Here is a 143,444-nt window from a genome sequence, read left to right on the forward strand (position 1 = left end):
CATATTTCACATTGTCCTCTCCTACCTTACCCTTTGGCTAGCTTAGGCTTCCCAGGAGGAGACTTAGTGGGAGCATAATGGAGTGGGGAGTAAGGGGAGGTGGGGGGTACAGCAAGGAGGGGAGGGTCCTGGGGACCAAATGGGCTTTGGGAACCTCGGGGTGTTATCATGATCACTGATCACTCTGCTAGCACCCACGGCCAGGAGGATGTGACCCCAGCCCTTCCAGGGAGCCCAGAAGAAAGCTAAGGATTTTCTGAGCTTCTGCATTTTCTAGCTCCTGCCCTTAGGCCATGGAGCAGAGCAGAGAGTTCCCTCCTGATGAGATTTGCCAGATTTCAGGTAAGGGAGGCCCTATGTGAGCTGCTGGCCAGGTGCCTTCAAGACTGTGCCTACTGAGACATTCAATATTCCCCTGACAATAACTTCTGGGAATTTCCCAGGAGCCTCTGAGTAACTGGATAGCCTCTCCCAGCCCCAGGATGAGGAAGCCGAGCCCCAGAAGAGTACAGGATAGCATGGGACTGGCAATTACAGTTCCACTGGCTGGGCTGGGCCAAAGGCAGAGAGGACTGCCTTGCTGAACACTGGGTCTTGTGTCCAGAAATAAAGATCCACAAGGGCCAGCAGCCTCCAGCCCTCCTGTATTGTCTATTGGATTTTCTTGCAAAGGCTTTTCTACCAAGGACAGGGATTCTGGGCTCAGAAGTCAGCAACGGGCTGCATGAACAGGGTTCATGATGGCTGATTGATTCCATTTCTCCAAAGGGCAGGTTACGTGTCTGCTGAGTGTCCATTGCTGAGCCATTTCTAACTTCTGCCTGATCTAACGTTAAAGAGCTCTCTTCCTCTCCCCACTGGCTGCCCTTGCCTCAACCCTCCAGACACCCAGGCCCTCTGTGCTGCCTCCAGCAGCTCTTAGGCCTCCTGCTTCTTATGTTCCTGCTCCACTCCTGAAGGTGAGGGATCCAGAAAGCTTTTCCCACCTTCAGCCATGCCGGGGAAGTGTGAAGAGCAAACGTCAGCTGATGCAGAGCTGTGACTAGATGCCCGGGTACCATGGTGCACGGTGCACACTCAGCTCCTGGTCTCCCCCGTGCAGGGGTGGGGGAGGGAGAACAACTGTGATCACCCATAGGTGCCTTAGGCCAGGTGGTACAGAAAGGCGGCTTGGGCAGGTGCAAGGGCACTGCAGAGGCCGGCCAGGCAGACGGTCAGCTCCACAGTTCCTTCAGATCTTAGGTCACATGCCCAAGAGGAGCCCCATGGGCTGGGGGAGTCTATATATAAGAGCACCTCCAGGTGAACTGCAGGCCATGGGAAGGGGGGCTCCCACTTTCTACTGGCTGCAGAGGCAAGTGGGGGCTGGTCAGAAGAAGCAGCTGCCTACTTGCTCTATTACTCTCCCCAGCTGTGCTCTCTGTCACAGGGAATCACATCTCTCAGGCCCCCTTAGCAGGCTTCTGGGTAGGTTTGGCACCTATAGAAGATAGGAATCCAGAGAGGAGAGCAACAAGGGCCCATGCTCCACTCCACAGCACCTGTCCAGAAGCTGTGTCCCCACTCGGGTGCACCCTCTTTCTGTGGCACCTGACAGACAGCCCAGCCCCTGGAATCCTGGGAACCCCTTCCTCCTGTCGTCCTTCCAGCCTTGAGTAAGGCAGTGCATCCTACTATCACTAATCTCTGGGTGGCCTCAATGTCCCCCAGCTCTTTTACCACCTGTTGTGACCCCCTAAAGTCCTCTGGTGTCCAGAACAGCACCTCCTGCCATGTGATGTGGGGGCTGATGACCTGAATCAGTAGGCCTGGGGACTCTGCACTTCTAACCTGCTCCAGGTGACATGGAAGCAACTGGTTCTTGAACCACACTTTATAAGCAAGGACTTGTGAGGTTTTGATTCTACTGATACAATATGCTAAGCACTCTGCTGAGGTGGGTGCCAGGATGTTGAACAAACAGACCTGTCTGTGGCCTAAGCAGACGATATTGCTGTGACACCTTTGGCAAGTGCTCCAAAGATAGGTGGGCGGGTGTGAACAGCCGGGGTCCTCAGGATGGCTTCCATGGTGACAAGTATGTTTGAGCTCAGATCTAGAACAGTGGATGGGGAAGATTCCAGGAACAGCATGTGAGCAGAGGCTGGGTGGCCAGGAGGAGGCCAGCGGGTTGCACCAAGCTTAGGTAGCTACAGAGGCTGCTTCTCCCCAAGCCCCGATCTCCCCAGGAGATCCTGAACCCATCTTCCAGTAAGGTCCCCAAAGGCTGCGGCTGGTGCTCTCAGGCACCTCCACACTCAGCTGCAGCCACACCCAGGCTGCCGGGCACCTGATCTGGGCTGCTGCTGCCGCCAAACAGGGCCATCCTGGAGCTTCTGTAAGATGCGGATATGGTAAGGGACAGGTCCTTGTCTCTGCACATAGCCCTGTGTTTGACAGCATCCTGGCCACGCGCACAGGCATTGAGAGAGACAGCGTGCTGCTTCTTTTCTGCCCCTTGTAAAATCCACTTTTCCTCTCCCCAATAAAATCCACTTTTTTTTTTTTTGAGATGAGGTCTGGCTGGCCTTGAACTCATGAGCTCAAGTGATCCTCCTGCCTCAACCTCCTGTGTATCTGGGACCATGGTGGGCTCAGCTAAAACCCACTTCTTATCCCCATATACCAGGAGACTGTAGACTCTTCCTTCATCCCCCTTCACCTTGTTAGGCCTCTAAGCCAGAAGCCATCAAAAGATTAAGCATAGGATTTGTGTTTCCCAAAGCCTTTAGAGCCACAGCATAAAGAGTGGGCTTTAAGAAGAGGAGGTAAGAGAAAAGGAGGAGATTCAGTAGGCAGGGGGTGTGTCTGGGGCCACAGGGAGTGCCAGGAGCCAGCAGCCATCACTGAATGCTGAGGTCAGTCTGCTTGGGGAACTGGCTCAGGAATGGAAGCCCAGGCCCACTTCTGAGGGAGTGGACACTCACTGGGGTGGAAACTGGGAGCACTCTGGGGATCCCCTATCCCTGTGATACAATTCTTTTTTGGGGGGAGGTACTGGGGATGAAACCCAGGGGCATTCTACTTCCGAGCTACACTGCCAGCTCTATTTTTTATTCTTTATTTTGAAACAGGGTCTCACTAAGTTGCAAAGGGCCTCACTAAGTAATAGCTGAGGCTGTCCTCGAACCACAATCTTCCTGTCTCAGCCTCCCAAATGCTGAGATTACAAGCGTACACCACCATGCCCGACTTCAATACAATTCTTAAATGACACAGGCCCATGAAATGGTCGATGGGACAGTCAGGAGGGGCCCCAACCTGGGCCAAGTTTGGGGAAGTCCCAGAAATAGTGTGGGGAAAAGAGGTGCTCAGGGGAGGGAAGCCCAGGGGAGTGCCTGGGGCTCATAGCCAGGAGAACCTGGGAAGCGTGGCCATAGGATTGAGCTGAAGGCTGAGGCTGCCTTCCTGGTTCAGTTTGACGTCATATTATGGGCAGGGTATCTGCTGGGGGTGGGGAGTGCAGAGGGTCATTAGGAACCTTCCCTAGAGGGGTAGGAGTATGGGATGAGTTGGGGAGGGAGGCCTGGGCATCATCTGTTATATATCAACATGGAAAAAGGATACTGTCAAGGGAGCTGCAGGCTCCTCAAGGCCCCAGGCATGGGGCGCCCAGGTCCTTGGGCTGTCTTAGAGGTGCTGCTTTGAAGTCTGTGGTACCCTGGGTGCATGGACTCCCTCCTCACCTGTCCACCTGACAAATATATCTTCTTTTTCCCTTCCCCCATGCCAGCTACATCCTTTCTTGATTTGCAGTCGATAATGAAGTCTCACATCAAATGGGACTTTGTGTCTACTCAGAATCACTCCCAGCTGAGATGAGTTTAAACCTATATTCAAAAGCAAACAGCTGGCGTGTCCACTTAGAGCAAGGGCAAAGCAGGGTGTACCTCAGTGGAAGACCGCTTGTCTAGCATGCATGAGGCACTGAGTTCCATCCCCAACACCACAAAAAATAACTTTAGGACTGAAAGCCAAGCCATTCTTGCAGCCTCACCCACCACCCAAGGTGAACCTCTGTGGGGTAGAGGCTTGAAAGGACAGGCCCCAAGGAACAGATTCGTCTGAGCTGCTGGTCAAGAAGCTGAGTGAGAGCCAGGCGGTGATGCACGCTTGTCATCCCAGGACTTGAGAGGTTGAGACAGGAGGATCTGGGTTCACAGCCAGCCTCGGCTACTTAGTGTGGCTCTCTGAAACTTAGTGAGACTCTGTTTTAAAATAAAGAATAAAAAATTGGGGTGAGGGTGTATCTCAGAGGTAGAATGCCCCTGGGTTCAATCTCCAGCACCACAAAAAAAAAAAAAAAAAAAAAAAGCTGAGTGAGCTACTATAACTGACATTCCCACTCTGCACGTCTACAAATCTCACTGCACTCAGGGCACAGGCCCCGGGAAGAATGTCCCTGGTGGAAGCCCAGCAGACCATGGCCAGCCATCCTGTCTGGAACACAGGTCCCAGCAGCCCCTCCTAGAGGCAGTGTGCTCAGCTTCTATCTCTTCAGCTCTGGGATACATTGCTTCTAGAGTGGGTCAAGGTGTAGATTGTGTCCTCATCTTTTACAGTCAGTCATCTCAGGCCAGGCCTGCAGGTCTGGGTGAGCTTCCAGGTCTCTTCTTACTTTGTGAATTTATTTTTTATTTTTAAACTTCAATTTAAAAGTGTTGCTGGACATGGTGGCACATGCTTGCAATCCCTAGACTTGGGAAGCTGAGATAAGAGGATGATAGGTTCTAGGCCAGCCTCAGCAACTTAATGATACCCTCAGCAACCTAGTGAGACCCTGTCTCAAAATAAGAAATAAAAAGGGCTGGGAGTATATCTTGGAGATAGAATGCCTCTGGGTTCAATTCTCTGGTACCCCAAACAAAAATTTTTTAAAAAGCAAGTTATCAAAAAATTATAAACAAGTAATGCCTCATGATCTGCTCTGGCTATCCATCTGCTCTGACTATCCCCCTGGCTATTCTTTTTTTTTTTTTTTGGTGGTACTTGGGTTCCTGGAAGCCCTTATACCTCCGGGCTACACTCCCAGACCTATTTTATATTTTTGAAACAGGGTCTCTTACGCCAGCACGGCTGGCTTCGAACCTGAGCGATCCTCCTGTCTCCGCCTCCCAAGCGCGGGGATTACAAGCATGCGCCACCACGCCCAGCCATCCCCCTGGCTATTCTAATTCCAGTTCATCCTCTCAATTTTTTCATCTGTGGGTGGGGTGAGCAGTCGTGGCCCTGATGATCATTCTGTGGGCTCTGTGGCTGATGTTGATAATGAGGCCTGGGTAAGCCGGCCATGGTGGCGCATGCTTGTAATCCCAGCTCTTGGGAGGCTGAGACAGGAGGATCATGCAGGTTCGATGCCAGCCTCAGCCAGCTTAAGAGACCCTGTTTCCAAATATAAATAAATAAATAAATGAGGCCTGGGTAGCAGAGGCTGGGTATTGCTTTTGTTTGGCACTGGGGACGAACCCAGGAATGCTTTAGGACTAATGTACATCCCCAATCCTTTTTATTTTTTTATTTTGAGGCAGGATTTGGCTAAGTTGCCAGGCCAGCCTTGAGCTTGAAATCCTCCTACCTCAGTCTCCTGAGTAGCTGAGATGACAAGCGTGCACCACTGCTATTCTTGATGAGCCCAAGGAAGAAAGGGAGCAGAGCTTACAAAGCCTTCTGCACAATGTCTGGGAGCTGAGCCCAGCTAAGTTCCCTAAAGAATGCCCACATACACATTTGTGTCGCCATCATCAGACCCTCGTGGACAGGCACCAAGGGACCTGCATCTCAGAGAGCCAGAGCCACGGAGCCACTGAGCATGTGCAGCCCCCAGCACTTCTACTTAAAGGTGGGGAGGGACCTTGTGGCTGTGAGCTGCAGTATCTGTGACACTCATTCCTTGCACTTCACAGGACATTAGGCAGCCACCAGCTCTGATTGCACTGGGCTCAGAAGCAGCCAGCAGGTGGACCAGGCAGCAGCCCTGAGGATGCAAGAAAGCCTGGAGGCTGTGCACAGCTGAAGTCCTGAGCTCCTGTGCCTTTTATTTCTCTGGGAGTTTGAGCAAGGACCCGAGGATGAACCCTCCTTTGGGGCCCAGAGTCTCACTGGGCCCAGCCCAGGATCCTAGCTTTGTGACCACTCCAGCCCCCAGCAGGTGGGACAGCACCCAGAGCAGTGTCTCTACCCTGGAGCGGCTTCCACCTATCAGCTCCACGGTAAGCCTGGGGGAGGATGTGTGTGCAGGGAGTCTTCTCTCCCCACTTCCTGCCAGGGAGATAGAAAAGGTCTGCTGTGCCTTGGGCATGTCATTGGACTTCTCTGAGATTGCCCTACACAATTGGCTGAGAGAGGAGGGCATAGGCAATGTGGTCCCCTACAGAGAGCACTGGAGAAACAGAAAGACCAGCTCTGGGGACAAGGGGCTAGAATGGTGCTACCGCTTCTGGCTCCTAAACTTCCTTTCTAAAGGGAATTCTTTCTTCCCTCTCTGGCCAGGTGTCAAGGTCAGCCCCACCCAGTTGTGCTATGGGAGAACACAACTTCTTCTTTGAGCCTTGATAGTGGGTATCTTAGAAGGGAGGAACTCACCCAGGAGTTGGCTCTGATTTTTCCTTCTGGATAAGTAGGGTCACCCAAGCCATATCCCTGCTGTTCAGGAACACGTCTGTTCTACCAGCCTCTAGCAGGTAATCTAAGCCAATCATAGGAGCCATATATCTATGTGTGCAGGGGCTTGGGTTCAACTTTAGGAAGAGCTGCAATTCCATGCCAGCTTGGCTTCTAGCTAACTGTGGGTACAAGTGCTTTGGCACAGTGCACTTTAGTTTTCCCTCCTACTATACTGGGAACCCCATCTCCTCCGCCTCTTCTTCCTCCCTCTTTGTACTAGAAATTGAATCCACGGGCATTTTTCCTCCACTCTATATTCTCAGTCCTTTTTAATTTTATTTTGAAACAGGTTTCTCTAAATTTCTGAGGTTCTGGATAAGTTGCTGAGGCTAGCCTCAAGCCTGTGATCCTTCTGTTTTGCCTCCCAAGTATTGGGATTACAGGCATGTACCACCCCAGACAGCTCCTATCTTCTTATTATTATTGTTATTATTATTATTATTATTATTATTATTATTGTGTATTTGTGTGTGTATGTGTGTGTGTGTGTATTGCTAGGGAATGAACCTAGGGTCATTCTACCTCTGAGCTACACTCCTAGCTTGCTTTATTTATTTATTTATTTATTTATTTATTTATTTTTGTGGCACTGGGGATGGAACCCAGGATCACTCTACCTCCAAGCTACACCCCCAGCCCTATTTTTTATTCTTCACTTTGAAACAAGGTCTCACTAGTTGTAGAGGGCCTCACTAAGTAGCTGAGGTTGTCTTTGAACCAGGATCCTCCTGTCTCAGCCTGCCAAGTACTGGGATTATAAGTGTATGCCACCATGCCCGGCCCTTTTTTATTTTATTTTTGGGAGTACTTGGGATTGAACCTAGGGGCATTCTACCTCCAAGCTACACCCTAGCCCTATTTTTCATTCTTTATTTTGAAACAGGGTCTCACTAGGTTGCGGATGACCTCACAAAGTTACTGAGGCTGGCCATGAACCTACGATCCTCCTGTCTCGGCCTCCCAAGTACTGTGATTACAAACATGCACCTCCACACATGGCTTCCTTTTTATTTTTTATTTTGAAACAGAGACTCGCTAAATTACTGAGGGTCTGAGTTGCTGAGGCTAGCCTCAAACCTGCAATCCTCCTGTCTTATCCCCCTCCAAGTACTTGCATTACAGGCATGTACCACTGCACTGGGACCCTAACTTTTTTTTGAGAGCTATCTGAGGTGGTAAGGGATAATGTGATAACTTAATTTCTTCTCCCACAGGCAGCTGGGGCTCAGGCCACTGGCCAGATCCCCTTTCCCACAGTGGATGTTCCAGACCACGCCCACTACACCCTGGGCACCGTGATTCTGCTGGTGGGACTCACAGGGATGCTGGGCAACCTGACCGTCATTTACACTTTTTGCAGGTACCTGGCCGGTGGGGCTGGGCCCAGGGCAAGGAGGATGGTCAGCCATATGAAGACAGGGCAGAACACAAGGGCAGGAACAGAGGCCAGGGCCATGTCTTTGGTGGTCTCAGGTTCAGACTTTGATCCTCACAGTCAAGAAAGGGGGAAAAATGGTCCAGGAAAGCTTAAAGGGAACATGCTGATTGCCCTCTGTGGAGGGCAGGTACCCCTAGGGCCCTTGGGTTTCTGCCAGTTCCACCCTACTCTCAGTCTGCCTCATCATCACCTGCCCCAGGGGGTGTTCTCCTTACCTTGGGCACCAGGGTCCTAGTCCTCAAGCACCTCAGGACCATCCCTGGTAACCACTGAAGACATCCCTCCCCACTGCCTGCCGGCTGGCAGTGAAATAAACCTAGACTTGGATCCCCTGGTCCCCTGATTCCACCACCAACCAGTGGAAGGACTGAGCGTGCTGCTTGTCCCCTTTCACCTCACGTTTCTTTTCTGCTAAATGGAGTCACAGTTTCCTTCCCAGAGTCCAGGTGAGGATTAAGTACATGTTTGTGCATGGCATGGCAAAGGAGTGCTTGAATCCTGGCTGAGCACTTATGAGAATCATGACTGGGAGCAAGTCCTTCATGAGCGAGGGTCTCTGTTCTCATCTGGAAAATGGGTGCAGCAGTGCCTCCCTCGGCGAGTGACAGGACATGAGGTTTGCAAAGGTGCCTGGCGCTGAGTCACAGTCATCAGCTCCTCTAACCTTTGTCACCCTGAGGGTGAGGGCTGCAGAGACAGCTGTGCCTGGCAAGCGCTGGGCCACACAGGACACTGGAAGAGGGAGAACAAGGAGGGAGCTTGAGGAGGAGGGAGACGCTCACAGGGAGGCAGTCAGAGCATGCAGCAGGAGCCCGGGGAAGCCGCTGCGCTGCGGACCGCGGCCTGGAGAGGAGAGGTTTGTCCAAGGAGAGAGTGTGAGTCACATAAAGGGAATCCAGAAGGTGAGCAAAGGAAACAGAGGTGAATTGAGAACCAGCCTCCCCACGAGGCACGCTGTTTTCCAAGACACTGCTCCACACTTCACTCTGTGGGGAACTGCCTTGGGGGTCACCCTCAGCCCACGCTGTGGGGTCAGCCGCTGCTCGAGTGGTTTCTGCTGGACAGAGGACAGGTCTGTGGCCCAGCAACCCTACCTATCTGCGTGCACACCTGTGCACCTGTGTGTGAGCACATGTAGGTTGACATGCACACATGCACGTGAGTACACGTGTAGGTTGCAGCCTGTGTGTGCATGTGCAGTGTGTGCACCCATGTAGGTCATGGCACACACATGTGCACAGTGTGTGTGTGTGCGTGTGTGTGCGTGTGTGCGTGTGTGTGTGTGTGTGTGTGTGTGTGGCATGAGGGAAGTTCTTCCCAGTTCCAGAGGTGTCAGGAAGCACCTCGAACTGCTTACGACCCTCACAGGAGCAGAGGCCTGCGGACGCCAGCAAACATGTTCATTATCAACCTGGCGGTCAGCGACTTTCTCATGTCCTTCACCCAGGCCCCGGTCTTCTTCGCCAGCAGCCTCTATAAGCGGTGGCTCTTTGGGGAAGCAGGTAGACACTTGCACTCCCTTAGGCTGGAGGGAGGAGGAGGGGTTTGACACAGCGATGCCCACACATAGAGGGGGCCCAGATGAGCTGGTTCTCTCCTCCTGGGTAGTGTGGGCAGATGCCCTCAATCCCATGAGTGAGCCAGAGGGAAGGTCTGGTTCTGGCTCTGAGCCCTCCACCAGTCTCAGCTAGATATGGTGAGTGAACTGGGAGGAGAGGGCTCAGGCCTGCTTTCCTGCGAGTCTACACCATCCCCAGCCCCTCCTTCCTTTGGGCACCTGACCGGCCCCCTCCCCATGGTGACTTGGGGTAGGGGCTGTGCCCACAGGCTGTGAGTTCTATGCCTTCTGTGGGGCTCTCTTTGGCATTGCTTCTATGATCACCCTGACGGCCATCGCCCTGGACCGCTACCTGGTGATCACACGCCCCTTGGCCACCATTGGGGTGGCCTCCAAGAAGCGGGCAGCACTTTTCCTGCTGGGCGTCTGGCTCTACGCCCTGGTCTGGAGTCTACCACCCTTCTTTGGCTGGAGTAAGTGGGCTGGTGGAATTTGGGGAGGGGCAGATAGGCCGGGAGGGGCTGGTTGTTCAGGGGGAGGTAGGTGAACTTGGGTGAACCAACTCGCAGGGTGCCCAGGGACCTCCCGAGCCTCAAGTCAGATGGGCATTTGGGGCCAGGTCCCAGTAGCAGCAAGGAAAGCAGGGTGCTTCATCTGAGGCCCCCTTTCCCCAATAAAGGGGTGTTGGGTGGGGAAAAGTGGCAGGTATATGCCACAATTTGGCTACTGTGAATTGTGCTGCTATCAACAATTCTACTCAGATGTAAAGAAGAACCAAATTATGCCATTTGCAGGAAAATAGGTAGAACTAGAAAACATTATGCTAAGTGAGATCGGCCAGTCTTGGAAAGTCAAGGGTCCTACGTTCTCTACTATGTAGAAGCTAGAAAGAAAATAGGAAACAAAAGGAATTTCAGGTAAATGAAGAAAAAGACCAGTAAAATAGTTGAAGGTCATTGGGAGTAGGATATAGAGAGGGAAAACAGGAGGCTTGAGGAAGGAAACAGTTCAAATAATGTTATGTCCATATTTGAAGTATCACTATCAGTGTCACTAATATATATGGGGAGGAAGGAGAGGGAAGCAGTGTTGGATGTGGAGGGAAACACACCAAGTGCTGTGTGCATTGTTTCAACCTCACTACGATGTATAATTATAATCCACCAATAAGAGGATTTTTTTAAGCCGGGAATGGTGATTCATACCTAAAATCCCAGTACTTGGGAGGCTGAGACAGGAGGATTGCAGATTCACAGTCAGCCTCAGCAGTTTAGCAAGGCCCTCTGCAACTTAGTAAGACCATGTTCAAAAATTTAAAAAGTAAAATAAAACTGGGAGTATAGCTCAGAGCCCTGGGTTCAACCTCCAAATCTACACACACACACACACACACACACACACACACACACACACACTCGAGTCGAGTGTGGTGGCAGCACACACCTGTAATCTCAGTACTTGGGAAACTGAGAAGAATCACAGGTTTGAGGCCAGCCTCAGCAACTTAGTAAGACCCTGTTTTAAAATAAAATAGAGGTTGTGGTGCAGCTCAGAAGTACAGTGCCCCTGGGTTCAATCACCAGTACTGAGAGGCAAAACAAAACAAAACAGTGGCAGGTACTTTTGATATGAGGTTTGCAGTGAGACTACGCAGGGGCTGGGCTGGGTGGCCTAAGTAAGTAGGAGGGAGCACAGCAAGGTTCTAGCTTTACTGGGGCAGGAGCCTTGGGGTGCATGACCCTGGGCCACAGGGAGGCCTCTGCTTCTGTCTAGTACAAAGAGCCGCATGGGTTTTGCCAGGTGCACCCTGAGGTGACGCCTCTGCCAGTGTCAGCTTGGAAAAGTCCCCACAGCCCCAGTTGCCTCCAGTTTCTTCAACGCACTAGGCTGGGTAGGCGCTGTGTTAGGAACCCCCAAAGCCCATATACAGAGTGCCTGCTGGGAAGGAGGCCCAGGCAGTGCTGTAGAGAAGGCTGAGAGCCTGCCCGGCACCCAGGCGCCTACGTACCCGAGGGGCTGCTGACCTCCTGCTCCTGGGACTACATGACCTTCACGCCCTCTGTGCGCACCTACACCATGCTGCTCTTCTGCTTCGTGTTCTTCCTCCCACTTCTCGTCATCATCTACTGCTATGTCTTCATCTTCAGGGCCATTCGGGAGACAGGCCGGTGAGTGCCCTGCACGCGTGGAGGAGGGAGGAAGGAGGACAGACCCTGCTCCACCCTCCAGAGTGCTCCCAGCTCCAGGGAAACTAAGACAAGCTGAGCACACACACACTGCTTATGCACTGGGGGTATTTAGTGAAGCCTCCAGAGACAAGCCTTTGAAGGTGGGGGCTCGTAGGCACGGCTGAGGGGGTCAGAGAAGGCAGAACCATAGGAAGGCAAGTGAGGCTCAGCGTGATGAGAACTGTCTGGAAGTCAGAACTGGCTGCACAGGACGGGATGACCCTGCCCGAGTGCCCCAGGGATGGTCCAGGAGGCTCCACACAGTAGCCGTGATTACCTAGGGCCTGCGAGGGCTGCGGCGAGTCCCCAAGGCGGCGGCGGCAGTGGCAGCGGCTGCAGAATGAATGGAAAATGGCCAAGATCGCCCTGCTGGTCATCCTTCTCTTTGTGCTCTCCTGGGCACCCTACTCCACTGTGGCCCTGGTGGCCTTTGCTGGGTAAGCAGGTGCTAAGGGGTGGGGCAGGGCTAAAGGCGTGGGGACCCTGGGTGGCCTCTTCCTCCCAGCCATCCTCACACTGAGTCCAGCTGGAAGCCTTGCTCTCTTCCTGTTTGAGATACTTTACCCCAGGGCCTTGTCTAGTTCCTTGAGGCCCCAGGGCACAGGTGGGGGCTCAGTCTCCAAATCCAGCCCAAGGGCCTACCAATTCTCTTTAAGTACACAGGTCTCTCTGAGCTTCTAAACCCCTCTGCCTAGGCCAGGGGCACACAGCCAGAGGTGCTACTCATCTAAGAAGGGGTCCCTAAGAGCCTCTCTCTAGTCCTGCACAGCTAGAGTCTGGGGACTTTGGCATCTGCAGCAGCATGGGTGTTGGGCAGAGACCATGGAGGCTGGGAGCAGCTGGTGGTGTTGGTAGGTCTGAAGTTGGTACAAACCCCTCCTGCCTCAGACTCCAGAAGCACTATTGTAACAGTGAGAGCTATGAAACCTTAGAAGTGTTTGGATACAGACCTTCTTGGGCAGGGATGGCCTGGTCCTCTCTAGGGGCCTACTATGAGGTTTCTCTGAGATGACCAGGGGAGCCATGGGCATCAGGATAGGGGTGGGAGTAGGGTGGGAAGAGCTCCCCAGAAGGTCTGAAGACTACATTCAATGGGGGGGGGGGGCACTGGAGGTATTGCCGGGAGCACAGATTCCAAGGGCCAGTGGGATCTGGTGACGCTCCTCTAGCCAAGCCTAGTGCATCTTCCTCCCACTCTTAGCCACCCCCAAGAACTCTCCTTGGAACTGTTGGTCCCTCCCTTCGGGGCTGACTTAGCTGTGTTGGGTTGGGCTGGGCTGAGTTTGGGCCTTGGCAGGGTGTGGCCCAGAAGAATAAGGTTGGTGGGGGGAGAGCCAACTGAGGAAAGTGAGCAGGGATCCCATGCCTTCTTTGTCCTAGGTATGCGCACGTCTTGACACCCTACATGAATTCGGTTCCGGCCGTCATCGCCAAGGCCTCTGCCATCCACAACCCCATTGTTTATGCCATCACCCACCCCAAATACAGGTGCATTCCTCCTCCAGGCCCTGCCAGTGGGCACAGAAGGCTTGGACCTGCAGATGGGGACAGAAGCCAGCCATCTGTCTGGTCTCTTGTATGTGAATTGGGTGGGGACCATGGTGGCTGGGAGCAGACAGTGCTGTTGATGGGTCTGGAGTTGGTATGACCCCTCCTGCCTCGGTGTCCTGGGAGCTTCATTTGGAGAGATATCAGGGCTTATTGGGTGGTGTCCCATCCTAACTATGGGGTATAGGATGTAAGTCACAAGGCATTCAGGTGGCTGATCAGCAGTGCTGCCCTCCAAAGACACCCCTCAGAGAGTAAGGACGCCCCAGCAGGAAGTGCTTGTCTCCACTGCAAAGCCCCGCAGGGACGTAAGGTAGCCGTGGCCAGTGCATGCTCTGCTGATAAGAGTCTTAGCAAGGCGCCTCTCCTACAGGTCCATTGGTATTTCATTTAGCCTGGTGGTATCTGTCACTCACCACCCTCCTAAATCCAGCTGCAGGACCAGAGTGCTCAGCAGTGTCCCTGGTTCCCATCCCAGAAACATGGCTTGAGCCAGCCCCATAAGGGCTAGAACCAATGTCCATCTGACTGAACCACTTTCCCTTCACACCCACAGCCCAGGGTCTGTCTGTCCACAGTCCTGGGAATCTGTCGGTCTCCTTCTCCCAGCATCTATCTGTCCATCTGCATTACCTCCCATGATTCCCAGTGTCTGCCTGTCTGTTCCCTTCACCCTGTATCTCTCCGTCCATTCACCTTAGCCCTGTGTCAGTCTGTCTCTCCTCTCCCCTCGATATCCCCTCATTCTAACCAGGTGTGTGGTCCCACAGAGTGGCCATTGCCCAGCACCTGCCATGCCTGGGGCAGCTGCTGAGGGTGTCGAGCCAGCACAGCCACCCCTCCCTCAGCTACCGCTCCACCCATCGTTCCACACTGAGCAGCCAGGCATCTGACCTCAGCTGGATCTCCGGAAGAAGGCGCCAGGAGTCTCTGGGCTCCGAGAGCGAAGTGGTAAGGATGCTGGGCTCTTACCGACTGGCCTGGTAGTGAGTCCAGTCTAAATATGGTCTCCCAACTCTGGGTCACCTTTTCTTTCCATGCCAACACCATCCTTAGAGCCACAGATTGGAAAGATGAGGGTTTCTGGCCCTGGATGGGCATCGAGGGTCAAAGCAAGAGCCAGCTTCGGGGCCCTTGTGCCTCAGCACTAAGCCTCCTTCTCCTGGGGGCCTCGAAGAGCCAGAGGAGGCAGAAGAGGAAGCCATGGAGGCGAGGCTTCGAGCCTCAGCTTACCATGTCCTCACTGTGTGAGCTGGGGAGGGTTGCTCACCACTCTGAACTTCTGTGTCCCCTCAAAAGGAGAACAGTTCTCTCTCTACCTAACACTGGCCAAGGGCTCATGGTGTACCCACGAGAGGGTGCTGACTCCACAGTTGATATCATCCCTCCCCAGGGGCTGGCATTGTGGTGCCCCCAAACATCCCCAAGAAAGCTTCCTGGGCTCCCATTTCTAGTCATGGCAGGCTCCTCCTGCCTATTGGCACTCTAAGGTTCTCACCAAGAACCATATGGACAGACCAGATAGCCATCCTCTCCCACTGCCCCATCTCTGGGGGTCTCTGTGGAGGGGCTAAGGAGGAGTTTGCAGGGGTCCCTTCCTTGTACTACTGTAGTGAAAATATATAGAATTGTGTGTGTGTGTGTGTGTGTGTGTGTGTGTGTGTGTGTGTGTAAGAGAGAGAGAGGGAGAAATACTGGAGACGACTGAATCCAGGGGTGGTCTACCTCTGAGCTACCCCCCAGCCCTATTTTGTGTGTATAGTATGTGTGGTACCAGGGATTGAACCTAGGGACATTCTACCTCCAAGATACATCCCAAGCACTTTCTAGTTTTTGTTTTGAAACAGTCTTGATACGTTGCTGAGGCTGTCCTCAAATGTTCTATCCTCCTGTCTCAACCTCCCAAGTACTAGAATTATAGGTACAGTATTTCATACAGTATTGCTGCCGTGCACTGCTAAAAAAATAAGTTAATCTGATAGCAGAGGCTTAGACCCTTGTGAAGACTACCAACCCACCCCCAAATCTAAACACTTACATGTCCATATACATACAGCACACACATCCTGGCATGGGTGTGCACCAGTTGGAGTCTGGTGATGGCGACCTGGCGTGTGGTGGCACAGGCTCCCCACAGTCTGTGAAGGGCTGGAGGAGCTGAGGGGAGAGGGGGGAGCACGGTGCAGACTGTCCTCTCCTCACAGCTGCTCTTCCTCCCCCCCAGGGCTGGACAGACACCGAGGCAGCTGCCTCCTGGGAGGCTGGCCAGCAAGCGAGTGGATGGTCCCCCTGTGGTCAGGGCCTGGAGGACGAGGAAGCCAAGGCCCATCCCAGTCCTGAAGGACAGGAAGTGGAGACTTCCAGCAAGGTAACTGGGCCTGGAACCTGCTAATCTGTAAAGGGCTGGGAAGTGGGGGCAAGCAGCTAGGGAGCAGCCAGGAAGGAGGGCTTGCACTTGTGTGTAGACCCACCTGCCCCTCCCTAGACAGTCTAGATTTCCCTGTGCCTGCCTGGGGGTCTCTGTGTGGCCTGTGACTGTTCTTGGATGTGTCTGCGTGTGACCAGTGCTGCTGGCTATACTGCCAATGATGGACAAATGGCACGTGTATAAATGCGTGTATCCATGGAGGTCTGAGGCCAATACAGCATAACTTGCACATATGTGTGATGGTGGGCCTGGTATACGTTCCTTGTCACCAGGACACATGACTGAGCATCCCTCTGTGTCTGCTCTGTGCTGTGTTGTGCGTGTGACCAAGTGTGGACAGTACGTACCTCTCTATGTGACTTCTTCAGGGACATACCTGGGGGGAGGGGGCTACAAGCTGCGTATGTGCTCACCACAAACGACCTGAGATCAGGATGTCACCCAGAATACTTGTGGCTATTAAAAGAAGGCCAGCTGTCAGCCCAAGTGCCTATGGAACGGAATGTCGATGGCGATTAAGGAAGGCCATATTCTGGAACGCTGAAAATGCCGCGGGCACAGGCGCCCCGCAGCAGCCCCCCCCCACCCAGCTGACAGCTCCCTACCCTGCCCTTCTGTTGGCCCCACATGACACTCCCCAGCCGGCTCCTGAGCACTCTTGGGCTTCCCCATCAGGCCGAGGAAGGTGTTCCTTCCATTCACGCTGCTCCCCTGTGTGTCCACAATAAGGGAGCCCAGAGCTGCTCCCAGCAGCTGGGGTATCCCCACCTCCCCAGCACCCTTCCAAGGAGCACACACCGTGGCTTTGAACCCAAGCACTGTGCACAGCCATGGAGACCAGTGCGGAAGCTGGCAGTGACCCCCTAGGCTGGCTGAGACACTGGGCAGAAAGAAAGGGCCATCAGCAGTCACCTAACATGCCTGACAAGCACTGCCATGGAGTCCTGAGCATGCAGCGTGCTCAAAGGGGAAGGTGGAGGTGAACTGGGGATCTTCAGCCAGCCAGTGGGGAATGCTGAACTGTCCTGGTCAAGGAAATAGCCTGTGTGAATGCAGAAGGGTGCAGGGAAGGAAATTCCTCATGTCCTGGAATGGATCTCTCTCTGTCCCACGGAGCAGTCAAAGGGACCCAGGAATGGCAGAGGGATGTAGGAGAAAGGAAGAGGGGCAGGAGGTGGTAGAGTCTCTAGCTCTGACCTTGGGAGACAGGGAGGAGCTTGGTCAGTTTTGCAGGTGGCCTGGACCCTCCAAGGTGTCTCAGGAAGGCCAAGTTGAGTAGGGTAAGCATGCAGAGCAAAGCTTCCAGAGAAAACTGATACCCTGGACCTGGCAAGGAGTGACCTGGTTAGAGCAGCAGAGTTCGCACCCATACAGAGCAGTGCACAGAACAGATGAGGCAGAGGATGAGCGTTTGGAGGAACTCGATTCAGAACTGGGGAGGGAGCTTGAGAGCCTAGGAGACATCCCAGACAGACTTTAGCAAGTGGCATTAGACTTTTTCAGCTCCTTCTCTGATAGGTGGTCCTCAAGGAGCTCCCCCCACCCCCCGCCTGTAATCCCAATACATCTAAAATTCCAATACTTCAGAGACTGAGACAGAAAGATTGCACGTTTGAAATCAGCCTCTACGATTTCGTGAGACCTTTGGCAAATTAGCAAGAATTTGTTCAAAATAAAAAGAGCTGGAGGTAGAATGCCCCTGGGTTTAATCCTCAGTACAAAAAGAAGGAGGAGGAGGAGGAGGAGGAAGAGGAGGAGGAGGAGGAGGAGGAGGAGGGAGGAGGAGGAGGGAGGAGGAGGAGGAGGAGGAAGAGGGGAGAAGGAGGAGGAGGAGGAGGAAGAAAGAAGGAGGAGAAGGAAGAGAGGAGGAGAAGAAGAGAAATAGGAGGAGGAGGAGGAGGAGGAGGAGGAGGAGGAGGAGGAGGAGGAGGAGGAGGAGGAGGAATAGAAGAAGCAGCCTATCCCAAACTGGACTGTGACCTGGCCTTTCCATGCAACCTCCCTTCACTTCTCAATGACCCCAAACATAGAGGGTCACAGGGAGACAGCTGACTCTCCTTGGGATGTTCCTTGGGCTAAACAGATGTATACTGTTTGTTTTCAGACCAAGGGACAGATCCGCAGCTTGGACCCCAGACTGTAGGATGCACATTGGTTCTTCCTTTCTTCCGGGACACATCCAGCCTGGTCACATTCCCCAATGTGAGGACAGACCCAGGATTGCCCTGTGAGCCTGCAGGCTTTGATTGTGACCCCTATGGCCTGTGCAGCTCTGGATTCACAGCCCCCACCCCAGGTCTCCTCTCCACACACCAGATCTCAGCACAGCAGCCATACCCAGGCTCAGTCGGAAGAGTGTATACACGGATCGGATCGTCTGACTCCCCAGAAGCTGCGCGCTTTGACTGTCCCAGTGATGACAATGGCGATGGCTCCAGGGAACACACCAGCGAGCTATGAGCCACGTGTCTTGGCCAGTCTGTGTGCCCAAACTGCTCATTTCACTGGCCCGGGAAATTCAGCCCTGCATTTGTATCCTGAGAGCTAAAACAGACCTCACTTTGTGCACCAAAAACACTTCCTCACACGGGCTTCTCCCTCACCCTGCACTGTATCACACAGTCCCCCTGCGGCCCGCACTCCTCACACATGGGCTTCAGCAGCACGCTTCTCACAGGAACCTATTTACATGCACACCAAGCACGTGCATACATGCCCTGCCCCTGGGTTTGTTTCCTATCAGTAGTCTAATTTCATTCCAGGGCTGTACGGCTCTGGCCGGGTATAGAAAAATAAAAAGCAAAGATCTCTTCTGATAAACATGGTATCTACTAGCTGGTGCTATGATAGGGCCTGGCCTTGTCACTTCCAGCAGATTCTTTCCTCCCCTCTGCCATCCCCCACCTTGGGACTCTCAGTCCTGAAAGACCAGCTCAAAAGGCAGGGGCAGAGTGGGGAAGGAGTAAAGAGCAGGCACGGCCCCAATGAGCTGCTGTGCTCCGCCCAGCCTGTGGGTACCAGCTGCTCTCCAGCTGGCTTTGCTCTCCCAGGGGAGGCAGATAGAGAGAGGCTGGCCTTCCCCTTTAAGAGCATCCTCCCGTCACCCTCCCTTCTCTCAGAGGCAAGCATCAATCAGGCTGGTGGCAGAGTCAAGAGAAAGAGCTTGTGGCTCCAGGTACAGTCTTCCCCCGATGGGCGGTGCAGAGTCTTGCTGCCAGGTCCTCCCCAACCTGGCAGGACAGATACCCCTAAGAAAGAGACAAGGCTGGAGTTAGGGATGGATGGCATGGAACCTGGGGTAGCAGGGGATGGTATGAGAGGGGACAGGGTGCTGATCTTCTGGGCCAGGACAGGCACCACACCCACGAGCGCTGCTATTACAGAATCATTTTTACAGCTGGGCAACCCCAGGAAGACCAATTACTGGTCTCCTGAGCTGAAGCTTTCCCCAGACCTGCTGGAGGCTGAGCTCAGCCCTAGGTACCACCAGGACTCACATTGGATATGGCACAACTCTGGTTCCTCCAGGAAGTACAGAATAGCAAAACCCCTGCCTGTGTGTAACACAGGGTTGACAAGGAGAAAAGCACACCGCTCCTTCCTGGTTTCTCGCATTTGCTGTTTTTCTGGCCTTGGGCAAATTATCAAACACCCCTGTAACATGGGCACTCCTACCAGGCACCCTGCATGTGCCAGGCCTGGAGTATGATGCTGGGGTGCAGCCTGCTAGAATGTGACTCAGACCCAGGCCTGCACAGAGTCCTCAGAGCCCAGTCCAGGTGAGGGCCCTCGGGGAGGACCAGTGACCAGCCAAGCTGGTTATTTTTCCCAAACCTCAGTTTTCAAGCTGGTGAGCCAGAGTGAGCCTTACTCCAGACCACATGGACCCCAAGGTCTCTCTTGGGGTAAGGATTCTAGGGACATCTTCTTTTTTTTTTTTTTTTTTTTTTTTTTTGCGAGTCTGGGGATGGAACCCAGGGGCATTTGACCTCCGAGCTACACCCTCTGCCCTATTTTTTATTCTTTATTTTGAAATAGGGTCTCACTAAGTTACAGAGGGCCTCACTAAGTAGCTGAGGCTGTCTGCAAACAGCAATCCTCTGGTCTCAGCCTCCCGAATGCTGGGATTACAAGTATGCGCCACTATTCCCAGTTGGGACATCTTCATTTTTGCAAAGACCACATTGGCAGGAATCCCAAGGGGCCAAGGCCCCCACCCAGGACACAGTGTCTCTGGGGTATGGGGTGGACATGCCACACACCCTCTCCCTCCCTGCCCTTCTGGCCCTGTGCCCTAGCAGCTGATGGCATCTCCTCCCTGCCCCTGCCATTCCTGCGCAAAGGGCAGGAGGCCTGGCGTGCAGCGCTGGCAGCTGGAGCTTTCCATGCTACTGTCAACTTTTCCAGGGCACAAATGAGACAGGACAGCCAGGAATAACCAACTGGGCCCAAGGGTCTGGAAAGGGTGGGCCTGCCCTAGAGCTGCCTCCAGGCCCTGTGCCAAGGGAGGAGGGCAGGGGCCCAGGCCCCAAGGCCAGGGCTTCAGGAGGCGCCTGCAGCTGCTGGAAGCCTGTTATCTGGCATGAGTCTCAACCTGGAGTTAGCCCAGGTTCCAGTGTGGCCTGGGTCCACTCCCTGTGTGACCTTGGAGCTCCTATGGGCCAAGGTGGCAGTCTGTAAGGACCCCAGGGATAATGGTGTAAAGAACCCCATGCTGAGCTTAGCCATGTCCACAGGGGCCACCATTACAGGATCATTTTTTAACAGCTAGACAAACCCAGGAGGACCAATCACTGGTCTACTAGCTAAAGTTTCCCCAAGGTCTGCTAGGAGCTGAGCTCAGTCCTAAGCACCACCAGGACCCACAATGGGTAAGGCAAAACTCTGGTTCCTTGCCAGGGAGCACAGAACAACAAAACTCCCACCCAAGAGAGCTCAGCTGCCAATCTCCTGGGCCACAGGTGGGTCCACCTAGCAGAGAGTGGGGTCTGTGCTCTTCAGGGCACAGAGGGAAGGAAAGAGACAAGAGTATGTCATTAACCTGGTCAGTCCTCCCTTCCTGCCCCCTAGGGGGGGGGCCTAGGTGCCAGACACCCCTCCCCAGAGGCTATATTAGCTGCGTGAGTCACAGTGGACCGGGCTGGGAGGCCACAGGCGGGCGGGCACAGTGTAGGGTTACAGTCCATTTATGGGCGCAGCAGGGGCAGATATCTGTGTCGATGGCATTCACTTCCAGCTATTCTTAGGAGTCTCCCAGGAGCACCACACAGCCTGGACAGGCAGCAGGGGACAGAGCAGGCAAGGATAGAGGTTGGGGGGTCGGGCAGGGGCAGAGGTGCAGGCTGGAGAGGTGGGTGCCTGAGTCTCCTCTTACCCTGCTGTTTCTACCCTTTGCAGACACCAACATGTCTTACAGCGTGACTCTGACCGGGCCTGGTCCCTGGGGCTTCCGTCTACAGGGGGGCAAAGACTTCAATATGCCCCTCACTATCTCCCGGGTAAGTGCATCCTGCCCACAGCCTGGCACCTAAAGGGGTGGGGCGTGCTTAGAAGAGGGCACACCAGCCTGTCTGTCTGTCTGTCCATCCTCCCCAAGACTCTTGGAAAGTAGAGTGTACCCCATCCCCAGTCTGTGAGCTGGTACTGAACTGGTCCCCTGGCTGTGGCCAAGGCCAGTGTTTGCCCACCAGAATGTGACATCATGAGTGGGTGGCGGGTGTTGAAAGCAGAGAAGGACATGCTGAGTCCGCAGGATGAGCAGGCAGGTGGACAGAGAGTACAGCGTCTTCCTGAGCCTTTTCCTGGCAGAGCAGGCCCAGGGTGCCCCCAAGCCTGGCTTCCAACTGGGAAGCAAGCGACTGCTTTGGGGAAAGCTCAGTCCTTGAATAGAGAGGGCACTTAATGGGCAGACAAATGGGATGGACAGATAGACTGCTGCCCTGCGTCATAATGTGGAGCCAGGCTGACTTGGTTTCTGAGCTCCAGCACCCTCTCCATCGTGGCCACTCTTCCCCCTGCCTCGGTGGGTCTGCTGGAGACCTGTCGCTGGCTGGCTCATGGGCCAGCCTGGTCTGCCTGCCTGCCTAACACCTTGCTGCAGTGTCTGTGGTGGGAAAAGCAATGTCTGATGTGGGTGGTACAGAGCATCAGTTTGTGAAAACAGCTACTGCCCAGAGAGGTTAAAAAAAAAAAAAAAAAGGCTAGACAGACATATTGAAGAGGAAAGGAAGAGGGACTTCCTTTTAACTACAGCTGTGGTCCCACCATGTTGGCCACTGCCTAGAACACGGTTGGTACCTAGTCATTTGTCAGTCCTGGCAGATCTGGGACTGCAAGCCCCCAGGCTCTTGGGCTGTCACTGGAGGGCAGTGGGTGGTCAGGGGTGTCTGGGTTGCATCTGCCAAGGAAAAGCACCTCACAGTTTCTTCCCCAGGCAGCAAGAGACAAGCCTCGTGCCTGGGGTTAACCCCAGGTAGGTAGCAGGGGAAGGTCTGGGTGGTGCTTGGCAGAGGAGTCCTAGTTTTGGAAACTGGCATGGGTCCTCAGGGAGACAGAATGAAGCTCCAACCAGGGCTACCTTGGAATACCCCTGGAGTGGCCTTGCCCTCCACCCTTCATGCAGAGACCAAGAGTTTCCAGCCCTCCAGGCCTAAAGACCATAGGATCAAACACCGCCATACCAAAAGACACTCAGAACCTTGTACACCTTGCTTGATGACATGGTGCCCTGCAGCTATACCACCCTGGTCCCTAAAGTGCCTCCACCCCCATGGTCACAGGTTTTCTCCCCAGAAGGTGCCCCCACTCACTCTTCCATCCCTGGGACTGAGCCTGTGTCTCCCCCAGCCTCACCCCACCATAATCAAGGCTTGCCACTGCCCTTCCTGTGGGTGCAAAAGAGCCTCCAGGATCAGGGGCACCCAGGATAGCCAATGACCTCACACAGGACCTATGCACCACCTGGCCCCGGATGGCCAGTGGCTTAAATGACAGCACAGAGGCCTTAAGCTGGACGGCAGGAGGAATGTCCTCTCTCGGGGAGGGGGTGTACTGAGATGTGCTGGAGCCAGTGACTGGGGGGACTTTTAAAAATAGAAGCCAAGCAGGGCACTGGGGGATAGGCATGATGGCCTCTTGTCTTCCTTCTGGAATACACCCAAGTCACCTGGGTTGGGGAGCAGGCTCGGCTGGACCCTGGAGCGCTCCCCAACAGTTGGCGTCCCTTAAAAAGTACCACTGGTGGGCTAAGGCTACCATAGCCTCAGGTGTCCAGGCTTGGTGCTGCTAGCAAGATGGACTCCAGGGCGTGGCACTTCCTGCTGGGGCTCACAAGCCCTTCTGCACCAGAAATACCCCACTCAAAAAGATGCAGGGCAAGAACTCGCTGGTGGAACCCCACTCCCACCCTTACATGACCCGCTTCTCACAATGGGCTGGCGGACACTGCCTGGCCTCCTGGCCTGAGCCTGTGCCACATGGCACTGCGGGCAGCCTTGGAGACGGGGTCTGGCCAAGGCAGAGCTTGCTCCTTCTCAGCAAGAGCTGGGATTACCAACTCACCTCAGGGCCTGCCCAACTGAGGTCCCATTTATGCATGAGATAGAGGTAGCCATGGGTGGGAGTCCTAGGGTAATGCGTAGCTGCCACACCTGCTCCCTAGCCTCTCTGACTAGAGACTATAAAAGCCAGGCCCCTCCCAGCAGCAGGGGAGTGCTATAGCCCCTCCCACCTGCCAGCTGGGCAGTAGCTCCAGTACCCAGTCCTTCCCTGCCCACAGCCCCTGATGCATGAACGCATCAAGTAGGGTGGCAGCAGACCCTCAAGACCGCCCTCCTGTGTATCTCAGCCTGAGGACCCACAGAGAAGGGGGTTTAGGAGGGAAGATTCAAAGGATGGAGGATAAATGCCTTTATTTATCCTGGACAGGTATAGTAGGGCCTGCAACATGAGCTGCCTTCTCTCTCCACCCTTCCCACCCCAGCCAGTTCTCCAGGAAGGACCAGCTCCAAAGGCCCTGCTCCACTCCGCCCAGCAGCTGGCCAGAGGCTAGGACCTTGTTTTTTCATGTGAGCTATGCCCCTGATTTTGGGAAAGGCATGTGCTTTCTTACCTATAAAATGGGCCCTTTTGCACCAGGAAAGTCCCCCTTAAAGAGGTACAGGGCCAGAACTCTCCGGAGGACGTGACAATGCCATCTACTACATGAGAATACCAGTGTGATAAAACTTCCCACCTGGCTGCTTGCAAGGCTGAAAGAGAAATGGGTGCTCCTGGGCCTCTGCAGGGCCTGCCTTTTGACTCGAAGTCTCCTCCCACCTTACCAACCCCACCTGGCAGGCACCAGCCCAGAGGCCTCTGTCCCTCTGCTGGTTTCGGTTTCAGTATTTATCGGACTTTCCCAGCTAAGGTGGGGAGGTTGAGAACAGAGGATCCCTGGGGAGAGGCGTGGGGAAAGGCCAAGACTATTCTGGGGTAGCTGTGCAGGCAATTCCTGGAATTTTGAGGCCGCTGGAGCACATCTCACTGTTTCTCCGGCGCCTATCAGTGCTGACAGGCTGTGGCTGTTTATAGCCAAGCTGAAGGTCAGGCAAGCCTCTAAGACCTCCTTGGTTCTAGCTATCAAACAGGGGAAGATAAGCAGAAGATAAGAGGGCAGTCACAGCCCAGGGGAATGATCCTTAGAGCTGCCTTGAGGGCTCTGAAGGAATTAGACACAGGTTGGTTAGGTTCAGAGAGGAGGCCTTGGCGGCGCCTGGACCAAGACTCAGAGCGAGGGCAATTGTCTGGGCAGTCCCAGGGCAACCTGAGACAGAAGGGCAGAGGGGCGCAGAGCCCTATGGGGACAGCCCTCCATCCTGGGACAGCCTCCAGCTCTAATTCACTGAGTTTCTTTCCCTCTCTTTATGGCCTCCTCTCACCCAGGGACTGCCTAGCTGCAACTGTCCCACAAGTCCCATCTCCAGCCCCACCTTCCATTCCCAAGCCCAGCTTCTCCACCCTTCTGGAGCCAAGCTCCTTCTCTACCCATGGACCCACCCTAGGAGGCATGAAGCTGGCTTGGTTGAGGGACATGAGAGCATTTTACTTACCACATCCAGAAGAGACAGACCCATAAACCTGGTCAAGAGAAGGAGAAGAGCCGGGACATGGTGGTACACACCTGTAATCCCAGTACTTGGGAGGCCGAGATGGGAGGATCACAGGTTTGAGGGTAGCCTCAGCAAATTAGTGAGGATCTCAGCAACTTATCAAGACATTCTTTCCAAATAAAAAATAAAACGGGGTTTGGGGTGTAGGTCGAAGGTTGAACATATCTGGGCTCAACTCCCAGCACTGCACTCAACGTGAGCAAGCAGTGGAGGAGGGTATCATCAGCCAGAGAGGAGCAGTGACAGCCCCCTCCCCTGGCTTTGTAGCCAGGTAGGGACTGAGGCTGATGGCTGAGTGTGAGATGATGGAGCTAGGACCTGGGAGTTTTCTCAGGGACGTCTGGAGGTGAAGAGGCTGGGCTCAGGGCAAGGGTAGAAGAGACTCAGCTTATTTATCTTATTTATCAGCCAGGGTGGGGTTGGAGAGTGGGGGCTGTGGGGAGACAGAAGGTTTGGTGAGGCCCAGGGGAGGCCCCAGGGGAAGCCAGATGGGAACCCTGGCACCGTGGTAATTTAATCGCATGACGTGAGACGCACTTAGGGCTTCAGGGGAACCCCTGGGGGTTGGCAGGAGCTGTCAAAATTGGCCTCTTCTTAGGATCCTACCTGCCCTCAATGCCAATCTGCCACACCTGGCAAATCCAGAAGAGAAGGAAGGTACCAAGAGGAGTGGCTGGAAACTTCTGCAGAGCCCAGGGAGGCGGCCAGCTGCCCCCCTGGTGCCGGTGAGCTGGGAGGCTACGAGGAGGGTCAGAGCTTGCACTTCGTGGATTTGCGTTCCCCTCACATTTTTCTCAGTTCTGCTTAGATAATCCCCTGCTGATGATATAGTCCTCATGGAGCTTCACACCAAAGCAGCCTGAGGCCCAGCTCATTCTAGGGTCACACTTTTGCCTTGGCTGCCTCCCTTCTAGGCACACCCAGGCGGCCCTGGCACATGTGATTTCTGTGCTACCCTCAAGGGGGCTCAGGATCATGACCTACCAAGGTAGAAGGGCTCCTGTGGGTCAGGTGACTGATAGTGACCTCCAAACACACAGCGCCTGGCCTCAGTGCCTCCACTCTCAGGTCTTTGGCTCTGCTCAGGTTTGAGGCTCCTGTCAAGAGCAGGTGCAAAACACTTGTCCTAAGGGTGATTTTTAATGCTCAAAAGGGAATAGAGATTTTTCTTTAAAAGCCAGACACAGTGGCACAGGCCTGGAATCCTAGTACTTGGGAGGCTGAGACAGGAGGATTACAGACTCAAGGTAGGCCTCATCAACTTAGCAAGATCCTGTTTCAAAATTAAAAACTAATGCTGAGCATGGTAGCCCAATACCTGGGAGGCTGAGACAGAAGGATTGCACGTCCGATACCAGCCTTTGCAACACAGCAAGACTCAGCAACCTAGCAAGATCCTGTTTCAAAGCAAAAAATAAAAAGGGCTGGGGTGTAGCTCAGAGGTAGAATGATCTTAAATTCAATTCCCAGTACCACACATATCAAAAATAGGTTTTAAAAATTAAAAAGGGGTGCTGAGAGTGTAGCTCAAAGGAGATAGAATGCACCTGGCCTCAATCCCCAGTACCAAAATAAATAAATGAATAGTGATGGAGGTGTAGCACAGAGGTGTAGTGCCCCTGGGTTCAATTCCCAGTACTAAAATAACTAAATAAATAAGCAGACAAATAAAGCCAGGCACGGTTGCGCATGCTAGTAATCCCAGCATTTGGGAGGCTGAGACAGGAGGATCATAGGTTCTCAGACAGCCTCAGCTACTCAGTGAAACACTCCGCAATTTAGTGAGACCCTGTTTCAAAATAAAGAATAAAAAATAGGGCAGGGGGTATAGCTCGAAGGTTAAATGCCCCTAGGTTCCATTCCCAGACCTGCAAAAATAAATAAATAAACAAACAAACAAACAAAGAAAAGAAGAAAAAAAAAGCCAGGTACCATGGCACACATTTATAATCCCAGTATTTGAAAGACTGAGATAGGAGGATTGAAGATTCAAAGGTAGGAAAAGAGGGTGGGGGGAGACAAGACCCTCCAAGAATTTGGAAGATTTGAGTCTTTTCTGGGATAGAGTCAATGTAGAGAGAGAGCAATGGAGAGTCAGATGAGATGTGCAGGTGCAGCATAGCTGGACTACGTTTGGCGGGGGGGGGGAGGACTGGGGATGGGACCCAGGAGCATTCTACCTCCGAGCTACACCCCCAGCCCTATTTTTCATTCCTATTTTGAAGCAGGGTCTCACTGAGTTGCAAAGGGCCTCCCTAAGTACCTGAGGCTGTCTGAGAACCTGTGATCCTCCTGTCTCAGCCTCCCAAATGCTGAAATTACAAGCATGCACCACCATGCCCAGCTCTGGACTATACTTTTCATAAACCCTAGGCTCAGTCAAGAGTCCCAGGATTCTACTCCACTACCCCAGTGAAAGGGAGGGGAACTGACAACCTTGGCTGCCTTTAGGGTCCCTGCCTCCTTCCCACCTCCTTTTCTTTAAGGGCACTTGGGTAGAATAGAAGAGCGGCTCCCTTTAAGAGGATAGCTGTACCCCACCCCCACCCAAGGGACATTCAGCCTGCTGGGGCAGCCAAAGGCTAGGCCAGCTGTATTCTGATGGGCAGACACAGGTGCAGGGAGAGAGGCGCCAGAGGCGGGCAGGGACCAGCCCGACAGCTTCCTTCTGGGGTATTTGGCTACTGACCAGACCCCAGGGAAGCTGAGCTCTTCCCAGGATCAAGGATCACCCCAGCCCACACCTGAGGATGAGGGGGAGCCAGGCAGGACAGGTGAAGGAAAGAACTTGCAGGATGTCACTGAGGGGCTCTGACGCAAGGACACCCTCTATGGCACGCAGCAGCCTCTAGCTGGCCCAGCACAGCCTCCTTTGGATATTACTGTGGTGCCCTTGCTTACACGGTCATCATGAGCTGCCGGGCATTACTCTCCTGCCTGGCAGTGTCCCTCCTGTGGTGGTGGAGCTTGCCCCTTTGTGTGAAATTCACAGCTGCTTCCCTTCTCCTGCCCCCAGTTTTCTGTGAAGGGGACAACCCCTTCTCCTTAGATGGTTAGAAGTATCTGGGGTGTCCTTTGAAGGCAGTTCAAAGAAAGTTGCAAACATTAGTGGGCTTCCATTCAGGGTGAATTTGGCAATGCCTGTACTCTCCTAGTGGACTGCCCACAGCACATGGGTGATCCCTATGGCCTCCAAAATAAGATGGGTTGATAAAACGGGATGAATAAAATGCTGTGTTAGAACCATGGTGGTGGCTACTTGGGTGTTCCTGGTGGAATTTTTTTCAACTTACTGAGATCCTATTTCAAAATAAAGAATAAAAGCCGGGCATGGTGGCGCACGCTTGTAATCCCAGCATTTGGGAGGCTGAGACCTGGAGGATCACGGTTCGCGGACAGCCTCAGCTACTTAGTGAGTCCCTCTGCAACTTAGTGAGACCTGGTTTCAAAATAAAGAATAAAAAATAGGGCAGGGGGTGTAGCTCGGAGGTTGAATGCCCCTGGGTTCCACCCCCAGACCCACACACACAAAAATCTAAGTCTAGCATGGTGGTGTATGCCTGTAATCCTATTATTTGGGAGGCTGAGAAAAGAAGATCAGAGGTTCAAGACCAGCCTCAGCAACTTTGAGAGACTACATTTCAAAATTAAAAATAAAACAGGGCTGGGGTATAGCTCAGAGGTAAAATGCCCCTGAGTTTAATCTCCAGTAGAATAAAAGAGAAAAGAAGGAAGGAGGGAGGGAGAGAAGAGAGAAGAAGGGAGGAAAGGAAAATGTGCATAACTAATCTTTGGGGATAGCATAGCCTTACATGGAAAGCCAGAAGGGCAAGTGGATTTGCTGCAGGACAGCCCAGCTTGTCCTCAAGTCCCCTCTCTGTCGAGGAAAGTATTTCATTTTTCTTCATTTTTTTTTTTTTTTTTTTTGGTGGTTCTGGGAGTGGAACCCAGGGGCTTTTCTACCTCTGGGCTACACTCCCAGACCTATTTTTATATATTATTTGGAAACAGGGTTTCACTAAGTTGCTAAGAGCCTTACTAAGTAGCTGAGGCTGGCTTCGAACCTGTGCAATACTCTTGTCTCAGCCTCCCAAGTGCTGGGATTACAAGTATGCGCCATCACGCCCGGTGTTGATGTTTATTTATACTTTGTTCAACCTCTGCACTTCTGTCATTAAAAGAGGCTCCCTAGCCGGGTGTGGTGGCGCATGCTTGTAATCCCTGTGCTTGGGAGGCGGAGACAGGAGGATCACGCAGGTTCGAAGCCAGCCCCACTGTTAACAAATAAAATATAAAATAGGTCTGGGAGTGTAGCCCGGAGGTAGAAGGGTTCCTAACCCATGTCTCCATGGCCTTCTGGGGTCTTTAAAATGTTCCATGGGTTTGCAGGGTTCAAGGGTAACAGTAAGCAATCAGTATAACAAACAGCCCCCCAAAAATCTCAATGGCCCAGCACAGTGAAAGTTTATTCCTCTTGTGTGCAACATGCTATATGATGCTCCTTAATTATTTCTCCTCCAGGCAGTGACTATAGGCTCCAGGTCCCTTCCAGTTAGAAGCTCAGCTGACCTCCTCTCCATCCTCTGCATTTAGAATCATAAGAATGGTTGCTAGGGTTGGATCTGGAAGTGATGTGCATTACTCAATCCTCATTCCACTGGCCACAGCTAGTCCCATGGCCACAAGCAGATAAAAAAGCACTAGCAAATGTGGTGGCCAACTGCTAGGTAGAGGAACTGGGCCTGGTAGCAGCCGGGACTGGCCACAGTGAATGGAAGACAACATGGTGGACCTCTATGAGATATTCTAGGTGACTCTTCTTTAAGGACCGGCTCATCCTCAGGACCAGTCTCCTTCTGCTCACCCCTCTTCTGCTCTCCAATCAGATCACACCAGGCAGCAAGGCGGCTCAGTCCCAGCTCAGCCAGGGTGACCTTGTGGTGGCCATCGATGGCGTCAACACAGACACTATGACCCACCTGGAGGCCCAGAACAAGATCAAGTCAGCCAGCTACAACCTGAGCCTCACCCTGCAGAAGTAGGTGGAAGCTCCCCAGTGCTTGGGTGTGGGTGTGGGCATGGGCATGGGAGTGCAAAGAGGGGTCAACCAGGAATTGCCTGGGCCTGGCCCTGAGCTACAGAGCTGGACAAGAAGGACCAGACCCAAGTTATTGTGAAGACATTGCTACTGGCATGGTGGTACGTGCCTGTAATCCCAGGATTTGGGAGGTTGAGACAGAAGAATCACAGGTTCAAGGACAGCCCCAGCAATAGCAAGTCCCTCAGCAACTTAGATTTTGTTTCAAAAATATATATATAGGGCTCGGGTAGAGCTCAGAGGTAGAATGCCCATGAGTTCAATCCCTAGTACCATAAATAAATAAATAAACAAACAAACATTCTTCCTAACTGGATGTGGTGGCGCATGCCTATAATTCCAGTACTTGGGAGACTGAAACAGGATGATCACAGGTTTGAGGGCAGCCTCAGCAACTTAGCGACACCCTATGTCAAAAAAAAAAAAAAAAGGTCTGGGTGTATAGCTTAGCTATAGAGCACCTCTGGGTTCAATCCCTAATAACACACACACACACACACACACACACACACACACACACACACATTACTATTTTACTTTATAGATAAGACTCAGAGAGGGTGGCATGGAGCTCCCAGCACATGGGCAGTTGAGGACTTGGAAACCAGGATGGTCCACGCAGCCTCCCAAGGACATGGCACAGGCCCCTGAGTGCTGACCCGAGTGCCCCAGTGATTCCTCCATCCTAGTCAGGTTCAGTGCCTTCCTGGGAGAGACCCAACCAACAGAGTAGACAGCGAACCTCAGGTCCTCTATCCTGGCTGCCTGGTCTCTCTTGCTGTCCCCAGCCCCAGCCCTGCACAGGCAAGAGCTCCTGGCCCAGGCACAGCTGTCCTGACTTGGTCCCATTTTTTATTTATCTAGGTCGAAGCGCCCCGTGGCCATCTCCACGGCAGCGCCCCCGATCCAGTCCCCTCTGCCGGTGATTCCCCACCAGAAGGTAGGTGCTGACTGTTGGCAGTGGAACCCACCCTCAGCCACAGTACCTGGAGCGCAGCCCCAGCCCCTGCCTCTGCTGAGCCTCAGGACAGCCATTCAGGCCCCCACGAAATACAGTGCCACCACCACAGACCTCATGTCTGGGCTGATAGGAAACTAGCTTGGGCAACAGCATCCTCAGAAGATGGGTCATCCTCCCAGCCAGGCAGGGGGCAGGTGTCCAGAAGGTGCCAACCCTCATCTGATGGAGAGACTGATGGGGCCCCAGCTTGAGCCAGCTACCCCAGGAGGCACTCCCAGTCACGCAAGGGCCTGATGGCCCCCAGGCTCCTCCCCTACATAGCCCTCTTCCTCTGGTTTCCACTCACTCACTTGCCCTGTCATCCATCAGAAATGCAGATGTGGCCTTAGAAGAGGCATGTCTGGTCACAGGGGATGGCAGAGCCCTGGCCCAGATCTTCCCAAACTCCCTCAAAGCAGCTCAAGCCTGCAAGCCCAAGGGCCTGACCCAAAGCTTGGAAGCCCCAGGCCTCTTCCCCTCCAATTTGCTCCTCTGAATGACCTTAGACTGCCCCCTGTCGGTCTAGTATGGCAGATGTGGGAAGCAGAGGAGGAGAGGCTGACTGGGGTGGAGGTGGGTCACAGATTGCAGGAGTGGGCAGAAGGCTGCTTGGGAGAAGTTGAAGGTGGACTGAGCAAACCAAATAGCCACCTACCTCCTCAGTTTCCCCTTCCATAGCTCCACCTCACCCACCCACAGCCAGCCCTGGGAACTCCATCTCACTGGCCATGGGGGCTTCTCAGGATGGGGTCAGTATCTCAAGAGGCTGGGCTGTGCCTACTATGTCCCACTCTGAGAGAAAAGGGAATGGATCCAGGATAGAGGGTCCTCTACCACCCTCTGTCTCCATACCCCTTGGACCCCAGGGACAGGCAGGCTTGGCTTGGCTTTCTGCATAGGGCTTTGCAGTCTGTCCAGATAGATGCCAGCCTCCAGGCTAGGATTGACAGGTGTCCCTGACTCCTACCAACAAAATCTTTCCACCAGTGCCTGCTTGGGAGCTACAGTGGCAGGCGGCAGGCGGCAGGTGGCAGGCGGCAGGCGGCAGGCGGCAGGACGCCGCACTATTAACATGCTATTTCCGTCTATGCAGAAAGCTGGATGTGCGTGGCCTCTAATTGCTCTCTTCTCTCTCCCCTGCATGGCGCTGCACCATGCCAGGACCCTGCTCTGGACACGAACGGCAGCCTGGAGGCACTCAGCCCCAACCCTGAGGCGAGGGCCAGCCCGGGCACCCCAGGCAGCCTGGATCTCAGGGGCACCTATAGCTCCTCCTTCTCCCAAACCTCCGTCTGCACCTCATACACAGAGGCCTCAGACTCTGGCCCTCCACGGGGCAGCCCAGGGGCCAAGGCCATCCCTGAGGGGACCCAGGACCCACCTGGCCCAAGAGTCCTGTCGGGCCGGAGCCAGCCAAGGCAGTATAACAATCCCATTGGCCTGTACTCGGCAGAGACACTGAGGGAGATGGCTCAGATGTATCAGATGAGCCTCCGAGGGAAGGCCTCAGGTGCCGGACTCCCAGGAGGGTAGGTAACGGGCATGCAACTCTCCACCAGTGGCCTGGGGCCACCTGGGTTCTTGGTGCTCGGGAGAGGCCTGGCCAGGTAGTTAGAGAAAACTGGCCTTGATCCAGGCCACCTGTACCCGTGAGGCAGCACAGGTTGAACATAAGAGGTGACCCTATTGACATTCGCCCCGAGCCCACTCATCATTCCCTTACACAACCCACCAGGGGTGACATGTTGGCTTTTTGCAGAAGAAGAAACTGAGGCTCAGAGAAGGTCAAGTCGCCATCCAGCTAGTGGCCAAGTTAGACCTGGATGCAGGAGTCTCTGACTTCCCAAATTTTCACACCAGGCCACAACCCCTCCCATGTCACTGTACCACCTGCGGCCTTCAGGAGCTGTGAGGCTGGGAGACAAGCTGTCCCCACTGCTCTATGGGGCCCTGAAGGAGGAACAGGGAGGAGTCAGAGGTGGCAGGCTGGCTCTTGAGGGCTGGGAGTAGTAGTCTTGGAAGGCTGCCTGGAGGAGCAGGCTCTGGAGCTGTCAGCAGAGAGCCTGGGCATTGGCACAAGGGGAGGGAGGTGGCAGGACCAAACCTGTCAGGGTGGGCAGCAAGGAAGCAGAATCCTAAGGAGAAAGGGGTCGTGGAGGAGAACAGCAGCCCTGTGCTCACCCCCATGGCTTAGGTAGTGGGACTCAGTGAGCACAGGAGTTAGGAGAAGTTGAAGCAGGTCATCCTGGTGGGGGCTGAGGGACAGGAGCCCCCATACCAGACGTGTAGAAGCTGTCAGTCCCTCCATACCTGTCATCTTGTTGTTGACTCCTATTACTGCCCCACTATACCCATGTGGTTATCTCTGGGTGCGACAGCAAGGCAGGCTGGGTTAAGGCTTGAGGGGTCCAGTGGTGGGCTGCAGTGTCCACATCTCAGGGTTATCAAGAGGAACAAGGGGACAGTGCATGTGCCATCCTGTCGCACACTTTCTACCTGCTCTTCATTGCCTGGAGGCACACAGCTGGTTCCCAGAGGAGCCAAAATAGGAACCTGGTGTGTCTGACCCAGCACGCCCTTCCCTCTCCTTGCTGAGCCTCATCAACTCCATGTTCCCCCATCTCTTGTGTCTGCATCCGCAGCTCCCAGCCCTTTCTAGGACCTGCACGGGGCTAGCCTCTGGCTTCCCCAGCAGAGGGCTCTGGCCAGAGAACCCCAGGAATGGCAGGATAAAGATGGCTGCCTTGTTCTGCCTTTGATGGGCTGACGAGTCTTCCTGTTTCTTCTGGAACTTGGCCCCAGGTTGGCCTCCGATGGACTAGGACCCCTAGCAGGCCCACCTGCAGTGATGTAACATGGCCCCCAAGGAGCTCTGACTCCAGCTGGAGGCTGGCTTGATCTCTCAGTAGTGTTAGGGGTGGACATTGTTTCCCTCACCTGGGAAGATGGAAGCTCAGGGTGAATAGCTGGTAAATGACAGACAAGAATGGCAAGGGCTTTCTTAGTTTTATCCTGCTCTGGGATGGGGAGCTAACTACCTGCCTAGGAAAGTCAGAGGCTAGCCCCACTGCTACTTCTTTTGACTCCCAAGGTGCCATCCTGTTAACATAAGGGCTGCCCAGAACCTGACAGAGGTATGAATTATTGCCGGCAAACAGAGAGACAGGAGACAACAGTTTCCTCCAAGGGAAGACGGGCCAGGGACGGAGTAAGGTTCTCTGTTGGAAGTAAAAGCCACCAGGCTTGGTGATACACGTTTGTAATGCCGTACTTGAGAGGCTGAGATAGGAGTATCACAGGTTCTTGGCAACCTCAGCAACTTAGTGAGACCCTCTACAACTTAGTCAGACCTTGTTTCAAAATAAAAAATAAAATAGAGCTGGAGATGTAGTTTGACGGTAGAATGCTCTGAGTTCAAGCCCTAGCACAAAATAGAAAGAAAGAAAGAAAGAAAGAAAGAAAGAAAGAAAGAAAGAAAGAAAGGAAGGAAGGAAGAAGGAAAGAAAGAAAGAAAGAAGCTTAGCTGGTTCCCAGGGCAATGCAGGCATAACAGCCGGAGCCCCTGGGGGCTGAGGCCACCACCTCCACTAAATGTCGAGTAAGTGCCTAATTCTCAGCAAGTGCCAAACTCTGTGTTCACCCATCACACACTTACTTTCCTATGCCAAGGGCTTGAGACTCAGGATCCAGTTTACTTTGCATAATCCATCTGTACAGTGGGTATCACCATCAGGAAACAGAGGCTAAGTAACAGGGATAGGAGGAGGCAGGGTCAGGATTGGAATTCTAACATGTCTGCTCTCAAAGGAAGCCCCTCCCCAACTCCCCGCTCTGGACAGCGTGCTGCATGATACCTCAGCAGCTTGGATCTCTTTGGAGGAGCAGATGGGATGCAGGCCTGGGCATCCCTGCAGCCCTTCTCCTCATCCTGTCGGGGTGGCGCTGAATCGCAGTGTTCCTCAGGACTCTCTGTGTGAGGGACCTTGGGCCAATGTTGCACCTTTGGCTCATCCTTCCTGGGACCTGCACACTGGCTCTTCTCTGAGCTGGGTTTGCTGCTTGCCTGGGTCTTCAGCAGAGGGAGGATTGAGGCCAAAGCGGGAGCTGGCAACTGGGAGAGGGCAGGGCAGAGACAGCTCCACGCCACCAGGCCAACACTGCCCTCTTCAAGGGGACACTGGGCTGATCATGGTAAGAACTGGCCCCGCAGCTGTCAGCACTGGCCAAATATGGAAAAGGAATGGGAACTCCATGCTGGTCCTTTCCTAATATAGCTCCACTTGCGGCTATTTTGAACCTGGGAGAATGGAGGGAATTTTATCAGCTCTTAGACTGTAGGGCCAGGAGCTGAGCAGTGGCACTGAGAGGCTCCTTGGACTAGGGTCCTGGCTGCAGGGTGACCAGGCCCAGGCCAGCTGGAGACCAATCTTCCCCATCCAAAGTCTAAGGTGGACATATCCAGGAAGATGGCAGTTTGGAGACAAAGATCACTCCTGTCCACGTTCTTTCCATTTCAGAGCCATTGGCCACAGGATCTGCCACTACAGACAGAGTGAGGGGCAGGGTCCCTCTGTGGCATCCAAGCTGTGCTGCCCCCACCAGGGTCTCTCCTGCAACAAATCGTAGATCCATACTCTTCCAGGCCTCCTCTCTCCTGGATCCTGCCTCATTCTTGGACCATAGAGCCTTTAGGAACAACCAGTGAGGATTGCACAATGACCATCCCACCCCAGTGCCCCAGGAAGGGGTTGCCAGGGCTGCAAGCCCATCCTCTAGGCCATGGATAACCTTGCCACACACATCCCCAGACCCACGGCAATGCCCACTCAAAGGAGCAGGACTCCTGAGCTGCCCCTTGAACCAGGGTTTAAAGTCAGAATTGCTGTCTGGTCAGGAGGCGTGAGGGGCCCTCAGCCCTTCTTGAGGCAGCCACATGGGTCCTTGCTCCATTTCCAGCTTCCTCTCTGGCGATGTACATGTTATGGATACCCATGAGAGGTATCTTCTCCCCAGCAAAGTGGAGGGCAGTGAGGGGCCCTGCAGAGGGAGCACGGCTGTGTCAGCATCTCCAATCCAAAACTAGGTTTCTGGAGGGTATGGTTACAATTCCAATTGGCTCTGCCTCCGTGGTGCCCAGGCTGAGGCTGCTCCTAGCATCCTCACCACCCTGCAGGAGCTTAGCTCTGATGGCCCTGACTTCTCTACCCTTTCTCTCCTCCTCAGGTGGTAGCCAACTCTCCAGCCAAGTTAGTACCGAGGGAAGCATGCGTGTGTGCTTGCCCCCTCCGCATGTGTCCGCGTGTCTGCTGAGCATGGATGGCGTGTGCCCGTGGCATGTGTGCAAGGGGGTGTATTTGTGCCCGGGTGAGCCTGCATGGGTATGAAGCTAGACTATGGAGTGAAAGCATTGTTAGGGGCGGGGCGTCTATCTGATGGTTCCAATTTCATTCCCAATTTCCTGCTCCAGCTGCTTAAGCTCCGCTGGCTGGCTGTGGGGTGGGGCAGGGTGGAAGCAAGGTGCTGCGCTGTCTCCAGGGGCCTGTGGGAGCCTGAAGACCTCTCTGTCATGGGGGACCCCAGAGAAGGACTGTACTTGATCTTGCCTCTGCCACGGAGGGCACCAATCTGCTGGAGAAAAGAGCCCCGGATGGGTAGAGCCTGACAAGCCACAGAGACCTGGACTACAAGGGCCTGGACAACCTGATCCCTGCTTGGAAGAAGATGTATACTTCCACCTGTATGGAAGCACCTGGAAGACACAACCTCAGGCCACAGAAGGGTGGCTGGCAGAATGAGCCCCTCACAGAGGAATCTCACTCAGAATCCCCACGGGTGCCCGGTGTGGCTGCTTTTCGCCTTTGAGATGTTCTGGATTCGGCTTGCACTGCTGCTGACCCTCGTGGGACCCAACTCCTGTCTCCCATCCTCCAACCCCCTCCCCTCGTCTTTGTTACCCCAGCTTCACTCTCTGGCTGCATGTGGTGTGAGATCTCTTCGTGTCTGGTGCTCCCTGCTGACCCCGGGCAGTATCTCAGGCTGCCACACAGCCTGCAGGAGATCTGGGGGAGCTGAGATGGATAGGAAAAACCTTCTGCAAAGGCTTTGGTAGGCAGAGGATTTTCCTGACCAGATCAAAGTGAGGGACACATGGGTAGCCTGCTTGCCGTAGGGGCCTGGGTTTGGGGAGATCTCTCTTAACGCTCAACACCACCAGCCCTAGCCTTGACCACCACCTGTCGCCTTCTCTCCCTTTCCCTCCTCCACCCCACCCTCCTTTCCACGTGTCCCTCCCCCAGCGCCGACTACCAAGAACGCTTCAACCCCAGCGCCCTGAAGGACTCGGCCCTGTCCACCCACAAGCCCATCGAGGTGAAGGGGTTGGGGGGCAAAGCCACCATCATCCATGCGCAGTACAACACACCCATCAGCATGTACTCCCAGGACGCCATCATGGACGCCATCGCTGGGCAGGCCCAGGCCCAGGGAAGTGACTTCAGTGGGTAAGCGCTTCCCCACTCCGCACACCTGCAGAGACCACCGGGCAGGGTGCTGTCAGGACCAGCCTTCCCTCACCCTGGGCCTGCCAGGCAAGGCCTTGAAGGGAAGCCAGCCTCAGCCAGGCTCTGGCAGAATGTTCTTGCCCTCTCTCTTCAGAACCTGCTCATGGCCAGCTTTAGGAGAAGGATGTGGTGTCTGTCGGCATTTCCCAGGCTCCACAAGGAAACTGGTTTAGAAAGGGACTTTTGCAAACCTCTCAAAGGAGCACTGGAGACCCCCAGGCTTCCCGTGACTATTCTTGGGGGAAAGGGGCAGGTTGCTGCCTTCTTTTGGCAATGAGTCCATCCAAATAAATGGGTTTCCTGTTGGGAAGGGGCCTTGGAGCAACCATCAAAGGTGCTGTTGGCAGTCAGTCGCATCCATGGCTGCATCCCTCCTCTTGCCCCAGGAAGCCCAGTCTCAGGGCAATGGGATTTTAAGAGATCCTTGGTTTCTAGAACCTGCCTGTTAGGTATGGCTGCGGAACTTGAAAGTGGGCTAGAAAGAGAGCTGGTGAAACCCTTGTGGATGAAACTGTTCATAGTGCAGACATTTGTAGGATCTCTCTCTCTCTCTCCCTCTCTCTCTCTCTCTTTCCTGTCTCCTCCTCTCTTTGTCTCTTTCTTATCTCTCTCTCTGTCATCCTCTCTGTCTCTCTATATATATATCTCTGAGTCTCTCTCTCTGTCACTTTCTCCCTGTCATCCTCTTTGTTTCTCTGTGTATTTCTGTGTCTCTGTGTCTCTGACTTTCTCTCTCTTGTCTCTTACACAAACACACACACAGCCCCTTATTGTGTTCTGCTTGGGAATGGCAGTGCTGACTTACAGCACTGACTGACTATCTCTTTAGGCAGCAGCATCTTATCCCTGGGTGGGGGATCCCCAGCAACTCAGGGCAAAAAGTTTTGAGATAATAAAAATTTTTCCAAAGCTAGGAAAGCAGGTTCTATACGAGAGGTTAAAAAATCCAGGAGAGCCCCCATGGACACTGGCCTTCCAAGATCCCAGTCCTTGTGTCCGTGATGTGCATGCAGTTTATAAGCGGCAAACCTGGAGGCCAGGGAATGGACCGCGGCGTGTGGTCTTCCCAGAGACAGGTGCCTTCTCGGGATGCAGTACTCAATCTTGACCACCAGGAGGCAGGGTCGCCTGCTCTGGAACTGCAGGTCTCCACCGCTCAGGGCTGCATGCAGCTCCTTGCAGAAAAGGGCACAGTGCTGATTTATTTAAATCCATCATTCAAAGTAGAAAATATGATTCTGCAAGTTTAAAAACATCACCATTAGCTTGCGTGTGCCCAGATAAACAAGGCTGCCTGACTAAGCCCAAGAGCCACCAGGGATTTCCTGTTAACATGTGTTTGCCATGTGGCCCTATGTGTGCTCTTAAAAGTGCTAGCTGTCTCCAGAGACATCTGATGGAAAGTCATGGAAGAATTGCTCTTCACTAACTTTATATTTTCCCCACCCTGAGAAGACTGCTATCATTTGGCTTTACAACTATGGAACCCGTGGCTTTTGAAGTTGATGCACTACTGATTAGTCTTCTGAAAGGATCTTTCCACCTCCCTCCCACCCCTTCACTCCTCTCCTTCACCCTTCCCCTGTGTACCTGGAAAGTATCCTTTCCCCTAACTTTTAACTCAGCCACATCGGGCTGATGCTACTGTGCCACTCACGGCAGCTCTCCCAGCCGTAACGCGCTCCTGTTTCTGCGGTTAATGTCCATGGTTCCTTCCTCACTGACCATTTTCTTTTTCTCTCTCTCTTCCTCCTCCACCCACCCCACTCCCCTAACTCATTTCTGATCCTAACCCTGCTGTCTTGTGTGCGCCACCCCTCTGCCATCCCATGATGGACGCACACGCACGGCTGGGTTTCCCTCTGCTTGGCAGGGCGTCGCCGCTGGCGTAAGTAGAACCTGCAGTGTCTGTCCCGTCGTCTGTCTGTCTGGTTGCGGGATGGCGTGTGGGTTTGGTGGGATGTGTTGAGGACCAGTGGTCAGTCCACACGCTCTGCCACATTCTTCCCCACACCCACCTCGCAGCCAAACGACGCCCCCTGCGGCTGGTACCAGCAAATACTTGCCTTTTAAAGTTTGCCCCCAATAACATCAGCAATCCAGAGTAATGACACTCACGCTGCATCCCCAGCAGGCGGCCGTACCCCTGTGCTTTCCTGCCCAGGCTTTGAGGAGGCTCCCCCAGCCTTCCCTATCCTCGCTGGGTCCGTGTAGACCTGGGAGTCGGAATCCACCCCGGGCCATGATTCAGGGAGAGAGGGAGGCCATTCCACAGACCCTCATGAGTGCCGGATCTGTAGGAGACAGCATTCACTGGAACCACTCTTGGGAGGTGAAAGGTGAGGTCGATCCAGGGCCAGAGCGTAGTGGAGTAGAGGCACAGTGGCTTTAATGTTGTGGTGGCTGCAGTGTTTTCTGTGGCAAGAAGCACAAGCTGAAAGTGGCTTCTGAGAGCAGCCTCAGGCCCGGGGTCGCTTTGCTGCAGGGTCTGTTCCATGCTCCTTCTGCAGCAGCCTCCATGTCTTGAAAGGCCCAGGGATTCTCTCATCTGACTCTCAATCTCTCACAGCAGCCACAGGAAGAATCTTGGGTCTTTGCACAGCAAAGGAAGCCAGCAATGTTGAGTTCCAAGCAGCTCACTCCTGGCAACTTTCTTAAGCCCCTGGAGCCACGGAAAGTACAGGAGAGCTCTTGTGGACACGATCCAGGGAAACGGCAGCAAACACCTCCTATCTGCTTTCTGGACTGCAAAGTCTCCTGTAGACAGGCTTACAGGCAGGGCTGGGGGTGGGTCCACACCTACCCTCTCCTATGGCAAAACCCACACACACCCTTCCCTGCTCCTAGCCGATCAGGTGTCAGGCCCAAAGAGAGCTGGTTGTGCCTTCCTTAGACCTCGTTAACCCTTGGGATCCAATCATCCCAGTGCTGGAAACAGGTTCCCCAGCCAAGAGTGGGATCCTATCCTCTTCTCTGCTTCTTGGGTAACTATGGGCTCCTCTTTGGCTGGACCTCAGAAGGATCTTTTAGTCCTCCCCATCTGGTCTCTTTTCCCTTTTTGGTACTGGAGATTGAAGCCAGGGGCTCACATATGTTAGCCAAATGCTTTACCACTGTGCCACATCCCCAGCCCTTTTTATTTTATCTGAGACAGGGTCTCACTAAGTTCCTGAGGCTGGCCTCAAACTTACAATTCTCCTGTCTCAGCCTCGTGAGTAGCTGGGATTACATTCATGTGCCGCAGGGACCCTGGCTGACAGCAGCTGTAGCTCTCCAGGCCAGGGCAGAACCTTTGGGAAGTGGGGGCAGCTCCAGACACCCTTGATCACATTTTCCAACGCTGGGGCTCTTCTAGCTCACCCTGTGCCAGGCCAGGCAGCTCAGAGCCTCGGCCAATTCCCCACCTAACTCCTTGCAGAGGGTGCAAGATGTAATCACTGAGGGGGTCCTCTCCCAGCCAACTAGCCCCTGTAGGGCCGATGGAGGCAGGAGGAGCATACTGGACAGCACATGCCTGGGCTGGATCACATCTGCATCTGGTCAGAGCATCTGGTCTCCGTAGGCCTTGCTGAGAGTCTGTGACTGGAGGGTTTGATAGAAAGGATGTTGGCCTGAAGCCATAACCTGAAGCTAGTTGGCTGGCCTCTCTGGACCTCAGCTTCAGCCTCTGTAGGAGCAGAGGGCTGGCCAAGAGACTTACTGCCCTGGATTTGCCTGGGCCTTCCTGGCCTCGATGAGGATGTGCTGGTAACATGGGTCATTCACCTCTGGCTGGGGAGGAGAGGGGGTACCCAGAAAGCTTTGGATCATGTTCTACAGTGGGATCCAGGCTGGGAGGTCCTGGACCTGAGGGGCTTTGGGGTCCCTTCTGACTCTGATCTAGGACTCATTCCTTCATCTAAGTTTTGAGCGCCTACTCTAGGTCAGACCCTAGGAGTCTAAGGAAAGCTCACCAGGTTCCCCCTCGTTTTGAGGGGCTGGGCGGCCCTGGGGCAGAAGGCCCATGATTCTCCTTGCAGCACAACTTCCATCCTCACCCCCAAGCCCCCCAGGCCCAGCCATAAGCTCCAAGGTTCTGTGGGGCAGGCCTGGGCCATGCAAATCTTGCTGTCATGTTTTTGACACCATCTTCCAGCTGGGCCTTCTTGCCTGCAGCTGAGCCTGGAGCCCCCAGTCCTCTTCCAGGGCACTGGGCATTAGAAGCTCCCTGTTTGGGTCTAAGGCATGAAGAGGGCAGTGGAGAGATTCCAAGGAAGGTTCTAGGTCCCTCCAAAAGGTCTGTCCTCACCTGGCGCTAAACTCAGGGCTGGCCCCAGGAGGTCAAAATGATTGAAGATCTCTTCTGCCTCTTCCTCTCGGGGTGGGGGGGTCTCCAGGTCTGGAGTTAGCACTGGGAGAGGTGGTGGGAATATGGGCTCTGAACCTCCTGATCCTGCAATGGGCAAGAGAAGTTGCTGCCTCACTGGGGCCACCCCGAGCACCAAGGATCCAGGCCACACCGGGTCAGGTACCCAAGTAGTGGCGTGACGGGTGGGCACCGGGAGGGATGGATCATAGAGGGAGGATTCAGGGCGGCATTGTCTGCACCCACACCTCTTTCTGCACTGCAGAAGCCTGCCTGTGAAAGATCTCGCCGTGGACAGTGCCTCTCCGGTGTACCAGGCTGTGATTAAGAACCAGAACAAGCCAGAAGATGAGGCTGATGAGTGGGCCCGCCGTTCCTCCAACCTGCAGTCCCGCTCCTTCCGCATCTTGGCCCAGATGACGGGGACAGAATACAGTGAGTGAGGCTGCCGGGTGGGGCTGCAAGGGTCGTGGGTCCTGCACCACAGTCTTCAGGTCCAAGAAGCCAAGGAGTCAAGGGCCTTGAAGATGAGTAGCCAGGGATGGACCATTGGCATTGGGCAGAGCTCCTCCTGGGCCCCTCTGGTGGCTGGCCAGTGGTGGCAGCTTCCTGCTCTAAACCCTGACTCCAGCTCTAAACCCTGAACCCACTAGAACCCGAATGGGCCTTCCATGGTGAGGCATGGGGCCCTGGCCACAGCTTGGTCACACAGCTTGCAGGCAACGTGACTGCCAGGGCTGGGACAAGAGGACCTTGCTCTGACTGCTCTGTCCCAACTGCACCATACCCTCCCCACACTTCCTGACTCTCCTTAGCACACAGATCAGATCACACAGCTGATGGGCTGGGGGCAGGAAGTGCTCAGGACCTGGCGGGATCTTGGGAACTCACTGTTCTTTGAGCTCCGTGGACTTCTCTTCTCTATGTGCCTTTGCGTCCCCCTGACCAGCTCTTTTCTACCCACAGTGCAAGATCCGGATGAAGAAGCTCTGCGAAGGTCAAGGTAGGTGCCTAGACACGGGCTCAGGCCTTGTCCACTAACCCTACCCTTCCCCGGGCAGTCCCCAGGCCACAGGACTTGTGGAAGGAACCTCTGCGGTTCAGGTATCCGCAAAGCCCAGCCCGCAGAGGGCTGCAGCAGATGCTGGCTTGGGCAGCCACCCCGGGCCTCTGAGGTGCATGCCTGGAGCTTATTCTCTATCCCCTGGCCCAGGCTACAGGAGTAAAGAACTCTGGGCTTTCCTGGCTCTGGGCCTGGGTAGGGGCAGGGCTGCTTTGGCCTTCACTGGGCTGTTGAGAATAAGGGCATCTCTCCCTGTGAGGACACTGGGCCAGCTCCTCAACTGTCCTCCTGTGAGTCTAAAGGCTGGGCACTAGGAGCAGGCAAGCAGAGGGTCATGCTGGGCATGAATACCTGACCCTTGAACTCACCAGTTCACAGCTACATTGAGGCACCAGTTCTGTAAACTGCTCAAAGCATAGCAGCTGCTGCGAGGAAGAACAAGCCCCCGGCATGCGGAAGGGCTTGTACAGGGCTCGGAGGTCCCAGGGCACACGGTCTTGCCGTCAGTGGCGGGTCTGAGGCCACAGCCACTCTTCTACCATCTGTGGCCTGTCCAAGGCATGAGGGGAAAATGCTGCCCTGGAACCCACTGGAACCCAAATGGGCCTTCCATGGTGAGGCATGGGGCCCGGCGTGATTATATGTGGTGTGATTACTTGTCCACTTCCGGTAGCAAATACGGAATGTGCATGTTCTTCCTGGCATTGTCTGCCTTGGGCCAGGGTATCCCTCAGCAGCCTCTCTGTGAGGGGCTGGGGGTCAGAGGCACACTCCCACCCTGAGCCAAGCTTCCTGTACTTGCCAACTGGCACACGGAGGCCACGGGGCTTGCGGAGAGCAGGACCCTGGGACCAGTTCAGGCGCCATGTGGATATTAGTGTCGAACCTGTGTTTTTGCCAACTACAGTTGTTCCCTCTGTGGCATCTGGACCTCTGATGTTGGCCTCCCAGATTAGCTAAGGATGGCATGCAGCCCCAGAAACCATTGTTTGTGAACCCTTAGTGCCTGCAGTGCATCTAAACAGAGTGTTGTGAGATGGTGTTGGATTTAGCTCAGAAGTTAGAGTTGTGTCTGAGCTCTCTCAGCTCCCCCTCCTCCTGCGCTCCGCTGTTTATACAGGCTATTTCTGTGTTTGTCCTACCCTCCTCCCTAAAGCCACCCACGTAGATGATTTGGGAAGTAATGCAGACTTTCCCAGAGATGCAGCAGGGAGGTCTTTCCTTCACACACCTCAGCAAACAGCTAATAAATATATCCCCCAGAAGCAGAGTGTGATGGCGCATGCCTGTGATCCCAGGACTGGGGAGGCTGAGAGGGGAGGAGCACAGGTTCACGGTCAGCCTCCACAATTTAGGAGGCCCTCTGGAACTTAGTAAGACCCTGTTTCCAAACAAAAAAATAAAAAATAAAAAAGGCAGAGGGTGGAGCTCAGAGGTAAAATGCCCCTGGGTTCAATTCCCAGAACCATAAATAGATAAATAAATATGTAAAAAATCCCCCAGGCCCTTTCCATCAGGAAGTCAGCAAGGGATCTTTTCCTCCCCTTATAAGACACAGAGCCCTGTCTTCATGGCCCTTGCCACCTAATCTGGTCATTTTGTTCCCCTTTTCTCCAATATGCGAACTTGTGCTCTTAACCACCTACCTATAGAAGGGAGAAGGGTCCTGGTGAATGGAGATTCCAGTGAACGTTTGTCTTTTCTTATTTCCCCTAGAGAAGCATGGGCAGGACCTCCAAAGTTATTAAGAACTCAAAGGCAGCCTGCGGGTGGCTGCAGGCCTGTTCCTTGGCCCCGCCCTTCCCTCCTCTCAGGAGCATCTCATTCTGCCTGGTCTTGTCCAGATGTGAGGGGTGGGGTCAGCCCTTGGGGTTTCGTCATAGGCAAATCTGGAAAGAGGGCTTAAGAAGAGGCTCCTCCCTCCATCCCAGGCAGTTTCTGCCTGTCACCCTGGGGTCTTGGGCCCTGCAGTGGGGGCTCTGGGATGCCAGCAAGCTTTCTGCCCAGGACCAGAGGGGCTTCCCTACCTTCTCCTGACTTTAAAATCAGGAGCATTGTCCTCAGAGACAGAGCCTCCATGTCACTGAATCCCAAGCTTCCCGTGGGCCCAGGGGCAGGGGATGCAATTGGGAGTGGTAGCTTCATTCTGCTTGGGATTGAAACCCCAAGTCAAGTCTGTGGGTACTGCTCATGGCTGGGCCCCAGCTCACCCAAGTGGCCATCAGAACAGAAGGAAGCATATGCCCCCCTCCTGGGTACAGGCTAGTTAGGGGACTTTCTCCTCGGGGGATCAAGTCACGGTTCTGCCCATCTTTACCCGAGTCCAAAGCTGCACCCCAGGCCCTGCTGACCCACTTTGTTGGCCGAGGGCTGCCACTGCTTCTCTCTTGTCCTGAATTAGCGTCACTCCCTGCAAGGATTCTAAGGGTCTTTCCTGAAGTCTGTGTATCCCTGGGAAGGCTTTCCTGCATACTATTGCCACTCCATCTACTCTATCAGGGCCTGTGTTTGCCAAGCCGTGAATCCGCAAGGTCTTATACCTTGAAAAGGTGTCTCCTTCCCATGTGGTGAGCAAGCCGGTGGCAGTGTTGAGTGAGTAGTGCCAGGATTTCTGCACCCACCAGGGGTACTGGTATTAGGCTGCATGGAGGGGGAACCTTGTAAACTCCCCTCATTTCTTTCTACCTCTGCTCCTGGCCTGCCCTACCTCCAAGGCCAGCCCCACCAGAGTCCCAGAGCAGACCAAAGTGCTGCCCCTTCTCCCCTCCCTCCTGGCTCCGATGTTTCTCTGGTGTCTAGTAGCCCAAAGCTTCTCTCCGAGGCTCCAGTGCCCACCTGCCGGCCAACCCCAGGCCGAGTGTAATCTCCTGGGACCCCATCTTGATGGGTTAGGTGAAGAGGCTCCCTGAACAGGCTAGGCATCAACAGCAGGTTCGGCTGCCCTCCCAACAGAGATCCCCATACCTTCAAAAGCTGTGCAGGCTGGCTTGAACCTTAGCCCTCTGTTTGCTCACCCATGGGAGTTGCTCCATTAGCTGTAGGTGCAACTGTGGTTCATACACTTCTGCCTGAGGTAGCTAAGCACAAATAGCACCCCCATCCCCAGAGCCGAGCCTCCTACCTCAGAGAGGCTGCCACAGCCTCCTTCTGGCTTCAGGAAGGCACTCAGGACCTGATGGGCAGCCATGACAGGGATGGGGGCAGGAGCAAGCCGGGCTCCATCCTAGATGAGACTTCACTCTGCGAGGCACCTGGATCCCTCTGCATGGGTGTAAACATCTTGTGGAGGCCCTGGGGTGAAATCCAAACATCGCCTGCCCACACCTCATGGCTTAACTGCCTCCAGGTGCAGCCCCTGTGCTTGCCTGATGCCCACCAGGCTACAGAGCTCAGAACCTCTCTAGTCTCCTGAGCAATTAGGAGCAGTGCTGTATTGAGTGATAGGTTCCTAGAGGAGTTGGAGGTAGGGTTGCATCACACTCCCCTTCACAAACAACCCCCAAATCCCTCCAAGCCCCTTCTCCATCCACAGCCATCAGGGTTCTTCCCATGCAGAACTAGGCTCCTCCCCTTTCCTCCAGCAACCCCCCCACACACACACACACACCATGCACTTCAGTGCCCTCTCTCTCCCTCTGCAGCCCCAGGGCAATCACTGCCTGGGACACTCCCTTAAAAAAGACCCTCATAAAGAGGCACTATCAAAAGTTACCTGTAATAAGCTGGATCCAGAAGTACACTTCTGTAATCCTAGTACTTAGGAGGCTGAGACAGGAGGATTCAGGCTCGAGGCCAGCCTCAGCAACTTAGCAAGACCCTTCTTCATATTAAAGGGAAAAAAGTTATGTGTGTTCATGTATTTTGGGCTCCTAATATTCTGCCAGACTAGCAAGTTTGAAAGTCCTGCCTGGGGAGAATAGGACACCCTGAGTGTCACAGTCTGAGCAGTGCTGGTGGGCTCTTTCTCCTGCTCTCCTCTCTTTCTTTTCCCTGTCTCCTGTGCCTTCATCTCCTTGCTCCTTTCTCTGGTGAGCTGAGCATTTCTAAGCAGCACCAAGCAAGGCAGGCTCACTAGACTCACAGAGGGTTCAGGACTGTCCCTGACCCTGTCACCGAGCTTGTCACCAGTGGCAAACTGTCACCCAGCCTCAGCAGGCCTGGCTATAAAAGACAATTACAGGCGACTGGGTCCGTCTGATTTTGCACCCCTGCATCCTGGGTGTTCTCTATGGGCTGGTCAGGATTATCTGGAGCAGTGTTACAGGGCCGCGTGGGCCCTGCTCATGCTACCTCTGCCCCTTCCTGACCTGGGACAGGCAGGTAGAAGACACCGACACCTAGACTATGGTTTTGCTGCTGAGTTTCTATGTGGCTTTAGACCATTCAGTGGACATCACTGGGCTTCAGGTTCCTCTTGGTATAAGGAATGGTTGGACTAGGCCAGTGTTTTTGTATGTATGCCATGTTTTCTGTATGCTATGTTAGTAGTGACCCCCTTTGGCCAAATAGTCTTATCCAGAGATCCAAGATGCAGAACTCAAGGGGTAGAGTGAGAATTAGACTCATCACACAGATGTGGGAAACTGGAGCTCTGTAAACATAGAATGTGGGGACCGTACTGTTGACTGTCAGAATGCACAAGTGTAAGACCAACCCTACCACATCTTTTGATTTTTTTTTTTTTTGAGGTACTAGAATGAAACCCAGGGACATTCTACCTCCAAGCTACACCCCCAGCCCTATTTTTAAATTTATTTTTATTTTTTGTGGTACTGGGGATGGAACCCAGGGGCATTCTACCTCCGAACTACACCCCCAGCCCTATTTTTCATTCTTTATTTTGAAACAGGGTCTCACTGAGTTGCAAAGGGCCTCACTAAGTAGTAGCTGAGGCTGTCCTCGAACCGCAATCCTCCTGTCTCAGCCTCCCAAATGCTGGGATTACAAACATGTGCCACCACACCTGGCTCCCAGCCCTATTTTTTATTCTTTGTTTTGAAACAGGATCTCACTAAGTAGCTAAGGCTGGTCACAAACCCAGATCCTGTCTCAGCCTCCCAAATGCTGGGATTACAAGTGTCATCTTTTTATTTTGTTTTTGTTTTTTGGTACGAGGACTGAACCCAAGAGCATTCTCCACCCCTCTGAGATACACTCCCAGCCCTTTTAATTTCTATTTTAAAACAAAGGTTCACTAAATTACTGAGGGTCTCGCTTAATTGCTGAGGCTGGCCTTGAACCTGGGATCCTATCTCAGCTTCCCAAGTACTAGGATTACAGGCATGCACCACTGTGCCTACCTTGATTTCTACCTCTGGGCTATACTCCAAGACCTATTTTATACTTTATTTGGAAACAGGGTCTCACTAAGTTGCTGAGAGCCTCACTAAGTAGCTGAGGCTGGCATTGAACCTGTGTGATCCTCCTGTCTCAGCCTCCCAAGCACAGGGATTACAAGCATGTGCCACTATGCCTGGCTCTGGCTTGATTTTTTTAGTACCTACAGCTGATTTTCCTGATTCTCTATATGCTGGCAATTCTTTTTTTTTTTTTTTTTTTTTTTTTTTTTTTTTTTTTTGGTGGTACTGGGGTTCCTGGAAGCCCTTCTACCTCCGGGCTACACTCCCTGACCTATTTTTATATTTTTATTTGGAAACAGGGTCTCCTAAGCCAGCGCGGCTGGCTTCGAACCTGCGCGATCCTCCTGTCTCTGCCTCCCAAGCGCGGGGATTACAAGCGTGTGCCACCATGTCCGGCTGGCAATTCATTTTTTAAATTAACCTATTTATTTTGAGATAGCTGCCAAGTCATGTGCTGTCGTAAGAAATAACACAGAGAGCCGGGGGTGGTGACGCATGCTTGTGATCCCCACACTTGGGAGGCAGAGACAGGAGGATCGCGCAGGTTTGAAGCCAGCCGCGCTGGCTTAGGAGACCCTGTTTCCAAATAAAAATATAAAAATAGGTCTGGGAGTGTAACCCGCAGATAGAAAGGTTTCCAGGAACCCCAGTACAGCCAAAAAAAAAAAAAAAAAAAGAAGAAGAAGAAGAAGGAAAGAAATAACACAGAGATCCTGTGTACCCTTCCCATTTCCTCCAAAGGCCACATCCTGCAACACTATACCACAGCATCTCAAGGATCCTGTTGACATAGCCACAGTCTAGACACAGAGCACCACATTCCCCCAGGCTGCTCCTTGGCTCTCGTAGGGCCAGGCCGCCCCCCTCTGCCCACCTCTGGCAGCCACTCATCTGTTAACTGTCCTTCCTTCTACTACTTAGTCATTTTGAAGAATATCATGTTAATAGAAACATACAGCATATAGCCATTTAGGATTTTTATTTCCAATCAGCATCAGTCTCTAAAGATTTATCCAAGTTACTAAATCTACCAATAATGGCTGAGCATCTGAGCATCCCTAATCCCCAAATCCAAAATCTGAATGCTCCAAAATCCAAAACTTTTTGAGCACCAACATGATGCCCCAAAGATAAGTCCATGCAGGAGGATTACGAGTTCTAGGCCAGCCTGGGCAACTTGGTGAGCACATGTCTCATAACAAAATTTTCAAGGGGCTGGAGATGTAGCTCAGTGGTACAGTGCTTGCCTAGTATGTTTGAGGCCCTGGGTTCAACTCTTAGTTCCACAGCAAAACAAAACAAAAAAAGTACACTAAAATATGTACAAATGTTACCTTCAGGCCATGCGTATAAGGTTTTTGTGAAACATAAGTGAATTATGTGTTTAGACTTGGGTCCCCAAGATATCTCATTATGTAAATACAAATATTCAAAAACGAAAAACCCGAGCCAGGCATGGTGGCGCATGCTTGTAATTCCGGGACTTGGGAGGCTGAGATAGGAGGACCTCAGGTTCAAGGCCAGCCTCAGCAACTTAGGCCATTTGCAACTTAGTGAGACCCTGTTTCAAAATAAAGAATAAAACGGGGCTGAGGGTATAGCTTGAAAGTAGAACGCCCCGGATTCAATCCCCAGTACCACAAAAAAAAAAAAAAAATCTGAAATTCAAAACCTTCTGGTCCCCCAAGCATTTGGGATAAAGGATACTCAACCTGTAGTTCATTTGTCCTTTTTTATTGCTGAGTAGCATCCCATGGTATGGATACAGCAATTAATTTTTATTTTAATTTGTTTGTCAATATGGTTTTTGCCATGCTGGGGATGGAACCTAAGGTTTCGTGCATGTTAAGCAGACAGCACCGCTGAGTTACACTCCCAGCCCTAGCCTTTTTTAAATTGAGTTTCTGAGCAGGTTAAACACACTGTGTTTATGGCTAGATGTGGTTTCTTGGCCTCCAGTTTGCACCTCTGGTCTGGACAATGTTAGAGACCCCTTCCACCTACAGGGCCTAGTATTCCGGTACCTGCGGCACTGGTGGTCCTCGGCTCACCCTATCCTCCACTCTACATTTCTTGCTGCTGCTTGTCTGCTCTGTACTCTGTCCTCAGCTGAGCAGGCTGTGAATTGAGCCCCCAGAGGTCCCCCCAGCCCTCTGTATCTGTGACAGTAGCCTTGTGAGTTTGTGGGTGAGCATGTGGCCTTGTGTGCCTGGGCGCTCAGGGACACTGGAGTGTGTGCAGCCTTCTCTCTGTGGATAGTGAGGGTGAGGCCAGTCTGGGGCAGCACAGGGAGGCCACAAGCCTGCCCACCAGGGCAGAGATGCCCAGGTAGGGGAGAGACCACACTAGGCCCACCTACATGTTTGGTTCAGTAGCCAGAGCCCACAGCCAAAGCAGCTCTGCCCAGCCCTAACCACATGGGCAAAGGAGGCCCCCAGCTCTGCCCAGGTCACCCTCCAGCCCTCTAGCCAGGCTCCTCCATGGACTCCCACTCACTCAAGGCAGAGCATCCTCCACCTGCTTCAGGGCATCCTGCTGTTCTCAATCCAGGCCTGACCACCCAGAAAGCACCCCATGGATGGAAAGCTTCCCTAAGCCAACTCCCCTCGTCCCATGCCCCTGCCTGGCTCCAGACGGGAATGGTGGACACATTCCCTAACCCCTCTCTTTCTTCCTCTCTTCTCTTTCTTCCTGTCCCTCTCTGTCTCTGTCTCTGTCTCTCTCTGTGCCACAGGGAAAGGTTTGAAACGGAACGTAACAGCCCACGTTTTGCCAAATTGCGCAACTGGCACCATGGCCTGTCAGCCCACATCCTTAATGTTAAAAGCTAAAAGCCCACCGGGGATATACTGGCCCCCAGCAGGCTGCGCCCTCCCTCCTCCCCCCGCACAGATCTGGCACGTGATCCCTACGGTGATGCTTGACGATGTGCTGGAGGCACCTGTGGTAGCCAATGGCAGCACCCTGATCCCTCCCTCCCTGCCCACACAGCCAGAGCCTCTGCTGCCCTGCACAAGCCATAGCCCTAGACCAGAGAGGACATGACGGGGTTTGCTGGCTTAACACACCCCAGAACCAAGGAAAGCAGAACCAGCTTCACCTCCAGGACTCACTCCATTCTGGAATGAGTTGCCCTTAGATCAGGGTCCTGGGAAGAGGCCAGCTCCCTGGGCCTGCTGCCCCCAGAGTCCAGGGCAGCCCTGGCCAGGGCCCTAGGCAGAGGAAGTAGAAGCCCAGGATAGGTAAGGTGGGCGCCCTCCTCTCTGTACTGTGTGCACTGACTCCATAGTTCTTTCCCCTGTACATAGAAGCATGCTTGTTCTGAAATAAAGAAGATTTGAAATGAACCAAACCATGCCCCAGTTATGCTGTGCCTGTGTGCGCGCCCACCCCTCACCTCCGCGCAGAGGGGCTGAGAGGGCAGTGTCTGCGAGACAGAGAGGGCTCCAGAGGAGCAGGGTGACACCCAGAGAGCTCTGGTCACCACTGCTTTTACTCTGTAGGTCCACACCCAGACTAGGGAACCCTGGGGGAGGATGACATGGGATGGATGCATGGCTCCAGGGCTAGTCTTAGCAGCCCTTGGCAGTACAGACAGGACTACATCTGCACCTCCCCTCCCACACCTGCTGCAGCCAGCAGGTGGCGCCACCCTCCCTCCCCATCAGAAAGTAGCAAGCTGTTCTGGGCAGGTCTTACTCCATCCAGCCCTGGTCTAGGAGGCAGGAGAAGTGTTCCTGGAAGAAGGGGCAGCTCACAGGGAAACTCTGGGGGGCTGGGCAGGGGCTCAGGGGAGAAGAGATGCAGAGAAGACCTAGCTGTCTTGATAGCAGTCACTGTGGAAGGCCTTCTGCTGGGCCTTGCTCCCAGCCACCACCTGTGACCTTGTGCCAGCCCATAGCATTTAGCAATGGCCAGTCCGAGCGACAACAGCCGCTGAAAAGGTTTCAGAAAGGGTCCCAGACTCATGTCTTTCCAAAGCATGCCACTCACCCACCTGTCAGCCAAACAGCCTGGCCCCTGACTGCATGGAATCACAGGCCAAGGACGTGAGGACTACTGCAGCTGGCAAAAGAAGGCAGGCGCGAGGTCCAACCCCAGGACTCCATGCCTCCTCTGAGGTTGGATGGCCAGCACGCTATTCCCTCTCCCACTGTCTGGACACTGACTTTCTCTCTGCCTGCAGGGAGCTTAGCAATCTCACCAGGGAAGCTCCTCTTTCCTGCCACCTCCCCTGAGATTCTCCTCAAAGCTCCCCACAGGCCCACTGCTCCTCAGCCTCCCACCTCCTCCTGCCTCCAGCAGTCTGACACCAGGGCTGGATAGGGCAAGGCATATATCACCCTGGCTGGGGATCCACCTTGGGGTGGAAAGGGAGATGCCTGCCTCTGTCTAGACAACCTGGAGCACACACATACTTGGTTTACCTTCTATTGAGGACTTGTAAGGCCTGAGGGTGGCTTGTGGAGTTCGGGGCTGCTGGACAGAGTATCAGACAGAGACAGTGGGCATCCTGAGGCTGGCTGAGGACCTGAGCCAAACACTCAGTGTTGGCAGGCCCTAGGACCTCTGTCCCTGGCTCCCTGCCTGTTGGAGCCCTCTTGGAGCCACTTCATTGAAGCCTGGGAAGGCTGTTTGCTTTCCAGCCTGCGTGGTGCCTTCCCAGCTACCCCAGTCCCAGAGAGCAGTGTCTGCTGCAACCCCAAGCCAGGGTGCATGTAAAGCCCTTGGTGTCAGTGCTAGAGATGTCCTCCCTCAGTATCCTGTGTCTGATGAGGATGTCTGTCGAGGTGCATGGCTGCTGTAGGTGCTGAAGGAACCAGAAAGGCTAAGACTGTAGCTGTGGCCAAGGCATAAGGTTGTTTGTGTGGGGTCCAGAGACAGGAGTCCTTCCCCCTGGAGAGCAGAGAAGGCTTCCTGGAAGAAGAGGTCAGTATTGTTATCTTCAGGAATGGTCAGGATTGGGGTGTGTGCAGATAGGGAAGGCCAATAGGCCATCTAAGCAGAGGGAACAGAAATGCTGAGTTAGCCATCGGGCTGGAGTGGAGGGAATGAGGAGGAGGGAGGCCACGGTCAGTAAGGTCCAGCTCTAGAATCCCAGGCTATAGAATTGTGTATTCTGAGGGCAAAGCGAAAATGAACAGGGTGCCATTCCCACTACAGCTGCTGGGCATCATCCACACAGACCACAATGTCAATGTGAGGTGGTCAGGACTCCCCTGAGCATTAGTCACCGGGCTACTCCATGGAATGCAGACCTGGTGGGTGACAGGATAAACAATTTCGCAACCAACCACCTGACTGGTCCGTTCTGTTGCCATCCAGACCGCAGAGATTTTCCTATGCCACTACAGCTAGCACCAGTAGCAGCAGCATCCGAGTAATGGCTAGCATCAATACCAGTCACCACCCATCATCAACAGTTCCAATCTGAGCCCAGTGACCACAAACCCCAAGAACCAGCACCACCGGTAATATCATCCCCATCCTGTCCAGAGGGAATATCACCATCGTTAATACCAGCATCAACTGAAGCCCACCATTCCCAGCAGCAAGGGCCACCACAAAAGAGAGCAAGAGAACAGGGTTGGCACATTCTACACTGATACTGCCCAGTTAGAGAGAAAAGATGAGCTATGAAAAGAACGACAGCCAGGCTGTATTCTCCTCTGGCCACGCCCTCCCCATGCAACTGTAAGTTGTTGTTTTTAAGCTGGGCATTGGATTCAGGGGCATTCTGCCTCTGAGCTACACCCCAGCCCTATTTTATTTTTTATTTTGAAACAGGGTCTCACTGAGTTCTCCAGGGTCTCACTAAATTGATGAGGCTGGCTCAAACCTGCAATCTTCCTGTCTCAGCCTCCCAAGTACTGGGATTACAGGTGTATGCCACTGCTCTCAGCTAGTTGTGAGCATTTGAGTATAGTTTGGTTTGGTCTGATTTTTGCTGAGAAGTGTCAAGTGAATTCCGGGGCTGGAGGTGTGGCCCAGTGGCAGAGCATGTGCTCAGTCCATACAAAACCCTGGATTCATCACAATGCTGAAAATAAAAAATAAAGTGAAGTATGCCCAAGGAAGGAGCAGCTGTAGAGTCCTAGATGAGGCTGAGGTGATCTCACAGGCCTGTTTTTAGGAGTAAAGTAAGTTCTCCACAGCCCCCTCTCTCTCTCTTTGATGTCAGCCCTCTTTTTGGGGTTTCAGAACTTCATGTCAGAACTGACCTGAAACAAGAACCCAGGATCCTTCAGGACATTTCCTCTTCTCCCTTCTCTGCGGCCCTGGCTACTGGCCACTGTCTGCAGACAGTGGTCCCAGATAGATGCCCCTCAGTAAGAACCCCGGGCAGCAGGCTCACGCGCATGCCAATGTGTCCCAGGTGGTGACCTTTGTCCTGTCCTGTGAAGGATGGAAGTGATATTCGTACTGGTGCTGGGTATGAGGATTTGTGGTCACTGAGCTCAGGTTAGAACTGTTGGTGCTGGTGGGGGGTTAGGATTGATACTGATGGTGCAGAAGGGTGCCACTGTCATCACTGGGCTGTTGCTGCTCATTGTGTTAGCTAAGAAAATGGTATACAAAATCTCTCTTGATCAGCTGATGGCAGAGTACCAGGCAGGTGGCTGCTTGTGACATCGTTCCCCTGCCTCCCAGAAGGTTTGCATTCCATTTGGCAGCCTGGTGACTATTGCTCAGGAGAACCCTGACCATGTCACCTTGTAGCAGGGCTGGGCCCATCCTGACACTGTGGTCCATGTAAATGACGCCCATCAGCAGGCCAATGGAGAATTTTCCTAGGGTTCACATCCACTTTCAACTTCATCTCCTGCAACCCAGGGTTAGACAGTTTCCTCTTTGCCCAGCTTTTTATTCCTCTTTTTCTGGGCAGGGTCCACAGTTCCCATGAGTCTGTTGGAAGTATGGAATGGGGCGGGGAGAGACAAATCAAGGAGACACATATCCTGCGTCAGTCTGGGCCTTCTCATCTGTCCACTCTGTGAGGAGGGCCCTAGCAGCCAGCTCAGAAATGTGACACAAAGGTGCACACCTGTAATCCTAGTACTTGGGAGGCTAAGACAAGAGTATCACAAGTTCAAGGCCAGCCTGGGAAACATAGCAAGATACTGTTTCAAAATAAGTTTAGGTGGGTAGCTCAGTGGTAGAATACCACTAGGTTCAATCCCTAGTATCACACACAGACACAAAAAGAGATTTCTATCTTCCACCATGAAGTACTGGTTAAGGCTTCAAATCAAAATCAAGATAATCCTCGGTCATTTTGTCCCTATGGGTAAGTTCTAGAACCTTGAGCAATTGAGTTTTCTGCTTCCATGTCCTCATTTATTAAAAGGTGTTGATAATACCCTCATCAGAGGGGTGTTGTGAGAAATTAAAGATGTAATGCTTGGCACAAAATAGGAAGTCAATAAATAAATTACATAGTATGGCTGCATTATTCCCTCTTGTGTAGGAGTTGTATTTATTGCCACTGTTGTTACAAATGCAAAGACCAGTCATAAAGCAAAGAATGAGCTTGTGTTAGCACACGCCTATGCATCTGCGAGTCTGAAACAGGAGGATCACTTGAGGCCAGGAGGGCTAGACAGGCCTGGGCGAGAGAGAAGGTTGGGCGGGGGAGGGGGGGGAGAGAGAAGAGAAAGGAAGCAAAGCAAAGAATGTGCATTTCTTTGCTTTCCTATAATATAACTTTTATGCTCATTCTCTGCCTCATTTCACAGATAGCAGAGATCTAATCCCAGTCAATCCAGGTTCTGACTGCTGTCATCTTCCTAGAATGGTCCTGGGCAGGGGTGCTTACAGAGTGCCCGGGTGCTCAGGGTGGGGGCATCTGGTCTACCTGGCCTCTGCTGGCTCGCCCCATCCCATCAGCTCCTGCTGGCCCCATTGGCAGAGTGATCACCTCTCGTTACCAGTTACAAGCTCTTTCAGACCTGCAGGTGCTCAGGGCCAGGTGCCTGTCACTCTTGGGTGTGTGAGATGCTCTATGGCACCCAGGCCACACAATGGTGCGAGGATCTTGGAGCTGTTTGGGGCCTACCTGTCGCCACCACAGGTCTTGCGCCTCCCCAGGTTTATCCTTTATCCTTGAAACCCCACATCATATTACACCCTTCTGGTCCATGGTAGCTCTTAGCCATCTTGCTAATGTATTGTCACTGCCTTGGATTCTTCAGAACCTGAAGAATTCCAAGCCTGAGACCTGGACACCCAAACATTGCACCTCTGCTTTCTGGTTGTATCATTCCTCCCCAAAGACAGTGCCTGCCCCCGACTGGATGGGGAAGGAGAGGAAAACAGAAAGGGAGAGGAAACTGGTTGATAATGACATTGACTTTTCCACTGCACTGTGTTTTGCTGAGAAAGAAAAATTAGAAAGCACAGACCAACTGCAGAGGGGGTGTGGGGGAGAAGCCTTTCTCTAGGACTGAGAATGTTTTCAAGGTTATTGACCCCCAGACCCGCATGGTCTGAGCTTCCCCTCTAAGGATCTGACACCCGAAGGATGCACCCTCTGGAGGATTGGCTGTTTGCAGTATTGACGGTGCTTCCCGCCTACCTGTTGCTGCTCCACCCACCTGCCCTCCACACAGAGGGCTGCTCATAGGGCCAGGGGCCCCCTTGACCTGTTGTCTTTTTGGTCCCGCCTCATCAGCACCCCTATTGAGCATGCTCCAGTATGCACCAGCCAGGCCGCTGTCCCGCTGCTGCCTGCTTCTGCCCAGCCGCCTGCTGCCGCCTCTCCCAGCACAGCCTCGCCAGCCCTGGCCGTGGCCGGTCCCCAAGCCGCCCCTGCCTCGGCCGCCCCTGCCTCGAGCCCAGCGGACAGTCCAAGGTAACTGGCCCACAGGTGCCAACCCTCACAGAGGGACAGGGAAGCAGGAAAGGCCCCATCCGGAGTCCATTTGTGGGCAGCTGGATCCAAGGTGATTAGGGCCCTGGGCGTCCCCAAGGAAACCCTGGCCAGCAATGGAGTGCAGAGTGCAGGGGAATCTGGGGTCATCTCAAAGGAGTGCATTACCTGTGGCTAAGGACAGATGCAGAGATGTGGCCCTACCTCCGAGGGGCACATCTCCAGTGACAGGTTAAAGTTTCTCATACATACATGTACACACACACACACACACACACACACACACACTCACTCACACACATACACACACACAACAAAAGGGGGCTCTACAGATAGTCCTTGTTTCATGGGCTGGAGAAATCATGGAAGGCTCCCTGGCAGAGGGAACACTGATCAGGGCACGAACAGCAGGTCAGATTTGATCAGATAGTTTAGCCACAAACTTGCCACCTCTCCTCCCCTATCTTCTCTTGATGGAGAAGCATGTTAACTCCAGAGACGTCTGATGCAGTGGAATTTCAATCTCCGCTCCCCTCCCTACTGCTTGTAACCTTGAGAAAGTGGCACAGCCTCTCTGAACCTGTTTCCTCATCATTTAAGATGCTTCAAACAACACATGAATTTATGGGGCTATGACAGAAAAAATGTACATAAAACACCTAGCACAGGAAAAGGGCAGAAGTACTTCAAGTTCCTGCATCCCAACCTGCTGCCCTGGATTCCCAGTAAGGCAGAGACCAGAGGTGGGGGGTGTGGAGCCAGGGGCAGCAAAGACAGGTCACTCTGGCACAGCCAGCTAGCGCAGTAGCGGGGCTTGGTCCAGCTCTCTTTCTGGGCTTCCTGGAGCCGTCCTGGTGGTGTGTGGAATCGGAGCCCAGCTTTCCTAGCCCCCCACCCCATGCTTCATGTTTTCCTCAGTTTTCTGGGGCAGGGCTAGCTTCCTCTCTCCATGCCAGAATCATTTTGCACAGGGCCTTGCTTACCCAAGAAGAAACTTTGAGGAGGGTAAGGAATGTCCTGTTTTTGAGTGGGAAGCCTCCCTCCAGATTGGATGGGAGGCCACTAGAGTCTTTGAAATGACGCAGAGATGTGGATGGAGAGCACTAGATGCTCATGGGCATCTAGCTTCACCCCTGCCTCTGCTGAAGGGGTGGCTCCAGCACCCAGCTTCAAGTCCTGGGCCAGCCCACCCCAGAGACCTGATGCCTTTGGTGAGTCCTTTTTTCCTTTTTTTTTTTTTTTTTTTGGTGGTGGTACTGGGGGTGGAACCGGGGGCTTTTCTACCTCCGGGCTATATTCCCAGACCTATTTTATACTTTATTTGGAAACAGGGTCTCACTAAGTTGCTGAGGGCCTCACTAAGTAGCTGAGGCTGGCTTTGAACCTGTGCGATCCTCCTGTCTCAGCCTCCCAAGTGCAGGGATTACGAGAGTACGCCACCACGCCTGGCCTCTTTTTTCCTTTTGACATGCCAAAAGAGTCGGGGCCCAGGTAGAATTTGGAGAGAGCCCAGGGGGCACCCCAGCTGGGCTAGAGCAGAAGGGGTTGCAGGGTTGCTCTCTGAACCCAGCTACACCTCCTCTCCTTGCTCATGGGCTGGGAAGAAGCTGAAGCTAGAGGGAGTCTCCTGAAGGTGAGTGTATGCGCCAGCCTCTCATTAAAGCCGGGCTTCAGAGTTCTCGCCTGCTTCTGCTTCCTCTCCCCACACAGATCCCTAACGTAATTAGCTCCTGAGGCGCAGGTGAGGTGTCCACCCTGGTAGGAGAGTCTGGCTCAGACTCACTGACCTGTGGCCCTCTCGAGCCGCAGTGGAAGCTGGGTACCTTGAACGCCATCCACTCCTCTTCCGCTGAGGCCCTAGCACCAGGATCCCTAGAAAGGCACGCAGGCCCAGAAAGACGAGACAACAATGGCCTCATTCAACCTGAAACTTGGCACATGAACCAGACAGGTGTTCACGGCCCTAGTTTTGGAATGCTGGCTCCCTGAGGATCTTTTACTTTCCCCTTTCTACAAACAGCCCCATAGTGGGTAGTGGGTTTTTATCCCTGGGGTACGTACCCCTATCCAGAGCACCAGAAAGGAAAACACTCCTTTACCCTACAGCTGCAGGGATGAGTAGGCCTTGGGCCCCTGGGGAACAGGTGGAAAGAATTCAGGAGCTAGAGGCTTTGGGGAGTGTGCTCCAGGGGCTCACTTCTCCAGCACCCCTGCCAAGGACGTTTACCCCTGGGTGAGGCCATGTGTCCCTTTAGGATCTGAAAAATACCAGGAGAGAGTAAGGACATGTTTTGTAAGGTGCTCATTAGTGGATTTTTTTTTTTTTTTATCTATTGGTTTTATGGTACTGGAGACTGAACCTAGGGCCTGAGGCATATGAGGCTAGCCCTCTACACAGAGCCACATCCTCAGCCCCATTCCTTTTAAATGAGAAGAAAAAAAAAAAAAGAGTCTCACATTCAAATAAAACTGAGAAACACTGGATCAGGAGAGTGTGAACCAGCTATTGAACTCCTGGAGCTCTCTGAGTCTTCGGCTCCCCAGGAGAAGAGGCCAAGTAGAGCATTCCTAGGAAGGAGGACACTTCTTTCCCCATCCTTTGCCCCCAGGGTCCCTGGGCCACATGCGGGAAGAGGCTGTTCTGGCCCTCCCGACAGTTTACCCAGGAGGTAATTCTATGCAGAAGTGAAGAAGTTTGCTCCGGGTGCTCTCCTGGCTTCCCTGCTTCCCATGAACACTCGCTGAAGCCTTCTTGCTCAGAAACCTGAGACTGCTGCTCCCTCCAGCAACAGCAAAAAGGAGTAGGGAGAGGAGGCAGGTGGTTGGAGCCTGTGGGGTGTCCCATGGAGGGTTTTCTCTTTTCTGGCTGGTGGCTTTCCTCCCTTCCTCCAACAACAATAGCACTAGCCACAGGAGCAGCTGCATCCCCCCAAGATCCTTCACAACCCCTGACAGCTCCCCACGCACATATCAGGCTTCCTCCACATGGAGGGTCCTGAAGGTGAGAGAATCAGCTGCTGTGGCTGCAGGCCTCAGGGCCCAGATGAGACTTTGATTCTTGCTGTAACTCTTCTCCTCTTGGTTCCAGGCCCCAGTCCTCTGCCTACAGCCCTGCAGCAGCCACCTCTCCAGCACCAAATGCCCCTGCTAGCTACAGCGAGGGTCCCGCTGCCCCTGCACCCAAGCCCCGGGTGGTCACCACCGCCAGCATCCGGCCTTCTGTCTACCAGCCAGGTGAGAGGCAGAGAGCTGGAGGGGAGGCTGTCCAGGGTGGGCAATGGCCAGGTGTTACTCAAAGGACCTAAGGGCTCGTTCCATGTGTCCTGGTGTATGGGATGCAACCACAGGAGGCTCCTGACGCCCAGACCCCAATCTCAGCACCATCCTTTCCTTCCTGTTGGATTCTGACTCTGCACTCCAAGACGGCAGGGCTGTAGGGGATTTTCTCCCACACAGGCACCTGAGTCGGGTCTGGCATGGAGATGTTGAAAGCTAAGAAAGCTGGATGTGGGACACACCTGCAATCCCAATACTTGGGAGTATCACGGTTCACGGGCAGCCTCAGGTACTTAGTGAGGCCCTCCACAACTTAGTGAGACCCTATTTCAAAATAAAGAATTAAAAAATTGGGCTGGGGATGTGACTTGGAGGTAGAATGCCCCTGGGCTTCATCCCCAGTACTACACACAAAAATGGGATGTAGCTCAAAGGTAGTATCCCATTGGTTTCAATCCCCAGTCACCTCCCGACCTCCAGAAAAAAAAGAGCCTTGTTGCAGGAGCTTGGACTTAGTTCCAGGCAAAGGCAGCCAAATCAGCCCTCTGTTTTCTGGGATGAAACCCAGAGGCATTTCGCATACACCCTCAGCCCTATTTTTAGTCTTTTATTTTTAAAACAGGGTCTCACTAAGTTATGAGGGACCTCACTAAATTGTTGAGGCTGGCCAGGAAGGTGCGATACTCCTATCTCAGCCTCCCAAGCAGGGATTACCAGCGAGGCCAACCCGCCCCCGAGCCCCACCCCCACCCCGCGATACTTTGTCAGCACAGTGCCTGCTTCCCTCCCTTCTCTCAGGGACAGAATTTCTGAGGCTAACGCTTCATAGAAAGGAGGTGGCATTTAGCCGGGTGTGGTGGCGCAGGCTTGTAATCCCAGCATTCGGGAGGCTGAGACCTGGAGGATCGCGGTTCGCAGACAGCCTCAGCTACTTAGTGAGGCCCTCTGCAACTCAGTGAGACCCGGTTTCAAAATAAAGAATAAAAAATAGGGCAGGGGGTGTAGCTCGGAGGTCGAATGCCCCTGGGTTCCATCCCCAGACACGCAGAAAGAAAGAAAGAAAGAAAGAAAGAAAGAAAGAAAGAAAGAAAGAGGCATTTGGGACTGGGCTGCGATGGAGGGGGCGGAAATGGCTGCCCCGGTGCAGAAGGGGACCGCGGGGGTTGGGGGGGGGGGCTTGGAAAGGAGGCTGGGCGCCCGGCGGGGCATTTCCTCCGCTCCGGGCTGGCCCTTCCGGGGCGGTCCAGCCACCAGCAGTGCCCGGCAGGCCCGCCAGGGGGCGGCACTGCGCCGGGCCCGCCCTCGCCCTCGCCCCTTTCCAGCTCCCTCCCGGGCTAGGGCCCCGGCGAGGAGACGTGCCCGAGCCGCGGTCTCCGCGCGGTTCCCAGGCTGCGCAGACATTAACTCATTCCTGCCTGGAGGGCGGGAGGCGGCGGCCTCCACCTCCCTCTCCCCGGGAGGCCGGGCGCCGGGATGGGGGCGGCGCGCAGGACCCGCGCTCCCGGGAGCCTGGCGGGCCGGGGCGGCGCTCGCAGCCCGGATCTTATCGCTGGCGCCGGGCAGGGCGTCCGCTCGCGCAGCACCTGGGCCGGAGGAGCGGGCGGGCCGCGCCGTGGGCGGGGGACGGCGGCCGGGGGATGGCCACGTCGGCCCGCGGGCGGGGCGGAGCGCCCAGCCGCCCGCAGTGAGTCAGGAATCACCTTGCTTAATTACACGGTCCCGAGGCCGCCGAGCGCGATAGGGGCCTTTTGAACTTGCCAATTAGGGATGAAAGATCACCTTCTAATTTGCACGGGTTGAATTCCGTCACGCATAAAGAGCCACATCCCCCCGGGCTCCGAGGTCGCGGGGGGCGCGGCCCGGCGGGCCATAGGACCCCTCCCCAAGGAGTAGGGGACCCGATGGGGAGGTGAGGGGAGTGGCCGGCAGGACCACACCTGAAGGATAGGTAGATTCCATCTCCGGGTAAGTGTAGTCCACGTCGGGGAAGCAGCGACTCTGGCTCAAAACAAATTCCAACGTATAATCAATATAAAAAAAATTATCAATGAGATATATTATTTGAGATATTTTATATTATTTTATTCTATTGAGTCTCAAAATCTGGTGTTTTACATTTAATAGCACTTCTTAAGTTGGACTAATCCCATTTCGAGTGTTAGAGGCCACACAGGCCTATGGAATGGACAGCACAAGATTAGGGCTTTTGTTCTTAATCCCATTTAGTGGATTTAGCAGGGTCTGTATACCAGAGAGGGATGAGGAACTTTTTTCCTTTTTTTTTTTTTTTTTTTTTTTTTTTTTGCGATACTAGGGATTGAACCCAGGGGCATACCTTTGAACTATACTCCTAGCCACATATATATGTATTACATGTATAATGTGTATAATTATATACATATAATACATTCTACCGTAATGTATTATATGTATAATAATATATGTATACATATATAAATATATATATTGTTGTTGTTGTTCTTGTTCTTTATTTTAAAACAGGGTCTCACTAAATTGCAGAGGGTCTCACTAAGTAGCTGAGGCTGGCCATGAACCTGCCATCCTCCTGTCTCAGCCTCCCAAGTACTGGAATTATAAGCATACATCATCACTCCCAGCCTGGTAGAATTCAAGAGCCCTTCATCTCCAGGCATGGTAAGGTACTTAGTGAGATGCTCCGCAACCTAGTGAGACCCTGTTTCAAAAAAAACCCAAAACATTAAAATAGAGCAGGGGGGTGTAGCTCAAAGGTAGAATGTCCCTGGGTTCAATCTCCAGTTCCGGGAAAAAGAAAATGTTCTGCCAGGGCACCTTTCTCCACCCACCTTTCCTGTTGGGATTTCCCAAATCACCTTTTTTCTAGTGTTTTGAGACACTCTGCTGCCGACACTAGTGAGCTCTGCAAGGTGGTTGGACAGGGTGACAACACATTGAGTTTGAGCTTTGCAGCTTTTTAGTGCACCCCATGCACCAGACTGTCGTGGGGTCAGGCAGGGTGGCATTCATTCCACCACCAGTGAATAGGCTCTGTCCCAGGTTATCTGACTGGAGAGTGTCACATCCCTCTCTCCTTCCCCATCCTGCACTTGGCCTGGATTGGGCTTCCCAGGTGACCACCAGGCCTGATAGGAGCTGACAGTGCATTTCAGCTGTGGGCTACAGGTGCCATTATGCTCACCGACTTGCTCATATAAGTGACCCTTGCACACTGTGCCAGGTCCTAGGCTAGACACACCATGTTTCTTATTTTCTCTTAATCCTCATAATAGCCCTAAAAGGTACTAAGATACATCGTGTGTGTGTGTGTGTGTGTGTGTGTGTGTGTGTGTGTGTGTGTGTGTGTTTTCCTGAGGATTGAACCCAGGGGTGCTCTAACAGTGAGCTATACCCCTTGCCCTTTCTGTTTTTTATTTCAAGACTGAATCTTGCTAAATTGCCCAGGCTGGCTTTGAACTAGATCTCCTTCTGCCTTGGCTTTCAGAGTTGCTAGGATTACAGGTGTGGGCCACTGCTCCCGTTTATTGACCATTTTTAGATAAGGAAACGGACCTGGAAGAGTTAAGGAACATGCACAAGGATACACAGCCAGAAACTAGTAGAACCGGGCCATGAAGCCAGGGCCATATGCTTTCCAGAGGTGCTAGGAATTAAACCCAGGGCCTCATGCATGCCAGGCAAGGGCTCTACCACTGAGCTATACCCCCAGCCTCACAAGCCAGGGCGTGTGTGTGTGTGTGTGTGTGTGTGTGTGTGTGTGTGTGTGTGTTGCTGGGGATTGATCCCAGGACATTCTACCTCCAAGTTATACCCCCAGTCCTCCCTTTTTTTTTTTTTTTAAAACAGAGTCTCGCTAAATTTTAAGGCTGGCTTTGAACCTGTGATCTTCCTGTTTCAGCCTCCTAAGTACTGAGATTACAGGTGCATGCCACCTTGCCTGGCTAAGCCACAGTTCTTGATAGCTGTGCTGTGTGCCAGAGCATGGGGTCTCCTCCGTGCTGAGGTTGCTTCCTCCATGACATGGTGCACCAAGATTTTCTGGAAATTGGAGTTTAGTTCTTTAGAGGCAGCTTGAGGTATAGAGTAAGAAAGGTGTCAGAGTCATACTGCTACTTTGTCTGAGCTATAGTGACCTCAAGTATAAAAGGGGATAGTGTGAGACTCAGATGATCTTAGTAAGTGGGAAGAAGACTTGTTTGCAGAAGCTTGTACCTTTGGAAGCCAGCATCATTCCCAGAATGGCTTGGGGCAGGGTTGTAGAGGGCCTTATGCCTTCATACTCCATTATCATAGGCATGGACCCTGCCCACCCCCAGCAAGCGTGTGTGTATGTTCTGGGTTTCCCTGCTGTGAAGGCCAGTCCTCTGGAAATAAAAGGTGCAGAGTTGGAGCCGTGGACCCCCAGCCCACCCAAGAGGGCCCCAGGGCTCCAGATGGGAAAGAGAGACCAGAGGTAGGGTGGGCATCTTAAGCCTAGCTGGGGCCCAGTGGGGGCTGTTTCAATCACTCCCACCCAGGCCCAGCACAAAAATGGAGAGCCGCCCCAATATGTTCCCTGGGGCAAATGGAATGGGATTTCTTTCCAGAGAAGCTGACTGTGAACAGAGGTGAAGCTTCTAGAACTTCCCTTGCTGGAAGAGGAGGCTGCTGGACCATGTGTGCAGAACCAGCTGGGTCTGCCCCTGCTGACTCTGATAGGAGACAGCAGAAATTCAGGTGTTGAGGGCACAGGCTGAGAGGATTTGGGTAAACAAATGCTTCTGTGTCGCAAGCCTGTCAGTGAGTGTCAGGAAAGGGTTCCAGAATGGGGCAGCAGATTCTCTTCCTTTCTCAGACTTCCCCAGTAACTGCTAGGTGTCAGTCCAAAACACTTTCAGTTTGTACCAAAGCAAAGGGCAGGGAGCACTGGGCCTGGGCTGCATCCTGCCAACATCTCTGTCCAAGCTGGCTCTGAGTGACTCCTCCAAGGCCCCCCACCGCCAGCAAACCAAGATGGAACTTCCCTCCCCATAGGAATCAAGCCAAGCTGTTCTTCAAGAAAGCAGTTGTAGGCCAGGTATGATGGCACACTATCCCAGTAGTTGAGAGGCTGAGATAGGAAGATTGCAGGTTGGATGCCAGCCTCAGCGATTTAGTGTCCTGTTTTGAAATTTAAAAAAAAAAAAAAATTGGGGGGGTGGGGATGTAGCCCAGTGGCAAAGTGCCTGCTTTGCAGGTGTGGCGCTCTGGGTTCGATCCTTGGTTCCAAAAAGACCAAAAAAAAAAAAAAAAAAAACTTAAAAAAAATTTTTAAGGCCTGGGGGTGTAACTCAGAGGTAGGAGGCCCCTGGGTTCAATCCCCAGCACCCAAAATGAAACAAAACAAAACACAATTGTAGTGAAACCTGAAACTGGAACCTGAAAACCCAGCTCCTGGGACATGTGCTTTATCCTGAAGGCTGGGCTAGATCCAGGTGCAACAAACACATGCTGATAAAGATGGTTCAGTCTAATCATTTTAGAGACTAATCACTGAAAGCATCCTCCAGCCTACGCTTGGCTGACCCACTCCCACCCTGTACCCAGCTAGAGTACCCCTCACTCCTCGTTCCCATCCTCTGCCTGGCTCAGGCAGCCAAGGCCCAGCAGAGCCCCACCCTGCACAGCTGCAAATATTTATAGTTCCATTCCTTTCCCAACCCCGTCCAAGCTCCCTAGGGCTCTGCTGCATTTGCTGGCTTTTTATCTCCCTGGCTCCATTGCTGAGAATTAAAATCTGGGGCACCGAGGAGTTCAGGAACGTGTCTCCCGTAAAAATTGGAATCGTACTACTCTAATAACATACAGTCATCATTTGCAGTTCTCTGCCTGGGGAGGGAGAAGAGGGGGAAATAAATACCTGACAGGTTTTTCTTTTTTTTTCTTTTTTTTTTTTTTTTTTTTGGCTTGCAGTGCCTGCATCGACCTACAGCCCATCCCCAGGAGCCAATTATAATCCAGCTCCCTACACCCCCTCACCTGCCCCTGCCTACACCCCCTCACCGGCCCCCACCTACTCCCCCTCCCCTGCCCCATCCTATACGCCCTCCCCTGCCCCAAACTATAACCCCACACCCTCCTCGGCCTACAGTGGGGGCTCTGCAGAGTCTGCCAGCCGCCCCCCCTGGGTAACAGATGACAGCTTCTCCCAGAAGTTTGCCCCTGGCAAGAGCACCACCTCCATCAGCAAGCAGACCCTGCCCCGGGGGGGCCCAGCTTATACTCCAACGGGCCCCCAGGTCACCCCCCTTGCTAGGGGTACCTTCCAGAGAGCAGAACGTTTCCCAGCTAGCAGCCGAACTCCACTCTGTGGCCACTGCAACAATGTCATCCGGTATGGTACCTGGGCGCCAGAGGGAGGGGGTGCTCGCCCACAGCCTGAGGCCTGCAGTGGGGGGATGGGAGGCAGGTGTAGGGAAAAGCTAGCCTCCTGTCCCTCTGGCTGGCCATCTGGCCCAACTCTCTGGGCCTTGGCTTCATACCTGTGTGACACCCACATCCTGGGGAGTTGGGAGGATTCCATGAGGTAAGTGGGTGAAGCTCCCAGCTTAGTGCCTGGTGCCAGGAGCTCCCCCTTGGGCTAAGGCCGGGTCTTGGGAATCGCCAGTCTTGTTGTCAGTAGTTTATTGGGCATGTTGCAAGCTGGCTGACAGTGCTGGTTTTGACCCAGCTTTCCTTTAGGGTTGCTTCCGAGTCTTTCCGCAGGGCTTCAGTGGGCACTTGACTGAAATGAAAACAAGTCAGCTCAGCTTAGAAGCCTGGGGTCACCTTGGAGTAGTGTATCTGTGACGTGAGCTGGTGTAGGTGAACAATACGCTCTTGTGTGAAAATAAACTAACACATAACGCATTAGAAAACTATAGGAAAGTATGGAAAGTAAAAATCAGAACACAAACAGTTTCCTTAGAGTCCCAGTGTTCCGACTACTCCACTGGAACTAGACTTTTATATCCTGGGGTTACAGCTCCCTGGCCCTATGGGCTTGAATGGGTTCCTAAACTTCTCAGTGCCTCAGTTTCCTTTCCTGAAAACGGGCATGTAATAGTTCCTAACTCGTAAGATGAAAGACTAAATAGACCAAGCTTAGTGGCACACTCCTCTAATCCCAGTACTTGAGAAGCTAGGATAGGAAGATTCACAGGTTTGAGGCCAGCCTGGTCAATTTGAAAAAAATAACTCTACCTCAGTGGTGGAGTTCCTCTGGGCTCAATCCCCAGTACCACACCCATAGAAAAAATGAAATAAGTTAAATGCAAATTGTTCTTGAATAGTGCCTGGCACGGAATAGGCACTTAATAAATGTCAGCATCAGCGTCATTCTTCTGATGATTGTTTGTGGTCACTGCATTCTATCCTGGGCCTACACAGTCCTACAGTGGACACTTGAGTTGCTTCTGGATTCTCAGTATTGCAATTGCTGCAACAGGGAACGCCTTTCTGCAAATTTGGAGTCCCCCCAAATTTGCATAATTTCATTAAAACAGTCATGAAAGTGGGAGCTACTGGGGAAACACAGGAAGAGTGTTGGGATTCTTGAAAATATGGTTTCAAGTTTGAGGGGATCCTTATTATGTTCTCTTCCTCCCCAGGGGCCCTTTTCTAGTAGCCATGGGCCGCTCCTGGCACCCAGAAGAATTCAACTGTGCCTACTGCAAGGCCTCCCTGGCAGACGTGTGCTTTGTGGAGGAGCAGAACAATGTTTATTGTGAGCGGTGTTATGAGCAATTCTTTGCTCCACTCTGTGCCAAGTGCAACACCAAAATCATGGGGGTAAGTGTCTTCTGACCCTTGTTTTTGCCTCAGCCCTGAACAATCTTTCCCCTGCTCCCCCATTAGGTCCCATTTAGAAGCCATAGCTCCTGATAGAGAGAGAGAGAGAGAGAGAAAGCAACTCCATTTCTATTCTTGAAGGAGGCTGGTTTGCCACCAATGAACCAATGAGCAGATGAACTTGAAACAAGAGAAGATGATGTGCTTGTGCAGGTCACAGAGACACATGCCTGTAATCCCAGTACTTGGGAGGCTCTGACAGTAGGATAGAATGTTCTAGGCCAGCCTAAGCAATTTAGCGTGGCCCGAACAAACTTAGCAACACCCTGTTTTAAATTAACAAAACAAGCCAGACAAGGTGGCGCACACTTGTACCAGTACTTGGGAGGTTGAGACAGGAGGATTGTAGGCTCCAGGACAGTCTCAACAATATAGTGAGATTCTCAGCAACCTAGTGAAACCCAGTTTCAAACTAAAAAGTAAAAATAGGGCTGGGGGTGTGGCTCAGAGATAGAACTCCACTGGGTTCAATCCTTAGTACAAAAAAAAAAAAAAAAAAAAAAAAAAGCAGGGGTGGTGGCGCATGTTTGTAATCCCAAGACAGGAGGATCGTGGTTCACAGCCTCAGCTACTTAATGAGGCTCTTTGCAACTCAGAGAGACCCTATTTCAAAATAAAGAATAAAAAATAGGGGGGTATAGCTCAGAGGTAGAATGCCCCTGGGTTCCATCTCTAATACTGAATAAAACAAAAACAAAAGGGCTGGGATTGTAGCTTAGAAGTAGAATGCGCCTAAGTTCGATCCCTAGTAGGAGAGAGGGAGAGGGAGAGGGAGAGAGAGAGAGAGAGAGAGAGAGAGAGAGAGAGAGAAAATAAGAATGAATTATGTGCCCGTGCCACACAGCTTGAGGTGGTGGTGGAATTTCTGCCAAGGACATGATTACTTCTTAGCCTGACCTTTGGCCTTGACCCTCGGTGCCCCCTTGGGAGAGTGGCAGTAAGAGGCAGGATGTCCCTCCGAGGTCTAAGCGGAGGGTTAAGCATCACAGCTGATGCAGCAGTGCAGCCCCTGGAAAGCCCTGCCTTTCCTTGGCATGGAGGGGCCTGCTTCCTGGGCTCTCCTGCTGAGGGCTGCCCAGGCAGGGGCCGGGGCCTGGTGGTGAAGCCAGGGTCCCTTTTTGTCCTGAGCTCATGTTCTTTTCCCGCAGGAAGTGATGCATGCCCTGAGACAGACGTGGCATACCACCTGCTTCGTCTGCGCGGCCTGCAAGAAGCCTTTCGGGAACAGTCTCTTCCACATGGAAGACGGAGAGCCCTACTGTGAGAAAGGTAGGAACTCTGGGATATGATGTGAACATAGAGTGGTTCAATGCCAGGAGACAGGCCAGGGGACTAATCCATGCCTAGATCCATTCACATCTAGCCCCCCGGGGTCTTTATTTCTAGAAGAGGGGATTTGATGTTTTTGTTTTGGAATCAAAGCCAGGGCCTCACATATGTGAGGCAATTGCTCCACCACTGAGCTACACCCTCAGCCTTTGGTTTTGGTTTTGTTCTTAATGGTAAGTCATACTATTACATAAAGGAAGTTAGTGAAATTGTTTCCCCTACTCATTTGGCTGCAGCTTTCCAGGAAAAGGGAGCCAACTTTTTTCCCCCAGTACTGGGGATTGAACCTGGGGGTGCTCTATTACTGAACCACATTCCTAGCTCCAGGGGCATTCTGTTTCTGGAGTATCCCTCAGCTCTATACATACATACATACATACATACATACATGTATATGTGTGTATATACATATATATATTATATATGTGTGTATATGTGTGTGTATATATATATATGTATATATATATTGTTCTGAAATGAGGTCTTGCTAGGTTGCTGAGTCATGCTTTGTTGCTGAGGCTTTCCTCAAACCTGCAAGCCTCTTGACTTATCCTCCCAAGTACTGAGATTATAGGCGTGTGCCACCACACCCACCCCAGCCCATACTTTTTTTTTTTTTTTTTTTTTTTTTTTTTGCAGTACTAGAGATGGAACTCAGGGGCATTCTACCTCCAAGTTCCACCCCCAGCCCTATTTTTTAATCTTTATTTTGAAACAGGGTCTCACTAAGTTGCGGAGGGCCTCACAAGTTCTTGAGGCTAGCCATGAACCTGTGATCCTTTTGTCTCTGCCTTCCAAGTGCTAGGATTACAAATGTGTTCCGCCATGCCCAGCTTATTTTATTTCCTTTGAAGATAAGAGTTTCACTAAGTTGCTGACACTGTCTTCAAACCCTCGATCTTCCTCCCTCAGCCTCCCAAGTACTGGGATTACAGGTGTGTAACACTGCGCCCTGCTGACTCTAGCTTATTTTACACACTTGGAGTCTGTTTCCTTCCATGCACCAAATGTATGAGTCACAACTTGGCCTCATCACTGCTTAGGAAGCTTTTCAGGCTATTTTGACTTGGAGATCCAGTTTAGAATGAAAAAGTGTTGGCCCTGAACTTCGTTCTACATTCTAGTCCTACTTCCACCTCAGGCTCACTGGGTAGCCCTGAGTCAGTTACTAAGTCTCTTTGAGTCTTGCTTCTCTCATGTGCCAACACCTGCCTCACAAAGGTGGTGAGGCTGAAGCCACAGAGAGGGTCAACGTGCTATATGTGAGTGTCCCCTCCTCATCATGTACCAGACTTTGATGTTCCTTTAGACTCCGGTAACCTCCTGATCTGAACTCAGAGTTTTTCTGTGTCCCAGAGAGCTATATGGTATCATAAAATGTAGAGTGAGGCGGACGTGGTGGCGCACGCTTGTAATCCCAGCACTTGGGAGGCTGAGACAGAAGGATTGCACAGGTTCGTGGCCAGCCTCAGCTACTTAGTGAGGTTCTCTGCAACTTAGTGAGACCCTGTTTCCAAACAAATTATAAAATAGGGCTGGAGGTATAGCCTGGAGGTAGAAAGAACCTGGGTTCCACCCCCTAGTACCACACAAAAAAACAATAAATGTAGAGTGAATTATTGTAAGTTCAAAGGACTCAGCTTCCTAAGACAGTTAGGAGTCTTAGCTAACTGACCGTTCACTAGCTCACTCAACATGACTCTCTTTCAGAAAGGATTTGAGACAGGTTCCCTTCAAGGGGACATAGGCATGAAGTTAAGACAGTACCAGCAGAACTGGTGTGATGGCTTACACCACACCTGCAATCCCAGTGACTTGGGAGGTTGAGGCGAGAGGATGAGGCTGAGTTAGAGGCTGGCCTGGGCAACTTAGTAAGAATCTGTCTCAAAATAAAACATAAAAAGGGCAAGAGTTGTGTCTCAGAAATAGTATGCCCCTACATTCATTCTCCAGTAACACACACACACACACACACACACACACACACACACACACTCTAGCACCAATAGCACCAGCAGCAAATCAGAAGAGGGAAAGATAAGCATACCATTATGAAGAATAACAGAGCTAAAGTGACTGACTGGGTAGCTGTTTTTTTTGTTTTTGTTCCCCCACCCCCCGAAGCCCAGGGACATTCTACTTTTGAGCTACACTCCCAGCCCCATTTTTTATTCTTTTGAAACACAGTCTCATTAAGTTACAAAGGGCCTCCCTAAGTAGCTGAGACTGACAGCAAACCTGCGATCCTTCTATCTCAGCCTCCCAAGTACTGGGATTACAAGCACACACCACCATGCCCTGCTTTGGGTAACCGATTTGAGAGTGAAAGAGAAACACAGTTAATTAAGTTAGCTTACTTTGGAATCAGAAAGGAGATGTCAAACTGAATGTGGTGGCACAAGCTTGTTATCCCAGTACTTAGGAGGCTGAGACAGGAGTATTGTGGATTTGCTGCCACCAGCCTCAGCTACTTAGTGAGGCTCTACACAATTTAGTGAGACCTTGTTCCAAGATAAAGAATAAAAAATAGGGTTGGTATAGCATGGAGGTAGAATGTTCCTACATTCAATCCCCAGTACTGAAAAAAAAAAAGATAGAAAGGAGAAGTAATTTCACTTTCCTCTAGTGAAAACAAAATTCCCCCTCCTGCCCTCAACTATAAATTATAAAAGAAATTACTCGGGTCTTGGGTCTTTATGCTGGTGAATTCTCTTTCCAGCTCTGAAGTGAGCTGAATGACATTTATTTATGGCACCGGGAATTGAATACAGAGGTATTCTACCTCCAAGCTACACCCACAGCCAAACTTTATTTCTTATTTGGAAACAGGGTCTCACTAAGTTGTGGAGGGCCTGCAAAGTTACTGAGGCTGGCTTTGAACCTGCAATCTTCTTGTCTCATCCTCCCAAAAACTGGGATTAAAAGTATGGACCACCACACCTGGCTTACTGAATGACTTTAAACCCAGTTATTTAGTCACTTGGTGCCTCAGTTTCCATATCTGTAGAAGGGTGGTGATAAGCCCCATCATTTCCCCTCTTATGAGCATATGGTGTTGATTAGTGATTAATGACAGTGCTGCTATGTCTGTACAAATTGCTATTACTCATCAACCAACATTATTACAGCTGACAGGATTTGTGATAGGCCACGATGTATGTCTGAAGCTTAGGAAAGAGTGATAGTTGTTCACCATCACCATAGCAACCTCTAAGAAGGATTCTCAAAAGTGATGTTTTGAGTAAAAGATGCAGCAATGCCGCATCGAGTGCTAAGAGAAGACAGCTAGGAAGCAGACTTCCTTTCTAATCTAGGAGCCCCAGAGATCCAGACTGGAACCCCAGATGGGCCACTTCAGCCTGTGTGACCAGAGACAAGCTGTTCGCCTCTTCTGAATCTATTTCCTATTCCCTACCATCTCCTTCAGAGGCTGCTATAAAGATTAACTGAGCTGATACAGGCAGAGCTCTTAGCAAAGCACCTGCCCACAGGGAGTGGGCTACACGAATTATCCTTGAAATGGCTCCGGGAGACCCTTAGCTTTCACAGAGCACATTTTTTAATTTTTGGGTGGGGCCTGGAGATTAAACCCAGAGGTATTCTACCTCCAAGCTACATCCCCAGTCCTATTTCTTATTCTTTATTTTTAAACAAGGCCAATCTCACTAAGTTGTGGAGAGCCTCACTAAGTAGCTGAGGCTGGCAGCGAACCTGTGATCCTCCTTGTCTCAACCTCCCAAGTACTAGGATTATCATCACATGTATCATCACACTCGGCTCACTCTATTTTCTGTATATGAACTGGTCTGGAACCTCTTATAAGTGGAATTATACAGTATTTGTCTTTCTGTGACTGGCTTATTTCACTAAGCCTAATGTCCTCAAGGTTCATCCCTGTTATAGCATGTGTCAGAATTTCCTTCCTTTGCCAGGTGTGGTGGCTCACACCTGTAATCTCAGCTACTCAGGAGGCAAGTTCGAGGCCAGCCAAGGCAACTTAGTAAGACTCTGTTCCAAAATAAGATTTTGAGCCAGGTGTGGTGCCACATGCCTGTGATCCCAGTACTTGGGAGGTTGAGACAGGAAGATTGCAGGTTCAAGGCCAGCTTTAGCAATTTAGCAAAACCTTGCTTCAAAATAAAAATTAAGTAGAGCTGTAAGTATAGGTTGGAGGTAGAATGTTCCTGGGTTCAATCCCAAGTACAAAAAAAAAAAAAAGAAATTAAATTTTGAGAAAGGGCTGGGAGTAGCAGGACATGATGGTGCACACTTGTAATCCCAGCATTCGGGAAGCTGAGACTAGAGGATTGCAGTTCACTGACAACCTCTGCTACTTAGTGAGACCCTCTGCAACTCAGTGAGACCCTGTTTTAAAAAAATAATTTATGCCGGGCGTGGTGGTGCACACTTGTAATCCCCACGCTTGGGAGGCGGAGACAGGAGGATCGCGCTGGTTCGGAGCCAGCCTTGCTGGCTTAAGAGACTCTGTTTCCACATAAAAATGTTAAAAAATAGGTCTGGGAGTGTAGCCTGTGGGAGTGTATACCGGAGGTAGAAGGGCTTCCAGGAACCCCAGTACCACCAAATAAATAAATAAATAAATAATAATAATAATAATAATTTTTAAAAAACTAAAAAATAGGGCTAGGTCCTGGGCGGGGGTCGCGCGGGGCACGCCAGCCAGGGCCCAGGTCGCGGGACTCTGGGCCCCAGGCGACGTATGCCTGTAATCCCAGTACTCAGGAGGCTGAGACAGGAGGATCACAGGTTCACGTCCAGCCACAGCAACTTAGTGAGGGTCTCCCCAACTTAGTGAGACCCTGGGTTCAATCCCCAGTACTGCGCGTGCACACACACACACACGACTGGGGGGGGGGGGACTTGGAGGTAGAATGCCCCTGGATTCAATCTCCAGTACCACAAAGAAAGGGGAAAAAGAGAGATTTTCTTCCTTTTTAAAGCTGAATAATATTTTGTTTACTCATCTATGTCCATGGGTTGCTTCTACCTCTTGAGTATTGTGAATAATGCCTCAGTGAACATGGGTATGCAGATAGCTCTTCAAGGCCTAGCTTTCGGTTCTTTTGGGTATACCCAGAAGTGGGATGGCTAGTCATATGGAAATTCTGTGGGTTTTGTTGTTGTTGTTGTTTGTTTGTTTGTTTGCGGGTCTGGGAATGGAACCCAGAGACATTCGACCTCTGAGCTAAACCCCCTGCCCTATTTTTTTATTCTTTATTTTGGAACAGGGTCTCGCTGAGTTGCAAAGAGCCTCACTAGTAGCTGAAGCTGTCCGCCAACCATGATCTTCTGGTCTCAGCCTCCCAAATGCTGGAATTAGAAGCATACAAGATTCTGTTTTTGATAGTTGAGAAACTTTTATATCGTCTTTCATAGAGGAGGCACTGTTTTATAATTTCACCAACAGCGCTTAATCTTCCAAGTATGCAACATTCTCACCCACACTTGTCATCTGGCCTTTGGTAGTAGCCATCCTAAATGGTTGGAAGTGATAGCTCATTGTGGTGTCTTTTTCTTTCTTTTTTTGCCATGCTGGTGATGAAACTCAGTCTGCCCACATGCCAGTCAGGTGCTTTACCACTGATCTACATCCCCAGCCCTCTTGTCTCCATTTTTATCAACAACTTAGAAGAAGACACAGAAAGGAGTCCTGTCAAATTTGCAGACTGAAACATAATGATAGGGTCTAGACTCAGAAGGACTTCTGTTGGCTGCAAGACCTAGCTGACACTTTCAGCAAGATGCCAGTACACCAGGTTGGAAAGTCAAGCACTCACATTAGAATCTGCACCTGAGCAGTTGCTGAGCTTGGCAGGACATCACAATCACCTGAGGAGCTCTAAAAACTAGAGAGAAGACAAACCCGAGACCCACAGAAGCAGAATCTCATGGGCTGCCCCACCCCATCCAGGCTACTCTGCTCTTTGGTTAGGGTTGGAAATCAGAAATCTTTCTCAAAATGTGGTCCCAGGACCAGTGACATCAACATCATCTGAGAACTTGTTAAAAAAGCACATTTTTGCCAGTCATGGTGATATACACCTATAATCCTGGTACTTGGGGGGCTGAGGCAGGGAGATCACCGTTTGAAGCCAGCCTCAGCAAATTAGTGAGGCCCTGTTTCCAAATAAAAAGTAAAAAGATATAGGGGTGCTAGGGGTGTAGCTTGGAGGTAGGATTCCCCTGAATTTAATCCCCAGTGTGAAATTAAGGAAGAAAGGAAGGAAGAATAAATTAGGACTGGGGGTATAGCTCAGTGAGTAGAACCCCCTGGGTTGTCCCCAATATCTATCTATCTCTCTCTCTCTCTCTCTCTCTCTCTCTCTCTCTCTCTCTCTCTCTCTCTCTCTCTCTCTCTCTCTCACACACACACACACACACACACACACACCATAAATTTTGGGCCCCACCCCAGATCTCTGAATCAGAAATTCAGGGTGTGGAACTTGGTGATCCGTGTTTTACCAAACCCTCCAGGTGATTGTAATGTTTGAGAACCATTGCTCAGGAAAAAGACTAAGCCCTTTTCCAACATAGAGCATCTGTGATATGATGGATGGAAATCCTTTTACAATGGCAATAAAATCCATTAAATGAAAGGGTATTAATTCAACTTGGAACATAAGAGAGGTAGTTAAAATCATGACCACCTAAAGGGAGAAATAAATAAATGAGGAGCTAGATTATGCTCCTGGTGGGAAAGCCCCAGGCATGCACAGACTTAATTCAAGACCACTGGTGGCCAGGCGTGGTGGCGCACGCTTGTAATCCCAGCATTTGGGAGGCTGAGACAGAAGGATCACGGTTCACAGACAGCCTCAGCTACTTAGTGAGGCCCTTTGCAACTCAGTGAGACCCTATAACAAAATACAGAATAAAAAATTTGGTCTGGGAGTATAGCTTGGAGGTAGAATTCCCCTGGGTTCCATCCCCAGTACCACAAAGAAAGAAAGAAAGAAAGAAAGAAAGAAAGAAAGAAAGAAAGAAAGAAAGAACACTGGCATTCTCATTTTATATAATGAATGAGGAAAAATAACTTTTTTTTTTTTTTTTGCAGTACTGGGAATTGAACTCAGGGGTATTCTACTTCCAAGCTCTACCCCCAGCCCTATTTTTATCCTTCCTTCCTTTCTATATTTCTTTCCTTCCTTCCTTCCTCCCTTTCTTTCTTTCTTTCTTTCGTGGCACTGGGGGTTGAACCTAGAAGCATTCTACCTCTGAGCCAATCCCCCAGTACTATAGATAGAACCCACAAAATATAGAATAAAAAATAGGGCTGGGGGTGTAGCTCGAAGGTAGAATGCCCCTGGGTTCCATCCCCAGGACTGCAAAAATAAATGAATGAATAAATAAAGCCGGGCATAGTGGCACACGCTTGTAATCCCCGTGCTTGGGAGGCTGAGACAGGAGGATCGCACAGGTTCAAAGCCAGCTTCAGCTACTTAGTGAGGCTCTCAGCAACTTAGTGAGACCCTGTTTCCAAATAAAGTATAAAAATAGGTCTGGGAGTATGTAGCCTGGAAGTAGAAAAGCTCCTGGGTTCCACCCCGAATACCACACAAACACACACAAAAAAAGTATTAGGGTCAGACTTGTGCTACCAAATTTTCAAACAAATTGGCAGTTCTCCACATCATTACAAAATGAGGTTTAAAATAAAAAAATCAATCAGTAGGTAAGATTTGATATTACAGAAATAGGTTTAAGCTGTTGTTAAGACCTTAATCGGTGGAAAAAATCAACAGGAGAAGGAATCACTATTTAATAAGTTTGCTTGAACACGGTCTTTGTTTTTTGTTTATCATTTATCTGTCAAATATGTATTGAGCTAGATGTGGTGGTGCATGTCTAGCAACTCAGGAGGTTGAGCCAGGATAATTTCAAGTTCAAGTCCAGCCTGAGCAATTTAGGGAGACTCAGTCTCCAATATATATATATATGGCTGGGGGTGTGGCTCAGTTATCCCTGATAAGGGCCCCCAGGTTCAATCCTCAGTACCAACAAAAACAAAAGTATATTGAACACGTACTCCATGCCAGCCCCTGTGAGAGGAACCAACCATGGAGTCAAGGATGGCAGATCTCTGCACTTGAAAACCTTGAGCAAGCCAGGCATGGTGGCGCACGCTTGCAATCCTAGTGCTTGGAAGGCTGAAACAGGAGGATCGCAGGTTTGAGGCCAACCTCAGCTACTTAATGAGGCCTTCTGCAATTTATTGAGACTCTATGTCAAAATAAAAAATAAAATATAGGGCTGGGGATGTAGCTAGGAGGTAAAATGCCTCTGGGTTCAAACCAGTATAGAAAAAAAAAATCTTGAGCAAACTCCTCATCATGTGATATGTTGAATGTACATGAACACCCAAGAGAGATGGGTGGGTAGGTGGATGGATGGATGTATGATGGATGGAGGATGGATGGATGGATGGATGGTCAGATGGATGAATAAATGGATGAAGGAGGGAGAACTTCAGGAAGGTCATCTCACCTCTCTTGGTTGAGGTGTGGCATGAGGATTTTCCAGTAAAAAGACTGACCCTAAAGTTTACAGAGATGAAGATAGAGAATGTGGGGAAAATTTTCCAACTCCAGGACCACTTTCATACAGATGCCCGGAGGTATCTGATAGAGACCAGAACACCTGGAGACCAACAGGGAGTGATGAGAGAGAAATCAGAAGTGGGGCACAGGGCTTGGCCTCAAGTGAAAATATGTCAGCCAGTACCCTGCACTAGTAAGCTCTACTGGACACAGAGTGACCCCGAGACTCGTTGTAACTTTCCAAAGGAAGCAGAACAGTGTTTGCTCAGCTCAGGTGAGGTAATACATTTCTGACTGTTGAAGACATTAAGTATTCTGTCAGAGAATGGTAAAGTGGAATATGCATGAGCATTTGTACAAGTATCATTAAGCACAAAAGGGGAAGTCATAGGTTGGAAAAATATGCAGGAGATAAATAAAAGTTATCAAAGCCCAATGGCAAGTAGATAAGGAGCTAGAGACAGAATAAAGTCAAGGAAGGAGGATGAACTTTGGAATCCAGCAGGTCTCATGCTGCTCGTTACAACTGGTATAATGGAATCCTTCTGGTCTGTTTCCTCCTCCTTAAATCAGGGACATTACCTCTTCCCAGAGCTGCCATAAGAAGTACACAAGAAACACTTTGTGCAAGCAAAGCATGGCTCTCTTCCCTCCCCTCATTATTTATGAAGACATCCAGAGTAAGAGCCAAGCTCTTTTTTAGTGCCCATGCCAAATACTCCACATACATTATCTTATTTAGTCTGTTCAACAACCTCAAGAGTTTGGTGCTGTAATTATTCCCATTATATAGATGAGAAAGTTGAGGTCCTGAAGAGTTAGGCAACTTGCCCCAGGCTTAAACAATTCCTTGGCAGAGCTGCTATCTGAATCCAGCTCTTTCTTTCTACAGACTCCAGGTTTGTAACCCCCATGGTGCAGTGCCTCTCAGTGTGCAGCCTAAAACAATAAACAGACGTACTGTTCACAAGGAGGTGAACAGGACGTTGCTGCAAGAAAAAGGCACCATGGCAGAGCTGTGCTGAGACACGAGCACACTTCTGGAGGAGGCGGGGCAATGAAGGCTCCACAAAGGGGATTGTGCTTTTCTAGAAGAATCTAGAAATATTCTACAGATAGTGCAGTAGAACAGCTGCCCTGTAACTCAGAGACAACAGCCGCAGTAGAGGAAGAACATTAGACCTCATTGTGCCTCAGTCAGGGGACCCAGGCTGGGCTCTTAGCCTCTTTAGGGGCCTTTCTCCTCATCCATGAAACAAAACAGACATCATGAAAGTTAGATTCGTCCATTCATTTTACTGATTGATTCATTCATTCACTCTGTATGTGTTGGGTATTAACTGTGTAACAGGACTTATGCTAGGAGCACATAGGAAGTGCCCCCACCACTGAGGCATAGTGCTTGACTTTGAGACACTTGTAAATACGACTGTCTTAGTCCATTTTGTGCTGCTGTAAAAGAATGCCTGAGATTGGGTAATTTATAATGAAAAGAAACTTGGAGGCTCATAGTTCTGGAGGCTGGGGAATCCAAGATCAAAGACTGCTTCTGCAGGGGGCCTTCTTACTGCATCGTCCTGAATGGAGGACCGAGCTCACTGTGTGTGTGTGTGTGTGTGTGTGTGTGTGTGTGTGTGTGTGTGTGTTACTGGGGGTGGAACCCAGGGGACAGTCTCCCAGACCTATTTGATACTTTATTTGGAAACAGGGTCTCACTAAGTTGCGAGAGCCTTACTAAGTAGCTGAGGCTGGCTTTGAACCTGTGCGATCCTCCTGTCTCAGCCTCCCAAGCGCTGGGATTACAAGCATGCGCCACCACGCCCAACCCAAGTTCATTTTTATGAGAAACACACTCCTGCCATAAGGAACCTAATCCCTCAATAATGACTTTAATCCATTCATAAGAGCAGAGTCCTCATGACCTAAACAGCTCCCATCAGGCCCCACCTCCCAACACTGTTGCACTGGGGATTAAGTGTCTAACACATGAACCTTGGGGACACATTCAAACCACAGCAATATCTATGTGACAATGTTTAGGAAACTGCGAAGCATCATACAAATAATATTTACAGCATTACCTCCATTGCTGGGGTGGAGAGAGAAGAATGTGCTCCAGTCAAATCGCTCAAATATTTTTAAACTAGTGTTGTCAACATGAATTTCCAATGATAGAAGAATGGTCAAACAAAGAACATTGTATAACTCCCCCTCCCTGCCCCATGCTGGGGATTGAATCCAGGAGCCCTCTGGGCTCAGTGAGCTACATCTCCAGCCAGCCCTTTTGATTTCTATTTTGAGAAAGGATCTCACTAAGTTACTCAGGCTGGCCTCAAACTTAAGATCCTTCTTTCTCAGCTTCCATTATAAGTGTGGCCACGATGGCCTGCTGAGCATCATATAATTCTTAAAAATCTGAAGACCAGGCACTGTAATACTCTAATAATCTTAATAATAATATCTTAATCTTTTTTGTGTGTGTGGGTCTGGGGATGGAACCCAGGGGGATTTGACCTCTGAGCTACACCCTCTGCCCTATTTTTTTATTCTTTATTTTGAAACAGGGTCTCACTAAGTTGTGGAGGGCCTCACTAAGTAGCTGAGGCTGTCCGCGAACCACGATCCTCTGGTCTCAGCCTCCCGAATGCTGGGATTACAAGCGTGCACCACCACACACGGCTATCTTAATCTTAAGAACCATGCTTATACTACCAAGACTTGAGGGGCTGAGACAGGAGGATCATAGATTTAATCAAGGGCAGTGAGCAGTACCTTAGGAAGACCCTGCTTCAAAAAAAAAAAAATAGAGTAAGGCTGGGGTATAGCTCAGAGGCAGAAGAGCCCTCTGCATTTAATCCCTACTGCCAACAAAAAAAAATCTTAAGTAACCTCATTCTTCCAAAACAAATATTGGGAAATATAGATTTTTTTTTTCTGCATTGGGATTGATCTGTTTGGGCTAACAGATGGACAAACAGAAGCAAAGGATACAATCACCCCACAAGAAGTTGATGGCAGTTCCCAAAAATGTTTGCATATCAAACCAATACAAGGTGAAAACTAAATGTGATCTGCTTATCGGTGGCAAATTATTGGAAAAGGAAAAATAATCTGTCATGTCACTGAGTATTGGTTGGTCTGAGATGACCACCCCCTCTAGATGTTGCCCACTTGCTCTAACAAGCACCCCACTGTCTGGGGGTGGTTGGCCTTGGACCCACGTGTCCGGATTGCTTCTTCCTGCCTGCCTGGACGTCTGGTCTTCACTCTGCCTTTCATTTCAGATTACATCAATCTGTTCAGCACCAAATGTCATGGCTGTGACTTCCCCGTGGAGGCCGGTGACAAGTTTATTGAAGCCTTGGGGCATACCTGGCATGACACCTGCTTCATTTGTGCGGTACGTTTTCAGCATGGGGTTCTGACCACCTGAGAGGAGGGCAGAGGGAGTATGGCAGGCTAGATAACCAGCCCTCAGCATCCTTTGTAGCTCCAGCACTCTGATATTCTGATTGTTTTTAAAAGCTGACAAATGCCGTCATGCCTCAATATGTTGCAACTGAACAAAGTTTTATTACTAATGATTATTTATAAGCCAACATGGCCTTGCAACTTTCCATTTCAAGCAAAGCAACAGACCCCCCTAGGGATTAGAAAAACAGCCACCTGTCTCGCCAGCACTGCCCTCTCCATAGACGGAGTAGCAAATGATGCTTGGATCAGAAGAGCTTCCTAAGGCTCTGCATTGCTTCAGCTACAACTTAGTGATTTGAAGGTATCCCCCAAATTTTCACCATGAGCACCAGATTGGAACTGACCAGTCCTATGAAAATCTGAGATAAGGTTTCTCTTAACAGAACCTTTAGGAAGCAGGACTGAGTGTTATTTTATTTTCCCAAGTGGTCCTGCTCTTGATACATAGCTGCCAGGAGATAAGCATTAATTAACTATTAACTGTGTGCAGTTTATTTCTGCTCAACAGCTGGGTCATTTTACTATGAGATTGGCATTTTCCTTCCAAGGGCTTTGGGTTGAGGTGGGGACATGATACTGAGCCTACCAACATTTAGACTCTGAATTGGAGGTAGGAAACAATCACCCCTTACAAAGCACTGTAATGTCAGTCTGTAATTGATCTAACTTTATCCAGAAAAAGTAATGCGGTACTGCTACTTTCTTAAAACCAAAGTTGTTCAAGATATATAGTTGGGGGGGAATGCACGAACTATTTGTGCAGTTTAAACCCATAACCTTTTAGAGTTGTGTGATCCTAGTCATAAAGTTTACTGACATACACTTTGGATCCCATACTTCATTCTACACACCTCACTATTTGTGGGATGCATTGTATTCACTCTGGATTAGTTTGCGAGGCTTCCTATAACAAACAGATGACTCAAATAACCAAAATGTATTCTCCCACGTTTTTTTTTTTTTTTTTTTTGGTGGTACTGGGGGTGGAACCTGGGGGCTTTTCTACCTCCGGGGTATACTCCTATTTTATACTTTATTTGGAAACAGGGTCTCACTAAGTTGCTGAAAGCCTCACTAAATAGCTGAGGCTGGCTTTAAACCTGTCTCAGAGCCAGGCATGGTGGCGCACTCTTGTAATCCCCGCACTTGGGAGGCAGAGACAGGAGGATCGCGCAGGTTCAAAGCCAGCCGCGTGTGTTGGCTTAGGAGACCCTGTTTCCAAATAAAAATGTAAAAATAGGTCTGGGAGTGTAGCCCAGAGGTAGAAGGGCTTCCAGGAACCCCAGTACCACAAAAAAAAAAAAAAAACCAAAAACAAAAAAAACCCTGTCTCAGCCTCCCAAGTGCTGGGATTACAAGTGTGCACCACCACATCCGGCTCTCTCTTATAGTTCTGGAGGCCAGAAGTCCAAAGTTGAGGTGCTAGCCAGCAGCTGTGCCCTCTCTCCTAGCTTCTGGTCGTTGCCAACAATGCTCAGACTTCTTGGCTTGTGGCTACATCACTCCAGTCTCTGCCTCCATCGTCATGTGGCTGTCTTCCTCAGTGTGTTTGTGTCTCCTCTCTGTGCATGTCTGTCTCTGTGGGCACCTCTTGTTTAAGGGCACAGGTCATATTAGATTAAAGGCCCATCTTGCTCCAGCATGACTTCATCTTACAGCTGCAAAAACTATTTCCAAATAAAGTCACTGCTATGTCCATGTGTCGGGTAGGCTGGAGGTACTGGGGATTAGGACTTCAACATACAAGTTTTTTGTTTTGTTTTGTTTGAAATGGAGTTTCACTCTGTTGCCCAGGCTGGCCTCAAATTCCTGGGCTCAAGGGATCCTCTTGCTTCAACTTTCCAAGAAACTGAGACGACAGGAACATATGCTACTATGCCCAGATTCAACATACAAATTTGGATAGAATTCAACCCCCAATGCTCTGATTTTCCAGCTGTTTGAAAAGATTACTTTGGGGGTAGGTACTGGGGACTGAATCCAGGAGAATTCTACCTCTGAGATATACTCCAAGTTATTTTTATTTATTTTATTTGAAATAAGATCTAAGTTGCTGAGGCTGTCCTTGAACTTGCAATCCTCCTGTTTTGGCTTCCCATGTACTAGAATTACAGATGTGTGCCAGCTGAAAAGATTCTTTAGTTGCCTTTTAGGGTCCTTTAAATACACCAGGGATAGCTGGGCATGGTGGTGCACATCTATAAACCCAGAATTTGAGAAACTAAGATAGGAAGATTGCAGATTCAAGACCAACCTCAACAACTTAGTGAAGCTGTCAGCAACTTAGTGAGACCCTGTCTCAAAATAAAGAGTAAAAAAAAAAAAAAATAGGGCTGGGGTATAGCTCTGAGGTAGAATGCCCTGGCGTCCATCCCTAGTACTGCAAAAAAAAAAAAAAATTAAACTTTCTTAAAGAGGCCTGGGGCTATTGCTTGGAGGTAGAATGCCCCTGGATTCAATCCCCAGTACCAAAAACAGAAACAAACAAAAATCCATGGCCTCCCCTCTGAAAAGGGACAATGGTATAAATATTTCTAATTTTAGGATTGTCTCCTGCAGAGTTATGGCTCATCCAGGCACAGCATAGGGCTCTCTGACCCTTACTTTCAAGCCATGGCTTGTCTGTTCCTAAGACACTGCCTGCAAGTCTGGTTACCCAACTTCTAGAAAGATCTGAGAGACTTGGAGAAAGTCCAGAAAGACAGCGGTGCAGAAGGCCTGTTCTTCAAGGGCAGGCTCGGGAACGGGCTGTGTTGCAGGGGGAGAATCTGGTAAAGTGGGTGAGGGTCAGCTCCCAGGAGCCTACCATGTGCTTGGCTGAGTGTCACAACAGCACAGAGCCAGAGAGAGAGAGAGAGAGAGAGAGAGAGAGAGAGAGAGAGAGAGAGAGACCAGAAGAAGTAGTAAGACTTGGAGTGGTTCAGGCTGATATTACAAATGAGTTTCAGAGAATTAAGTCCAGGCAAGTGTGTGAGAACCGTAGCACTGCCCACAGAAACTGGGCAGGTCCTGTCCTCTGAATAATCATGGAGATCATTAGGTTTTCTTCCAAACCCACCCTGTGTGGCACTCATTGCCCCACTGTGACATTGCAAAGTGGAACATGGTGTTAATCTCTGAGAGGATATCTTTGATTTAAAGATTTTTTTTCAGTGCTGGGACGCCGTGTGTGTGTGTGTGTGTGTGTGTGTGTGTGTGTGTGTGTGTGTTACTGTGGTTGAACCCAGGGGTATTTTACCTCCAAGCTGCACGCCCAGCCCTGATTTTTATTTTGAAACAAGGTCTGGTTAGATTGCTGAAAGTCTCGCTAGATTGCTGAGGCTGGCATCAAGCCTATGATCCTCCTGTCTCAGGCTTCCAAGTACTGGGATTACAGGCATCCACCACCATGCCCAGCTAGGATGCCTTCTTATACCTGTCAGGCAAATGCTGTACCTCTGAGCTAATCCCAAGCTTGGATAGTTTTTGGCAGGGATGAGGGGGTTCTTCTTTCCATTACTTTACATTTCAAAATGACTTACTTAGCATATACTTTCCTATAACTTAAAAAAATAGTAATAAAGAAGATCCAGACTACTTCCCCACTGATATACTATATTGTTATTAGATCTTGGATAGCACAATCTTTAGACAAATTCAGTTTACCAAATGTTCTTGGAGTTTGGGGAGTACAGAAGTAACCCACAGCTGCCTTTCTGTCTCCCCTGAAATCCATTCTCACCAGGCAGATCTTGGATGTTCACCTTCTTGGTCTTGTCTTCAGTGTGTCAGCAGCAGCTTGAGGCAGCCACAAGAGCCTGATGTATTAGTCAGCTTTGCAGTACTATAACAAAGTGCCCATGGCAGGATAACTTTATGAAGAACAGAAGTTTGTTTAGCTTACTGTTTTTGAGTTTCAAGGATGTTGCTGGCATTGGGTCAGCTCTGGTGTGTCACATCATGGTATAGTCTTTGTGTGTGAGTAAAAGATCATATTACCATACAAGAAGCAAAAGAGAGTAGTTAGGGCTAGGCACAGACTTTTATAACAATCCTCCTGCAAGAACTAACCAAGGAGCTGGGTGTGGTGGCTCACACTTGTAATCCCAGCATTTGGGAGGCTGAAATAAGAGGATTGTGGTTCGCAGACAGCCTCAGCTACTTAGGGAGGCCCTTTGCAACTCAGACCCTGTTTCAAAATAAAGAATAAAAAAAATAGGGCTGGGCGTGTAGCTCAGAGGTAGAATGCCCCTGGGTTCCATCACTAGTACCACAAAAAAAAAAAAAAAACCAAGGTCCCAAGAGAAATATAATCTCTCTATTGAGGGCATGCCTCCAACTGACTCTTAAGACTTCCCATGAGGTCTCACCTCTTTTTTTTTTTTTTTTTTTTTTTTTTTTTTTTTTTTTGCGGTACTAGTGATGGAACCCAGGACATTGGGCCTCACTAAATAGCTGGGGCTGTCCACGAACCTTGGTCCTCTGGTCTCAGCCTCCCAAATGCTGGGATTACAAACATGCGCCACCATGCCTGGCTGAGGTCTCACCTCTTAAAGGTCTCACCTCCCAACATCTCCACATTTGGAAAACAAGCTTCCGACACATAGACCTTAGCAGATAAACCACATCCAGACCACAGGACCTGGTTATGCACAGCATCGCTGTCCCCAACAGGGGACAGATACTTTGTCAGCTTCTTAGTTTCCATGGTCCACTGGCAGCCCTAGGTTATTCCTAAGTATGACCTACCCAAATGGGGCCATTGTGATGCTCCTTTCCTCTCCCACTCCCTTGGCGTGAACATGTGCTCACTGACCCAAGCTCAGCTCAGAGGAGGATTTCTCTGTCCCTGCGAATGTGCAAATGTGTATAATTACTCTGTCCCTGCCCATATGCAGGGGCTCCTGCACTGCTTTTGGTAACAGAGTCCTAGATGTGGCTCCCAACTCTACTCCGCAGTAGGGATGCTCAGTGCCCTATCTGGCTGGAGTCCATCCCAGCCAATGTGACTTCCCAAGCAACTCTGACATATTGGCTGACTGTCTACCTGGGGCCCAGCCTTCATACTGGTAATTCCAGCAAACTCAGAGGGCTACCTCTGTGCAAGCCTGTAAGCTCAGAACAAGTAAGCATAGCCTCTCTCTGCTATAGGATGTGGGAAAATTAGCAGGGAACTAGGTTCTTACAGACCTAGATACAGCTATAGCTCTGCAATTTACTAGATCTGTGACTTAAGCAAGATCCTTGAAGTCTCTAAGAGCCAGCTTTTCAATTGGCAACCCTATGAAGCTTTTATGAGAATGTGTATGTCAAGTGTTTCAAATCCTTCTTGATTGACTGTGGCAGCCTCAGAAGAGATTAATTTGTCCCCTTCTTTCTGCAATGTCTCTAACTTCAAACTGAACTCATATATTGTCACCAATGAACACATAATTTTGTCTTCTTTTTTTCATATATCTTTCTACAAACACTTTTCCACAACTGATCATTGTTTTCATGGTATCATTCCATTGGAAAAATGAATCATGCAAATTTATTTAAACATCCCCTTTTTAAAAGAAATGATAGTAGTTTTCAGTTTCTAGTTGAGCACACACTGTTTCCTTGCTCTATGGAGTTGTTTTTGCAAGATAGAATTCTCCAGGGTGGCATTACTGGGTCATAGGGTAAGTGCATCTTCATGGCTCTTATTCAAAGTTGCCACATATCTGACAGAACATCAAGTGGTTCACAAGTCCCTAGCACTGTACAGACAGGCCTCTTTCCATTTTGGCATTGCTGATTTTTTATTTAATATTTTTTATTCTTTTCCATTTTTTGGGCTAGAGTTATGCAAGGTTAAGGCTGACAAGCCATGGCAGTTTTAGTGTTGTTTGTTTTGCTACATTAGTAATTGTCTAGTGGTATCTCAGGGAGGTTTTATTCATTATTTATTTTTTCATTTTTTTCCAGTACTGGGGGTGGAACCCAGGGTCATTCTACCTCCAAGCTGCACCTCTAGCCCTGTTTTTTTTTTTTTTTTTTTTTTTTTAAACAGGTTCTCATTAAGTTGTAGAATGCCTCACTAAATAGCTGAGGCTGGCCATGAACCTACAATCCTCCTGTCTCAGCCTCCCAAGTGCTAGAATTACAAACATGTGCCACCATGCCTGGCTTTAGGGAGGTTTTAATTAATTAATTAAAAAAAATTCTGAGCCGGGTGTGGTGGTGCATACTTGTAATCCTAGCATTTGGGAGGCTGACACAGAAGGATTGCAGGCTTGCATCCAACCTCAGCTACTTAGTGAGGCCCTCTGCAACTTAGTGAGACTCTGTCTCAAAATAAAGAATAAAAAATAGGGCAGGGCTGCAGCTCAAAGGTAGAATGCCCCTGGGTTTAATTCTCAGTGCTGAAAAACAATGTGTGTGTGTGTGTGTGTGTGTGTGTGTGTGTGTGTGTGTGTGTGTGGCATACTGAGGATTGAACTCAGGGGTGTTCTACCTCAGCCTTTGTGTGTGTGTGTGTGGGGGGGTGCTGGGGATCAAACAATGGGCCATTCTACCTTTGAACTACATCCTGGCCTGACTTTATTCTTTTATTTGAAACAGGGCCTCGCTAAGTTGCTGAGGCTGACTGTGAACCTGATATCCTCCTGTCTCAGCCTCTCAGGTACTAGGATTACAGATGTGGGCCCTCACACCTGGCAACAGTGCTTTTATTAAAAGGAGTGACTAAAATCTTCTTATGCCCCACTGCCGTGTGGGCTGGAAGGCCTCATCTCACTTCAGTTTGTTCTCTGCCCCAGGTCTGCCATGTGAATCTGGAGGGGCAGCCGTTCTACTCTAAGAAGGACAGGCCCCTGTGCAAGAAGCATGCCCATGCCATCAACGTGTAGGAGCCCGGGCCTCTGGTGCAGCTAGGCCTGGGCTGTTCCTGCTGCCGGCAACACAGAATTCAAGGAGCCTGACGTTTCTTTTCTGGGGGAAAAGAGAAGAGAGGAAGTGATTGAACCCTTTTGAAGTATAATTTTAGTCTTTTCTTCTGTACACAGATTGTGTATTTGCATAGTTCAGACTAGAAGCCAAATAAAGATTCTAAACCAAGCTAGTAATTAATCCAAGACCGGAATTGCACTTCAAACGTTTAGAACAGGATTCCAAGAACTCAAGAGAGAAGAGAAGAAAGAAAGAAAGAAAGAAAGAAAGAAAGAAAGAAAGAAAGAAAGAAGCTATGTCCCAAAGTGATTCACCTCCCTGCTGTCACCAGAGCAGAGACTGAGCTCAGAGAAGTCATGGAGAATTCCAAGCAGTGTGTGGAGCTCCTCCTTGAAGTGGCAAATAGGCTTTGCTGCAGGGTATTTTTAGAGCCGTGGCTGAGAGCTTGTTAGTTAAGACCGATGGGGCTTTCCTCGCCAAAAAAGGAAGTGCTATTCCATTCCTAGCGTCTTGGAGCTACCTCTGCACATCAGACTTCAGATCTTGAACAAACTTGAAACATAAAGAGAGCCCAGATCTTGCAAGTGGTGTCTACTAGGAGCCACTGGGCAATTGAGAGGCTCCGGGAAGGGCTCTGGCTCATACTGTCAAAGCGGGGGAGGGGTGAGTGGGCCCTTCCACTCCCTCTTCTAGTCTGAACATCCAGACATCCAGAGTCCCTGGAAGGCTTAGCTCCTTTTTGAATTGTAATGGGAAAGTGGAATTGGGTCTCTCCAGTTTTGCTTTGCTGTGTGTGAGGAATTTTTTTTTTTAAGATTTGCATTGTGTTTGGCCTTTGCTTTAAGAGATTCCCTGAGCCCAAGTGTCCCCTACTTGTATTTCACTCCCTCCCTACAACTGCTCATTTATGCTGACTTCCTCAGCACCCTTCCCCCCAAAACAGGCTGATGGCCTGTGGAAAGAAGAGAGGGACTGTGTGTGATACAGGATGGCAGAAAAGATTGACATGCCCAGATGGTAGGTGAGGAAGAGGAACCTTACTGTCTGCCAACTTCAGTAAGAAGGCTTGAGCTGGCAGGACCTCCCCTTCAGGTCTGCACTATCCCTTCCATATATTCCTTTAAACACAGCACACCAGTTATGTGCAGTTGTGTCGACGGCTGGAAGGAAAAGATGGATGCATTTGCCATTTGCGCCACTATTTTGAAAACAGACCAGCTGAGTTGATCTAAGGAGTTCAGTATTTTTCCAGATCGACTTGGGCCTTCCAACTTTTTGGCACTAGAGTGATAGCTTGATGTAGTGAGCGTGGGAAAGCTGTGTGGCAATTGAGAGAGACGGGCTCTTTCCTTCTTAGGAAGCACTGTTAAGGTGCTCATAGAAATGGCTCTGAAGCACTGAGGCTGGCTGTTCATGTGGATGTGTTTGCACTGGAGCACAATTTTTAGGCACTTCTCCAACTCACTGCTACTCTCTCCTCATTCCTGTTTGAATTTTCTCTTTGCACGTTTGAAATGTTTTACAAGAATGCTTTAGAAGTCTTTTTCTTCTGAGAACTTCCAGGGGACTGCCATTCTATCTGTGTGTGTGTGTGTGTGTGTGTGTGTGTGTGTGTGTGTGTGTGTTCTCCTCAAGGGACAAGGAAGCAGCTGGCCATGTCCCTAGCAGGAAGCCCATATTTTTCCAAGTGTGAAGCCACCAACCTTCCCCAGGCAGCATCAGAGAAGATTATAATTATTACCCTACCAGAGGGCCCTTTATTATTTCTCTGTCTTTTTTCCTCCCCAGTACTGGGGATTGAACCCAGGGACACTCTACCTTTGAGCTATACCCCCAGCCCTATTTTTTAATTCATTATTTTGAAACAGCGTCTCACTGAGTTGCAAAGGGCCTAAGTAGCTGAGGCTGGCTGTGAACCTTCCATCCTCCCGTCTCAGCCTCTCAAGTACTGGGATTACAGCCGTAGGTCACTACTCTTGGCTAGCCTGGAGATTTGTCAGGAGATATAACCAAGTACCTTGGAGCATTCAAGATTTTTTCTTGCAGAGTTCAAATATACAGGGACAAAGAGCTTGCTGACTATACAGAGAGGGTCTAAGCAGGTTTTTTGTATTTGCTTGTTTGTTTGTTTTCCCAAAAAGTATCTATTTAAATGATCAGCAATTGGTCTCAAAGAAAGGAAATAGAAAGTTCCCTAGAGTTAAGTTTCCAAAATCTCTTTTGAAAGGTTTTACATGCATGCACACACCTGTGTGGGCACTGATCAGTAAGAAGAAAAGGAAAATTATCTCGAAGAACAGCTTCAACCTTAGTCCTGTATTTTTATGTATTTATTTTTGTGATACTGGGGCTTGAACCCAGGATCCTTCTACCTCTGAGCTCCCAACCCTATTTTTAATTTTTATTTTGAAACAGGGTCTAAGTTGCTGAGGGCCTTGATTCAAACATGTGATTCTCCTGTTTCCACCTCCCAAATATAGGGATTATAAGTGTGTGCCCCAGCATGTCCGGCTTAGTCCTTTTTTTTTTTTTTTCCATATCCCAGAACTCATATAGATTTTGGAGAAATTCTTATTTATAAAAAATAAAAATTAAAAATAAGACAATTTAGGAGCTGGGGATGTAGCCCAGTGGTCACATGTTTAGATAGTATGCTCCAGGCCCCAGCTTTGATCCCCAGCACTGTAAAACCAAAATGAAATAAAAACATGACCAACAAAATAACGGTACTTCAAAGGTAGCAAGAAGAGGAGGTGGTGTTGAGTGTGGTTCTGTGAGTCCTTGTAGTTTCAGAATTAGGCCTATATGTATTTCCAGTTCACACTGTGGGTGTCCTACAACACCAAACACAATTTTAATAGTTCACGGTAAGGAGCTCACTCCATCTATAGCTCTTGTCTTCTTACTGTTGATATTAATTTAACATTGATACACATTAGCTTTTTTCAAATGAGTGACTTTGTATCTGCAGTGTTTGTGTTAGGAATCTAGCTTTTATAATGTTAAGTTTTCAAACCAGGTTTGAATATTTTTCCCTTTTTTGGTGGGGGAGGGAAGATTTCAGAAGTGTAATGTAAGCGTGTTATAGGTGTGTGCAAAACTATTTTGCATGTTTTCTTTTTGCCTGTGTGAATTCTACTTTTTAGTAAAATAAAACTCAGAAAAGGATATACAAAAATGTACTTTGCTGTCAAGTTTTTTCATGTGATATCAAAAGTAGCTTATTTCTAGATAGCCACAAATAAAAATTTGAGACAAAACAAACCATCCTGAGAAGAAACACAGTTCACTTGCTCTGTTGCTCCACAGTGGTTTAATTACCGTGTTAAAACAGACTGACATATGAATAATACAAAAATTTTGCATACAAAAGAAATTTACCAGGTATATTATAAGCTAAGGACCAAGCCTTGCCTTTTCAAGGTTTATTTAGCTATTTGTTGGCCAAATATTTCAGATTTTTTAAAACATTTTTATTTGTTTTTGTGGTACTGGGGATTGAACTCAGGAATGTCTACCTCTGCAAGCCCTATATTTTAATTTAATTTAATTTAATTTTTTGTGGTCCTGGGGATGGAACCCAGGGGCACTCTACCTCTGAGCTACACCCCAGCCCTATTTTTTTAATTCTTTACTTTGTAACAAGAGTCTCACTGAGTTGCAAAGGGCCTCACTAAGTAGCTGAGGCTGGCCGTGAACCCAGATCCTCCTGTCTCAGGCTCTCAAATGCTGGGATTACAGGATAGTGCCATCATGTCCAGCCTTATTTTTTTATTTTAAAACACTGTCTTTCTAAGTTACTGTGTACTGGTCTTGAATCTGCAATCCCCTGTCTTAGCCTTCCTAGTACTGAGATTATAAGTGTGTGCCACTGCACCTGGTAGATCCATTCTTTTTTTTTTTTTTTTTTTTTTTTTTTTTTTTTTTTTTGGTGGTACTGGGGTTCCTGGAAGCCCTTCTACTTCTGGGCTACACTCCCAGACCTATTTTATATTTTTGAAACAGGGTCTTTTACGCCAGCACGGCTGGCTTCGAACCTGCGCGATCCTCCTGTCTCCGCCTCCCAAGTGTGGGGATTACAAGCGTGCGCCATCACGCCCAGCCCCAGATCCATTCATTTTTTATTCTGCTCTAAAATGTCTTTATATCAAGAAAACTTGCTGTATTTTGTTCCATTTTGCTTATTTTCAAATAAGCTCAGAGAAAAATTCTCATGGCAATTTTTATTGTGTTTTGTTTTTATAGCACTGGGGATAGAACCCAGGGACATTTTACCTGTGAGCTACACTTCCAGTTCTTTTTATTTTTTATTCTGAAACAGGGTCTCACTTAGTTGCTGAGGATCTTGCTAAATTGCTGAGGCTGGTCTTGAACCTGCAATCCTCCTGTCTACACCTTCCAAGTACTCATAAGTGTGCGCTACGACTCTCAGCTCTCAGGGGCAGTGTGTGTGTGTGTGTGTGTGTGTGTGTGTGTGTGTGTGTGTGTGTCACTGTTGATTGAATTCAGGGGCATTCTACCTCTGAGCTCCACTTCTAGCCTGATTTTTTATTCTTTATTTTAAAACCTAGTGAAACAGGTCTCACTAGGTTGCAGAGGACTTCGCAAGTTGCTGAAGCTGGCTAAGAACTTGTAGTCCTCCTGCCTCAGCCTCCCAGGTACTAGGATTACAAGTGTAAGCCACCACGCCCAGCTTTCTCATGACAATTAAAAAAAAAAAAAAAACAAAGACCCTTCTGAGTGAACTATGCTTAATGAAACAAATTCTTTTTTTTTTAAGATATTCTATTTCTAAGTATTACTTAAAAATAAAGGGATGGGCTGTGGGTACGGCTCAGTAGTTAAAGCGCTGAGCACACCTGAGGCTCCATCATTGCCCCCCAAAAAGGAAGGAGTTTTGTCACAATGTTTTATTTTTAACATCTGAATCAGATGAATGAACTGTACAATTACAAAAAGAAATAAAATTTCATTCTTTTAGTGCTTTTTAAAGCTATAGCAATTTTTAGCTGGGTGTGGTAGTGCAGACCTGAAATTTTGGGAAGCTGAGACAGGCGTACCCTCGGTTCGATAACAGCCTCAGCAACTTAGCAAAACTCAAAGCAACTTAGCAAGACCCTGTTTCAAAATTAAATAAATAAATAAAATAATTGGGGCTGCAGCTTGGAGGTAGACTGCCCCTGGATTCAATCCCTAGGAACACACACACACACACACACACACACACACACACACACACACACTATAGCAATTTTTAAAATAGACAACAGAGGAGAAGAAAAAGGCTTATGGAGAGCGTGATGATGCACACTTGTAATCCCAGCATTCAGGAGGCTGAGACTGGAGGATCGTGGTTCGCAGACAGCCTCAGCTACTTAGTGAGGCCCTCTGCAACTCAGTGAGACCCTGCCTCAAAAATAATGAATAAAAAATAGGGCAGGGGGTATAGCTTGGAGGTCGAATGCCCCTGGGTTCCATCCCCAGACCCGCAAAAAAAAAAAAAAAAAAAAAAAAGAAAAGAAAAAAGGCTATGGAATCATAGAATTTGAAGTTGAAAGGAATCTAGGAGATCATGTAAGTATTTTCTAGATGCGAGAACTAAGTCCTGGAAAGGGAGGTGGCTTCTTCCCTGTACCAAACCAGTTAGGGAGGCAACCATGTGCCAAGGAATAAACATGGACTTTGACATGGTAAGACCATAGCTTAGATTGAGGCGTCTCTCTCTCTCTCTCTCTCTCTCTCTCTCTCTCTCTCTCTCTCTCTCTCTCTCCCTTTGATGGCACTATGGATTGAATCCAGAGTCTTGGACATGCCTGGAAGAGCCCCTCTAAGCCTATTTATCAACCTGAAAATTAAGGTGATAACACCTGCTACATTTTCTTAACTTCCCAACCTTACCCATCCACAAAAATCCACTGGGAGCCAGGCATGATGGTGCATGTTTGGAATCCCACCATTTGGGAGGCTGAGACAGGTTCATGGCCAATCTCAGCTGCTTAGTGAGGCCCTCCACAACTAAGTGAGGCCCTGTTTTATAAATAAATACACACACACACACACACACACACACACATATATATATATATATATATATATATATATATATATATATATATGTTGTAGTCAAACATCACCATGGAGTTCAAGACTTGTGAGGATATACAAGTACACATCATCCAATTAGCCTTTATCCAATCCCCATCCCATTCCCTCCCCCTCCCTCGATACCATGCTTGATCTGGTGATTAACTTTGATATATTTTTTTACGTATATCATGTGTTTTAAGGAGATTCCATCTTCCCCCATCCCATCCCCTCTGATTGGTCACCTTAATTGCTCCTCCATAGGGTCCTTTCTTCAACTAGATCTCCTCCTATTACCCATTTCTTCCTAGTTTCTGCACATTAGGGAAAGCATCTGATTTTTTATTTTCTGTGATATTTCTCTGTGTACACCGCATTGCAAGTTCTGATCCCACTCTTGGAGGCCCCAGCACCGGCCTGGCCACCCGGCAGACTCTGATCCCGGCCTTGCTGGCTCCAGCACCAGCCTTGCCTCATGGCAGGCTCCGATCCCGGCCTCAGAGGCCCTAGCACTGGCATTGCCTTAAGGCAAGCTCCTATCCTAACCTCGCTGGCTCCACCTACAGCCTCACTGCATGGCAGGCTCCAATCCCGGTCTCATTGGCCCCGGTACCAGCCTCACCCCTCAGCAGGATCCAATCCCGGCCTTGGAGGCCCCAGCACCAGCCTTGCCTCATGGCAGGCTCTTATCTCGGCCTCACTGGCTCAGGCACCGGCCTTGCCTCAAGGCAGGCTCCAATTCTGGCCATGCTGGCCCCGGCTCCGGCCTCAGCAGGCTCCAATCCTAGCCTCGGAGGCCTCAACATTGGCCTTACCTCACAGTAGGCCCCGATCCAGGTCTCACTGGCCCCGGCATTGGCCTCACCCCTCGGCAGGCTCTGATCCCAGCCTCGGAGGCCCCAGCACCGGCCTTGCCTCACGGCAGGCTTCAGTCCAGCCCTGTTTTAAATAAAAGAACAAAAAAATAGCTGGGTGTGGTGGTGCATGCTTGTAATCCCAGCATTCAAGAGGCTGAGATAGGAGGATTGCGGTTCATGGACAGTCTCAGCTACTTAGTGAGGTCCTTACAACTCACAGAAGAGGTCCTTTGCAACATCAGAGAAGAACACAGATGTCAAGATGAGCCCCAGGTTTTAAATTCAATGGCTGGGTAGAAGCCAGGTATGGTGCATACCTATAATCCCAGTACTTGAGAGGTTGAGACAGAAGGATTTCAGGTTTGTGGCCAGCCTCAGCTGCTTAGTGAGGCCGGGTGTGGTGGCACACACTTGTAATCCCAGCCTTCGGGAGGCTGAGATAGGAGGATTGCAGTTTAAGGACAGCCTCAGCTACTTAGTGAGACCCTTTGCAACTCAGTTCGACCCTGTTTCAAAATAAAGAATAAAAAATGGGGTTGGGAGTATTGCTCGAAAGTAGAATGCCCCTGGGTTTCATCCCCAGACCCGTGGGGGGAGGGGGAAGTCCACTGGGAAAAACAGCAATGAAAATAATAATATATAAACAGCCCAGAAACCGGGAGTGGTGGCTCACGCTTGTAATCCCTGCACTTGGGAGGCTGAGACAGGAGGATCACACAGGTTTGAAGCCAGCCTCGGCTACTTAGTGAGACCCTGTTTCCAAATAAAATATAAAATAGGTCTCGGAGTATAACCCAGAGGTAGAAAGCCTCTGGGTTCCACCCCTAGTACCACCAAAAAAAAAAAAAAAAACAGCCCAGAAATATGAACCACACAATCAGAATCTGGTTTTATTAGCTTGTACCAAAATGTTTGCCCTTTTCACTGAGGATTTATAGACATGATAAAAATTGTTCATTTGCTCATCCATTAATTCTTTTGACAAATATTTATTGAGCATGTATCAGATACCAGGTTCTGCTCTGAACACTAAGAAGAGACAAAAATAAAAACCTTCACTTTCATAGAACCTACATTCTAGTGGGCTGGAATTGCCAAACAACAGAAGTAACTAATAGCCGGGCGTGGTGGTGCACGCTTGTAATCCCCGCGCTTGGGAGGCAGAGACAGGAGGATCGCGCAGGTTCAAAGCCAGCCGCGGCGTTGGCTTAGGAGACCCTGTTTTCAAATAAAAATGTAAAAATAGGTCTGGGAGTGTAGCCCAGAGGTAGAAGGGCTTCCAGGAACCTCAGTACCTCCAAAAAAAAAAAAAAAGAAGAAGTAACTAATATATGTCAGATTACTTCAAAGGAGAAAATATATATATATTTTTTTTTGGTACTGGGATTGAACCCAGGAGCATTCATCTCCAAGTCACATCCCTACCTCTTTTTATTTATTTATTTTTAATTTTAATTTGTGTGTGTGTGTGTGTGTGTGTGTGTGTGGTACTGGGGGTTCCTGGAAACCCTTCTACCTCTGGGATACACTCCCAGACCTATTTTTTATTTTATTTGGAAACATGGTCTCTTAAGCCAGCGAGGCTGGCTTCGAACCTGTGCAATCTGCCTGTCTCTGCCACCCAAGCGCAGGGATTACAAGCGAGCGCCACCACGCCCAGCCTTTATTTTTAATTTTTGATGTAGTACTGGAGATTGATTCCAAGGGCATTATACCTCCAAGCTACATCCCCAGCCCTATTTTATTTTTATTTTTATTGAACTAGGAAGAATAAACCCTGTATGAACCTTAGCCTCCGAAATAATGGGATTACACTCAGCTATTTATAGTGACTTTCTTCAGAAAAGTATTAAGCAAATTGATAAAGATGTTTATTTATTTATTTATTTATTTATTTATTTTTGCAGTACTGGGGCTTGAACCCAGGGGCATTTTGCCTCCGAACTATAACCTAGGCCTATTTTTTATTCTTTTTATTTTGAAACAGGATCTCACTGAGTTGCAAAGGACCTCACTAAGTAGCTGAGGCTGATCACCAACTGTGATCCTCCAATCTCAGCCTCCCAAATGCTGGGATTACAAGTATGTGCCACCACGCCTGGCAATTTTCTTATTCTTTATTTTAAAACAGGGCCTCACTTAGTTGTGGAAGGCCTCATTAAGCAGCTGAGACTGGCCACGAACCTGAAATCCTTCTGTCTCAACCTCTCAAGTCCTGGGATTATAGGTGTGCACCATACCTGGCTTCTACCCAGCCATGAATGTGAATCTGGGGCTCATCCTGACATCTGTGTTCTCCCGTGATGGCTCTCTGACAACCAGTAATTACCACAGGTCACCAAATATACTTCTTGAATCTGTCTTAAATGTGTCTTCTCTCCATACCCAGGATTCTGCCTTTAACTAACTCTCCACTGGGTTATCTTACCAGCTTCCTAGTTGATATTCTGTCTCCATTTGCTATTTGATTCTATACTCTCCTCCCCGCCCCCATCTATCCTGGAATCTCTCTGAAATGGATCTGTCAAATAGACCTGTGTAGCAATCACAAACGGCTCCCACTCTCCCTTGAGAGTCCAAACTAGTGTGCATTCGTGAACCCCGCATCCCGGGCTCCAGCGACGTCCCTGGCATCGCCTGGACCTCGTGTGGATCTGCCTTTTCATAGCATGACATTATCCTGGCCATTCTTACGTAACAATTGTCTATCTCTTACCTCTCTCTTTTTTGGGGGGAGGGTTACTGGAGGTTGAATCCCAGGGGCATCCTACCCTCAAGCAATACCCCCCAGTACTATCTATTTATTTATTTATTTATTTATATATATATAATTTTTTGTGGTGCTAGGGATTCAATCCAGGGGCATTCTACCTCCGAGCTACACCCTCAAACTGATTTTTTTTTGGCGATACTGGGGATGGAATTCATGGGGATTCTACCTCTGAGCAATGCCCCCCAGCTCTATTTTTTATTCTTTATTTTGAAACAGGGCCTCACTGAGTTGCAAAAGGACCTCACTAAGTAGCTGAGGCTGTTTGCAAACCTCCTGTCTCAGCCTCCCAAATGCTGGAATTACAAATGTGTGCCACCACGCCTGGCTCTGATTTTATTTTTATTTATTTATTTATTTATTTTGTGTGTAATACTGGGGGTAGAACCCAGGGGCTTTTCTACCTCCAGGATATACTCCTAGACCTATTTTTATACTTTATTTGGAAACAGTGTCTCACTAAGTTGAGCCTCACTCAGAAGCTGAGGCTGGCTTTGAACCTGTGCGATCCCCCTGTCTCAGCCTCCCCAAGCACTGGGATTACAAGCATGAGCTACCACGCCCAACTTTATTTTATTTTATTTTATTTTTTTGCTGGTTTGGGGATGGAACCTAGGGGCATTCTACCTCCAAGTTATAACCCCAGCCCCATTTTTTATTCTTTATTTTGAAACAGGGTCTCACTGAGTTGCAAAGGGCCTCACTAAGTAGCTGAGGCTGTCCACGAACTGCGATCCTCCGGTCTCAGCCTCCTGAATGCTGGGATTACAAGCGTGCGTCACCACACCTGGTTTAGTGCTGAGATTTAACCTAGGCTCATTCTACCTCTGAGCTACACCCCCGCCCTTTTTATTTTCTAAATTTGAAACAAGGTCTAAGTTGCTGCGGCTAGCCTTAAACTTTTGATTCTCCGTCTCAGCCTCCCAAGTACAGGGGTACATGTACAATTGTGCTCTCCGCTCTTTTTTCCTTCTACTGAAGCATGTGGGGATGCTGCAATCTTAAGAACAGAAAATCAGGCAAGGTGGTGTACACTTGTAACCCCATTATTTGAGAGGCTAAAATAAGAGGATGTCAAGTTTAAGACTAGCCTCAGCAATTTATTGAGGTCCTCTGCAACATAGTGAGACTCTGTTTTAAAATTAAAGAATATCGCCGGGCGTGGTGGCACACACTTGTAATCACCGTACTTGGAAGGCTGAGACAGGAGGATCGCACAGGTTCGAAGCCAGCCTCAGCTACTTAGTGAGGCTCTCAGCAACTTAGTGAGACCCTGTTTCCAAATAAAATAGAAAAATAGGTCTGGGAGTATAGCCCGGAGGTAGAAAGCCTCTGGGTTCCATCCCCCGTACCACCAAAATAATGATAATAGTAGTAGTAATAGTAGTAGTAGTAGTAGTAGTAGTAATAATAATAATAATAATGTTAAAGAATAAAATAGGGCTGATGATGTAGCTTATACACACACACACACACACACACACACACACACACACACGAATAGAAGGTGTAACAAAAAATAATAATGAAATAAAATAATTGTTTCCTTTTTGGGAAAACATTGTGGTTATGATCCTACAAGCTCTGAGATGATTCTGGTCATTTTAACCATTCCAAGCAATTAAAAAGGAGCTTGTGTGCAGGGCTCAGGTCTGCCTAGGGCTTCTGTAACACCCTCTCCCTCCTCCTAAACCTGCACCCTAATATTACTGTGCCAGTCAACAAGCTTACTTACTGTTGGGGTTACCCTCACATTAAACCTGGGCTTGCAAGATGGGCATACACAAGAAGGTGGCGAAAGATGAACACTTGTTAGAGGTGGGGCTGCAGAGCCCTTCCAGCCTCCTTCACTCAGTAACTCTCTCAACTCCAGGGCATGCCTTGGTTTTGATCTGAGGGACACATGTTGCCAATTCCTAACACAGAAATTGAATTAAGCAATCAGGCCCCTAAATGTCCTTCATTTTAGTTGACTGGCTCCAGAATAGCTTTACCTGAAAGCAAATGAAATCAAAGCTTTTTTTTTTTTTTTTTTAGGAACTGGGGATTGAACTCAGGGGCATTCTACCTCCGAGCTGTATCCTCAGCCCTACTTTTTATTCTTTATTTTGAAACAGGGTCTCACTAACTTGCAGAGGACCTCACTAAGTAGGTGAACCTGCGATCCTCCTGTCTCAGGCTCCCAAGTACTGGGATTACAAGCGTGTACCACCATAGCTGGCTCCTATGCAAGCTTTTCTGATAATTTGCATAAAGAGATTTCAGAAGAAAGAGACCTAGAAAGCTATAACTATAGCAACTTGTGTTTCCCCCTTCTAAATGAATACTCATGCAACTATATAACATATTAATAATATAAAATGCTCAGTGTGGTATTTGCAACTATATATACACACAAATACATACATATGTAATGTAAATTATATATTTTTATATGTATGTAATTTTTTTTCAGTACTGGAGACTGAACCCAGGACCTTGCACATGGTAGGCAAGTTCTCTCCGGAGGGTGAGCCTGGGTTTGTGTCTGGGTTTTTAGAAGGGAAAATTCTGGAGCCGAGGCTAAAGAACCGGTGCCTCGTCCAGGCCCAAGCAGGAGTCATATACTGATTCAAGCACCGTGTTGAGCTATATTTGAAGTAAGGCTCATTAAGAGGTTTACAGTTGTTTTCACTCCACTTCTACATAAACACTAATAGCCAAATCACTTTCTAGAAGTCAAAGGAAAGGCAACAAAACTGAGTGCTGACTCTACACTATTTTGTTTATACTATTTCAGTTAATTCTCACATCTGTTCCATCAGACTGATACTATTAATTTTCTTTTTTAGAAACATAGAAACTAGATTTCTGAGAGGTTGAAAAACTTTGCCTAAGGTCAAAAACTAGAAAGTACAGCGAGGATTCTGACTCTACATTTTTTGTTCTTCTCACTGTGTCATGCACTCTGTCTTGTTTCTGGAGAGTATTGACTGGTGGTCAGAAGAAGAATCAAGCTAGAGTAATCCCAATCCAGCTGTAATCCCAGCAATTGGGAGGCTGAGACAGGAGGATCGCAGGTTCGCAGTCAGCCTTAGCTACTTAGTGAGGCCTTCTGCAACTTAGTGAGACCTTGTTTCAAAATAAAGAATAAAGCCGGGCATGGTGGCACACACTCGTAATCCCAGCATTTAGGAGGCTCAGACCTGAGGACTGTGGTTCATGGACAGCCTCAGCTACTTAGTGAGGCCTTGTGTAACTCAGTGAGACCCTGTTTCAAAATAAAGAATAAAAAATAGGGCTGGGGGTATAGCTCTGAGGTAGAATGCCCCTGGCTTCCATACCCAATATTGCAAAAAAAAAAAAAGAATAAAAAAAGGGCTATGGATGTAGCTCTGAGGTAGAACGCCTCTGGTTTCAATACCTAGTTACACACACACACACACACACACACACACACACACACACACATACACACACACACACAATCACAAAATACTGGGTCCTGGCATGGTGGCTAAACTCAGCAACCTAGTAAGGCCCTCAACTTAGTGAGACCCTATTTCAAAATAAAAAAATAAAATAGGACTGGAGGTAACGCTCAGAGTTAGGATGCCCTAGGTTTAATCTCCAGTACCAAAACCAAAAATAAACAGTGGTATTGATTTCAAAGGATGAAAAAGCAGAGACTTTCCATGCTTTCCATGGGGCCTTTGGCCACCTCTTTTTTTTTTTTTTTCAGATCTGGGAATGTAACCCAGGGGCATTCTACTTCAGAGCTACACTCATACCCCTATTTTTTATTCTTTATTTTAAAACGGATTTCACTGAGTTGCAAAAGGCCCCACTACGTAACTGAGGCTCTCTGCGAACTGAGATCCTCCTGTCTCAGCCTCCCAAATGCTGAGATTATAAGTGTGTGCCACCACGCCCACTTGGCCACCTCTTTTGATCATGAAAAGTTCTGGAAAGGGATTCTGGGGTCCTCCTGTGGTTGACATTGCAGCACCCTACCTTACCAAGCCAGATCTGCTGATTCTGGACGAGGGGAGGGGAAGGTTCATGGGACATCCGTTGGGAGTGTCCACTGAGGTCTGCTTTATACAGTTTATAATTTGCTGTAAACAGCTTGCTGTTCCTAATTAAACCTGTGTGATCATGTCTGAACTTTTAGGAAATGAGGATTTATTTTTATGGTTCTCTTCTCAGTGGCAAAAACAGAGCCCTCTTCCATCCATCAGCTTCCTTTACGTGTTGAGACACTGAACTGCAGTCTAGATATACATGGATCCTAGCAAAATACCTGGCTAGTGTCTGAATGAGGGGCTCTCTAGCGATCATGAACTGTGCCTTCCAGAAGGCTGTTCCTGTATTCTCTTTAGCAGGACTCTGCGACACCTGAAATGCAGGACTCTGATGCTGCCTAAGAGTAATTTTTGAAGAAACAGTAGATCAGAATGACTTATTCTTCTCCTAAAGACAGGAACTAGATGAGACTACCTTGGTCTGAAATTGGCAATAAAAGAAATTAATGGGTTTGGGTATCTTTACTTTTTACTAAAGAAAGGAATCTGTGCTTATGAAATAATATCTGAAGAACACATTTAAGTAGAAAGAAGATAAAAGTGATCATGGTTCCTCTATCGAGAGATGGACAGTAATTAGCATTTTGGCCAACTTTCTACTATTAAAACAAGAAGCCAGCTAGGCACAAGTGGTACATTCCTGTGATCCCAGTATTTGGGAGGCTAAGATAGAAGGATCATGAGTTCTAGGCTAACTTTAGCAATTTAGTGAGACCCTGTTTAAAAATAAAAAAAAGCCAGGCGTGGTGGCGCACGCTTGTAATCCCCGTGCTTGGGAGGCAAAGACAGGAGGATCGCGCAGGTTCGAAGCCAGCCGCTTGCGCTGGCTTAGGAGACCCTGTTTCCAAATAAAAATGTAAAAATAGGTCTGGGAGTGTAGCCCGGAGGTAGAAGGGCTTCCAGGAACCCCAGTACCACTGAAAAAATAAACAAATAAATAAAATAAAATAAAATAAAATAAAAGGGACTGGAGATGTAGATCAGAGGTAGAATGCTCCTGGGTTCAATATAATTCTTTGTACTACCACCAACACCACCAAAAAATATATATATATATTTAAAAAAAAAGAAGAAAAGAAAAAGCTGAGTATAATGGCACATGCCTGTAATCCCAGTACTTGGGAGGCTAAGATAGGCAGATTTCAGGTTCAAAGCCAGCCTCAGCAATTTAGCAAGGCTCTCAAGAACTTTGTGAGATCCTGTTTCTAAAGAAAAAACAAAAGCCGGGCCTGGTGGCACACACTTATAACCCCAGCATTTGGAAGGCTGAGACCGGAGGATCGCGGTTTGTGGACAGCCTCAGCTACTTAGTGAGGCCCTCTGAGAAAGAAAGAAAGAGGGGGGGGGAGGAAGAAGGAAAGAAAGAAAGAAGGAAGGAAAGAAAGAAAGAAAGAAAGAAAGAAAGAAAGAAAGAATAAAAATAGGGCAGGGGATGTAGCTTGGAGGTCAAATGTCCCTGGGTTCCACCCCAGATTCCCCCCCAACAAGGTAGACTGCCCCTGGGTTCCATCTTTAGCATCACACACACACACACACACACACACACACACACACACACACACACTTGTGGTAGGAATAATTCTTATATTTTATTGTGGTAAGAACATTTCATGTGAATTGAAACTTTATATTCCTTGAATAACAGCCTCTAGTTGCCAGCTCAGAAAACTTCTCCAGCTATAAACTAGAGAGAAGATCTCAGAATGGATAGATTTTTGCTGGTGAGACCGGGAACATCAATCAATTCAACCCATATTTTCAGATACTGCTCATAAGGCCTGAGCTGGACAGGTTGGTCTCCATAGCACTGTCCAATAGAAATGTCCTCCATCTGCCCTGGGTCAAAAGGCAGCCACTGACCGCATGTGGCTTTTCAGCATTCAGTATAGCTACACTGCCAAGAGGAGAATGTGAGCACACGTGGCTAGACTGGCAGACTGAATTTTAATTTTTTAATTTTAATTTTTAAAACTTTTTATGTACTGGGGATTGAACCCAGGAGTATTCTACCTTTGAGCTATATCTCCAGCCCTATTTTATTATTATTTTTTAAATTTTGAAACAGAGTCTTACTAGATTGCTTCATGTCTTGCTACATTGCTGAGGCTGACCTTGAACCTATGATCCTCCTGTCTCAGCCTTCCAAGTACTGGGACTCCAAGTGTGTGCCATCATGCTGACTTTTAATTTACTTTTAATTAGTTTAGATTTTGCATAGTCACACATATATGGCAAGTGGCTATTACACAGCCGCTGCAGGTCTACATAAAAGGCTTATAAAACCTTACTTACTGACTTCAGAGTATCCAAGGGAGAAGAATTAGAAGTTGACATTGAAAATGCGGCCTCTGTCCTTTCAAATAATGACAGAACCCAGGAGGTTTCTCAGCAATGAGAAGTGCCACTCTGAGAAAAAGTCTACGCAATTAGTCTCTAAAAAGAAAGTCAGTCATTAGCCACCTTCTGACATCCTAGCAATTAGCCAGTCTTGGGAGAAGAGCAGGTATCTCCAGAGAGGTGCCAAATAAATAGGAGATAAGAGACTATAAAAATGAAAAGCCTTTGGGTCTTTCATCACAGGATAATACAATACATGTGAATTAATGGCAAAAAGCTCAGTAATAGCCTTTATGAGGAAATAGGAGCTGTGTAGCAGGATATCCTTTTTCCGCACTAAAGCACCCAATTCTCTCAATTTTATATACAGCGGAAGCAATCAATTGTACTAGAAAGAAATCCACAGCTGGCTTTTCCTGAGGGCCCCAGAAGCCACAAGTACTATTGTCCAGTTTCCGGGATAGATGTAAAGTCATTTTCCTGCAAGACTTGAGATTTTTCTGATTGTGTAGTTTGACTTTTCCAGATAAAAATGTGCATTGACATCTAAAATTTAATTCTTGTCGTCACATTTTCAGTACGAGCAACTGTTAAAAAGTTAATTTTTTATTTGTAATATAATCCTAAAACGTGATTCGATGCTAGTATTTATTCTAAACTTTATGTGACTGAATCATAAGTTACTCAGTTGTGTTTGTTTTACGTGTGTATATGCAGTCAAACTGTACTGCCTCTGCTTTTGTGGTTAACGTTTATAGCGTGGCTATTCAGGGAGCCTGCTAAACAAATAAGATTACACGTTAAGAACCTAGAAACTCGGCATTTCACACTTTCGGCCTGTATGGCATTATTTATTTTTTTACTTATTGGTTGCCCTGGGAAATGAATCCAAGGCCTTGCACATGCTAAGCAAGCACTGGACCACTGAGCTACATCCCTAGCCTTTTTAATTTCATTTTGAAACAGTCTCACTAAGTTGCTCAGGCTGGCCTCAAACTTGCCCACCTCCCCAAGTGCTGGGAATACAGGCATGTGTCACTGAGCCAGGATGTATGGCATTATTTTGTCTTCTATGTGTAATAAAACATATTGCATTGCATCAATTTGTGAATGCACATCTTTTTGACATTTTAACCTCTCGGAAATTCGGATATCTTATAGTTGGTGATGTGTCATAGTTTAAGTGGCAGTGTTTTTCTTAGTTGGACCTAAAATAATGGGGCATTTTATAATCAGCAATATCTTGGGTTTTGATGACCCAAGATAAGATATATATATATATATACTTAAATAAGATCTATATACTTAAAATCTGATAGTAGGTTGCACTACTGTACCTATAACAATAGAGTGGCTTTTGTTATAAAGAAACATTCAGCTGGTGTGATGGCCCATGCCTATAATCCCAGCACTTGGGAGGCTGAGACAAGGAGGATCACAGTTTCAGGACCAGCCTCAGCAATTTAGGGAGACTCTTAGCAACCTAGCGAGGCCCTGTTTCAAAATGAAACAAACAAGAAGGTCTGGGAGTGTAGCAGAAAGGTTGATACATCTTATACATACAGGATTCTAATTGACTTTATTCTTATAAACATGCATCATATTTTCATTTTTCTCCCAGTCTTTGTTTTTTGTTTTGTGGCACTATGGATTTAAATCAACAGGGCTCTATCACTGAGTTATATTCCTACTTCTGCACCCCTTTTTTTTTGTACTGGGGATGGAACCCAGGGGTCTTCTGCCTCCAAGGTATATCCCCAGCTCCATTTTTATTTTTTTATTTGAAAACAGGGTCTCTTTAAGTTGCTAAGAGCCTCACCAAATTGATCCTTCTGTCTCAGCCTCCCAAGTACTAGGATTACATGTGTGCACCACCACACCTGACTACATTTTTATTTTGTGGCAAAGTCTCACTAAATTGACTAGGCTGGCCTCAAACTTGCCATCCTCATGCTTCAACCTCTGAGTTGCTGAGTAATAGGACTGTGTCGTCTTGCCTGCTTTCTCCTGTCGTCTATCAAAAAAACAGCTCTTTTAAATTATTTATTTATTTCTTGGTGCTGGGTATCGAACCCAAGGCCTTGTGAATGCTAAACAAGTGTTCTATCACTGAACTACTTCGGTAGCTACAGTTCTTCTAATTATAAAAGTAGTGTCATCTGTTGTGCAGAGATAAAGCTTACTGAAAAAAAATATAGCTATCAATGAGGCCACTACTCAGAATACTGTCCTGATTTTGTCTCTATTTCCTTTTATTTGTATTCATATATATTTTGTAGTACAGAATTAACAAAAGCTTGACTATATCATGCCCAATGCCCTAAAAGGCATATGTCAAACAACAAAAACCTGGTTTAAAAAAAATGTTTAACATGTAATAATTGTACATACTTATGTACATATTATACATTTTATGGGGTACGCTATAGTATTTCAATATGTGTACACAATGTACAATGATCAAATCAGGGTAATTACCATTCTAATCTCCTTATCATTTCATTATATTTGGAGGCTTTGAGCCCCTCCCTCTCTTCAAGTTCTTCACAAAATATATACTAAAATATATTATAGGTTAGATATCTCCAGCACCCCACACACTAAATATCTATATTTAGTGGGATTCTAATTGACTTACAGTAATATAACTCACAGTATATATATACACATAATAACTCACAGAATATATATATATACACACACATATACTGAGTTATATATGTACTAACATACACACACACACACACATATGTGTGTGTGTGTGTGTGTGTGTGTGTGTGTGTGTGTGTGTGTTACAGTGCATTATAGTCACTCTGCTATGCTGTAGAACACTAGAATTTTAAAGGCTGGTGTTTTCAGCCAGCCTGAGATAAGGCTCCTTGACTGTAACTGGAGTAGCACCTTCATGGTGTTCAGGAGGAGTACCTGAAAGTTCTGGGGACACTGGGCAGCTCATGAATGGTGCCCTCCCAGATTTATAACCTAGGGACTCTGGTGCTCAGCACAGTGACTATAGCAATAGTGGTAAGTAATGGGCATGGGTAGAAAGGAAGGAGGACAGAATAGCACAGGAGTCTGTGACCACCCCCCTTCTCCAGGGGGACCTTAAATACAATGAATCAGCAGAGGCAAGGATTTTGATACCTTGTGTATTTTGATATCCTTAAACTGTCCTTCTCCAGGCTGGAAGGCTGAGAAGCCCATATTCATGTGAAAGTGAAAAAAAAGTACAAAATCTCCTTTGTAAAAAAAGATTTAAAGCCAGGCGTGGTGGTGCACGCTTGTAATCCTAGCATTTGGGAGGCTGAGACAAAAGGAGCGAGGTTCACAGATAGCCTCAGCTACTTAGGTCCTTTGCAACTCAGTGAGACTCTGTTTTAAAGTAAAGAATAAAAAAATAGGGCTGGGGGGGTATAGCTTGAAGGTAGAATGTCCCTGGGCTTCATCTCCAGTACCAAAAAAAAAAAAAAAAAAAAAAAGATTTAAACCAGGCATGGTGGTGCATGCCTGTAATCCCACTACTTGGGAAGCTGGAGACAGTATTGCAGGATTGAGGACAGCCTCAGCAACCTAGTGCGAACCTGTTTCAAATGAAAATAAAATAGTCTGGGAGTGTAGTTGGAGGTAGAATGCCACTGGGGTTAATCTCCAGTACCACACACACACACACACACACACACACACACACACACAAAGAAAGGTTTAACAATACAATAGGATGATCCTGTAGGTCAAGTCCAATAGCCCAGGGTAGCTACTAATGACTGTAACCCCTGTCAGGATTCTTTCTCTTTCTTTCTTTTTTTTTTTCTTTTTCTCAGTACTGAGAATTGAACTTAGGGTTCTCTATCACTGAGCTATACTGTTAGTGCTTTTGTTGTTAAAAAAAAAAAAATCCTAAAATCTGGGACTGTGGCACATCCCTATAATCCCAGCACCTGGGATGCTGAGACAGGAGGATCACAGATCCTGGGCCAGCATGCCTGTAACTTAGGCAAGATTCTGTTTAAACAAAACAAACAAACAGCAACTAAAAAAGGGATGAGAGTGTAGCGCAGAGGTAGAATGCCCTGATTCAATTGCTAGTAACACCCCTTCAATCATCAGCAGCAGCAGCAGCACCTCAGGCTGGAGATGTTGCTGAGTGTTAGAGCTCTTGTGTAGTATGAGGCCCGGGTTCAGTCCATCCCCAGCACAGGGGTGGGGCCAGAATCCCACTGTAATAGGTCATAAACTCACTGCTCTCAGGGCTCTGAGCTGCAGCAGGATGGGGAAGGATGACTGGCTCTGGGCTGAGTGGGAGGAACAGGGGAAGCCCTCTAGGCAGTACCTGAGAGCCACTGAGTAGAGAGCAAACAACAGGTTAGTTATCATAGTCCAGGAGAACAGCAGGCATCAGGATGCCCAACCCCAGGAAATGGAGAAAGCGGGCTGGGTAGAATACACAGGTGCAGAGAATCTAGAAGCAAGCTGCTAGAGTCAAATAAGCATGGCCAGTCTGTGTTGTAGGGCTGGGGCTGAGTCCATATCACATGCAGAGAAAATTGGGTTCCAGGTAGGTTAACAAGCAGAGTTGAAATGAAAAGGGCTAGATATTTGAAAGAAGACAAAGTTTCCCCCGAGCGACTCGTAAAGCTGAGTCTGAGGCTTGGGACTGAAGCTCTGTAAATCCCTTTCTTAGGCCCTAGGAGAGGGTTAGTGTATATTGTGAAGACTGTAGAGGAGGACTGCAGACTGTGGACTAGGTAGGACCAAGTGACGGCTACTTTGCAGCAATATCCTCAAGAGATGGTCTTTCAATCACAGTAAACAAGTGCTTTGAAAAAAAAAAAAACCACAATTCAAAAGGAGTAAGGGGGAAGGAGCAGGTCGTTTAGAAGTAACAATAGAATGGGAAGTAAGATATTGTACCATTATAAAGAACAAATTCAGATTTTTAAGTTTTTCTGTTTCGTGTGCTGAATCATATTTATATATATATTTATTTTTTTGTTTTGTTTTTGGTAATGGGGATTGGACCCAGGGGTATTATACCACTGAGCTAAAACCCCCAGCCTCTTTTTTTTTTTTTTTTTTAAATAAGGTTTAAGCCGGGCGTGGTGGCGCACACTTGTAATCCCAGCATTCAGGAGGCTGAGACCTGGAGGATCATGGTTCGCGGACAGCCTTAGCTACTTAGTGAGGCCCTCTGCAACTCAGTGAGACCTGGTTTCAAAATAAAGAATAAAAAAAATAGGGCAGGGGGTGTAGCTCACAGGTCAAATGCTCCTGGGTTCCATCCCCAGACCCGCAAAAATAAATAAATAAATAAATAAGGTCTAAGAGCCAGGGGTGGTGGCCCACGCTTGTAATCCCTGCGCTTGGGAGGCTGAGACAGGAGGATCGCACAGGTTCGAAGCCAGCCTCAGCTACTTAGTGAGGCTCTCAGCAACTTAGTGAGACCCTGTTTCCAAATAAAATATAAAATAGGTCTGGGAAGATAGCCCAGAGGTAGAAAGCATCTGGGTTCCACCCCCAGTACCACCAAAATAAATAAATAAATAAATAAATAAGGTTTAAGTTGCTGAGGCTGGCTTTGAACCTGCAATCTATCTCAGTCTTCCAAGTACTGGGATGACAGGCTTATGCCACTGTGCCGAACCCTTATTTTATTTATTTATTTATTATTTTCATAAACAAAATTTGTGTTTGGGTTTAGTCCTTAAATCTAAACCATGTTGGAGAACCACTAACAAAATGATGTGGTAATGTTCATGCTGAGAAATGAAGCAGTTTCTCCTCCCTTCCACAGCACTTTCACCCGTTTGTTATTGGGCTTTAAAACCAACCCAATCTGGGTTGGTGGTGCATGCCTATAATCACAGTACTTGGGAGGCTGAGACAGGAGGACTGCAGGTCCGAGGACAGCTTCAGCTAGTATTGAGAGTCTCATCAACCTACTGAGACCATTTCAAAATAAAAATAAAATAGGGCTGGAGGTGGAGCTCAGAGGAAGAATGCCCCTGGGTTCAATCCTCAGTACCACTAAAATAAATAAATAAAAGCAACCTAACATGTCACCTACCAAGAGCAGGCCTTCGCTAGGCCTTGTTGGCCTCAAGCTTATCTCCATACCCACGAAGACTTACTGCTGCCTTTTGCCTCATAAAATCTTTACAACAGGAAAATGACTTTGGATGGATTAACTCGGATTAATCTATTGACCTTGGATCCCTGAAGGCAGAGGTCCCCATTTCACTGAAGATGAGGTAATCACAGCTTCTCCAGCCAACTATCACCCTTTCCCACTTTCTAATGCCAGAAGGGTCTTGGTGACAAGGTTCAGAAACTCTCAGAGGAAATTCTATGGTAATCTGGCTCATCAAGTAACCAGTGCCGAACGTGTACTATGCTCTAGACACTAGGTTCTAATAAGGAGTTAAGAATAGATTGAGAAAGCCTCTGCTTTCCTGGAGTTTACGTTCCTACCAGAGGGGTTCCGACCATAAACAAGGTAAAGAAGGCAATTCAGATAATGGAAAGTGGCATAAAGATACTGAAATTTTCTGTGATGAGGTGTTAAGAGAGGTGATTAGGGAAGGTGTGTTTGCATTGAGAACTGTATGAGAAGGGCCATTTTCATTCCTAATGAATGTTTCCTAATTTGGGCAGGCAATAGCTACCATTCATGAGACCTGTACTAAAACTACCTAGGCAGAGGAAAAGGCTCATTTCCAGCCCCTTCCATTAACCTATCTACAGGAAGACTACCACGTCACAGAGTGTTGAATTGGACCTTGAGTTGTTGCCTCTGACTTTGGGGGCCAGATCACATGCATCCAAGTGTCTCCCTGGGCTTCCAGGTTGCTCTGTTCATTTAGTGGGCAGGCAAACCGGAGAAACAGGCTGGCATGCATACACTTGCCAGGAACCAGAAAGAACACCATGCACCCACTCAGGTATAGTGGGTATGTGCTGGCTGTGAGATGCTAAGGATTTAAGCCGTGGCTCTACCCGGGTCTTTCCTAAGTAGTGTGAAGAAATATCAAGTAATATTTCCAAAGATTAGAAAAGGAGATCCTTTTGTAGAGAAGCGACGACAGCATGACTTAATTTTTGTTTGTTTGCTTATTACTAGGGATTGAATCCAGGGGCATTCTACCTCCAATCTATACCCCTAGCCCTTTTTATTTTGAAAGAGGATCATGCTAAGTTGCTGAGGGTCTGGGTAAATTGCTAAGCTGACCTCAAAACTGTGATCCTCCCATCTCGGGCTCCCAAATACGGGGACACAGGTATTTGACACTTTGATGCGTCAATTTTGCTATGATTTCAGTGACTTCTAATTTAATTCAGGCAATACCAATTTACATATTTTAGACACCTGATGCACTAAATAAATTTTCAACTTGAGGTCTTGGCTATTTTGTAGACTATTATGTCCAAAAATCGAATTAGGCTGGAGAGGGAATAATAACCTTCTTGTCATGGTTTTCTCTACCATGACACATTGCTTACCATATGATCTTTGGTCAACTGGTTTGAATCTCTGCTTAAGTGATTCAACCTTTCCCCTACCGTTAAAGCAGGGTGCTATGTAGGAAACTCAAGAAAGAAGTGATAAATTTTAGTTGATGCAAGGAACCTCAAATATCATTCCTGTATATAAAGATACTATATAACCCATGACTCTCAAACCTGAGACAGATAAAAGAGCTCAAAAAAGGATCAGAGAAGTCGGGAGTGGTGGCTCACCCTTGTAATCCCAGCTTTCCGGAGGCTGAGACGGGAGAAAACGCGGTTCCGCGGACAGCCTCAGCTACTTAGTGAGACCCTTCCCAACTCAGAGACTCTGTCTCAAAAATAAATAAATAAAAGACTAAAAAATACAACAGGGGGGGTGTAGTTCGGAGGTAGAATGCCTCTGGGTTCCATCTCCAATACCGCAAAAAAAAAAAAAAAAAAAAAAAAAACCCGATAAGAGAAAAAAATGAAAATATAACCTTAAATTATGGAGGGTATCTGAGGCAAATATTAAGGGTAAAGGCAGGTATAATGGTGGGAAATAAAAGATGAAAATTTAAATAAGATAAAGGAATTTCAACATGTACACTAGAATATAAGGAAATACCGTGGAATCTAGACATCTCTTTAGGTGAGAATGTGTGTAAATACAAGTCCCTGGTACATTTTTTTTCCCTTCACTCTTTCTTTTTACCTCTTTAAAAGTGATTTTTAAAGGAGACAAGGCACAGTACATAAAGTGAACTAATTGAACATGATACATTTGTTGAAATATTTACCGGAGAGATCACTAAGGTCACATTCGATTGAAAAGAAGCCTATTTCTAACAGCATTTTGTACCAAGACTGAGGGAAATGGAAGAACGGAGCTAGCGACATTTATTTGCATTTTCCAAATGGAGGAAATGAGATTCCGAAGGGTATACGAGGTCACTCTAGTAAGCCAAAGGTAGAGATGAGAGTATTATTTATAGTATGCTGACTTCAGTTCGCCTGGGCTCCTGCCGCCCCTTATCTTATGCCTTTGGAATTCGCCGGCTCGCAGATCACAGACACCCGAGCGGCGGCCCGGAGGCTGCAGGATCGACGTGGGCTGCAACGCGGCTTCCCTGCGGCTCCCTCCGAGCACGCACGTCCCCCTCCCTGCGGCACTCGGCACCCCGGCCCCGAGCCCGGAGCGGGAGCCGGGGAGCGGTGGGAGGGTGGATGATGAGTGCAGCGGATTACATTTTTCTTTTCTTGCGTGCAAGCTCTACTACCACGACGGCCCCCTACCCCGCCACCTAGGCGACTGTGTGTCTTCTGAACCACCAGGCTCGTTCCGCAAACTCGCGGGCTGGTGCTCTCGTAGAGCCTGAGTCGGGAGGAGAAGGGGTTCGCAACCCGGGGCCCGCAGGGGCCGGGGGCGGCGCTCCTCGTGCGCGCCCGGCCAGCGTCGGTCCAGGCCGCTTCCGCAGAGTGCCCGGCGAGGCGGCGGAGCGGCTGGTTCCACGCGAGGGGCCGGCGGGCCGGCGCGGCCCCCTCCCCACGGCAGCCCGGCGCCCCCGGGGCCGGCGGCGGGCCCAGCCCCCCGGCCGCGGGGCGCCGCCTGCACGCGGCCTTCGGGCGCTTCCGCCGCGCGCTCGGCTCCCTCCGCGGCCGGGGCGGGGCGGGGCGTGGGCGTGGCCGGCCGGGTGCGCGCGCCGCCGCCTCCCGCGGGCAGAGCCCCGCCCCCGGCCCCGCGCCCGCGCCCGCGCCCCTCCCCCGCGCGCGAGTGTCGGCGGCGACGGCGGCCGAGATTGGAATCCGCCGGGCGGGCTGGGCCGCGGAGGAGGGAGGCGGGCGGAGGGCGGGCAGGAAGGCTCGGGCTCCGGCGCGTCGGGCCGCGCGAGACGAGGGTCGCACGGCCGCGCGAGGGGCGACCGGGCCGGGGCCGCTGCACGCCGAGGGCGGAGGCCGAGCAGGCCCCGCGGCGCCCGGCGGCTCGCCGCGCCCAGCGCCGTGGCCGAGGGCCGGAGGATGAGCTCCCCGGAGTCCCGGTGAGTGGGCCGTGGCGAGTGCGTGCGCGCCGCGGTGCGGGCCGGCCCCGGCCCCTCTTTGTTTCCGCGGCCACCCCGGGTCGCAGGCCGGGCCGGGGCCGGCGGGGTGGGCGCCGGCCGCTCGGCGCCGCCGCTGGGATCCTTAAATGGGAAAGCGCCCCGCTCCCCGCCCCGGGCTGCGAGGCGGGGGCCGAGGGATCGGCTCGGGCGCCTTGGCCAGAAGCGGGAGAACAAAGTGTGTCCGTGCGCCCGGCCCGCGGCCCGCCTTCCAGCTCGGAAGGAGCCCGGGCTCCCGGAGGTTCACCTGTTGTCCTGCGCGGCCTCCGCTGCCATGTCTGTCGGGATTCTGCTCTTCGATTTCGGAAAACTTTCTGCTGGATTGCATGTAGCCCTTTTACTCTTTCCAGACTCCCAGTGGAAAGGTTTGGCAAGGAAGAAAAAATAAGAGCTTGCGTCAGGGAAGAAAAATAATATGCTGTGTGTTAGGGGCTGGCATTTTGTGACTTGAATTCCTGCGTGTACACCGATGTCTTCTTTTGGCTAAAATGCCGCATGTTTTTTCTTCTAAATGGATAGCAAACTGTTTTGAATGTATGCTACGAACTTGGCACCTGTGTTACGTCATTTATGCCTTAAGAGAACCATGGTTATTGTAGTCCTTGTTTTAGAGGAGGAAACTGAGACGCAGAGAGATTAAACAATTTAGATAAGTGAGCTGGGATTTGAACCCAGGAACTTCGTATTCAGGCAAACGACCGGTCTTGTTTGTTTTTTGTTTTAAAGCAAATTCCTTCCGCAAACACTTTTTTTCAGGTACTCATACTTGAAGCGGTGGCCGTTTTACTGCCCGAGTTGAAAACAATTTCTTGGTTGTATTTACTTGTGAGAGGAGTTAACTTTTGAATTAAAGCAGAGGGCAACGTAATGCATATCATGAACCAGAATTGTTTAGGTTTTTTAGTTAAGCGCTGAAATACGGGCAGTTCTCTGATCTGGGAATGGGTTGTTAACGAAAGGCCGATTGAAATTTAGAATATTTTTTAATAGGACCAGTACTCTGTTTTATGTTTATCCCCCTTCCTATTCTCTTTGGAACCCATTTCAAACCTTTTCAGCTTTTTCTTCACTTCTCTCCACCCTTTATGAAAAGATTGAGGCACTCAGTGGGAGCTCCTTCACTGGATTCCTTTACATCTGCTTCGTTCTTTAAACAATTTTTTTGTATTTTCCTTGCTAGTTAACACCTTGTTTCATTTTTTTCTTGGTTTTGCGTGTGTGTGTGTGTGTGTGTGTGTTGCTGGGGATTAAACCCAGGGACAATCTACCACTGAGCGCCGCCACCCCCCCCCCCCCCCCCCGCGCGCGCCCGCCTTATTTAAGAGGGTCTTGTTAGTTTGATGAGTCTTACCACTTTCTGAGGCTGCCCTCAAACCTTTGGTCCTTCTGTCTGAGTCTCCCTACACCACCATTCTTGCCTGGTTTTCCTTAGGGAGCATGAATTGTCTTCCTGATTGTGTGTGTGTGTGTGTGTGTGTGTGTGTGTGTTTGAACCCAGGGGCATTCTACATCTCAGCTACACTCCCAGCCCCTTTACTTTTGTTTTGAAAGAGAGTCTAGGTTGCTGAGAGTCTCATTAATTTGCTGAGACTGTCTTTGAACCTGTGATTCTACTGGGATTATAGGCATTTGCCACCATGCTTGGCCTGTCTTTGGATTCTTAAAACCCCTTCCTTAAATTTGGTCTCCCCAAGGCGGCTGCGGTGGTGCACTCTTGTAATCCCAGTACTTGGGAGGCTGAGACAGGAGGATCATGGTCCCCAGCCAGCCTCAGTTACTTAATGAAGCCCTCCGCAATTTCTTGAGACCTGTTTCAAAATAAAGGATAAGAAATTAGGTTGGGGGTGTAGTTTTGACGTAGAATGCCCCTGGTTTCAATCCCCAGTACTGGAAAAAAAAAAAAAAAAAGTATTCCTTCAACTGTTTTGTTGCTACTTTTCAGATCACATCAACATTTTTAAAGTTTTTTTTTCTTATAAAAGTAATACTGGTTCATTAAATAGAAATGACAAAATAGAACAGAATTGAAATAAAATTTATTTATTCATAATCCTATCTGTGGAGAACTCCAAGAGTCATCTCATTTTTCTGTCTGGACAAGGTGGCATTTAAGCATCTTTTCTTTCAGTCCTCACTTAGAGCATTTTTATAATAGATAACACCAACTTTATATTCTTTCTTTTTCTTTTTTTACTTTTTGGTGGTGTGGGATCAAACCCAAGAAATGGAACCCAAGACCTCACACAAACCAGGCAAATGCTTTCCCACTGAACTACATTCCCTGCCCAGCTTTGTGTTCGTGAAATGCCTCTCCTTGGCTTTCATTCATCCTTACGTTTCAGTGGTAGAATACTTCCTGTATCCTGACATACTGTGCAAGGCAGAAGGCCCACCCACAGGTAAGGTCTTTGCCCTTACCCATATAGAGCTTAACATCCAATGGGGGAGACATATTTTGAAGGGTGAGTTCTATAATTAAGCATAACTGTAAACATAATTAAAGTGCAGAGTACTATAAGAATTTAAAGTGGGGAACTGAGCTGGTGGTGTTAGTGCTGGGAGAATCTAGAAAGCCCACCCTAAAGATGTTGTCTTGGAACCTGGAACAATTTTGAAGGAGGAGAAAGAATTAACTAGATAAGGCCAGGGGTGTGGGCTCTGGTCTCGGATCCCAGTTACCTGGGAGGCTGAGGCTGAGGCAGAAGAATTGCAAGTTTAAGGCCAATGGGGCGATTTAGGAAAACCCTGTCTCAAAATAGAGAGTAAAAAGGGATAGAAGTGTAGCTCAGCTGTAGGAGGCATCTGAGTCTAATCCCCAGTAATGCCAAAAAATAAAATAATTAACTAGGTGAAAAGGGGGCTTGTGCAGCTTTTTTCTTCTCTGCTATCTCTTTTTGTGTTATTGGGGATTGAATCCAGGGGCACTCTACCTCTGAGCTACACCTCCAGCCCTATTTTTTTTTTTTTTTTTTTTTGGTTACTGGGGATTGAACCCAGGGGCATTTTACCTCCAAGCTACACCCCTAGCCCTGTTTTTTTTATTCTTTATTTTGAAACAGGGTCTCACTAAGTTGCAGAGGGCCTCGCTAAGTAGCTGAGGCTGGCTGCAAACCTGTGAACCTCCTGTGTCAGCCTCCCAAGTACTGGGATTACCACGTGTGCCACCCAGCCCTATTTTTAAATTTGAAACAGGGTCTTCCTAAGTTACTGCTCACTGGCCTTGCACCTGCAATCTTCCTGTTTTAGCCCTTCAGGTACTGGGATCACAGGCCTGTGCCACCAAGCCTTGTCTCTCTGCCCCTTTTCTTTCTTTTCCTCCTCCTTTCTCTTAATATGTGTTCCACGTTTCACCTTTCATATTTTTCTGTGTTTCTAGTCTCTTCACATTTTTCAGACCTTTTTGTCTGAATATTTTTCAAATCTCTGTTCTCTTGTGTACAAGTCCTATTTTTTCATTTGCTTTATACGTAAGTGTGTTTGGGTATTCTAGTTCAAACTGAGCTCTTTCTTACCAGATTGACCTCTCTGGTGTTCCTTATTTCTGTTGATGTTGTGCCAAACCCAAACCTTTCCCCATTTCATCACATCTTCTCTGGAAGCAACATCTGTTGATTCTGTTTCCATATTGTAACTCTCCTCTATTCCTGCTAACACTGGTATAATTTCTTAATTCTTATTGGTATCAGGGATATAATAGAGTCATCAAATGAGCTGAGCAGTTTTCCTTGAAAGTTTGCAGACCTCACCTATTAGACCACTTAGGCCTAGAATTTCTTTGTAAAGAAGACTTTGAGTACCATTTCAGTTTATTTAATAGCTGTTGACTTGTGTAGATTTTAAATTTTTTTGTGTGAATTTTTTCTGTAATGTCTGCTACATTTGATTGTTTTTCCTTTTCACCCTCCATTTATTTTTGCTAACTTTAATATTTATTCTACCTGTATGTTTTGATTCGGGGTTACAGGGGTGGGCCACCATGCCTAGCTATGCTTACTTTTTAAAAAAGTAGATGCAAGAGCCCAGTGTGGTGGTACACACTTGTAATCCCAGCATTCAAGAGGCTGAGACAGGAGGATGGGGTTTGTGGCCAACCTCAGCTACTTAGTGAGGTCCTATGCAACTCAGTGAGACCTTGTTTCAAAATAAAGAATAAAAAATAGGGCTGGAGGTGCAGCTCAGAAGTAGAATGCCCCTGGGTTCCATCCCTAGTACTGCAAAAAAAAAAAAAAAAAAAAAAGTAAATACAAATATAAATGTGTTTGGATATAGTTAACTAAATTATAACATGGGTCAATTTTTTCAGCCAACATTTAAAGATCCTTAGTTCTTAAAAAGTAAAAACAAAATGATGTCCGTGGAAATTCCCAGAAGTGGTTTTTGAAGAGAGAGTTAGGGGATTAAGGAAATAGATGAGAGTTGTAATTTATCTAGGGTGGGCTAAGTGGGTCCCTACACCATCTTTATCTGCAGTTAAAATATAGAACTAAGGAATCAACATTGAATAGCTAAGGAAATTGTTTTTGACTTATTTTCTGTGATGTTGTGGACTTGTTACTCTTCCTTTTCAATTTTTATGCTGCTTTGGGTTTTTTTTTTCTTTCTTGTTTTGGTACTAGGAATTAAACCCAGGAGTGTTCTGCCTCTAAACTGCATGCCCAGATTTACTTGAATTTTCTATCTTCTTGCCTCACCCTCTGGAGTAGCTTGGATTATAGGTGTGTGCCACTGCACCTGACAAATCTTGTTTTTCTGTGATATATATGTTATACTACTAATGTCTGAAACAGTGGAGCTTAATTGTTGCTCTAACTGTATACAGTTTGCTGTAGACCTACAAAGGAGGAAGAGAGGCCAGTGCTGGGTGTAGGTATTAGATTTACAGTTGGGGAGATTAATTACACATTGTAGTGTCAGTATGAAGAAAGGAAGACTGAAGACACTGAAACTTTTTTTTTTTTTTTGGTGGTACTGGGGTTCCTGGAAACCCTTCTACCTCCGGGCTACACTCCCAGATCTATTTTATACTTTTTTATGTGGAAATAGGGTCTCCTAAGCCAGCACGGCTGGCTTTGAACCTGTGTGATCCTCCTATCTCTGCGGGGATTACAAGCGTGCGCCACCACGCCCAGTGACACTGAAACTTTTAAGGAGACTTTTTGGTGTGTGTGTGGTACTGAGGATGGAACCCAGGGGCATTCTATCTCCAAGCTACACCCTCAGCCCTATTTTTTACTTTTTATTTTGAAACCGGGTATTAACTGAGTTGCAGAGTGCCTCACTAAGTAGCTGAGACTGTCCACGAACTGTGATCCTCTGGTTTCAGCCTCCCAGATGTTGGGATTACGGGCGTGCGCCACCAAGCCCGGTTTAAGGAGACTTTTCAAGTTGCCCCAGACTAGGATGGTGGCAGATACACATGGCCTGGAATGGACATGACTTGGTTAATAGATACGGATGACAGAAGGAAGGGATTGGTACAGATGATTCCCAGGTTCCTAGTCTGAAAAGCAGGGTAGGTGCAGGTAGTTGATTGAGATGAAAGATATGGAACAATAGTTGGTTTGTGGAAGAAATAATATTGATCATGCACAGTTTGAAGTGTCTTTGGAACAACCAAGAAGAGGTTTTGGGGGTTGGGAGTGTACCTCAGTGGTCGAGTTCATGCTTAGTATGCGTGAGGCCCAGCTTCAAAAAAAAGAAAAGAGAAAAAAAAGATTTCTATGATTTTACATACATGGGCCTAGAGTTTGACAGAGTTTTGGGCTAAAGGTAGATGTTTGGGAGTGATTACTGTATACGCTGTGTATTTCAACAGTGGGAATTGGATGTTACTCTTAAGTAACTTTGGATTGCAGGTGACAAGCCTAATTCTTACTAGCTTAAAGGGAAAAAATGCTTCCCCTCCCCCCACGTGCGTGCGTGCGTGTGTGTGTGTGTGTGTGTGTATGTATATATGTGTGTATATATGTATATTGTGGCACTGGGAGTCCAACCCAGGACATCATGTATGCTAGGCAAGCATTCTACCACTGAGCTATATCTTTAACACCCTTCCCTCTCATAGCATTGAGTAGACCAGAAATGGGTGATGGGTGTGGCTGGCTCTAATGGTAATTGAGGTTCTGTCTTCTCTGTTCTCTGTCTTTGGCCTCATTTTTTTAGGACAGTGCAGTAGACTGGCAAAGGAGGACTAGTAACTCCAGGCTTATAGTGGCCTGACTACTATGGATTCAGGAGAGGGAAAGGAGTCTTTTTTTCCATATGCATCTACTCTGTTTCCTAGTGAGATTGTGTGTGTGTGTGTGTGTGTGTGTGTGTGTGTGTGTGTGTTACTAGAGATTGAACCCAAAGGCATTCTACCTCTGGCTATATACCCCCAGTTCTTTTTTTTTTTTTTTTTTTTTTTGCAGTACTGGGGATTGAACTCAGGGGCTACTAATTGCGCCACACCCTCAGTCCTATTTTTTATTCTTTATTTTGAAACAGAGTATTGCAGAGGGCCTCACTAAGCTGAGGCTGGCTGTGAACCGGAGACCCTCCTGTCTCAGCTTCCCAGGTACTGGGATTACGAGTGTGTGCCACCATGCCTGGTTTACCCCCAGACCTTTAAAATTTTTTTTTATTTTAATTTTTTTCAGAGGCATATTTATTTAGAAAATAGGAAATATACATTAAAGGGAGGATGTGGGTTACCCCCAAAATGAGAGAAGCCTATTTGTGTTTTGAAATAAAGTCTGTCCTTACACCTGTGGTCCTCTTGTCTCTACCTCCCAAGTACTGAAATTACAGAATGTGTCACCATGCCAGGCTCCTAGCGAGATTCTTATGGGTCTGAATGGAGGATGGGTACCATCATTGGTCAGGCCTGGCTTACATGCTTACTGGAGCAGTCAGTAGCCCATTAAATATTACAATTGTTAGTCTTCCTGGAACCATGTGGAACGGGCAAGGGATGGTTTTCCCAAGAAAAAATGGCTCTGGGCAGGTAATAATCTAAATATATTCTCTTTAAGTTATCAGCCTTTCTAAGGAAATTTCTGGTGAAATTTCATGATTATACTGTGGACCTATTATCAGCACTGGTATAGTCAGCAAAGAGCCTAGAACAACTTGCGCATCAAACCCAGAGAAGCACCAGTTTAAGGCTATTTAATAGTTGTTGTTGTTGGTACTGGAGATTGAGCACAGGGTGTTCTATCTTTGAGATACATTCCAGCCCTTTTTATATTTTATTTTTTTGAAATACAAAGGATGGAACCCAGGGGCATTCTATCTCTGAGTTATACCCCCAGCCCTATTTTTTAGTTCTTTTATTTTGAAACAGGATCTCAACTGAGTTGCAAAGGGTCTCACTAAGTAGCTGAGGCTGTCCGCTGATCCTGCTGTCTCAGCCTCCCAAATGTTGGGATTACAATTATACCACCATGCCCGGCTCCCAGCCCTTTTTATTTTTTAATTTGAAACAGGGTCTCAATAAATTACTACAAGCTGGCCTTGGACCTGTAATCTTCCTGTCTCAGCCTCTCAAATACTGGGATTACAGGTATGTGTCACCACACCTGACTCAACCCCCTCAGCCCTTAAAAAAAAAATGTAGCCAGGCGTGGTGGCACGCTCTTGTAATACCAGTTCTTAGGAGGCTGAGACAGGGGGATCACAGGTTCAAGGCCAGCCTCAGCAACTTAGTGAGGTCCTCTGCAACTTAGACCCTCTTTCAAAATAAAAGAATAAAATAGAATTGGAGGTGTAGCTCAGAAGTAGAATGCTGTGGTGCACCCCCCCCCCCCACACACACTTAAAACAGGATGTCCTAAGGTGCTGAGGATTTTGCTAAATTGTTGAGGCTGGTCTCCAACCTGTGACCTTCCTATCTTAGCTTCCCAAGTACGGGGATTGTAGGTATGTGCCACCATGCCTGGCTAGGCAATTATGATCATTATTGTTGTTTGTGGTACTGGATATCAAACCCAGGGCATCGTGTATGCTAGGCAAGTACTGTACCACTGAGTTGTCTCCCTGGCCCTAAACAATGATTCGATTGCAGTTAGGCTGAGATCTACTCAGGGGAAGTTGAGGTAGTTTACCAAGAACATGTGGTAAGGGAAGGGAATCTGGTTTGGGACATAGGTCTTTGATGTGTTTTTTGAGAAAATGGCCTGCAGAGTGAGACCTTAGTTGATGAAGAGGGAGAATGGTTCTGGACATATTAAGTAGTTTTTATAGCACATGTTTTTCGCTTTCTTTTTTAAGATTGTAAGAGCAATATATCTAGTTTTGGGTAATTTGGGAGCTATGAAAAATTACAAAGAAGCTGTAGAGTGATTAAGTTTGGCTTCTGATTTTTTAAAAAATTATGTCTAGTACTGGTTCCACTACAAAGTCAGCTGTATAATCTTGGATTTCAAACAAAACTTATATGGACCTTTGTTGTTTTTTAGTCCTAAAAAGTGAAGGAGAGAGCCAGTTGTGGTGACACACGCTTGTAATTCCAGTATTTTGGAGGCTGAGACTGGAGGATAGTGGTTCGAGGGCAGCTTCAGCTACTTAGTGAGGCCCTTTGCAACTCAGTGAGACCCTGTTTCAAAAAAAATAATAAAAAATAGGGCTTGGGGTGTAGCACAGAGGTAGAATGCCCCTGGGTTCCATCCCCTGCCCTATTTTAGTTTTCATTTTGAAACAGGTCTCATTAAGTTCCTGAGGGTCTCTAACCCATGATCCTCCTTTTCTCAGCCTCCCAAGTACTGAGATTACAGGTTTGTGCTACCACTCAGCTTTGTTTCTTATTTTGAGTTAGGCTTTTGTGGATTTGGCTGAGGTCTTGATAAGTTACTGAGGCCGGCTTTGAATCTGGGATCCTCTCATCTCAGCCTCCCAAGTACAATAGATAGATTTATGCGCTATTATAGCTAGTTTATATGTATTTTTTTTTTTTTAAGTCTGGGGATGGAACCCAGGGGCATTCAACCTCCAAGCTACACTGCCTGCCCTATTTATAGTCTTTATTTTGAAACAGGGTCTCACTAAGTTGCGGAGGGCCTCACTAAGTAGCTGAGGCTGTCCATGATCCACAGTCCTCCTGTCTCAGCCTCCCAAATGCTGGGATTACAAGCATGGGCTACCACACCTGGTTTATATGTATTTTTTTTAACTTAGTATTTTTACTGAATATATAAAGAGACCCTTTGTCAATACATTTCAATTTTTAAATTATTTTTAGTAGCTGACTGGTATTCCATTTTATTGCTATGCTTGAATTTATATCAGTCCCCTATCAATGAATATTGTTTTCAGTTTTTCCCCCAGTTTTTTTCTCTTGTATTACAAGGCCATGATATTGGTACATACGCTGTAAGACTTTTATATGATGAATTCTTAGAAATGAACTTACTGTGAGAGAAATGATGAAGATTTGATCGAAAGTGTCAGCTTGCCTTACAAAATCTTTGGAACAGTTTGCATTCTAGCCAACAGTGTTTCTGTGTGTGCTCTCCACCCTCAACATTTATCAGTCTATTTTAATCTTTAACAGTCTTCTAGCTGAAAAAATGTTACTCATGTTAAAAAATTCTTTTGCTGTTACAAGAATATTAAAAAAGGAAAATAACTGTAATTGTTTTTTATTTTCAATTTATCCTATGCTTGTTTGGTGGTTAAATTTTGTCCTAAATTTTACCAACAGTACAAATACAATGCTTTATACAAAGTAAATGTTTAGATGTTTGTCTCTGTTGATGGGAAAGGGGTCCAGAATATGTTACTGTGGCATAGAAATTATTTTGAGCTGAAGACATTGCAAGTAGGTCCCCCAACCTTCTTATCTTTCTGTAAGTAGAGCTTTCCAAAAGAATCCACTTGTCATAAATCTTCTCCACCTAAATTGTCATAAACCTCAAGTGTCATAAATTTCTTCCTGGCAAATTTGCAACCAGGGATGGTTGAGTCTTATCCCTGGAGAGAATTTGTCACTACACCTAAATAGACATTGTCACAACTATCATATCTCCATCTATTCTCCTAAAGGCCATTATTTCTTCCTAAAAGTTACTTGGTTTATTATTTTATTTTATTTTATTTAGTACTAGGGATGGAACCTAGGGGTCATTCTACGTCCAAGCTATAACCCTAGCCCTAGTTTTTATTCTTTCTTTGTTTCTAGGGGTGGAACCCAGAGGCTTTCTACCTCTGGGCTCTACTCCCAGACCTTTTTTATATTTTATTTGGAAACAGGGTCTCACTAAGTTGCTGAGAGCCTCACTAAGTAGCTGAGGCTGGCTTCGAACCTGTGTGATCCTCCTGTCTCAGCCTCCCAAGTGTTGGGATTACAAGTGTGCGCCACCACGCCTGACTTATTCTTTATTTTGAAACAAGGTCTCACTAAATTGGCAGAGGGCCTCACTAAGTAGCTGAGGCTGTCTGCCACCCTTTCTTTTTTTTCTTTTCTTTTTTTTTTTTCCTCAGTTTTGGGAATTGAACCCAGGGACATTCTAACTCCGAACTATACGTCCAGCCCCCAGAATAAAGGATAAAGAAAGGACTTTTTTTTCCCCTCAGGTCTGGGGATGGAACCCAGGTACATCTGACTTCCGAGCTACACCTCTTGCCCTATTTTTTATTCTTATTTTGAATCAGGGCCTCACTAAGTAGCCTAGGCTGTCCGCAAACTGGTCTTAGCCTCCCGAATGCTGGGATTACAAGCGTGCACCACCGTGTCTGGCTCAATAAAGGACATTTTTTAATCCTTTATTTCGAAACAGGGTCTCACTAAGTTTCAAAGGGCCTCACTAAGTAGCTGAGTCTGGCCACTGAAGACCAGAGAAATGGTGATCTCCTGTTTTAGCCTCCCAAGTACTGGGATTACAAGCATGTGCCACCACACCCAGTTTACTTGGTTTCTTATAAGTGCTATTTCTCACCATAGGATTTCCCTACTGAAATTGTATATAGCCCCAAATTCTACTTACCTTGATTTTTGTCGGTTTAATTCTTAAGTTCCAATTATTGGGCCTATTGGGCCTAAAGATTGAGAAGGAAAAAGTTTTTCCTTCTCAATAATGGCCAGATTGATTTTTTTTAAGCTAGTAGGTCTAGGATAAACAAAGTAAGGTTTGTCTGTCTAAAAATAAAGTATTTAAAATAGGCACTGGGGATGTGGCTCAGGGGTAGAGCAGTTGCCTAGAATGTGCAAGGCCCTATGTTCGATCTTCAACACCAAAAAAACTCAAAAACAACTAAAATAGCCTGGTGAGGGGGTGCATGCCTATAATCCAAGACTAGCCTGGGTAACTGAACAAGACCCTGTCTCAAAAAATTCCTTTAGGAAGCCGGTCTTGGCAACTTAGTGAGGCTCTCAGCAATTTAGTGAGACCCTGTTTCCAAATAAAAATAAGACTGGAGCTGGGCTTTGGTGGCGCAAAATCTGTTAATTCAGACTAAAGACTTGTTGAATGAAGTGAAATACACTGTCAGATATGCTCCCCAGCTCTGGATTTTGTTCCTGCAGTAGTAATGCTGGGTTTTAGTGGAGTAAAAAAACTTGACTTTAATTGTGTATACTTTGTTCTTGCTAAAGTTATTCACTCCTTGTTCTTTCTTGCATCATATTAATTTGCATATTAGAGCAAATGATTTGTGACAGGTGCTTCTGGTCACATCATTGAGAAAAAATAACATTCAGTTAAATTATATCTTTATACAAAAAAGTATTAATTTCTTAAAGGAATAAAGAATTCCTGATAATGATTATAGTGACTTTCCATTAATCTGGATATCAACTAACTCAAAAGGTTAATTAAATCTTGACTTCTTAAACCAGGTTTGGTAGCACACACTTATAACCCCACATTTGTAATCCAGTACTGAGACTGGAGGATCACAGTTTTGAAGCCAGCCTCAGCAGTTTAGGAAGGTTCTCAGTAATGTAGGGAGTCCCTTTTTCCAAATTAAAAAAAAAAAGGTCTAGGGATGTAGCCTGGAGATAAAGACTACTGGAATTCTATCCTTAGTACAATACACACAAAAAAAATCTTGACTTTTTTATGTTTAGTAGTGCTTGTGTTGTGGGCCTTAAACTCACTTAGGCTTGTTACCTTGAGCCTAAATAGGTGGGGTGGCGCAGGCTTGTAATCCCAGCATTTGGTAGACTGAGACAGCAGGATCCGGGTTCCCAACCAGCCTCAGCTACTTAGTGAGGCCCTTGGCAACTCAGCGAGACCCTGTTTCAAAATAAAGAATTAAAAAATAGGGCTTGGGGGTGTAGCTCAGAGGTTAGAATGCTCCTGTGTTCAATCCCCAGCAAGGGGGGGGGTATTCTTTCATATGTAAAATGGGGATGTTAATGGTCATTTCCTGAACGATTGCCTGGAGGACTAGATGAAGGAGTGTAGTCCAACACTTAACACTATGCTTGTCACATACATAGTAGGTTGATAAATGTTAGTAAAGATGAATATTTGTGAGAGAAATGATAGTTTTATCATAAAAAACAAATTTGAATGGCTGTATATAGAGTCTTTAAAGAATAAACCTAATCCTTCCAAGTGTTTCTTTACTCCTGTTTACATTGTTAATACATTTGAATTTGTAAAAGTACTTTTCTTGTGTATTATCAGTACTTGCAAATTGACATAGGAGATTTTGTTGCTTTTCCTGTTGTGTATATATATCAAGATTCTGAGACTTATGAAGGTTACTTGTCTCACAAGGTCAAACAAGTAAGTGTTAAAAAAATAAATGAAATAAGGCATTATCTGTTATCTCAGAATGGGTGCCCAAGACTTCATAGTTAAGTAAAAAGTGAAGTCAAGGACTCCACATTCTAAAGAAAGCCCCAAGTACTTAGTAGCCAGAATCCTTTCTAGGTCTTACTAAGATGCAGCAGAAGTTTGGAGAAAAACCAGCCCCTATGCCTGTAATCCAAGTACTTGGGAGGCTGCGACAGGAGGATCAAAAGTTTGAGACCATCCTTAGAAACCCAGGGAGACCCTCAGCAACTTAATGAGACTTTATTTCAAAATAAAAAAGGACTGGGGGTGTAGTTTGGAGGCTGAATGCCCCTGGGTTTATACCCTGTACCCCCCAAAAGTTTTGAGGAGGAAGAACCTATACCCAGTTGGCACTGCAGTAGTTTGCCTAGAGGAGAGCACTGTAGTCTCCCACTTCTTCTCTTGCCCTTAGGGTGCCCTTCCCTTAGAAGTTGGGTGTAGGAACGTCCGAGAGAACCAGTTCTGAAGGTTAAGAACATGAAAAAAATAAATAAAGGTGACATCTCATTACCAAGGTGATATTCACCATACAGCTGACTGATTTTTCTGTGTCTATTTGAGCAAGGGATAAAGGAAGTTAGAAATCTCAGTGCAGACAGAAGGGTGACAGGGCAATAGCCTGTAGGTATTTTGATTGTTTTTAGTCCCCTGGAGATTGAACACAGGACATTTTAACTCTGTGCTACACCTTGAGCCCTATTTTATTTTCTATTTTGAAATAGGGTCTCACTAAATTTGGCCTCAAACCTATGATCCTCCTGTTTTAGCCTTCCCAAGTACTGGCATTACAAGTGTGTTTGACCATACCCAGGCTATGTATTTGTTTGAATTTTTGTTGGTTCAGGTGGGGAAATAAGCAGTGGGTGAGGACAGTGAGTGGGTAAGAACACCTTGTCCCCTTCTTCACCAGAGAGCTTCACTTGTCCCCAGAAGAAAAGCCCATCATTTGTCCACCAGTGTTATAGTCATTGTTAGCCAATGAAATGGCAACAACCCCAGACAGCTGCAAAAGTGCTCAGGTACTTGAGACAGCTCATTTCTTTCTCCCACACCCCTTCTGTAACAGATCAGACCACACCCTTCCTCCAGGTGTGCTCTCTTGGACAGTGAGCCAAGCCTGGGTTTTGAGATGAAGGAGATGATTGTAAGATGGAAAAATAAAGTTTTAAACTGCAGTAAATTGGACTGGACTAGACTCTGTGTGTGTGTGTGTGTGTGTGTGTGTGTGTGTGTGTGTGTGTGTGTGTGTTATGGGGGGGGTGGAACCCAGGGGCTTTTCTACCTCCAGGCTACACTCCCAGACCTATTTTATACTTTATTCGGAAACAGGGTCTCACTAAGTTGCTGAGAGCCTAAGTAGCTGAGGCTGGCTTCAAATATGTGCAATCCTCCTGTCTCAGCCTCCCAATGGCTGGGATTACAAGTGTGGGCCACCACGCCTGGCTTGGACTAGACTTTTTAATAACAGAAAACTATAGGAATTTTTTCAATATACCCTTAGTAGATAGAAAAGGGGAAATTTGGCTAGCTTTTGTTGGGGATAAGGACTAAAAAAAATGAAACTATTATACTAATTTTAGGTTACCTAAGTATTTACCCTAAGTTCTTACTAAAGCCCCCCCCCCCTTTTTGTTTGTTTTTTTGGTGGTACTGTGGAACCCAGGCGCTTTCTATCCCCTTTCTACTCCCAGACCTATTTTTATATTTTTATTTGGATATAGGGTCTCACTAAGTTGCTGAGAGCCTCACTTAGTAGCTGAGGCTGGCTTTGAACCTGTGTGATCCTCCTGTTTCAGCCTCCCAAGCGCGGGGATTACAAGCCTGTGCCACCACGCCCGGCCTAAAGCCCCTTTTGAACAAAATTATTTTCTCTTTTCTCTGCATGAACTGTAATAATACTATACATGAGCAACCTAGTGAGACTTTGTTTCAAAGTATAATAGGGCTAAGGATGTATTATCAATAGTAGAATTCCCTTCAGCTCAATTCCCAGTACCACCAAAATAAATAAAGATAATGTTAACAGAACAAATTTGAAGCACCTAAAAAAGCCCTGAGAAAAAAGTAAAAATTCCTCATATTCAGACACTCAAAAACAACATCTGTAAATATTTTAGTATAAACACTTAGAGTTAACGATAATTGTTAACATAACTATAAATATGTAAACAATTATAATTATAAAGTTTTTAACTTATAGTTAAGAACATTTAAAACTTAATGTTTCTACCATAATTTAAGAATTTGAGGAAATAAGGTGAGTAAAGCTGAAGTTCCATTTGTATATCATCATCATTATTGTTATTATTATTTTGATGTACTGGGGGTTCTACCACTGAGCTACCACCTCACCCCTTTTTTTTGTGGTATTGGGGAAGGAACCCAGGGACATTCTACCTCTGAGTTGCACCCCAGCCCTATGTTTTTATTCCTTTTATTTAATTTTTTTGGTGGTACTGGGGTTCCTGGAAGTCCTTCTACCTTAGGACTATACTCCCAGACATATATATATATATATATATATATGTATATATGTATGTATATATGTATATTTATTTATTTTATTTGGAAACAGGATCTCTTAAACCAGTGCTTCGAACCTGTGCAATCCTCCTGTCTCCGCCTCCCAAGTGCGGGGATTACAAGCATGCGCCACCAAGCCCGGCTTTAGTCCTTTTATTTTTGAACAGGGTCTCACTGAGTTGCGGAGGGCCTTGCTAATTAGTAGCTGAGGCTGTCCATGAACCACCACTCTCCAGTCTCTGCCTCCTGAATGCTGGGATTATAAGTGTGTCCCACCACGCCTGGCCTGTTTTTTTTTTTTTGCGGATCTGGGGATGTAACCCAGGGCCATTTGACCTCCAAGCTACACCCCCTGCCCTATTTTTTTTATTCTTTATTTTGAAACCGGGTCTCACTGAGTTGCAAAGGGCCTCACTAAGTAGCAGAGGCTGTCCGCGAACCGCTATCCTCCAGGTCTCAGCCTCCCGAATGCTGGGATTACAAGTGTGTGCCACCACGCCTGGCTTTGTATTTTTTGTTTTGAGACAGAGTTTCATAAGTTACATTCGCTCGCCTCAAACTTGCCATCCTCCTGACTCAGCTTCTTGAATTGCTGGGATTCTAGGTATGAGCCATGGTGGCCAGACACATTCATGCATTATACCTGAATGTCTGAACCCAAAATATAAAAACCTGAAATTAATGTTGATGAATAGAACATTTTTTATTTATTTATTTTTTTTGTGGTACTGGGGTCCCTGGAAACCCTTCTACCTTTGGGCTTCACTCCCAGACCTATTTTATATTTTTATTTAGAAACAAGGTTTCTTAAGCCAGCGAGGCTGGCTTCGAACCAGCGCAATCGCGATCCTCCTGTCGCCATTACAAGCGTGCGCCACCACGCCCGGCTGAATAGAACATTTTTAAAAATTGGCTGTCTTGTTTTAGTTACCTAGTTGTGGTTTTTTCCCATGTATATTCTCTCTCAAAGTTATAACTTTAAAGGTTTAAAAAAAATTAAGATGTTTCAAATTTGATGTGTTTTTCTGTAATTGACTAAAATAGAATAAAATGTGGGAAAGTAAAAGTTAAGGTGAGGGAAGTAAAAAACCTGATGTAAGCCGGGTGTGGTGGTGCGAGTTTGTAATCCCAGCATTCAGGAGGCTGAGACAGGAGGATCACGGTTCGCGAACAGCCTCAGCTACTTTTAGTGAGGCCCTCTGCAACTCAGACCCGGTTTCAAAATAAAGAATAAAAAATAGGGCTGGAGGTGTAGCTCGGAGGTAGAATGCCTCTGGATTCCATCTCCAATACCGCAAACAAACAAACAAACAAACAAACAAAAAACAAAAACAGATGGAAATGAAAATCTGAAACTTCTAGTAGAAGGAAGCTAGAATGAATAGAATCTAAACACTGATATTATACATCTGCTAGGCAGTTGTACATTCTTTATTCATAGGTTCTATTGCAAAATAGTAAGTGAAACATTGAAAGAAAAGCATATCCTAAACAGCAGATATTCTTATCAGTAATTATCTGTACATTTTTAGTTGTACAACATGCAATTTGATTCATCTTCACATGCATTATCTTTTTGTAGAAATTATACAAATTCTTTTCCAAAAATAACACTTTTTTTGGATTAAATAAAATTTAGGTTTCCTAATTTTGTCTTCAGCTCCAAATCACTGTTTTTTAATTATACATTAAGAGATTTTCAGCGGTATTAAGAAAGTATGATGCCAGCCAGGTATGGTGGCGCAAGTTTGTAATCCCAGTACTTCGGAGGCTGAGACAGGAGGATTGCAAGGTTCGAGGCCAGCCTTGGCTACTTAGTGAGGCCCTCTGCAATTTAGTGAGACCCTCTTTCACAATAAATTATAAAAAATAGGACTGGGGGTATAGCTTCAAGGTAGAATGCCCCTGGATTCAATCCCTAGTCCCGAAAAAAAAAAAAAAAAAAAAGTTTGATGCCAGACTTAGTGGTTTTCTCTTTTTTTGTCAGTCATCTAGGATGGCTGGAACCCTGGGCCAAGACTGGGTTTTTAGAAGGAATGGAAAAGCTTGATAAGCGAGTAGCTGGTGAAGAAGTAGGAAAGCTGTTAAAGAAGGGCCACATGTTTTTGTAAAACTTTTTAAAAATAATTGTTGATTCTTATTTTATATAGATTTATAAAGGAAAGAAAAATACAAAAGAGATGTTCTTTGAAGCTAGTCTTACCCCAGCTAGCAAAATCAGATAGTAGCACTAAAACTTCAAAATAATTAAATGAGAAAATTATAGGCTGTTCTCAGATACTGCCTTGGTGAAGAGTATAAAGCAAGATACTACATGTTGAATCAAGCATTGCATTAAGACCCTTAGGATAAAGTTCCTTCAAGGATTTAAGGATGGTTTGACCTTCGGAAATCCAGTGTCACTTATGCTGGTTTGCTTGTGTGAACGTAGATGTCCAGGCCCATGAACAGCACTAGTGGGTGGCACTTTGCAAAGCAGTGGCAATAAAATTTAACTTGATTTTTGTAGTTTGTGCCATAATTTAGATCAAATGATTATATTTATTTATTTATTTTTGCGGTGCTGGGAATTGAACCTAGGGACATTCTACCTCCAAGATATACCCCAGCCCTATTTTTCATTCTTTATTTTGAAACAGAGTTTCAGTAAGTTGTAGACGGCCTCACTAATTAGCTGAGACTGGCCTTGAACCTTGCAATCTTCCTATTTCAGCCTCACAAGTAATAGGGTTTGTTTTATTATTTAGGTAATTTTATTCTTTATCAGATTAAGGAAGTTTCTTTCTTTTCCTAAATCCTATCTAACAGAAATTGTTACTCAGTTTCACATTTTTTTGCTCATCAACTGAGAGGGATTTATTGTCCTCTTCCCTTATTATAGCATGAGCCACAGGATGGATTTCTAAAGGTCAGATCATCCGTAGATCCTTGAGTGAACACACACCATTTGATTTAACTTGTATCTTACTTTGGATTGTACAAAAGCTATATCTATTAAATAATACCTCTCTATTTGCCTTTTTTCCCCAGTCTCTGGCAGCCACCATTTGGTTTTCTGTCTCTATGGGTTTAATTATTTTAGATATCTTGATTAAGTAGGGTCATACAGTATTTTTAAATGATGGACTTATTTCACTTAATATAATGTCCCACATGGTTCATCCATGTTGTAACGTATGACAAGATTTCTTTTTATAAAGATTAGACTATACACACACACACACACACACACACACACACACACACATTTTTTTTGGGGGGGCGGTACTGGGGATGGAACTAAGGGGCATTTTTCCTCTGAGCTACACTCCCTGCCCTATTTTTTATTTTTTATTTTATTTTATTTTTTATTTTTTTATTTTTTGGTGGTACTGGGGTTCCTGGAAGCCCTGCTACCTCTGGGCCACACTCCCAGACCTATTTTTACATTTTTATTTGGAAACAGGGTCTCTTAAGCCAGTGCGCGCAGCTGGCTTCGAACCTGCGCGATCCTCCTGTCTCTGCCTCCCAAGCGCGGGGATTACAAGCGTGCGCCACCACGCCCGGCTTTATTTTTTTATTTTGAAACAGGGTCTCACTAAGTTGCAGAGGGCCTCACTAAGTAGCTGAGGCTGTCTGTGAACCACGATCCTCCTGTCTCAGCCTCCGGAATGCTGGGATTACAAGCGTGAGCCACCACTCCTGGCAAGACTAGACAATATTTTGTTGTGTGTATACACCACTCTGTTTGTCAGTCATGTGTTGATGGGCACTTAAGATTGATTCTTGGCCTTTCTGCACAGTGCTGCAGTGAGCACATGTGTGCACTTGCTCTTTGAAATTCTGCTTTCTGTTCTTTTGGACATACACTGAGAAGTGAGGTTGCTGAATCATATAGCCATTCTATTTTTAAATCTGAGAAGCCTTTTTATACCTGTGACATAATTTGTAATGTCTCCTCTTTCATTTTTGGTTCTGGTTATATGAGTTGTTTTTTTTCCCCCTTAGTTTATCAATTTTATTGACATTTTCAACAAAACTTATAAAAAATCTCTTATTTTGAAACAGGGTCTTACTAAGTTGCAGAGGGCCTCACTAAGTTGCTGAGGCTGTCAGCGAACCATGATCTTTCCGTCTCAGCCTCCCAAATGCTGAGATTACAAGCACGCGCCACCATGCCTGGCTGTTTTTCTTTTTTTTTTTTTTTTTGGCGGTACTGGGGTTCCTGGAAGCCCTTCTACCTCCGGGCTACACTCCCAGACCTATTTTTGCATTTTTATTTGGAAACAGGGTCTCTTAAGCCAGCACGCCGGGCTAGCTTCGAACCTGCGCGATCCTCCTGTCTCCGCCTCCCAAGCGCGGGGATTACAAGCGTGCGCCACCACGCCCGGCTTCATGCCTGGCTGTTTTTCTAATCAGTATTTTATTTTTACTTTAGTCTCTATCTTTCCTTCTACTAATGTTGAGTTTAGTGCTTTGTCTGGTTTCTTGAGGTATAATGTTAGCTTACTGATATAAGATCTTTTTATAATGTAGGCATTAACCTACTTTTTTCTTAGTATTGCTTTGCTGCATCCCATAAAATTTAGGATGTTGTGTTTTTGTTTTCTTTTGTTTTGAGATATTTCCTAATTTTCATTTTTTTTTCTTTGCACCAGTAGTTGTTTAAGAGTGCTTAATTTTCACATAGTTTTGAATTTCTGACTTTCCCTACTGCTATTCATTTTGAATAGTTTTATTTAATTGTGGTTAGAAAAGATTCTTGATATAATTTCAGTCTTAAGTTTGTTGAGACTGGCTTTGTGCCCAACATTATGATTTGCCTTGGAGAATGTTCTGTATGTGCTCTAGAAGAATGTATAAGCCGGATGTGGTGGCGCACACTTGTAATCCCAGCATTCAGGAGGCTGAGACAGGAGGATCATGGTTCGCGGCCAGCCTCAGCTACTTAGTGAGGCCCTCCACAAATCAGTGAGACCCTGTTTCAAAATACAGAATACAAAATAGGGCAGGGGGTGTAGCTCGGTCAAATGCCCCTGGGTTCCATCTCCAGACCTACCAAAAAAAAAAAAAAAAAAAAAAAAAGAATGTATATTCATTCTCTCTCTCCTGTGTATGTGTTTTGTGTGTATGTGTTTGGGGGTACTGAGGATTGAACCCAGGGGCGTTATATTTGATCTCTACTCCAGCCCTTTTTTATTGTGAAATAAGGTCTTGCTAGGTTGCTGAGGATGGTCTTAAACTGGCATCCTCCTGTCTCAGCCTCCCAAATACTGTGATCATAGGTTAATACCACACCACCTGGATAGAAGAATGTATATTCTGCTTCTGTTGGATAGAGTGTTCTGTATAAATATGTGAGTTCCGGTTGGCCCAAATTCTATGTTTTCTTCTTGATCGTCTCTCTGGTTGTCCTATCTGTTAATGAAAGTGTGGGTATTGAAGTATGGGGGTGTGTGCCTATAATCCTGTTATTTGGAGGCCAAGATGGGAGGGTCACAGATTCATGGCCAGCCTCTGCAACTTAGCAAGACCCTCAACAATTTAGCAAGATCCTTTTTCAAAAGAAAATATAAAAAAGGTCTGGAGGTATATCTTGGAGTTAGAATGCCCCTGGGTCAATCTCCAGTACTAAAAAACCAAGAAGAAAATAAAGTGGGGAGATTGAGACCTTCAATTATTGTGTTTTTATTTCTCCTATCAATCCCATCGTGTTTGCTTCATATAGTTGGGTGCTCTGATTGCTGTACTTGTACTTTTGCAGCTGAAAATGGCTGGCGAATTCTTTGCTGCTTGGACTTGCCTCTAGGTAATGACCACTAAGGTCTGGTGAACACATAATACCGCTCAGCAATAGTTCCTAATTTGTTTATTCTCCCAGTCTGACCTGGAGGATCATTTAAACCTTTTTTTTCAAATCTTCAACATCATCTTCCCCATCTTTACTTTTAGTTCTCAACTTTGCTTTTCATCTCCTTGAGAAAATAGTTAGTTGCCCTAGGAAGAAAATATCTACAAAGCTCCTGCCACCACTACAACTGTTTACCTGTCTGCCGTATACTTTATAAATTTTATTTATTATTATTATTATTATTATTATTATTATTATTATTATTGTTATTTTGTGGTACTGGAAATGGAACCCAGGGGCCTTCTACTTCCGGGCTACACTCCCAGACCTATTTTTATATTTTATTTGGAAACAGGGTCTCACTAAGTTGCTGAGAGCATCACTAAGTAGCTGAGGCTGGTTTTGAACCTATGCGATCCTCCTGTCTCAGCCTCCCCAGTACTGAGATTACAAGCACTCGCCACCATGCCTGACTAAAGTAGTCTATTTTTAATGGATTGAAATGTGAATAATATGAGGCTGCTCAGGTTTATGTTCCCTTCTGGAAGCTCTAGATTCCTAACAGGATCTGTTCTTTGCCTTTACCAGATTCTAGAGGATAGACACATTCCCCAGCTCTTGATTCCCTTCCTGTTCACATTTAAAGTTAAAAGGTCTCGAGCCGGGTATGGTGGGTGGTGCACACTCTGGGAGGCTGAGACCTGGAGTATCGCAGTTTGCAGACAGCCTCAGCTACTTAGTGAGGCCCTCTGCAACTTAGTGAGACCCGGTTTCAAAATAAAGAATAAAAAAATGGGGCAGGGAGTGTAGCTCGAGGTGCAATTCCCCTGGGTTCCATCTCCAGACCCGAAAAACAAAAACAAAAACAACAACAAAAAAAAACCAAGGTCTCATCTCTGACCTTTTGTCATCTCTTTCTCTAACTATAGTGGGGAAAGGATCCCCTACTTTTAGGGACTCATGTAATTAAACTGAACTAACAAGACACTCCAGTATAATCTCCTCACCTCAATTTTATTTTATTGTGGTCCCGGAGATGGAACCGCGAAGCATTGTACCTCCGAGCTACACCCCAGCCCTAGGTTTTAGTATTTATTTATTCATTCATTCATTTATTTATTTATTTATTTGTGGTACTGGGGTTCCTGGAAGCCCTTCTACCTCTGGGTTACACTCCCAGATACCTATTGTTTTATATTTTTATTTGGAAACAGGGTCTCTTAAATCAGAGAGGCTGGCTTCGAACCTGCACGATCCTCCTGTCTTCACCTCCCAAGCGCAGGGATTACAAGGGGATTATAAACGTGCACCACCACATCTGGCATTAGTCTTTATTTTTGAAACAGGGTCTCACTGAGTTGCTAAGGGCCTCACTAAGGAGCTGAGGCTGACCAGGATTACAAACGTGCACCACCACACGGCATTAGTCTTTATTTTTAAAACGGTCTCACTGAGTTGCTAAGGGCCTCACTAAGGAGCTGAGGCTGTTCGAGAGCTGCAGTCCTTCAGTCTCAGCTTCCCTAAGGTTGGGATTACAGGCGTGTGCTACAACACCCTGCTACCTCAAATTTTATATTTAATCATATCTTGCCACTTAAAGTAACATATTCACAGCTTCCAAAGATTAGGATGTGGACTTTTTTCAAGGGCCATTCTAGCTAATTACAGTCTTTGTTGTAGAAACAAAATAAATACCAAGTCTGCCTTGAATTAGTAAAATTTATTGTCTTAAAACTTGTTCCTCCCTCCCTCCCTCCTCTCTCTCTTCCATCCTTCCTTTTCTTTCTTTTTTTCTTTTTGCCACACTGTGGGTTTAACCCAGGGCCTTGTACTGCTGAGCAAGCTAAGCACCACTTAACTATACTACCAGCCCTTTTTATTTTTTATTTTGAGACAAGGTCTTGCTGAGTTGTTGAGGCTGGCCTTGAGTTTGTAATCCTCCTGCCTTAGCTTCCTGAGTAACCGGGATTACAAATATGCACTACCATGACCAGCTCCTGAGCTGCATTTTAAATCTTGTATAGAGTTGATTCAGGTAGCAGAGTCAGCATTTATAAATTGGCTTGTCTGTGTACCCATTGTTTGGCCCCACAATACCACTATATAGTAAGCAAAAATCACTTTTAAGAACTGATTTGATTTCTTGTTTTTTTCCCCTCTTATGATGCAGTGACAAATCTTTTCCCCTCAGCACAGAGATGCCATTTTAAGAGGTTAAGTTACTTTCTGGATGTTGCTGTGAAGGAGAACTAAAGAGATCAAGTTACACCTTCTTTGTTCCGGAGCCTACCACCTCACTTCAAAATTGCAGCAGCACTGTAAGGTTAAAATATGCATGTGCCACAGCATCTCCACTGTACCCTGTCTTGGGGGTCAAGGGAACTGGGCAGTTTCCTAGACAGAGCTGACCCCTCCCCCGCCCATAGTTGTTTTAGCTTTACTGCTTATAAAAGTTGTACCTTTGTGTATGTGTTTGTGGTACTGGGGATTGAACCCAGAGGCATTCTACCTCCAAGTTATACCCTCAGCCCAGTTTTATTTCTTATTTGGAAACAGGGTCTCACTAAGTTGCTGAGGGCCTCACTGAATAGCAGAGTCTGTCTGCAAACTGGGATTTTCTGGTCACAGCCTCCTGAATGCTGGGATTTCAAGATGCACCACCATGTCCAGTAAGAGGTTTTTTTTTTTAAGGATGATTTTTTTTTTCTTTCTCAAAACTGGGGATCAAACGCAGGGGCATTCTACATCCAGGCTCCACCCTCAGCACTATTTTTTATTCTTTATTTTGAAACAGGACATTACTAAGTTGCAGAGGGCCTCACAAGTTTGCTGAGGCTGGCTGTGAACCTGCAGTCTTCATGTCTCAGCCTCCCAAGTACTGGGATTATAAACTTGCTCCAGGATACCCGGCAAGACTGAATTTTTTTTTTTTTTTTTAGAAACCTAAATTACATTTTAGCTATGCAGTTAAAAATTATTTACCTGTAATTAATATTGAGAAAATTTAGAGTATTTTGTATTCTGAAGAAAAAAAGTAACTGTCTTGTCATAAAATAGAATGAATTGAGAACTGGTGTTAAAAAGTTCCCCAGTTACAATACTTTCTTTCTTTTTTTTTTTTTTTGTGGTACTGGGGATGGAACCCAGGGGTGTTCTACTGCCAAACTGTACCTCCAGCCCTATTTTTTATTCTTTATGTTTGAAACAGAGTTTCACTGAGTTGCAAAGGGCTTTACTAAGTAGCTGAGGCTGACTGTGAACTTTGATCCTCCTGTCTCAGCCTCCCAAATGCTAGGATTACATGGGTGCACTACCACAACCGGCTACAATTCTTTTGTTCTATTTCTTTGATGTTCTTAGGTAAATGAAGACTTTATTTATTTATTTTTTTTTGTGGTACTGAGGATGGAACTCAGGAGTATTCTACTTCTGAGCTACACCCCTAGCCCTATATTTTATTCTTTATTTTGTAAAAGGGTCTCACTAAATTGCAGAGGGCCTCACTAAGTAGCTGAGGCTCTCTGCGAACCTGGATCCTCCTGTCTCAGCCTCCCAAATACTGGAATTAAAAGCGTGCACCACCATGCCTGGATTAAACGAAGACTTTAAAAAATGTTTTCACATTAAAAACTCCCATAAACCAAGAGCATATATCTATAATCTCAGAAGTTGGGAGGATGAGAAAGGAGGATCTCAGATTTGAGACCAGCCTCAGCAACATAGTGAGACCCTGTTTTAAAATAAAAAAAAATTAAATAGGGCTAATGTTGTAGCTCAGAGTTTGAACGTCCCTGAATTCATTTTCTAGTACCATATAAAAACAAAAACAAGAAACTGTTATAATAATCCCAGGGCCATATTCTGAATGTTCTTTTGATTGAGAATTAAACTTTTTATTTCCTTTATTTTTTGATATTAAGTAGTGAACTCTAGGTATTCTACCTCTGAGCTACAATCCAAGACCTTTTAATTTTCAAACTGGTTCTCACTAAGTTGCTGACAGCCTCACTAAATAGCTGAGGCTGACCTTGAACCTGAGATTTAACAGCCTAAGCATTATTTGTAAAGTGATTATATCTTTATTAAGCATTATCAGTCCATTAAGACATACTGATTTATTTTAATTTCTATGTCTTTTTTTTTTTTTTGTGGTACTGGGGATGAAACCCAGGAGTCTTCTACCTCCGGGCTATACTCCCAGACCTATTTTATATTTTATTGGAAACAGGATCTAACTAAATTGCTGAAAGCCTCACTAAGTAGCTGCGGCTGGCTTCGAACCTGCACGATAATATATCAGATCATCTATTATCGTGTTTCAGCCTCCCAAGTTACTGGGATTACAAGTGTGCATCACCACGCCCAGCTCTTTCTAGGTCATTTAAAATATCTTGCTGGGTATGTTGGTGCATATTTGTAATCCCAGTACTTGGGAGACTGAGACAGGAGTATTGCAGGTTTGTGGCCATCCTCAGCTACTTAGTGAGGCCCTCTGTAATTTAGTGAGACCCTGTTTCAAAATAAAGAATAAAAAATTGGGCTGGTGGTGTAGCTTGGAGGTAGAATGCCCCTGGGTTCAATTCCCAGTACCCTGAGAATAAATAAAGTATTATCTTTATTAATTTGCTTAATACTTTTGTGTGTGTGTTTGGTACTGAGGATGGAACCCAAGACTTTCTACCTACGGGCTGAACTCCCAGACCTATTTTCTATTTTATTTGGAAACAGGGTCTCACTAAGTTGCAGAGAGCCTCACTAAGTAGCTAAGGCTGGCTTCGAACCTATGCAATCTTCCTGTCTCAGCCTCCCAAGTACTGGGATTGAAGTGTGCACCACCATGCCCGGCTTGCTTAATACTTTTCTGAAGAAAGTCACTATAACTAGCGCACGCGCGCGCGTGCACACACACACACACACACACACACACACACACACCATCAAAATTAAAGACTTACATATAGACGCTTTCTCTAGGACATATATAAGTAGAATTATGTTAATGTAAACCCCTTCAGATTTAAAGGGACCAATAACAGAGCAGTTGGCTTTTTTGTGTGTGTATGTGGTACTGGGATATATGTTCTTTTACTGATCTCCATCCCAAGCCCCAGTTTTTCTTTTTACCTTCTCAGTCATATCGACAGTTTGCTCAATAAGGTCTTTTTGCCTAAACCTACACGTTTGTCGAAACTATTTATAGCATCTGGTTTTAAATCTCCTTTGTGTCATTTCTCATAAATATATTTAAATTACAATTTTCACACACATTTTTTTTTTAAATCTGCTTTCATTCTTAGGGTACTGGAAACTCGATGTAAGTGGGAAATCTTAACTTGGGTCCTGTTAGATACAGAGCATTTCCTAGCACATGTGCTCAGTGATTTCTTTGTGGCAGCAGGCAGGCTTTTCTTAGTCCTCTTCAATTATATTAATAAAACAAAAGCTTTGGTTTTTTTCAAAACTTTGCTTTTAGAGGGCCTGGGAAGAAAAATTATCCAAAAAGAAGAGCTGACTTCAATTTTACTTGTGTTAAAAATAACTGACTAATGATTTCATAATCTGTGAAGATCAGTGAAACAAGAGAATTTAAGGGGTCAACATTAAGGTTTTAGCTTTCCTTCTCAAAGGAATTGTCCTTCAAAACCTTTACTTTGCATTTTTGTTATTGTGATCTGAGATGGTTATAATTCATCTTGATTGATATTTGTCAAAAGGTAAGCTGAAGCAACTATTTCTGCTGCATTCTGAATGCTAAGAAAACTAATTGAATGCTATGAACTTTGCAAGTCATCTGTAAAATGAGATAATAAAATTGATTTCACAAGATATAATCTAGGTTCTAACAAAATACTAAAGTGTAAAAATGCTTAGCAGTGTGCCTGGCATTCTACTTCCAAGCTACAGCCCCAGACATTAAAAAAAAAAAAAATTTTTTTTTTTTTTTTTTTGGTGGTACTGGGGTTCCTGGAAGCCCTTCTACCTCCGGGCTACACTCCCAGACCTATTTTTCCATTTTTATTTGGAAACAGGGTCTCCTAAACCAGCGCACGTGGCTGGCTTCGAACCTGCGCGATCCTCCTGTCTCTGCCTCCCAAGCGCGGGGATTACAAGCTTGCGCCACCACGCCCGGCAAAAAAAAAAAATTTTTTAACGCAGCTTTGGGAATGAAACCCAGGGGCATTTGACTTCCGAGCTATACACCCTGCCCTATATTTTACTCTTTATTTTGAAATAGGGTTTCACTAAGTTGCAGAGGGCCTCACTAAGTAGCTGAGGCAGTCCGCTAAGGTTGATCCCCTGGTCTCAGCCTCCCAAATGCTGGGATTACAAGCGTGCACCACCATGCCTTGCTTAAAAAATTTATTTATTTATTTTTTGTTTGTTTATTTATTTATTTATTTATTTGGTGGTACTGGGGTTCCTGGAAACCCTTCTTATCCCCCCCCCGCCCCCCGCTACACTCTCAGACCTATTTTATATATATATATTTTTATTTGGAAATGGTCTCTTAAGCCAGCGAGGCTGGCTTTGAACCTGTGTGTTCCTCCTGTCTCTGCCTCCCAAGCGCGGGAATTACAAGTGAGCGCATGGATAAAAAAATTTTTTTTAAATTTTGAAATAGTGTCTCTCTAGGTTACAGAGGCTGGCAGTTAACACCTGGCCATTAGGAATATTTCTTGTCTCTGTGTTGGAAGTATAAATGCTTGAATGACTGTGATGGAAAGGAGAAGAAACTAGGAGTTTGGACATGGAATATCACATTTAAATAAATAAATAAGCTGTACATGGTGGCACACTTGTAATCCCAGTCTGAGACAGGAGGATTGCAGGTTCACGGACAGCCTCAGCTACTTAGTGAGGCCCTCTGCAATTTAGTGAAACCCTGTTTCAAAATAAAGAATAAAAAATAGGGCTGAGGTGTAGCTCAGAGGTAGAATGCCCCTGTGTTCAGCTCCCAGTTCTGCAAGTAAACAAACAAACAAAAACACCAATTTTTTCCCTACAGAACAAACATTAAATTAATGGTTTAACCTTAAGAGAACAAAATCCAAATGGGGTTTCTCATTCTTAAGCCTGGAATATTAGTTTTAATTAATTAAAATTTTGTGTGCATTTTAATAATTGAATATCACCTTGTCAGGAGTTACCTGAATTTTAGATCCTTTTTTTTCATGCCAGCTATAAAGATGCAATTGCAGACATGTGGGGGGGAAAATTTACTCAAACTCAATGCCCTGGGTTTGATCCTCAGTACCAAAAAAAAAAAAGTTACTAATTTCATACCCATTACAACAAAAACACAGTTGTCAAATCAAAGTGGAAAATTGTTCTCTTTAAAATGAAGTCAGATGAGTAGAATAAAATATTCTGATCTTACTACCCTAACCATGACCCCGTAATTATAATAATGTCACAGGCTTATTAAGATTGCTACATAAAACAGAAGAAAATTAAATTCAGTGTTATCTTTAATAACAATTTATATAGAAGCCTTTTTCTTTCTGCTTTTGATCTCAAACAAGACATTCTTTCTGCATTGCAGCAATGCTTTCAAGTTCTTATGTAACATTGTATTTTACAGTTGAACCTCTTCTTTATCTGGAATTAATTTTGTTGCATGCTGTAAGGATCCAACTTAATTTTTTCCTCAAATGGTGAGCAGATCCTCTTAAAAACCTTTCACTGATTAGAGATGTTGCTTTTATTATATTCTTATGTATACTTAGATTTACTTTTGGTCTCTTGTAATCTGTGTTGGAGGCTAGCCTCAGTAATTCAGCAATACTATGTTTCAGAATAAAAATTAAGGAGGCTTGAGGGTGTAGCTCAGAGGTAATATGCCCCTGGGTTTAATCCTCCCCTCCCCATGATGTATATATTTGTGTATATCATATGGCATTTATTTATTTATTTA

General features: G+C 47.7%; 2 protein-coding genes across 12 annotated transcripts; both read left to right on the forward strand.

Annotated features, from left to right (window-relative positions):
• Positions 1 to 6,107: 6,107 nt before the first annotated feature.
• OPN4 (opsin 4) lies at positions 6,108 to 18,362 on the forward strand (the record flags this gene model as incomplete). Its single annotated transcript, XM_080694790.1, is given in 12 exon segments — positions 6,108 to 6,248; positions 7,917 to 8,062; positions 9,477 to 9,502; positions 9,505 to 9,642; positions 9,968 to 10,171; positions 11,695 to 11,866; positions 12,208 to 12,363; positions 13,307 to 13,414; positions 14,245 to 14,425; positions 15,699 to 15,842; positions 18,007 to 18,041; positions 18,173 to 18,362. Coding segments are annotated over 12 exon segments (1,641 nt in total).
• Positions 18,363 to 21,307: 2,945 nt separating this feature from the next.
• On the forward strand, positions 21,308 to 88,685 carry LDB3 (LIM domain binding 3; the record flags this gene model as incomplete). Of its 11 annotated transcripts, XM_080693762.1 has the most annotated exons (15): positions 21,308 to 21,400; positions 29,938 to 30,089; positions 31,014 to 31,089; positions 36,373 to 36,395; positions 37,446 to 37,649; positions 39,583 to 39,597; positions 42,320 to 42,489; positions 43,021 to 43,057; positions 57,149 to 57,328; positions 60,435 to 60,580; positions 66,551 to 66,971; positions 68,227 to 68,407; positions 69,616 to 69,736; positions 81,642 to 81,757; positions 88,596 to 88,685. In XM_080693762.1, the coding sequence occupies 15 exons, from the start codon at positions 21,308 to 21,310 to the stop codon at positions 88,683 to 88,685; spliced, it is 2,025 nt and encodes a 674-aa protein (XP_080549888.1). The 11 variants fall into 11 exon arrangements, with proteins under 11 accessions (XP_080549888.1, XP_080549891.1, XP_080549889.1 ...); XM_080693765.1 differs by lacking the exon at positions 57,149 to 57,328; XM_080693763.1 differs by lacking the exon at positions 39,583 to 39,597.
• Between the last annotated feature and the right edge of the window lie 54,759 nt (positions 88,686 to 143,444).

The sequence above is a fragment of the Muscardinus avellanarius genome, assembly GCF_963383645.1.
Source record: "Muscardinus avellanarius genome assembly, chromosome: 4".
Lineage (NCBI taxonomy): Eukaryota > Metazoa > Chordata > Mammalia > Rodentia > Gliridae > Muscardinus > Muscardinus avellanarius.